The sequence below is a fragment of the Aotus nancymaae genome, unplaced genomic scaffold (assembly GCF_030222135.1).
Source record: "Aotus nancymaae isolate 86718 unplaced genomic scaffold, 86718_ANA_hifiasm-v0.15.2.pri h1tg000062l, whole genome shotgun sequence".
NCBI lineage: Eukaryota > Metazoa > Chordata > Mammalia > Primates > Aotidae > Aotus > Aotus nancymaae.
Window position 1 is genome coordinate 31,154,457 of NW_026988476.1, and position 144,179 is coordinate 31,298,635.

At 39.8% G+C, this 144,179-nt stretch overlaps 1 long non-coding RNA gene and 1 pseudogene across 1 annotated transcript; both read right to left on the reverse strand.

The window, feature by feature from the left end:
* Positions 1 to 36,078: 36,078 nt before the first annotated feature.
* On the reverse strand, positions 36,079 to 107,769 carry LOC135270406 (uncharacterized). Its single transcript, XR_010338540.1, has 3 exons — positions 107,726 to 107,769; positions 76,840 to 76,936; positions 36,079 to 36,475 (listed from the first exon to the last, which is right to left on the reverse strand). It is a non-coding gene; the product is annotated as an uncharacterized LOC135270406 (long non-coding RNA).
* Positions 107,770 to 141,677: 33,908 nt separating this feature from the next.
* Positions 141,678 to 142,593, reverse strand: LOC105710031 (aldo-keto reductase family 1 member B1-like; annotated as a pseudogene).
* Between the last annotated feature and the right edge of the window lie 1,586 nt (positions 142,594 to 144,179).

Consider the following 144,179-nt stretch of genomic DNA (forward strand, 5'->3'; position numbering starts at 1 on the left):
AGATGCACTGTATCAAAGTCTCTAGCAGTCTGATTTCCAGGAATCCAGATGTTTAACAAACTTCACAGGTGAATGTTGTGACTCAAGTGTGGTCTTCACATCGACAGCATTGACATCACCTGGGGGCTTGTGAGAAATTCATAATCTCAGGCAGACACCGTCTTACTCAATCTTAAGATTCACTGGTGACTTGTATGCACATTAGCAGTTGAGGAGCACTGATTTTCTGATTCATTGCAGCGGCAGAAGGCTTTGGATTGTGAATTTCAACACTATTAATGGAGCAATCGAAATAGCAGCCACCCAAAAAGTGGCTTGCTGTTGTACTGATCAGATCTTCCAGTGACCTCTCTCCTTGAAAGGTATTTGAGCAGAACTAGTTCCTTTGGATTGAGCAAATCCTAGGATTCATTGGAATAATTTGGGGGTAGAAAAGGGAAACCTCAAGGACTTCTTAGAAATCATAAACTGTTTTACAGGCTAGAACTAGTGTCTTACTCATCATGAGCACAAAATGTAAAGGGGCACCAAAAACCTCTGTAATCAAGATACATCGTGTTTTAGTGAGATGTTTTTAAAATTTAAAAAACTATGTGAAAATATCCAGGATTAACAAAATATAAAAATTTTAAATAAAAACAGGATAAACATGACAGATTTTTCCTATTGCTTCAGACGTCAGTATGGCTTGGAATGGCACTATTACTAGCCCTGTATTTAAATTTAATACTTTATTCATAATAAATTTGTTTGCATTAATGTATTAGATATTGCATTGAAATAGTGTCTATCTTAATCACTGAGTTACTTGATACATGCCTCCTTAAATTTTGCACCCAAGGTGAGTGCCTCATTCCTCTCATCCTAGTCCTGGCCCTCCTCTCTCACCAGTGTATACAACACACTAAGGCACACAATCATGTGCTGTACTTTAACTTGACCCAGATTTATAGACAGATAAGACTTTCCCAGGCATTTCCAGCTCACTTAACCAAAGTTCACCTTTCTTTAAGACAAAGCACAGTATAGTAGCTAATTCAGGTTCTGGAAGCTGATTGTCTTGGTTCCAGATATGGCTCTATTACTTAGAGAGGGTGGCCTTAGACAAGGTATTTAACCTCTCTAGGTCACTGCTCATCTATAAAATAAGTAAAATAACAGTACCTCAGAGAATTGGTGTGAAGTAACATACAAAGTGTTTATCACAGTACCTGACACATAGTAATCAAAAGTATTATCTCTATTATTATAATTACTGTTTCATAGGGTTTAGCTGTGTGTCCCTACCCAAATCTCATGTTAAATTGTAATCCCCAGTGTTGGCAGAGGGGCCTGGTTGGAGGTGATTAAATCATGGGGATGATTTATAATGGTTTAGCGCCATCCCCCTAGTGCTGTCTTGTGATAGAGTTCTCCTGAGATCTGCTCGTTTAAAAGTGTGTAGCATCCCCTTCCTCTTTCTCTCTCTCCTATAGGCCATATGAAGATATACCTGCTTCCCCTTTGCCTGTCACCATTACTGCAAATTTTCTGAAGCCTCCCCAACAGCAGAAGCCTGTACAGCCTGCAGAACCATGAGCCGATTACAATTTTTTTAACGAGTTACCCAATCTCAGGCATGTCTTTATAGCAGGGTGAGAATGGACTAATACACTGTTTTTGTTATTCTCCTGGATCCTGATGAGATTTTGCCTTGCAATTCTTTTAGTCACTGACAAAGCCAACCACTGTGTGTTTGATCTCAGTTTCCTCTTTAATTTCCATCTTTTTTTTGAGATGGAGTCTCACTCTGCAACTCAGTGTGGAGTGCAGTGACACAATCTCAGCTCACTGCAACCTCCACCTCCTGAGTTCAAGTGATTCTCTTGCCTCAGTCTTCCGAGTAGCTGGAATTACAGGCATGAGCCACCACACCAGCTAATCTTTGCATTTTTAGTATAAATGGGGTTTCACCCTGTTGGCCAGGCTGGTCTCAAACTCCTGACCCCAGGTGATCTGCCCACCATCGGCCTCCCAAAGTGCTGGGATTACAGGTGAAAGCCACCGTACCTAGCCTAGTCTCCATCTTGAAACTGTGCTTAAAGTCCCCTGTGCCTTAACTTTCTTAGATTATTCCCCAAGGCACATCTTTCTTGGCAAAAAAAGTGAAGAAAGTTTTGTATACTAACAACTATTAACTATTAATACTCTGGAAGCTTCTGCTGTGTTTTTTTTAACAGTCTGTTTTAAATTTTAAAAAATTTTTAGTATTGAAATATTCAAAATACATATAAAAGTAAGGAGAATAATGTAATGAATTCCCCTTGGACTTATCACCCAGCTTCAAAAGCTATCATCACCTTCTTAATCTTGGTTCATCTCTCTTCCTTTCCACCCACACATAGTTTTTTTCTAGAGTAGTGAAAAAATTTCAGACATCACTCATTTAACCCATAAATACTTCAATATCTGAAAGCTTTTTGAACCTAAATTCCTCAAAAAAAGTTTTTTAGATGAAAACTCTTACATAATCCTAGTGATACACAATGTAACTGATTTTACTATTCTAACATGGTATCTATGCACTTTCTTTGACATCACGTGGAGGTGGAGTAGAGAGAACAACCGGATTCTTTTTCCTGAAGTACAGCAAATTGAAAATTTCAAAAGTGGGTCATAAAATGGAACCCAAGTCAGAGATGACTTGGATCAGGTGCCAGTGACACCTTTACATGATATTACATGATAAAGGCCAGTGGGCCTTTACATGATATTTTGTAGCCTCCTCATTGGAACACCTTACCAGAACAAATATACCTCATTTTAATGACGATATCATTTGTCCCCATCATCAACAATGCCTGCTAGCCTGTGGGAAGGGTACACAATGAAGTTTAGAGTTCTGCATACAAAGGTGTTAATACAGGATAGATGAAATATTTCTTTATACAAGTACAAAGCGAGGGACACACAGACACTTCCAACTAAAACAATTGATTAAAAAAATAAGCCATCAAGACCCAAAAAGACATAGAAAAACCTTAAATGTATATCGCTAAATAAAAGAAGCCAATTTGAAAAGGCTTCATAATATATGATCCAACTATATGACATTCTGGAAAAGGCAAAACTACAGAGATAGAAAAAAGTCAGTGGTTGCCAGAGGTTCTAGGGAATGAAGATGACTGGGTGGAGCACAGGAGATTTTGAGAGCAGTGAAACTATTCTGTATGATATTGCAGTGTTAGATACATGATGTTAGGCCCTTATTAAAACCCATAGAGCTGTGCAATACGAAGAGTGACCCTTCATGTAAACTATGGACTTCAATTGATCATAATGTATCAATTAGCTATTAAAATCTTGCATTAGTGTAGTTTAAGGGCTGCATTAGTTGAAGGTGGGGCAGGGGGAGAAGGAGTGTGTGGGAATGCTGTCTTTTAAACTCATTTTTCTGTAAACCTAAAACTGCTCTAAAACATAGTCTATTGATTTTTTAAAAACTGAATTGGTGTTTCTGAGAAAAGTTTGGTGTATGAAATAAATGATTAGGATTCCAGAGAAAATTGAATTTTCTTTAAGATAGAAATTTTCTTATTTTAAGGTAGAAATCTGGTTTCCATATTTTTGCTAAGATCAGAAGAAACTTTGCATCTTGTCACCTATAAATATTAGTTTTATGTATCTGTCATGTACTCATTATGTATTTATGAGTTTTATGGATTTGTCATGCTGATTTTTTTTTCTGACTCTTCTTTTTGCACTATTATAAAATGAGACTTTTTTTCCTCTTCTATAATATGCTTTCAAGATGTAATTCCTTAGTATAAAAGGATTATGGGTGTGTTTTTTGGTTTGTTTTTAAGAGTGGACTTTAAAACAGCTTCATCCTTAAACTAACAGACTTTCCCAGGCTGCAGAGGCATCCAGATACCTTCACTTGAACAACCATCTTTAGACGTTCCACCTAAAATCTTCCTCCAAACCACCGGTCTCTGCCTTAGAGTATTGCAGTTGCCCCCTGACTGGTTTTCCTGTTTGGCCCTTTTCCACGCTTGCCACTTATTCTTAGCAGAGCTACCAGATGGATTTCAATAAAGTCAGATCATGCCATGACTCTGTCAGAAATCCTGGAAGGGGCCCAATCTAGTCTGCTCCAGCCACACTAGCCTTTTTGCTGTGCCTTGACTTTGCCTTTTCCGGTCCCTCTCCCTTATCCATGCTCTTCTCATGGATATACCTCCGGCTTGCTCCTTCACTTGCTTCAGGTGTTTCCTTAAATGTCATTTGTTCAATTGGTCCTGCATTAACTACTGTATTTCACGTTTGACTTCTTTTCCATTTTTGATCTGTAGCACTTCTTCTATACTATTTTGTTTATTCACTTATCTATTGTGTTTACTCTCTCTCTCTTTTCCCTAAACCATAAATACCATGCAGGCAGGGATTTTGTCCGCTTTGTTTACTGCTGTAGTCTCAACATGTAAAACTTACTTGGAATGTAATATATGCTCAATAAATGTTTATTGAACAAGTAAAATAATAAACGATGCCCTCTAAGAGCAAACTTCTTCTTGAGGTTTCTGTAGCAACACCCATAATAAATCTAGGACACTTTCTGGAGCAATTTACTTTCACATGGTTTTCATAGACATGGACCTATTTTTAATCCCATTTTCTAATGGAAATGGCTCTAAATACGTATTTCACAGCTATAGAATGTAAGGAATATCAAATGTGGCCTCTAATTCTTTTGAATAATTTTTGAGGACTTATGGGACAGATGTCATAATTATGTAAACAATAATTTTATTCCAACAGCAACTGTTAAATTTAACACTCTTTCCATGTTTTTTTGGTGGTAACAATGTCCAGTTTTTTTGAAGTGGTATTTCCAGATTCATATACTTGTTGCATATTTTCCATACCAGCTTTGTGGTACAGTGTCTTCCAGAGTAGTAGTTAGATTAAAAGTGATCTATTTATAACCTTTTTAGAATCAAAGAATGATTGTGCATTTGCAATGTTATTTAACAGATAAGCAGAGAGGAGCTTTAACCATACAACTAGTTTAAATAATATCTACCTCAATCAGTTGAGTTCATACTGACATCTGGAGGCCAAGCCTTGGCACTACATCAAGTGCTATTACCCATTTCAGAGCCCATCATAGTAATTAATGCTTCTAAACTTCTTTAAAGTAAGTAAAAATCTGAAACATCTAAAAATATCATAACGTCGTTAAAAAAAGAGGATTGAACTTTTTATCTTCTACATAAAGCTCTGTTTCTGAAAATTTGAGTGTGAATTTGGGAAAAGAAAAACAGTGATGATGAGGAACATCTGAGTGCCCAGTAGTTGCCAGGCAGCATGAGTGCTCTCTTTGCAGCAACCCATTCAATCTTCAGACCACCCTATGAGATAAGGACTATTATTATCCCCATTCTACAGTTGAGATCAAGGCTCAGAAGGTTAGTAATTTCTCAGTGTCACTTAACTAGTCTTGATCGGGGAGAACTTGAACCCAAATCCATGTGACTAAATCCCCAGGTCTGGCACTCTTGGAGATGGACCAGTTTACACTGTTGCAGAGACTCTTCAACAAGGACTGTGCTAAATAGCATAGTTATCTTTAAAATTGCAGTTATTGGCCGGGTGCGGTGGCTCATGCCTGTAATCGCAGCATTTTGGGAGGTCAAGGTGGGCGGATCACTTGAGCCCTGGAGTTCAAGACCAGCCTACGTAACATGGTGAAACCCTATCTCTACCAAAAAATACAAAAATTAGCTGGGCATGGTGGTGCATGCCTGTGGTCCTAGCTACTTGGGATGCTGAGGTAGGAGGATCACTTGAACCCAGGAGGTGGAGGTTGCAGTGAGCCAATATCGCACCAGGCACTCCATCCAGGGTGACACAGTGAGGCCCTATTTCAAAATAAATAAACAAAATGAAAATAAAAGAGCAGTTATATTGCACTGTATTTTTGTCAAAGGACATTCCTATGAAGAATAAGTATTTTGGGTCATTCTTATAAGGAACCAAGATATGTAACATCCTAAGTCATGAACACTCAAAATAGACCATCAAAAATGTTACCTTGAAGGAGGTATGGTGGAAACAGGCAGGAGTGTCTCAAACAATCATTTCCTAAAACGAAGTCAAAGGTCTATTTTTTTGATATCTAATCTTTATACGTATTAATTGGGTATGTGTGAAATTTTGCTACATGCCTAGAATGTGTAAGCCATGTATTGAGGATATCCATTGCCTCCAACATCTATTTTTGCAGTGCTTTCTTGGACTAAAGGAGTTGGGACTACCCCTATTTTAGTGGAGACCTGAAGGGCTATTTATTCAAGGCCCATGTTTGTGAAGGGGCACAAATGTAGATCTGCAAATGGGGTAGACTGATGACACTGAAAGATGTTGTATAGTTTTAAGCTTATGTTCCATTAACTGATTGTCCAGCTCCATTATGTGGAACAATGATTTCTAAGAATGTTATTATCTTTTAAATAGCATAGTTATATTACACTATATTTTTTCTGTCTAAGTATTAATTTGTTAAGTGTATTCATGCTATACTTCAACTCTTAGAACTCTATTTTGGCATTCAAAACTTTTTTAATAAACTAAGAACCTCCAAAGATGTAAGGGACCCAGGTCTCTGTAGCCCATTTAAATGCCCAAAGTAGACAGCTCTGTACTTCCACAAATGTGCTCGGAATATTTAGCCAAGAAAGTGTTGATCTGTGGTTTAAGGACTCTCTTCTTAAACTCAGTCTTCTCTTCTAGGAATTAGTTCCACTAAAGTATCATCAGGCCTTTGTTGATAAGTCAAACCACTCAAAAACTACAGGTTGGAAATAATGTCTAAGAAACTAGAAAAGGATACTTTGCTTTTGGAAGGTGGCTGATTAAGTAATGAACTTCACCCAGAGCAATTTGGTTAGTGTAGTTCCTGTACTTGGCTAAAAGGACTTAGTGACTTCAGTGTGTCTCGATGACTTAATACTCCTAATAATGAGGGCATGCGTATTGTAGAAAGGGAAGAAAACTGATTTTTTTATATTAAAGTGGTGAAAATTAATGTACATCTCAAAAAAGGGAACATTAATGTATTTTTCAATCAAAATTCATTGTAGGACTGGCAAATGTCAGTAGGCACAATGTTTTCTCTCCTCTACTCCTAGCCATATGCCCAGAGATCATAAATGATGAGGGCACTTCGTCCCTCCAAGTTTTCCTTCATTACAAACTTGTCAACTCAATCTGTTGATGATAGCAGTCAGGCAAGAGCCAGTATCTGTCTACCAGCTTGGGAGAGAAAGGAAGATCTGTTAGGACTAAGATGCCTGCTTCTGTTATTGTTCTATAGGCAATTCTGTAAACCAATTAAAGGCACTCATTTTGAAGCCCCTTTTGGCTCCTCTTCTAGAGCAATATCATCAGCCATTGTTATTATTACTGTTTACAGGAGAACCCAGTGTAAATAAGGTGGCAGTAAGCTGACAACTTGACGTCACCCTTGACTTCTTACATTTCTTCACACGTCACCCAACCTCTCCCATCAAGTTTTCTATATATGTGTGTATATATACACATATGTAAAATGACTTGAATGCTTATATATATATAATGATGTGAGTGCTTTTATGAAGAATAAAATGACTGGGTGGCCAACTTGAATATATATATAAAAGTTGGCCATCCAGTCTTTTTTATTCTTCATAAAAGCACTCAAATCATTACATGATCTTCATTCACACCATCACTGACATATTAAGGTGCTTATTTTTCACCTAGATAATTGTAATTGTCTTCTGGTCTCCAAAACACAACCCTCAAATGTTCCTTGTACATTACAGTTAGAGTGAACTGGCTAAAGGTGATCTCTCTTATGTTAAATAGACCTAAGCTTGAACTACAGTCCTGTTGCTTACTAACTGGGCAACCTTGGGCAATTTATTAACCTTCAATTTTCCACATCAGTAAAATGAGGACGATGATCATACTTAGCACATGAAGTGTGATGGCAATGAATAAAAATATATCAGAATCACAATAGAAAATCACACATTCAAATGGGGTAATTGAGGGTCATTTAATAAAGGAACTATTTACAGACTGGAAAGAGGGTAGTCATAAGAAATGATGAAGTACCCCAATGTTGGAAAAATAAAAGTCATTACCACTGTAGGCTCAAAAAGGCAAAGAAGAGAATAGATACCCGAAAGCAGAGAAAATATTAAGTTGTAGTTGTAGGAGAGGACACTGACAAGTACTTTAAAGAAGAAAGCAACTGTCCTTGATGACCCAGCAGAGGTAAAGCTGAGGAATTAAATGCTCTAAAATCCCTCTCTTCTCTTCATCTGATCTACTGCCAGTATTTCCCATTCACCAAATCAAAACAGAGGCAAAGGGCAAGGCTGCCCACTGATGCAGCCACCAAGTTCAGTATGTGAGGCTCAGAGCAGAGGGCAGAATGGTGGAGAGTGGAACTGGAAGGCTGACGGTGGCTCCCTAGAACACAGTGCATGTAAGGCACTTAATACTACTACTTCAGGATGCAAAAATTCTTGGGTCTTGCGCCAATAACACAGATAAAGGGGATAAAAGAAAAACCCTAGTTTTCTGTAGAGCCGTTGAGCAGTGGACACAAGGAAGCCATGATGAATGAATTCACAAGAAGAATGAGACCTTCATAGGTCAGCAGAGCTCTGTGGCAGCTCACCCCTGGGGCAAATGCAGATGTGTCTGGTTGAGGACAGGGCCTGCCAGAAATGAAGAGGCTACAGGGATAATGAGAAAACAACTGAGCCCTTAACTTCAGCTGAGCTGGTGGGACTAATCTGAGGAGTCTAGTTCCAGGCCAAAATTCTATATGTGGCCATTCAAGCCTGACCGCAGGCAATTACAAGGCTTTTCCTGGAAGACCTCATAAGGGGAAGCTGTCCTCCCACACCAGTCTTGGTGCACAGCCAGTGCATTGCAGTCTCTGGAGGGGGTTGCAGGAAAGGACTCAGGCACCCCTGGGCCAACCATGCTCATTTACCTATTTTCATGTCTAGCCTAAGCGCCTGCATTTGAAGACCTCTTTATGGGGGTCCTCAGCTGAGGTACCTTTTGGGCAACTCTGCCAAGACCTACTCACTGCAAGGCCTTGACTAAGACATGTTTCTTCACTCTGACTTAATATTTTCCACTCCTAGTCCTTACCCGTCTGTCTCCCCACAGCCTCCTGGATCCATAAAATGAGAGGATCCTTTTGTTCACAGCTCCTTGGCAGTGAAACAATCCCCTTGTCTACACTGCTGTACCTCACCCAATACTGTTCTGTAGGGGAAATGAAACATTGAGGAGTCAGCACCTATCATCCTGTCTCTTGCTTACGCTATCATAGAAACTGAGTAAAAAGTTTATCATTACTTTCAATTTGTCTTGTCCTGAGTAACCACCTCATCACACAGGAGCTCAACAAAATCAGAATTTGAAAGAGGTACAAATACAAAAATGAAAGTGAGAAAATTATAGCAGATGCCTCAGAAATAAAAAGGATCATAAGAGACTCTCATGAAAATTTTATGCCAACAAATAGGATAACCTAAAGGAAACAGATAAATTCCTGGAAAAATACAACCTACCACAATTGTAAATCTGTCAGATTGTAAATAATGACCAAGATTCAGTCAGGAAGAAATAGAAATCCTGAAAAGAAATATAACAAACTAAAGATTGAAGAAGTAATCAAAACCTTTCAAAAAATAAAATCCCAGGACCAGATAGCTTCACAGCTAAATTCTACCAAAGAATTAATACAATACTTCTAAAACTCTTCCAAAGAATAGAACTAGAGATAATACTTCCAAGCACATCTTATAAGGCCAGTATCACCTTGATACAAAGTCAAAGACATTTCAAGAAAAAAAAAAACAGGCTAATTTCTGTAATGAATATTGATGCAAAAATGCTCAAAAAATATTAACAAACCTAATCCAACAATACATCAAAAAGATTATACATCATGACCAAATGGGATTTATCCCTAGCATGCAAGCCTGTTTTAACATATGCAAATCAATCAATGTAATACATCACATTATCAGAATGCAAGATAAAAACCATGTGATTCTCTTTAATTAATGCAGAAAAAGCATTTGACAGAGTCCAACATCTTTTCTTGATAAAAACTCTCAACAGTTTAGGTATAGAAGGAAAACACCTCAGCAGAATAAAGGTCATCTATGAAAAACACACAGCTAACACTATAACAATAGGGGAAACTGAAAGCATTTCCAATAAGATACAGTACAAGGCAGAATGCTCACTCTTGCCACTTCTATTCAACATAGTTGAATAGAAGAAAAGAAAAAGAAATAAAAGATATCTAAACTGAAAAAGAAGTCAAATTATCCCTATTTGCAGATGAAATATTCCTATATGTAAACAACCTTAATGATTCTTAAACAATCTTAAAGATTCCACAAAATCCCATTTAAATTAATAATTGAATCCAGTAATTTGCAATATAGAAAAATCAATATAGAAAAATCAGTAACTAAGATCAGAGCAGAACTGAAGGAGATAGAGAGAGAGACACAAAAAACCCCTCAAAAAAAATCAATAAATCCAGGAGCTGTTTTTTTTTTTTAAAGATTAACAAAATAGACAGCTAGCCAGATTAATAAATAAGAAAAGAGAGAAGAATCAAATAGATGCAATAAAAAAAAAATAAGGGGACATCACCACTGATGATGACTTAAAGTCACCAGCTTCATTAGCTTCTAATAAGAGAGTTAGCCTGTCTTTTGAAGCTTTGAAGCCAGGCATTGACTTCTCCTCTCTTGCTATGAAAGTCCTGGATGACATCTTTCAATGTAAGATTGTTCCCCCTGCAATTAAACTCTGTTGTTTTGTGTCACCACTTTCATCAATGACCTTAGCTTGATCTTCTGGATAACTTGCTGCAGCTTCTTGATCATCACTTACTGCTTCACCCTGCACTCATGTTATAGAGATAGTGTCTTTCCTCAGACCTCATGAAGCAACCTCTGCTAGCATCAAACTTGCTTCTGCAGCTTCCTTACCTTTTTCAGCCTTCACAGAATTGAAGAGTTGGAGCCTTGCTCAGGCTTAAGGGAATGATCTGGCTGGTTGGATCTTCTATCCAGACCACTAAAATTGTCTCCATATCAGCAATAAAGCTGTTTCACTTTCTCATCATTCGTGTATTCACTGAAGTAGTACTTTTCATTTCCTTTAAGTACTTGGGCTTTGCATTCACAACTTGGCTGCTGGGTGCAAGAGGCCTAGTTTTCAGCCTTTCTCAGCTTTCAACATGCCTTCCTCACTAAGCTTAATCCTTTCTAGCTTTTGACTTAAAGTGAGAGACGTGAAACTCTTCCTTTCACTTGGATGCTTAGGGGTCTTTGCGAGGTTATTAATTGGCCTAATTTCAATATTGTTATGTTTCAAGAATAGAGAGGCCCAAGGAGAGGGTGAGAGATGGGAAAATGGATGGTCAGTAGAACAGTGAGAACACACACAACGTTTATCAATTAAGGTCATTGTCTTATTTGGGCATGGGTGTTGGTACCCCAAAACCATTATAATAGTAACATCAAAGATCACTAATCACACATCACCATAATAAATATGACAATAAAAAAGCTTGAAATATTGTGAGAATTACCAATATATGACACAGAAATAGTAAGTGAGCTCATGCTGTTGGAAAAATGCTTCTGACAGACTTGCTCCATGGGTTGCCACAAACCTTCAATTTGTAAAAAAAAACACTATTATCTGCGAAGTACGATAAAGCAACATGCAATAAAATGAGGTATGCCTGTGCTCTCCCATGAGTTTATTTTTCTGGACTTTACTTCCTTAGATCGAGGAAGTAACACCAGCCAGAGTCTGCTTTGACTCAGCAATGCTCTTTCCTGAGAAAGCCTGGGGCAGCTTGCTTAGATTGGGCCTGTCTGGACATCAAGCTGGTCTTTTAATATCGCGCTCAAGCCAGCAAGTATGAGCTCAGGGCGGAAGGGAAAGGAGTGTCCTGTCTCGGTTGGCCACTCACATTGGATTAACGTAAGCACAAGGGATTGTTGCCAAAGTGCAGCCTGGTTCACAGGAATACACGGACACAGAGCCTCATGGTAACTAACAAGCACAAACGTTTGCCTGGCCTTGTGCCCTCTGTGTATCTCCTTGTGGAATACCTGGAATATCAGGAGTGGACTATCTGTCCATGTCATTTCTCTTTACTTCACTTTGCCCCAACTAAACACACATTTTCCTTTAAGATTTCCAAACAGCCACTACTAATCATATACAAAAGTGTAAGGAATCATATACTAAAGAAAGTGAAACAGCCTATAATCTATCACCTTAAATAATTTCTTGCCCTTAGCAGTGTCAACAGAGCATTGTGAGATAACAAAGCTCAGCACCTAGGATCAGAAGAAGTGAATTCAAGTTGATAACTTTCTCCTAGAAAATCTAGAGGTGAGATTTGCTCATACCTCATAAAATGCTTCAGATAATCAATAAAATGGTTTCAAAACTGCACTTATACTGTAATATTCTATAAGTGTTCTTTGAAATCATATTCCTATTTTCTGTAGAAGAAAAATAAAGCACTATAGATAATATTTTGGTCTGAATACCCTTTTATTCAGCTAGGAGTTCCAAAAATATAGGGCAAGAATTTTAACATAGTATTTTAACACATACCATCTTAATATAGAATTTGTATTTGTGTAATGAAGTTCCAATGAGTCAGTTGTTATATATGTTTTACATATAAGCTTGTGTTCTGGATACCAGAGAGCTATACATACAGTGGAGTAATAAACAGAATACCAAATATATATTGAGAGGGCCACATATATACTTACACATATATATACATATATATATGTATATACTTTTTATTATGTATTTAGCAAGAATTTATTAGGTGTTGTGTACATATTTTAAGCAAGGTTGTGAACCTAAGTATATGTAAGAAAACAAAAAATATTTAGTAAACATTACCTCTCCCATTCCCATATTCTGAAGATATTTCCAAAGTCCTGAAAATGGTGGTGACCCTGCCTTGCTCATAAAATTCGAGAATATGATAGTTTGAGGGACCCCCAATAAAGCGTAGAAAATACAGAGTATCTGACCAGTAAGAGTTCTGGGAGCAATTGACCTGCAACCTGATAGATGACAAGAGACAAATTTAATATCTTCTCAATATTCCTTGGAACATGTGCTTTTGGTGTATAGTTGTGGATAATATTTTGTTATAACAGCCCCAGCAGCACACACCGTGTGTGAGAGAAAAACATGTGATCCAATCACTTTACATTCAGGAATTTCTCCTAAGGAAATGACCAGAAAAGTGAGAAGAATGCAAGAATATCACTGAAGCATTATTTGTGAGTGAAAAATTGGAGCTAACATAAGTGTCTAACATAACAAGGAATTTACTGAGTAAAATGAAATAATAAAATACTTTCTAATCTTTAAGAATTACAATATGAAAGTGTATTCAATGATATGGAAAATTGATCATCATACATTGCTGAATTTTAAAAAGGCTTTTTTTTGTGGGTTCAGCTATAACCATTCATAACACCTATTTATAGAAAAAAGAAAAATGAAAAAAATTGCTATTTAGCACACAGTCAAGCTTGAATAATCCTTTCTGTAACTGTTGGATGAGCCAATCCCTATTACTGCATCTAATTTTAATTTATACATATTGATATTTGCTGCCTTAGGCACAGCACAAAATTTAACAAAGTCTCGTTTCTCTAAATTGTGTATTTGGGGTTGCTTTTGTCAAAACATATTACACACACACACACACACACACACACACAATGATGATGTGAAGAAATGTATCCCTTCTGTGCTCATCCCCCTTAGGTTCAATTTTTATTTTCAATGATATAAAAAGGAAAAAAGAATGCAACATCACAAAAAAAGAAAAAGAAAAAAGAATGCTATGCCAAAGTCTCACAATTGTTTATGAGGTTTGCACAAAATCTCCCTGGGTGCTGTGGTCATATTTTAGACAGTCTGGCAATGTTAAAGCCATTTCTTTTCTTTTTTTTTTTTTTTTTTTTTGGAAGAAAGAAAGAAAAAAAGAATAAAGAAGAGGAGGAAAAAGGAAGAGAAAGAGAGAGAGAGAGTGGTAGTATTGCTTTCTTGCCCAGGCTAGAATGCAGTTTAGTAATGGGTATTGAAAACCTCTTTTATACCAATAATTATACTTAATGATGTAGAAAGGAAGGAATAAGGGAAGAAAATAACAAACAAGCAGCCAACCAATATTTCATTTAAACCTATGAAATGCTATGCGATTACTGAGGAGTGATTTACTTCCAATTATGTAGTCACTTTTGAAATAGGTGTGAGGTGGTAATGTATGTTTTGTGTATTTGAAGTGGAGAGTTCTATAAATGTTTATTAAGTTTACTTGTTCCGGGTCTGAGTTCAAGTCCTGGATGTCCTTGTTAATTTTCTGTCTGGTTGATCTATAGAATCATTAGCTCTTCTTGTTACATTGATCCTTTTGCCATTATGTAATGTCCTTCTTTGCCTCTTTTGCTCTTTGTTGCTTTAAAGTCTACTTTATCAGAGGTCAGAATTGCATCTCCTGCTTTTTGTTTATTTGTTTATTTTTACTCTCTGTTTGGTTGGTAAATCTTCCTCCTTCTCTTTGTTTTGAGTCTTTGTGTATCATTGCATGTGAGATGGGTCTGGATGCAGCATACCGATGGGTTTTGGCTTTTTATCCAATTAGAATATATATAAGTTTAATACTGGCATTTGATGCTAGCTGGCTGTTTTGCCCATTAGTTGGTGTAGATTTTTCATTGTGTTAATGCTCTTTGCCTTTTGATACATTTTTGGAAAGGCTGATATTGGTTGTTCCTTTATATGTATAGTGCTTCTTTCAGAAGCTCTTGTAAAGCCAGCCTAGTGGTGGTGAAGTCTCTAAGTACTTGTTTGTTTGCAAAAGATTTAATTATTCCTTCACTTATAAAGCTTAGTTTGGCTGGATATGAAATTCTGGGTTGAGAGTTCTTTTCTTTAAGGATGTTAAATATTGGTCCCCACTCTTTTCTGGCTTGTAGGGTTTCTGCTGAGAGATCTGCTGTAAGTCTGATAGGCTTCCCTTTATGGGTAACCTGACCTTTCTCTCTGGCTGCCCTTAGTATTTTCTCCTTCATTTCAACCCTAATAAATCTGGCGATTATGTGTCTTGGGGTTGGTCTTCTTGAAGAATATCTTTGTGGTGTTCTCTGTATTACCTGGAGTTGAATATTACCCTGCCTTGCTAGGTTGGGAAAGTTTTCCTGAATGATATCCTGAAGAGTATTTTCCAACTTGGATTCATTCTCTTCGTCACATTCAGGTACACCTATTAAACGTAAATTAGCTCTTTTCATGTAGTCCCATATTTCCTGGAGACTTTGCTCATTCCTTTTTATCCTCTTTTCTCCAATCTTGTCTTCTCGTTTCATTTCACTGAGCTGGTCCTTGACTTCTGATATCCTTTCTTCTGCTTTATCAATTCGACTGTTTAAACTTGTGCATACTTCGTGAAGTTCTCGTGTTGTGTTTTTCAGCTCCATCAATTCACTTATATTCCTCTGTAAATTGTCCATTCTCGTTAACATTTCATCAAACCTTTTTTCAAGGTTCTTAGTTTCTTTGCATTGGGTTAGAACAAGTTCTTTTAATTCACAGAAGTTTCTTATCAGCCATTTCAACAAATGAGAAGCTTATGGACATTTGAAGTCAGGTCTAAACTCATCATATAAATTTGCAGTCTGCCTTAATTCACATTTGGTTAAGAGAAAATAGTTTAAGAATAAAAAAAAACAGGCTTATTGACTATTTTCAGGACTGCATATTAAGGGCTATCTCCATTCCTCAGGATAGCTGGTATTTTAATTCTATTATAAGATTAAAAAATCACAGAACATCAAAGAGAGTGGTCAAATGGTTTCACCTCCCTTAATTCTCTATTAAACAGGACCATTGGCTGCTGCCTAACTGCCTGAAGCTAGGATCCTTCAACTGCCCTGGCTCACAGCTGGAGTGGCTCACTGGGACAGGGCAGCTGATGACAAAATGCATGCCCACCATTCATCCAGGCCTCTGGAGCACCACCAGGCTCTGCAGGAGTCAGATCTCTGTGTTACTTTCCTCAGGGCAGAAACCACAGGTCATGGAGATATCCAGTCCCAAAACTCTTACCTTTTGTAGGCCCCTGGAATCCAAGCCTCTCCCAATTCTTTAACTGAACTATTACAAGCAAAGGAGAATGGTTCCTAAACAAATAGGATCATTTTGCTGGAAAGTTGGAGGCATCAATCACATTCGCCTCCGTAACTGAGGACATGCAGCCTATTTTTAGTAAGGGAAAATATATCTGAACATGCCACACTTGGAAATAATAGTTATTAAACTCTTATGTTCCCAGGAGAAGGAAAATTCCATGGGAGTGCCAGAGGTCTCCAACAGTCTAAAGTGGTGTTTCCCAGGAACCTCCTGAGGGTCTTTCACAGCCACTACCCTAAATGATGCTGGATGTTTTTGTAAACCCTAATGGTTCTTAGTTGATAACTAAATATGCTAGAATTGTCTGAAGTTTAGTAGAAACCTATGGGAACTTTTTGTTTTTGACAAGTTCTAGCTGAATTCCAGAGAAACCTGTGGACATTACAGCTCTATCAAGAGTCTTGGGCGTCTGGCTAGTCTGGCTTTGCCACTTAACCCAGCATGTTGGGAAACTAGGTAGAAACACCACGGCCGAGACCACCCACTGAAGGAAAAAGGTGCACAGAATTTGTTATGGAAGAGACAAATGATCAAAAATTCCAAATAAGAGAGAAGCTGCATATAGGTTATTGAGTTGCGATCTCAAAAATAAAAGCAGGGTCTGGATTTGCAGGATGAAGGAGCTGTGGTTAGTGTAAAGTTCCATGTTACTTTAAAAAATTTAAATGATTGGCATCATTTGAAACATTTATTTAAAAAAACTAAATTAAACTAAAATTAAGACTTCTCTCCTGGCCCTCAAAATTTTTTTAGAGATATGCCCTGGTCTGCAATTTTCCCCTCACCTATAACTATCTTACTCCTTTGCATTGGCTTGCTGTTATCTTTCTGTCTCCTGCCACTGTTGGGACTTGTCTTTCATTCATTCTGATCAGATGAAAGAAAAACTGGTGCTATTATTTATATATGTTTAGGAAAATACATAGGAGGCCAATCTATAAAATGTTTTATCTACAGCACTCTTTTAACACAGATGGCAAATTTAAAACTCCAAAAACAAAGCCCCTTCATCCCTTACCTGTAAAAAGATTTCAACTTCTTCTATAGTTATGTCGGGATAGTTTGCCAGTAAAGCTGCTTTGGCCTCTCAAATGAAATTTTTCAGCACTTCATGAGATGTCTGTCTCCAAAGTTTGAAATATTTTTGCCCCCATCAAGTAATAACTCACAAAAGCCATCATCAGTATGCATTTAGAGGCCTTAAAAACAAACATTTCTATTAGAAAATGAAATAGCAGTGGAATGAGAGGTACAGGAAGCCAAATTGCTTTAATTTAAAATGTCTCCACCCCCAAAATTAAAACCCAAACAGTTAACAACAAAATAGTTGTCTGCCCATCAAGAAAAATGGCAGTCTCGTGATTTAATAGACATACACAAAAAATCTAAAAATATTCATAACAAAATAAAATTTGAATTTCAGTTACATTCTGACATGAAATAGCCTGGAATGTGAAAATGCAGGGAGTGGGGAAAATCTTTCTGGGGAATGTTATTAACGGTTAACTTATGAGTAGAGGAGGAATGTGGTCAAGTACTACTGTTTATACTGGACTTTTAAAAGCAGGTGAGTCCAAGACAACTAATTTCTGGAGAAATGTTTACTGTAGATCTAAAACGTGTTTTTTTGTTTTGTTTTGTTTTGTTTCGTTTTGTTTTGTTTTGTTTTGTTTTGTTTGAGATGGAGTTCCGTGCTTGTTACCCAGGCTGGAGTGCAATGGCGCGATCTCAGCTCACCGCAACCTCCACCTCCTGGTTCAGGCAATTCTCCTGCCTCAGCCTCCTGAGTAGCTGGGACTACAGGCACGCGCCACCATGCGCAGCTAATTTTTTGTATTTTTAGTAGAGACGGGGTTTCACCATGTTGACCGGGATGGTCTTGATCTCTTGACCTAGTGATCCACCCGCCTCGGCCTCCCAATGTGCTGGGATTACAGGCGTGAGCCACCGCGCCTGGCTAAAACGTGTATTTTTAATTAGTTTGCCCAGTCAAGTTGAATTTGGATGGATTGTCTATCCTGAAGTCTCTTTTTCCAGTCCTCACTTCCCATTCTACTTTGTGCTGATCAGCATGAGCAAATAAAAACTTTTTTTATTTTGAAACGGAGTTTCTCTTTTGTTACCCAGGCTGGAGTGCAGTGGCACGATCCTGGCTCACCGCAACCTCCGCCTCCTGGGTTCAGGCAATTCTGCCTCAGCCTCCCAAGTAGCTGGGATTACAGGCACGTGCCACCATGCCCAGCTAATTTTTCATATTTTTAGTAGAGATGGGGTTTCACCATGTTGACCAGGATGGTCTTGATCTCTTGACCTCGTGTTCCACCCGCCTCGGCCTCCCAAAGTGCTGGGATTATAGGCGTGAGCCACCGCTCCCGGCCCTAAAAATTTTTTATTTAGTAAAAAGGTAACCATTGTCTTGATGAGACCTGGCTGTAATATTAAGACAAAGCAGCCAAATAACTGTCTTGATTTTCAAAGGCTACAATAACCAGAACAGCATGATACTGGAAAAAAAACGGATATGTAGACCAATGGAACAGAACAGAGAACTCAGAAATAAAACCGCACGTCTACAACCATCTGATCTTGACAAAGCTGACAGAAACAAGCACTGGGGAAAGGATACCCTATTTAACAAATGGTGCCAGGAGAACTGGCTAGCTATATGTAGAGAATTGAAACTAGACCCCTTCCTTACACCTTATACAAAAATTTACTCAAGAAGATTAAAGACTTAAATGTAAAACCCAAAAATATAAAAACCCTAGAAGAAAATCTAGGTAATACCATTCAGGACATAGGCATGGGCAAAGATTTTATTATGAAATCACCAAAAGCAATCGCAACAAAAGCAAAAATTGACAAATGGGATCTAATTAAACTAAAGAGCTTCTGCACAGCAAAAGAAACTATTCTCAGAGTGAACAATTTACAGAATGGGAAAAATTTTTGCAATCTATCCATCTGACAAGGGACAATGGTCTAATATCCAGAATCTACAAGGAACTTAAGCAAATTTACAAAAAAAAAAAAAACATTAAAAAGTGGGCAAAGGACATGAGCAGATACTTCTCAAAAGAAGACATTTATGTGACCAAGAAACATATGAATAAAAGCTTGTTATCACTAATCATCAGAGAAATCCAAAGCAAAGCCAAATGAGATGCCATCTCATGCCAGTCAAAATGGCAATTATTAAAAAGTAAAGAAACAACAGATGTTGGTAAGGTTGTGGAGAAACAAGAACACTTGTACACCGTTGGTGTGGATGTAAATCAGTTCAATCATTGTAGAAGACACTGTGGCAATTCCTCAAAGATTTAGAATTGGAAACACCATTTGACCCAGCAATCCCATTACTGGTATATAGTCAAAGGAATAGAAATCATTCTATTATTAAGATACATGCATATGTATGTTCCTTGCAGCACTATTCACAACAGCAAAGACATGGAATCAGCCCAAATGCCTAACAGTGATAGACTAGATAAAGAAAATGTGGTACATATACACCATGGAATACTATACAGCCATAAAAAGGAATGAGATTATGTGCTTTACAAAGACATGGATGAACCTGGAAGCCATTATTCTAAAACTAATACAGGAACAGAAACCAAACATCTTCTCACTTATAAGTGGGAGCTGAACAATGAGAACACATGAACACAGAAGGGGAATAACACACACTGGGGCCTGTTGGGGAGGTTAGGGTGGGGGAGAGCATCAGGAAAAGTAGCTAATACATGCGAGGCTTAATACCTAGGTGATGGGTTGATAGGTGCAGTAAGCCACCATGACACACACATTTATGTAACAAACCTGCACATCCTGCATATGTACCCTGGACTTTAAAATAAAATAAAAATGGCCTTGATTTTCAGACAAATTCTAGATATCCATGATTTTTATATAGCTGTCCCATCAGATCAAATCTACCTCCCTACCAACCTCTTCCAAAAGAAACTGAATTAGCTCTCAAGAGTACAAGCCATTAGCACTATGGGAAAATTTTGTTATTGTGTGACTTATAACTAAAAATAATTCTTATACTTTGGAAATGACAAAATCATCACACTTCAAAACTCTTCCTCAAATAGGTATATATTCAAGTCAATATGTCAATTAAAGAAAATACTTTAAAATACACCAATGTATAGATGGATTACATACACAATTTCTATGTATGTTTTCTTCAAAGAAAAGTTTAATATCCCTATACACAGATAGTTCAACTTGTTCAAGCAATAAATGTGATCATTTGTATTTTCTTACAGATTTGTAGAACAATTATATTATTTGCTAGTCTATACTTAAAGAATAATATTAGTTTCCAAAAGGAAAGGAGCTAAGTTAAGTTTTAATAGAACATATGAGATTTATTTTTATTTTTATTGTACTCTATGGCTAAGGAAAATAAAATTCTAAGATTCACCAAAAGCATATGAAAAAATAAGATTAATCCAGTGATTTGTAGAAAAGCATTTCTTTTTTTTTTTTATTGCATTTTAGGTTTTGGGGTACATGTGAAAAACATGCAAGATTGTTGCATGGGTGCATACGTGGCAGTGTGATTTGCTGCCTTCCTCCCCTTCACCTATATGTGGCATTTCTCCTCATGCTATCTCTGCCCAACTCCCCACCCCCAGCTGTCCCCTCTCCACTCCCCCCCAACAGACCCCAGTGTATAGTGCTCCCCTCCCTGTGTCCATGTGCTCCCATTGTTCAACACCCATCTATGAGTGAGAACATGTGGTGTTTGATTTTGTGTTCTTGTGTCAGTTTGCTGAGAATGATGGTTTCCAGGTTCATCCATGTCCCTACAAAGGACACGAACTCATCGTTTTTGATGGCTGCATAATATTCCATGGTGTATATGTGCCACATTTTTCCTGTCCAGTCTATCATTGATGGGCATTTGGATTGGTTCCAGGTCTTTGCTATTGTAAACTGTGCTGCAATGAACATTCGTGTGCATGTGTCCTTATAGCAGAACGATTTATAATCCTTTGGCTATATACCCAGTAATGGGATTGCTGGGTCAAATGGAATTTCTATTTCTAGGTCCTTGAGGAATCACCACACTGTCTTCCACAATGGTTGAACTAATTTACACTCCCACCAACAGTGTAAAAGTGTTCCTATTTCTCCACATCCTCTCCAGCATCTGTTGTCTCCAGATTTTTTAATGATTGCCGTTCTAACTGGCGTGAGATGGTATCTCAATATAGTTTTGATTTGCATTTCTCTAATGACCAGTGATGATGAGCATTTTTTCATATGCTTGTTGGTCTCATGTATGTCTTCTTTTGTAAAGTATCTGTTCATATCCTTCGCCCATTTTTTAATGTGCTTGTTTGTTTTTTTCTTGTAAATCTGGTTTAGTTCATTGTAAATTCTGCATATCAGCCCTTTCTCAGATGGGTAGGCTGCAAAAATTTTTTCCCATTCTGTTGGTTGCTGATTCACTCTATTGACTATTTCTTTTGCCGTGCAGAAGCTGTGGAGTTTGATTAGGTCCCATTTGTCTATTTTGGCTTTTGTTGCCAATGCTTTTGGTGTTTTGGTCATGAAGTCCTTGCCTACGTCTATGTCCTGAATGGTTTTGCCTAGATTTTCTTCTAGGGTTTTTATGGTGTTAGGTCTTATGTTTAAGTCTTTAATCCATCTGGAGTTAATTTTAGTGTAAGGTGTCAGGAAGGGGTCCAGTTTCTTCTTTCTGCATATGGCTAGCCAGTTTTCCCAACACCACTTATTAAACAGGGAATCCATTCCCCATTGCTTGTTTTTATCAGGTTTGTCAAAGATCAGATGGTTGTAGATATGTTGTGTTGCCTCCAAGGCCTCTGTTCTGTTCCATTGGTCTATATCTCTGTTTTGGTACCAGTACCATGCTGTTTTGATTACTGTAGCCTTTTAGTAGAGTTTGATGTCCGGTAGTGTGATGCCTCCCGCGTTGTTCTTTTTGCTTAGAATTGACTTGGCTATGCGGGCTCTGTTTTGGTTCCATATGAAGTTTAAGGTGGTTTTTTCCAGTTGTGTGAAGAAGGTCATTGGTAGCTTGATGGGGATAGCGTTCAATCTGTAAATTACTTTGGGCAGTATGGCCATTTTCACAATATTGATTCTTCCTAACCATGAACATGGAATGTTTCTCCATCTGTTTGTGTCCTCTCTTATTTCGTTGAGCAGTGATTTGTAGTTCTCCTTGAAGAGGTCCTTTACGTTCCTTGTTAGTTGTACTCCTAGGTATTTTATTCTCTTTGTAGCAATTGTGAATGGCAGTTCATTCTTGATTTGGCTCTCTTTAAGTCTGTTATTGGTGTATAGGAATGCTTGTGATTTTTGCACATTGATTTTTTATCCTGAGACTTTGCTGAAGTTGCTTATCAGTTTCAGGAGATTTTGAGCTGAGATGATGGGGTCTTCTAGATATACAATCATGTCGTCTGCAAATAGAGAGAGTTTGACTTCCTCCTTTCCTAATTGAATACACTTTATTTCTTTTTCTTGCCTGATTGCTCTGGCTAGAACTTCCAGTACTATATTGAATAGGAGTGGTGAGAGAGGGCATCCTTGTCTAGTGCCAGATTTCAAAGGGAATGCTTCCAGTTTTTGCCCATTCAATATGATGTTGGCTGTCAGTTTGTCATAAATAGCTTTTATTATTTTGAGATACGTTCCGTCGATACCTAGTTTATTGAGAGTTTTTAGCATAAAGGGCTGTTGAATTTTGTCAAAGGCCTTCTCTGCATCAGTTGAGATAATCATGTGGTTTTTGTCTTTGGTTCTGTTTATGTGGTGAATTACATTTATAGACTTGTGTATATTGAACCAGGCTTGCATCCCCAGGATGAATCCTACTTGATCATGGTGGATAAGCTTTTTGATGTGCTGTTGTAATCGGCTTGCCAGTATTTTATTGAAGATTTTTGCATCTATGTTCATCATGGATATTGGCCTGTAGTTTTCTTTTCTTGTTGAGTCTCTGCTGGGTTTTGGTATCAGAATGATGTTGGTCTCAAAAAATGATTTGGGAAGGATTCCCTCTTTTTGGATTGTTTGGAATAGTTTCAGAAGGAATGGTACCAGTTCCTCTTTGTATGTCTGGTAGAATTCGACTGTGAACCGATCTGGACCTGGGCTTTCTTTGGGTGTTAGGCTCTTAATTGCTGCTTCGACTTCAGACCTTGTTATTGGTCTATTCAGGGTTTCAACTTCTTCCTGGTTTAGGCTTGGGAGGAGGCAACTGTCCAGGAATTTATCCATTTCTTCCAGGTTTTCTAGTTTATGTGCATAGAGTTGTTTGTAATAATCTGTGATGATGGTTTGAATTTCTGTGGAATCTGTGGTGATATCCCCTTTATCAGTTTTTATTGCATCTATTTGATTATTCTCTCTTTTCTTTTTTATTAGTCTGGCTAGTGGTCTGTCTATTTTGTTGATCTTTTCAAAAAACCAGTTCCTGGATTTATGGATTTTTTGTATGGTTTTTCATGTCGCCATCTCCTTCAATTCTGCTTTGATCTTAGTTATTTCTTGTCTTCTGCTAGGTTTTGAGTTTTTTTGATCTTGCTCCTCTAGCTCTTTCAATTTTGATGATAGGGTGTCAATTTTAGATCTCTCCTTTCTTCTCATGTGGGCACTTATTACTATATATTTTCCTCTAGAGACTGCTTTAAATGTGTCCCAGAGATTCTGGTATATGGTGTCTTCATTCTCATTGGTTTCGAAGAACATTTTTATTTCTGCCTTCATTTCATTGTTTATCCAGTCAACTTTCAGGAGAAAGTTGTTCAGTTTCCATGAAGCTGTGTGATTCTGGGTTGGTTTCTGAATTCTGATTTCTAACTTGATTGCAGTGTGGTCTGAGAGACTGTTTGTTATGGTTTCCGTTCTTTTGCATTTGCTGAGGAGTGATTTACTTCCAATTATGTGGTCAATCTTAGAGTAGGTGTGATGTGGTGCTGAGAAGAATGTATATTCTGTGGATTTGGGCTGGAGAGTTCTGTAAATGTCTATTAGGTTTGCTTGTTCCAGGTCAGAGTTCAAGTCCTGGATATCCTTGTTAATTTTCTGTTTCGTTGATCTGTCTAGTATTGACAATGGTGTGTTGAAGTCTCCCACTATTATTGTGTGGGAGACTAAGTCTCTTTGTAAGTCATTAAGAATTTGCCTTATGTATCTGGGTGCTCCTGTATTAGGTGCATATATATTTAGGATCGTTAGCTCTTCTTGTTGCATTGATCCTTTTATATTTTATGTAATGTCCTTCTTTGTCTCTTTTGATCTTTGTTGCTTTAAAGTCTATTTTATCAGAGATGAGAATTGCAACTCCTGCTTTTTTTTTGTTCTCCATTTGCTTGGTAAATCTTCCTCCATCCCTTTATTTTGAACCTTTGTGTATCCTTGCATGTGACATGGGTTTCCTGGATACAGCACACTGATGGGTTTTGGCTTTTTATCCAATTTGCCAGTCTGTGTCTTTTGATTGGGGCATTTATTCCATTTACATTTAGGGTTAATATTGTTATGTGTGAATTTGATACTGCCATTTTGATGCTAGCCGGCTGTTTTGCCCATTGGTTGATGCAGATTCTTCATTGTTTTGATGCTCTTTACCATTTCGTGTGTTTTTGGAGTGGCTGGTACTGGTTGTTCTTTTCTATGTGTAGTGCCTCTTTCAGGAGCTCTTGTAAAGCTGGTCTGGTGTCATGAAATCTCTGAGTACTTGCTTGTTCACAAAGGATTTTATTTTTCCTTCACTTATGAAACTTAGTTTTGCTGGATATGAAATTCTGGGTTGAAAGTTCTTTTCTTTAAGGATGTTGAATATTGGCCCCCACTCTCTTCTGGCTTGTAGAGTTTCTGCTGAGAGATCTGTGATTCTGATGGGCTTCCCTTTGTGGGTAACCTGACCTTTCTCTCTGGCTGCCCTTAGTATTTTCTCCTTCATTTCAACCCTGGTGAATCTGATGATTATGTGCCTTGGGGTTGCTCTTCTAGAAGAATATCTTTGTGGTGTTCTCTGTATTTCCTGGATTTGAATATTGGCCTGCCTTGCTATTTTGGGGAAGTTTTCCTGGATAATATCCTGAAGAGTATTTTCCAGCTTGGATGCATTCTTTTCATCACATTCAGGTACACCTATCAAACGTAGATTAGGTCTTTTCACATAGTCCCATATTTCTTGTTGACTTTGTTCATTCCTTTTTACCCTGTTTTCTCTAATCTTGCCTTCTCATTTTATTTCACTGAATTGATCTTCGACCTCTGATATCCTTTCTTCTGCTTGGTCAATTCGGCTGTTGAAACTTGTGCATGCTTTGTGAAGTTCTCGTGTTGTGTTTTTCAGCTCCATCAATTCACTCATATTCCTCTCTAAGTTGTCCATTCTCGTTAGCATTTCATCAAGTCTTTTTTCAAGGTTCTTAGTTTCTTTGCATTGGGTTAGAACATGTTCTTTTAGCTCACAGAAGTTTCTTATTATCCACTTTCTGAAGGCTGATTCTGTCATTTCATCACACTCATTCTCCATCCAGTCTTGTTCCCTTGCTGGTGAGGAGTTGTGATCCCTTGTAGGAGGAGAGGTGTTCTGGTTTTGGGTATTTTCATCCTTTTTGTGCTGGTTTCTTCCCATCTTTGTGGATTTATCCACCTGTTGACTTTGTAGTTGTTGACTTTCTGATTTTGGTAATTTTAAGTCTGCAGCAGCAGAACCATAACCCCCTTTTTTTTCCCCCCAGGTGTTCTGTCCCAGGGAGTTAGGGCTTTATGAGTTTCTGCTGTGCTGCTGCCATTTTCCCTGCCCACAAGGAGACAGCCTAGTCACTCTCAGCCTGCAGAGGCTTCGCTGAGCTGCTGTGGGCTCCGCCTGGCTGCCATGTGAACTTCCCTGCAGTCCTGTTTATATGGGTGTAGTTAGAACTGCTTCCGCTATGTTGGCCCGCCTCTGTAGTGACGGACTCTCTCTGTAATGGCAGGTTGTTTTGGCGATGGCAGGTGCCTCTGGAACTGCAGGCTGCCTCCGTAATGGCAGACGCACCTCCTCCATAGAGCTGGACCATCCCGGGTTCAGTGGTGCTTGCCGTGAAAGTCTCAACTAGAGCGTTTCCAATTGCTGTTTTTTTGTTTTTGTTTTTGTTTTTGTGAGGGTGGGACCAGCTGAGTCTGGTCACCTGGCTCCCTGCCTCAGAGCCTTTTGTTTTTTTGTTGAACGGTCAGCTCTCTACCAAGTGACCTGGTCGCCTGTTGAATAGGTGCCGGGATCTGTGTGATTTCCCGTGCAGTGACCCACTGCGCCGGCTGAAACCACAGCTCTGAGATTCGTGGCGCTTTTTTTTCCCGGGAATCTCCTGGCCTAGCTCCCTGCTTCAGCTCCCCTTACTGGCTAAGAGGGGACACAGTCTTGTTTACTCTGCACCGGGAGCTGCTGTGCTGGTTGAAACCATGGCTCTGAGATTCGTGGTGCTTTTTTGCCCAGGAATCTCCTGGCCTGGCTCCCCGTTTCAACTCCCCTTGCTGGCTAAGAGGGGACACAGTCTAGTTTACTCTACACTGGTAACCCCTGCGCCAGGGTGCAGGCCAAACAGCCACACCGGCCAAAATAGCCACGCTGGTGACTTGTGGGGCTCCTCCGCCTGTGAATCTCCTGGTCTTTGGGCAGTAAAAATCCATCTGGAAATGTGGCGTCCACTCACCCTCTGTGCTTTCACTTGGACCTGCAATCCTGAGCTCCTCCTAACCAGCCATCTTCAAAAAGCATTTCTTTATATTATTAGGAGTAAAAACAGCCCCAGGAAAGTCCTCACCCAAGAATAGGGCAGAGCTTATTGGGGTAGGCTTTCACCCAGATAGAAGGACATCTTAAAGCAGTCCTACCTCTAACTGGAAATTTTCCTGTATCTTCCTTCTCCTCCATGGTACGTTTAGGCAATAGCCCATCAGCATCTGAGTAGTGATGTAGAGCCCTTCTAAGTGATCTCATCTCAACATCACAGTTCTTTCTGGAACCTTGAGAGTGGCTAATTCTACAGACAGACCTCTTGTAATAGTTTCAATATATTAGTTTCCTATTGGTGCTGTAACCAATTATCACAACCTTAGTGTCTTGAAACAACACAAATTTATAATTACAGTTCTGGAAGTCATAAATTCAAAATGATCTCAGTGATCCAAAGACAAGGTGTCAGAAAGTGTTTTCTTTCAGGAGGCTGTGGAGAAAAATGTTTTCTTGCCTTTTGTAGTTTATGGATGCCATCTGTATTCCTTGGCCCATGCCTCTTCCTCTATCTGCAGAGTTAGCAGATTTGGCAGGGTATAATCTTCAAATCTTCAAAAAAGCTGACTCTCCTGCCTCCCTCTTTCATTTATAAGGAAGCTTGTGTATACACTGCATCAACCCTGCTAATACAGAGTAACCTCCCCATCTCAAGTCAGCTATTCGGCAACCTTACTTTGTCCCTTCTCAAGTAACACAACAAATCCACAGGTTCCTGGGATTAGATATGAACATATTTGGCCAGGCATGGTAGCTCACACCTGTAATCCCAGCACTTTGGGAGGCCAAGGGGGGCAGATTACTTGAGGTCAGGATTTCGAGACCAGCCTGGCCAAGATGGCAAACACCATCTTTACTAAAAATACAAAAATTAGCCAGGCATGGTGGTGTGCACCTGTAATTCCAGCTACTCAAGAGTCTGAGGTAGGGGAATTGCTTGAACCCAGGAGGCAGAGTTTGCACTCCAGCTGGGGCACTGGAGCAAGACTCCATTTCAAAAGAAAAACAAAAAAAGAAAGAAAATAAAGGAGAGGTGAGGAGAGGAAAGTAGAAAGGAAAGGAGAGGAGAGGAGAAAGGAAAGGAGAGAGGGGAGAGGGGAAAGGGGGGAGGGAGGAGGAAGAGGATGGTGGGAGGGGGAGGAGGAGAGGGGAGGAGAGAAGAGGAGAACATCATTGTGAGGTGTGGGGAGTGTATTATTTTGCCTACCAATATTTCTCCAGTAGTCAATACCCCACAACTTCATCCCTATGACTTAAAATCTCTGGTTATGTGATCTTGAGCAAACTGCTTAATTTTTCCCCACTTCAGTTGTCATCTCTAGTGGTGATGGTTTGAATCACAGCTCTGCCACTTACTTGTGACCTTGCAAGTTCTTAATCTCTATAAGCTTTGGTTTCCTTTGCAGAGAGAAAAGAAAAAGGATAATAATAACTAACTCATAGGTTGTGATGATTAAACAAAACAATACAATTAGAAATCTTGGTTTGAATTAGGGGCTTAATAAATGTAACTGGTTTGGGGACCATGTAAATTATTAGCATAGGGTCTGTTATATAGCAGGTGGCCACTAAATTCAAACAAGAATTATTAATAAGTAGTAACGTATTAATCATGTTAATCATTATTGTTAACATAGGTCTTACATCTTGTTTATCTTGTTATTTCCCACAATAAGTTTTTAGTGATGTGTAGTGACCATATATCACTATTTATATTATATATAGGTAGGTAATATGTCTGCTATATATGTCAGTAAGAATTCATTTGGTTAAAAATGATATAAACCCATCTTAAATTTTCTTAAATGAAAACAATTTACCAGCCAACACATTTTTAAAATATAGGCATGGATGACTATTGGAGCAGAAGTTGATACTTGCCTAAAAAACTACCTCTCTGTCTGAGAGCTTTTATGTGGCTTTGAGGACAGGCCCAAGCACAAAGCAGGGCAGGGAAGGAGTGCCAGAGAGTTAATGCCCCTGAAAACAGCCATAAATCAATGATACCTGGGAGCTGATGAATAACTTCTCCAGGCTCCTCACCTCTCAGAGGGAATGACTCTGAAACCTGTCCTACAGTGTCTCACCGGGTTTCTTCTCTGGGATTGAGCCCCAGTTGCCCACAGTATCAACATGCTTAAAAGTACATTTTTATTGTCTTCCTTTACTTCTCAATCTTCTTTCCCCATTCCCTTACCAGTATTTCCTGGGTTCCCCTTCCAAATACATTGCTGGCATTCAACTTTATAACACTGCCCCAGCACTTAGGCAGCACCCACCTCCCAGATACTGCTCTTACATGATGTCAAAACCAGGTTGGTCTGCTTCTTTCTTTCTCTCTTTCTTTCTTTCTTTCTTTCTTTCTTTCTTTCTTTCTTTCTTTCTTTTTCTCTTTCTTTTTCTTTCTTTCTTTCTTTCCTTTCTTTCCTTCCCTTCCTTCCCTCCCTCCCTCTCTCCCTTCCTTTCTTTCTTCCTTCCTTCCTTCCCTCCCTCCCTCCCTTCTTCCCTTCCTTTTTTAAATTATACTTTAAGTTCTGGGGTACATGTGCAGAGCGTGCAGGCTTATTACATAGTTATATATGTGCCATGGTGGTTTGCTGCATCCATCACCCCATCATCTACATTAGGTATTTCTCCTAATGCTAGCCCTCCCCTAGCCTCCCACCCCCAAATAGGCCTCTGTGTGTGATGCTCCCCTCCCTGTGTTCATATGTTCTCATTGTTCAACACCCACTTATGAGTGAGAACATGTGTTTGGTTTTCTGTTCTTGTGTCAGTGTGCTGAGAATGACGGTTTCCAGCTTCATCCATGTCCCTGCAAAGGACATGAAGTCATCCTTTTTTATGACTGCATAGTATTCCATGGTGTATATGTGCCACATTTTCTTGATCCAGTCTATCACTGATGGGCATTTGGGTTGGTTCCAAGTCTTTGCTATTGTGAACAGTGCCACAATAAACATATTGTGCATGTGTCTTTATAATAGAATGTTTTATAATCCTCTGGGCATATACCCAGCAATGGGATTGCTAGGTCAAATGGTATTTGTAGTTCTAGATCCTTGAGGAATCACCACACTCTCTTCCATAATGGTTGAACTATTTTACGCTCCCACCAACAATGTAAAAGCATTCCTATTTCTCCACATCCTCTCCAGCATCTGTTGTCTCCTGACTTTTTAATGATCACCATTCTAACTGGCGTGAGATGGTATCTCATTGTGGTTTTGATTTGCATTTTTCTAATGATCCGTGATGATGAGCTTTTTATCATATGTTTGTTGGCTGCATAAATGTCTCCTTTAGAGAAGTGTCTGTTCATATCCTTTGCCCTCTTTTTGATAGGGTGGTTTGTTTTTTTCTTCTAAATTTGTTTAAGATCTTTGTAGATTCTGGATATTAGCCCTTTATCAGATCAGTAGATTGCAAAAATTTTCTCCCATTCTGTAGGTTGCCTGTTCACTCTAATGATAGCTTCTTTTGCTGTGCAGAAGCTCTTTAGTTTAATTAGATCCCATTTGTCTATTTTGGCTTTTGTTGTCATTGCTTTCGGTGTTTTAGTCATAAAGTCCTTCCCCATGTCTATGTCTTGAATGATATTGCCTAGGTTTTCTTCCAGGGTTTTTATGGTTGTAAGTTTTAACATTTAAATCTTTAATACAACTTGAGTTAATTTTTGTATAAGGTGTAAGGAATGGATCCAGTTTCAGCTTTCTGCATATGGCTAGTCAGTTTTCCCAACACCATTTATTAAATAGGGAATCCTTTCCCCACTGGCTGTTTTTGTCAGGTTTGTTAAAGAGCAGATGGTTGTAAATGTGTGGCATTATTTCTGAGGCCTCTGTTCTGTTCCATTGGTTGATATGTCTGTTTTGGTACCAGTGCCATGCTGTTTTGATTACTGTAGCCTTGTAGTATAGTTTGAAGTCAGGTAGCATGATGCCTCCAGGTCTGGTTATTTTGTTTGTTTGTTTTGTTTTGTTTTTTTGCTTAGGATTCTCTTGGCTATGTGCTCTTTTTTTGTTCCATTTAAAATTTAAGGTGAAAACCAGGTCTTAATAAGGCATTCTACCTTAGTCTTAAGGGAGCCAAATAATCAATTTAATTGTGGTGTCCTTCTTGGACATTAGGAATCCTGGAAGAGTAAAGTGAAGAATGTTGGAGAGGTGGGAGTGGAGATTTTCCCGTGGAGCTGGGGCAGGGGTAATCTTCCAAGGAACTTGTGGAATTCTGCAGCTAGGGCCATCACATATAGCCTGGGAAGGTTGTCCATAACCTGAACTCTAGAGCCCACCATTTACAGAGACCCTGGGATAAAGGGTAACCTCTGGAGTTGCACTGTGCTACATCTATATCTGTATATGGAGGCCCTCTCTGTAGCTACTAGCCCTCAGATCCTGATTTAAAAAAAAAAAAAAAAAAGCATTTGAGAAGGGAGCTCACCAGGAGCATTGTTAATAATACTGAGAAATTAGAACGGCTTACATGTTCATCATCAAGTAAATGGAATTTCTAGCAAACTTTTATTTTATTTTATTTATTTATTTTGAAATGGAGTTTTCCTCTCGTTGCCCAGGCTGGAGTGCAATGGCACAATCTCAGCTCACCACAACCTCTTCCTCCCAGGTTCAAGCGAGTCTCCTGCCTCAGCCTCCTGAGTGAAGAATGTTGGAGAGGTGGGAGTGGAGATTTCCTGAGTAGCTGGGATTACAGGCATGTACCATCATGCCCAGCTAATTTTGTATTTTTAGTAGAGATGGGGTTTCTTCATGTTGGTCAGACTGGTCTCAAACTCCAAACCTCGGGTGATCAGCCCATCTCAGCCTCTCAAAGTACTGGGATTACAGGTGTGAGCCACTGCACCCAGCCTCTAGCAAACATTAAAAATATATATATTTTTAATTTTTGTGGGCACATAGTAGGTTTATATATTTATGGGGTACATGAGATGTTTTGATAAAAGCATGAAATGTGAAATAATCACATCATGAAGAATGGGTATCCATCACCTCCAGCATTTATCCTTTGTATTACAAGTAATCCAATTATACTCTTAGTCATTTTAAAAGATACAGTTATTATTAACTATAATCACTGTGTTATGCTATCTGATAGTAGGTATTCATTCTATTTTATTTTCATACCCATTAGCCATCTCCAGCCTCCCACTACCCTTTGCCACCTCTGGAAACCATCTTTCTACTCTTTATGTCCATGAGTTCAATTGTTTTGATTTTTAGATATCACAAATAAGTGAGAATCTAGCAAACTTTGTAAAAGGTGGTAAATCTATATATGACTTGGAAAGAGATACAGCTATGTAAAATAGAAAAGGAAGGGTATAAAAAGTGTGCTGATTTTATGTTTACATTTGTGTTTAAATGGATCAGCAAGCATGTTTTGGTTTTGACTCAAAGTGATCACATCTAACATTATGATAATAAGACAGGATTCCCTCTGCTGTATCTCCTGATGCCAATGTCCAAGGTAAGAGGCCCTTTAAAACCTTAATGTAGGCTACCAGTAGGCTGCCTGTCATTTGTCTAACTCAGGTCTGGAATCATGCCACCCTGTTTTTGCAACCAGATATGCTAGACACAGTTTTAGATAAGCAAAGATCAATATGCTGGTTAAGATTAAATATAAATGCAAAATGTTGAGTGTATCTTACCATATGAAGTGAGATATAGCTGTTTATAGCTGTTTCTGTTTTGTGAAGTTGGCTAGGAATTGGGATCACATTTGCACAATAACTGATGCAAAATTTCCAAATTGTCCAGAGCTGTGCGTCTGCCAGCCCTGGTTTGCCATCTTTTTTAATTTAAATTTATTTTTTATTATTTAATTTTTATTATTTTTTTATTAAACTTTAAGTTCTGGGATACATGTGCAGATCATGCAGGTTTGTTATATAGGTATACATGTGCCATGGTGGTTTGCTGCATCCATTCCCCTCGTCATCTACATTAAGTATTTCTCCTAATTTTTTTCTTCCCCAATACCTCCACCCCCTGATATCCCTCTCCTAGCCCCTCAACCCCTGACAGGCCCTGGTGTGTAATGTTCCCCTCCCTGTGTTCATATGTTCTCATTGTTCAACACCCACTTATGAGTGAGAACATGTGTTTGGTTTTCTGTTCTTGTGTCAGTGTGCTGAGAATGATGGTTTCCAGCTTCATCCATGTCCCTGCAAAGAACATGAAGTCATCCTTTTTTATGACTGCATAGTATTCCATGGTGTATATGTGCCACATTTTCTTGATCCAGTCTATCACTGATGGGCATTTGAGTTGGTTCCAAGTCTTTGCTATTGTGAACAGTGCCACAATAAACATATTGTGCATGTGTCTTTATAATAGAATGTTTTATAATCCTTTGGATATATACCCAGTAATGGGATTGCTAGGTCAAATGGTATTTCTAGTTCTAGATCCTTGAGGAATCATCCACAATGGTTGAACTAATTTACATTCCCACCAACAGTGTAAAAGTGTTCCTATTTCTCCATATCCTCTCCAGCATCTGTTGTCTCCTGATTTTTTAATGATCGCCATTCTAACTGGTATGAGGTGGTATCTGAATGTGTTTTTGATTTGCATTTCTCTAATGACCAGTGATAATGAGCTTTTTTCATATGTTTGTTGGTTGCATGAATGTCTTCTTTTTAAAAGTGTCTGTTCATATCTTTGCCCCCTTTTTGATGGGGTTGTTTTTTTCTTATAAATTTGTTTAAGTTCTTTGTAGATTCTGGTTATTATCCCTTTGTCAGATGGGTAGATTGCAAAAATTTTTTCCCATTATGTTGGTTGCTGGTTCACTCTAATGATAGTTTCTTTTAAGGGGACTTAGAGGCTAGAAATGATCACTCAATTAGGGGCTTATTCTATACACAGTGGAATCCTTGACACAAGGACTTATTTTGATTATCTTCTTTCTATGTTTGAATTGGTGGCCCCCTCACCAATTGCACTCCATCTGTGACCAAGCAAGTCTCAAGTATAGTTTGAATCATCTGTCGGACTGTGTCTTTTCATTCCTTTGTGAATGGAGATGTCAAGGATTCAAGAAAGTACCCATCCATACTTCAGCATATTTGCTGTGCCTGTAAGGATTATGGATCCTCCAAAATAAAAATCAGTGAACCAATTTTGGTTGTTCATTTTTAGGGATGAACTTAACATACAAGGATGTAGGTTAATCAAAATTTAATAGATTTCTTATTTTTACAGTATGATAAAACAACAAAGCCCTTGAGAAAAATTTAGCTGAGAAGTTGTAGGGGCTCTCACCTGAATCTAAAAGATTTACCAAAGTTCTTAAGCAAAAATGTGAAGCTGATCCAACCAAATGCCAAACAGCTGCTTTATAAACTGATACTGGAACAATATCAGTTTGTTCAAAATATGACAGAAAAGGTCGATATTTAAATTTCAAAATTGAAAAGTGAAAATGTGAATTTCAAAATTGAGAAGTGAAAAATGATATAGGATACATATAACTAATGAATTCATGTCTTCATTAGTTATATGTATCCTATATCATTTTTAACAATTTATACTTAACATGTATGTTAATGCTCTTTGTTTAAAAATTAAGCTTTTGAGTTTTCTAAAAAAAAACCTCTGAAGTTAGAACTCTAAGTTTGTAGATTTAATATAAACTATTTGGGCTTTAAAATGGCATTTGGAGGTCTCCATGCTTTAAAAACTGTTTGGAAAAGATACCTTCCAAGCACTTAACTAAAATATTTGAGAATATAAAGCTTCCATTTATAAAAGGAGTAAAAATAAACATTTTTTCAAACTTCTGTTTGAAAGAATATACATAAAATTTTTTATGAAAAACTTCTTTAAATGTAACACTTTTAAGTTTAAAAATAAGTTCCTAATTGATTCATCTAAGACATTATTGTAAATTAAACTTTTTAATTTTTTTAATCTTTATACTAACAAAGTAAAGGCAAATATAAACTTTTTAAATTAATACTTTTAGTTTTAAATACTTTTGTTTCTCAATGTATTAATTCATTCCCAAGTATTTGGGAAAAATTAATTCCTATGTATTTGAGAATGATAGCATGCCAAAGTGCATTAAGATATCTTATCTATGTAAATTGGAATATAGGTTAAGCTGCATATAACAGGGGGCCAAAATAGAAGTGTTTTCAATTAGTCAGAAGTTATTTCTCTCTTCTGCACCAGTCTGGGAGTAAATAGTGCAATATTAGTGTAGGATATCTACTCCATGAGGTCATTCAGGGACCCAGGATCCTTCTCTTACTGTTGCACCATCTCTAGTATGCTCCACTGATTCTCATGGTCCATGGTAGCTCACCATCTCATCCACAATTAAAACAAGTTAGAAAAAAATGGGCAGAGTAGGGAATACCTCTTTCACTTTAAGGGCACAGGCCTAAAGTTGTGTATAACACTATCATTTATACCCCTTTGGCCAAAACTTAGTCTCATGGCCACATCTAGATGCAAGGAAGGCTGGGATTTGGTGAAAATTCAAAATCTTTCTCATAATAGGAGAAGAAAGGAATGGATATTGGGAAGTGATAACAAGAAGTCTCTTCCACAGACTGCCCCATTAGCCACCCAAATATCCAACTACACTTGACCTGCCAAGCAAAATTCCTTCCCTTTTCTCACAGGAGATACTCCCAGAGTCCCATCCAGTTATATCATCAAGTTGAAATTCCAGGATCTCTTGGTGATGGGCAGCTCTCTCCAAGTGTTGCTCCTGGGGTCAAATCACCTACAGTCTAAGAGAAGGCTCTTTTTTCCACAAAATGGTGATAGATGTGGAACCAAAAAGGAAGAGAAGAAACATGACAGTCATTGTTTCCACAGTGGTAATCAAGTCCTTCTGGTCAGAGCTTGTGAAGATCACTGTCCTGTTCCTGGTTCAGCCTCCCTCCCTCCCTCCCTCCCTTCCTTCCTTCCCTCTTGTACTGTCGCCCAGACTGGAATGCAGTGCTGTGATCTCTGCTCACTGTAACCTCTGCCTCCAAGGTTCAATTGATTGTCTTGCCTCAGCCTCCTGAGTAGCTGAGATTACAGGCACCTGCCACCATGCCCGGCTATTTTTTTGTATTTTTAGTAGAGACAGGGTTTCACCATATTGGCCAGGTTGGTCTTGAACTCCCAACCTCATGATCCGCCTGTCTCGGCCTCCCAAAGTGCTGGGATTACAGGCATGAGCCACCCCCGGTATTCATGGCTCCTAGCTCTGGGAGGTTATTCTTTGTCCATCAACCCCATGGTCACATCTGAAGGGCACGGGAGAGTTGGCATTTCTTGGGATCTACAAAACTTCTGCAGCCTGCTTCTTGTTGGAGCATGTTTACAAATCCAGATGTTGCTAAGAGAAAAAAAATCCAATATATATAAAATTATAAGTTTATACTTTCCAATGTCAATCATACACCAGAGGGTTCTTCCTTTGTGCCAATTTATGTTTGTACCACCTTTATGCCTCAGTAAAAATCTGTTTCCCAACAATATCAATCAATCAATCTCAATTCTAACATTCTAAAATTGAGCAAATAATTTCAAACTTACTATATCAATACTTCTACTAACAAGAAACCTAAGTAATGTTTAATATTTCCTCGTAGTCCTTTTTGTCATTGGAATGTATCTCCCTGAGAGTGTACATCAAAGTAATAGATTCAAAAGTCCCTTGTATTATTTGTTTTAATTCTGTGTGGTTATATTAACATTTTTATATACATCGAGTTTCATTTGTTTTTATTTGTATTCAATTTTAGTATTTTCCCCATACGTTCTGATTCAGCAATTACTTTTGATCAACAGAAGTATCACTAAAGACATATACCAAAGAAAGATTATCAGGAGAAACTTGATTTCCTTAATCTTTAAGGAGCACTTCTACACTTAAAAAAAAATCTTAATATAAAAACAGGCAAAAGACATACACACAAATTAATTTTTAGATAGAAGAAATAGCCAATGAATATATGAATTAATAGGACCTGCTTCATTGAACTATTTTGAGAGGAAAATAAGATACTCCCACAAAAAAATGATAATGATGATTATGTTGTTCTCACAAGTAATCCAAAAATAAAACAATGTACCATTTTTCACATTTCAGATTAGAAAAATTATTTAAAATATTTTTAATAAATGGTAATACATAGTATTGATGACAGTATTAAGGAAACAACTATTCTCATATACTTTTAGTGGACATAGAAACTTTTATTATATTTTTAGAGGACAACTTAACAACATGTATCAAAAATTTGGAAGTTTTGCAAACTCTCAGCAACTATATTTTAAGGCAATGATCATAAGAGTATAATCAAATAAATGTGACGTGGTACATGTACAATGATGCTTGCATGCCAAAAAATAGAAAAGAGCTAGAAGTAAACTAAATGTCTGTCTATGAAGAACTGGTTAACGAATGATGTACCCAGCCTATTTTAATTTACTTTAGATGCCTCGAATACTTCAACTGTTTTAAGTTCTTTTCACCACCAGATATTTTTTAAAAAATTCTATTTATTCAATGTAAGAACAAAAAGCCATAAATATTTCCCAGTGACAGTTCCCCCCAAATCATCTTACCCTGGCCCTAGTGAAAGACTCTTATGGGTCCAGGTATGTTTCCCTTCAGAATGGTTGTATTTTACTGCTCCTAGATCATATAGATCATTTATATAAGTCCACAGGCTTCCTCACTTAAAACTATCTAGCAAAAAATGTTAGGTAGTGTTTTGTCTGCCAGGCAGGACAGAGGTAATGCTACCTGCAACAGCCTCATTAAGTCCGGGGTTCAGAACATTTATGATGTCTCCAGATTTCTGTCCACTAGAATAGATAGCTTTTTCTTTACTGGTATTTTGGTTCAAGACTATTGCATCAAAAGGGAAAAGGGCAGTATCTCTCTTTGGTGTATATTTCATTTTAAGACCTAGGAAGAGAGGAGCAGGTCAAAGTAACATTGGCTTAACTGTTTTATCTAACATAGGAAGACAAGTCTAATAAATCAGAATATTCCTCAGCCTGCATCCTGCTGACCCTCACAAAGTTATCTTTTAATTCATGAGAATTCTCATAGTCTGAACGCTGCATATGACTATGGCCCATGTTGTATTTTTATGAGAGAGAAAAAAACGTCTGTGAAGGAAAGTTTCCATTTAAAGACAGAATCTTGTTCACCATCATAATCCCAACTCCCAAGTTAGAGTAGCACCAACAAAATATTAAAAATTGTCATGCTCTATAAAATGGACACCTACACAGCTATTGAAAGTCATGATGTAGATTTATATTTGTTGGCATACAAATATACATCTGGTAAATTTTAAGCTAAACAAGTTACAAACAACACTTTATAGCGTGATTCCATTTATGGAGAATCTCAAAGAAGAAACACCAACATATTAGCAATATTTATCTGGGATTTTCTTTAAGCTAATTATTTTATTGTTATTTATATAATTTCAATATTTTTAACCTGGTTGTTTTATTTTTATAATTACTGAGATTTTTTTTTTCTAGTTTTAATCATTCTTGACTTTTGCATCATTTCATCTCATTTTATGCCACTTTCTCTCAATGTTTCATCTGATTTTTGTGTTCTTAGCTAATTTTATCCTGATATGGGTAAAGAACAACCGACAACTGTTAGGTCCCATTCTACCAGCTCGGGAGTACAAAGAAAATTAACATCTCTGTTTAGGGCTTCAATTAAACGGTTTGAGTATACATGTTTCCATCATAAAAACTGTCTCTGCTTCTCAGAGAGACTGCTTTAGTGATATGGCCCTGAGATGCAAAGCATCAGATCGGAGCTGGAAACTAGGGGGCAGGAACAATTCCTGCCTTAACCCCACCAAGACTCAACACATCAATCCTCCTTGACAAGCATTTTCTCCAGCCACTTTCTATCCTTGTGATGATTTTGCATTAATGGTTTATCGCTCTCTCCCATCATTGGGTCCTGGTGACAACTGCATGAACCACTCATCCCATTCAATTACTTTGAATATCCAGAAGAAGGGACTCGGATCTGGGCCTCTTCATCCTCCAGATGCTCTGGGAATTCTCAGACAAATTATCTGTCTCCCCCTTAGTGACTCCAACTCCCTTTTATCTATATATTTTCTCACAGAAAAAACCATGTCAACTGCCTGGATAAGACCTTTGTTATATAGTTAGCTTTTTTCTGATTCTAAAAATATTGCTTTCTCTTAATTAAAAAAGTATGCAATGAAGGGAAGTCCAGAGGGGAAACAACATTTAAATTATTATTCATTCCAATACACAGAGATAAATGCTACTAACATTTAGATGAATTTCTTTCTTTATTATCTTTTATGCCTATATTTACACATTTTTTTAAAATACAGAGATTAAATTCAATGTGCATTTACTTAACATTTGCAAGAAATTAACTTAATATGAATATTCAATATATATTCATTAACATTTACATTAGAATTTCCTCACATTATTTATCTTCAAAAATATTTTTAATGCCTGGATAACTTTCCAATAAATGAAGCTACCATAATTTATTTAACTGAATTCTTTTTGCTGGATATTTAAGTAATTTTCTAGTTTTCTATATTATAAATAAAGTTGAAAGATTCTTGGACATAAATCTTTCTTTTTTCATCTCCAAATATTTCCTAAGATATGTTCCCATAATGAAATTTACTGGTCAAGTCTATTTGTAAAACATTCTCCTTCGTGGGAACAGATCATAGAGGAATGTACCTTTTTATCATCCAATGAACAAAGATGTTGCTTTAGTTTTGACTTTTAAAAAAATGTATGGCCTATAGCAGTTTGCTCTGGGATACTCTATTAACAGATAGTAATATATTTTTTTTTTTTTAGCTTTACAGAGTTATAATTGATATACAAAATTCACACATTTCTAATGTATATATCCTGATGAGTCTGGACATATGCCGTACATTTATGATATCATCACCACTACAAAGGTACTAAACATAGCTACCCCCTCCAAAAATTTCCTGTGTCCTTTCATGGGTTTTCTTTTATTGGTTTTGGTAAGAACATTTAACATGAGATGTATCTTATTAGCCTTTTTTAAAAAAACTTTTTTAGAAACAGTCTCACTCTGTTACCCAGACTGGAGTACAGTGGAGTGATCATAGCTCATTGCAGCCTCAAACTCCTGGACCCAAAAGATCCTCCCACCTCCCAAGTAGCTAGAACTATATATGTGCACCACCATGCCTGACTTCTTAACATATCTCAAAGTGCACAATACCCTATTGTTAAATAGGTACTATGTTGTACAGCATATCTCTAGAATTTATTCATCTTGCTTAACAAACTTTATACCCATTGAAAAACAATTCCTTGTAGAAATCCATTTTTAAAGTGTCTTTTCAATCCTAAACGTACTCCTTTTAATGTGAGAACAATGCATACAGATCAATCTTTTCTTTCATTAAGACCAAACACTCCCCAAAAGCTTAATCCTGGAGTTGTATTCTAACGGTCAAATAAGTTAGTTTCTGGCATAAACCTACAACACCATCCAGAAGCAGCGACTTCTTTAAAAGATGACATTAAAGCAAGATCTTCATTGCCGGTTCTCAGTATAGATGTGATCTGGGATTTAACAAAGACTTCCATGGAGACTTGCAATGCCTGATGGGAAAGGTTTCCCCAGGTATAATGCAGAAAACCAAATTGTTTTCCCTTCTACTACACTCATGTCACTCTCGATGCTTCACTCCTGACACCAGCTGTGTGGGTTTTTTCCCAGACCAACCAATTCTCAGACTCTAGGTGGGTGTCCTATAATTCAATGTAATTATGACACTAACTACGTGGAGTTAGTGCAGACCCCACAGGTTAATGGCTTAGTCTCACAAGACTGCCTCTCACTCTAGACACCAATCACAAGAGGTGGTTCCTTGGGTTACCCATGACTTCTGTCTGACTTGGCCACAAATCAGTGCTTCCCACTTCCCCATTGTCATGTTCAATTATTTGCTAGAATGGCTCGCAGAACTCAGGAAGACACATTTACTGGTTTATTGTAAAGGGTATTACAAATAATGCAGACAAACAGCCAGATGAAAAGGTAGATAAGGTATGTGGAAGGGGTGTAGAGGCTGCAAGCCATTTCCCCCACGTTGAGTAAGCCAGAAGCTCTCTGAACCCCGTAACTCAGGGATTTTTATGGAGGCTTCATCACATAGGCATGATCTGTTATTAACTCAATATCCAACCCCTCTTTCCTACCCAGGGGTTAGGGATGGGGCTGAAAGTTTCAAGCTTCCAATCATGGGCTGCCCTTTCTGATGAGCAGCCCCCATACAGGAGCCCACCAGGAGTTGCCTCATTAGAACAAAAGATGCTCTTATCACCCAGCAAAATCCAAGGGGCTAGGAGTTCTGTGTCAGGAACTGAGCTCAGAGACCAAATATGGAACAGAAGATGCACCTAGAACCCTTACTGCTCAGGAAATTACAAGAGATTTATTAGTTCTATGGACCCAGCACAATGGCTTGTGCCTATAATTCCAGCACTTTGGGAAGCCAATGCAGAAGTTTTGCTTGAGCCCAAAAGTTCAAGACTAGCCTGAGCAACATGGCAAGATCTCATCGCTACTAAAAAAAAAAAAAAATTTATAAATAGTAGGGCATGGTGGTGTACCTGTAGTCCCAGCTACTAGAAGGGCTAAGGAGGGAGGATCACTTGAACCCTGGAGTTTTAGCTTACAGTGAACTATGATCGCTCCACTGCACTCCAGCCTAGGCAACGGAACAAGACCCTGTCTCAAGACAAAAAATAAAAGAGTTCTGAGTGCAGAACCAGGGGCAGGGACCAAATCCATATTTTTATGATGTCACACTTAGCTGTGAACTACTTTCCAAACTATTACTGCTGCCTTCCTCACTCAGGTCTACCCAGCTTTGTTCCCTGGGTTTTATACATGACAACTTTGGCTCACGTTGAGGGGTCTTAAGAAGTATTAACCCCCATTTTGGAAAAAAAATATTTACAAACTATGCATCTAACAGAGAACTTATATCCAGGATGTATAAGTAACTTAAATCAACAAGAAAAAAAATAACATTTAAAAGTAGGCAAAGGACATAAGCAGACACTTCTCAAAAGAAGACATACAAGCAGCCAACAAACATTTTAAAAATGCTGAACATCACCACTATCAGAGAGATGCAAATCAAAACCACAGTAAGATACCCTCTCTTCCCAGTCCAAAAGGCTATGATAAAAAAAGTCAAAAAAAACAACAGATGCTGGCAAGGATGCAGAGGAAAGGGAACGCTTATACACTGCTGGTGGGAATGTAAATAAGTTCAGCCACTGTGGGAAGCAGTTTGGAGATTTCTCTAACAACTTAAAACAGATCTACCAATCGACCCAGCAGTTTCATTACTGGAAAATAAATCATTCTACCAAAAGGACACATGCACTCACATTTATCAAAGCACTATTCACAATAGAAAAAATAATCAGTGCTGTACTGGTGGATTAGATAAAGTAAATGTGCTACATATACAGCATGGAATATGGAATACTATGCAGCCATTTAAAAAGAATGAATTCACGTCTTTTGCAGCAATGTAGATGCAGCTGGAGGCCAACATGCTAAGTGAATTAACACAGAAACAGAAAACCAAATACTATATGTGCTCACTTACGAGTGGAAGCTAAACATTGGGTACGGACATGAAGATGGCAACCATCAACACTGGGTACTACTAGGGGGAGGAGGGAAGGGGGAAATGGCTGATCAACAGAAGCCCAACCCTCAACATCACACGATATGTCCATATAACAAACCTACACATCTACCCCCAAATCTAAAATAATTTTTATGAAGAATTGTAACTCCCATTTTGAGAATTCATTTTATGATGACTTGCTTTAACCAAAGACTTTTTGTTTATTTGTTAGAACTCTACAAGCTGTTTTTGAGTACACGTTTAAGCAGGAAACTGCCCCCTACCCCCAGGAAAAACCTTACATGGACTGCCAATATATGATAGGGATCAAAACCCCTACCCCCAGGAAAATCCTTACGTGGAATTCCATTACATATTAAAAAGATCAAAGCTACTCTGGTTGAAACCAGGTGGGGCTTTTGGCCACTAAAACTTTACTCATCCCTATTCCCAAGCCAAGTGACACTCAAGTCTTTTCAGAGAACTCCTAAGCTTAAAAATCATAGGCTTATACCAAACCAAAATCCAGTTTGCTGAAAGGGAACTGTGAGCAACCATCAAAGTACTCAAGTATGTAGTGAAGCACTCCCAGGCAACTTAAATTGAAAAAAAAAAAAAAAAAAAAGTCATAAAAGTTCAATTTGGCCAGGCACAGTGGCTCATGCATATAATCCCAGCACTTCAGGAGGCCAAGGCAGACAGTTCAGACCAGCTGGCCAACATTGCAAAACCCCATCTCTACTGAAAATACAAAAATTAGCAGGCTGTGGTGGTGCATGCCTTTGGTCCCAGCTACTCAGGAGGCTTAGGAGGGAGGATGGCTTGAGCCCAAGAGGTGCAGGTTGCAGTGAACCGAGAGTGCTCCATTGCACTCCAGCTTGGGTGACAGAGCGAGACCCTTATCTCAACAACAAAAAAAGTTCAATTTGTTCCATTTTTATAGCCAAAGTTCATGATGAAGCCAACAGCACAGTTACGTTGCAGCAGACTCATTTCATCAAGAACTTTCAATGTGCCAATTAGCAGAGCATATCTTGTTCTGGGTGTCTGATAATAATTCTGCTCCTATTCCCCTGGCATGAGTCAGTCTACCATAGCTTTATTTGGAATATGGAGGAATGCTGAAATAAACATGTTTATTTTTAATAAATTTTTAAGTTGTGATGGGCCAGAATTCAAGCATACATAGGTTATCCTGAAAAATAACACACTATTTCCCAAGTGCTTGATGACTTATGGGGTCACCTACCTTGTTCTATGCTTCTAAATAATGCAGCAATTTCTCCCAGGAATGATTCCCCTGGAATCATTCATTTCTGTTCATTAATATTGTGTTAACCATGCAGCGATTTTCAGGCATCATATTGTGATACATTATGTTCTTGTGTTTGTCAACCTGTATAACAAAGCAAACTTCTTGTAGTTACTAACATAGAATATACATTATAACTCAATTCAATTATACTTTAGAATTTAGAGCCAAACCACAAAATATGGAAGCACAGTCTAATATACAAACTAAGATTAGACTGTAATGCCCTGGGATTTTTCCTTGGGTGTTAGGATAGAAAGAGTCACTCTGATTTGCACGGTCTTTCTGATTATGCCAGAGAATTTTGAAGCCATCATCTTCTAATTCTTATACATCCTGAATGTGTGTATGAGAACTGAAGACTACAGAAGCCTCAAGTCTATGCGATTCAAACCTATGCTGTCTTAGACAGCAGACATATCGTTGTCACAACAGGATGAAAGATTGATTAACAGAATAATTTCAGCAGGTCTAGTTAGCATGTAAACTACTTTTTTTAACTTTTAAGTTCAGGGGTACATGTGTAGGTTTGTTACACAGGTAAATGTGTGTCATGGGGATTTGTTATGCAGCTTATTTTATCACCCAGGTACTAAACCTAGCACTCATTAATTACTTTTCCTGATCCTCCTCCCACCCTTCACCCTCCAATAGGCTCCAGTGTGTGTTGTTCCCATCTAGGTGTCCATGTGTTACCAACTGCTCGATGGCTTATGGGGTCACCTTATTTAGCTCCCACTTATAAGTGGGATCATGCGGTAATTAGATTTCTCTTTCTGCATTAGTTTGCTAAAGATAATGGCCTCCAGCTCCATCCATGTCCCTGCAAAGGACATCATCTTGTAAAGTACTTCTAATGGCAAAACATACAAAAATGTATCATTACACATTGCAGGAGGCGATGTAGCCTGCTCCCAAACAAGGGCACAGATTCCCAAATTCCCACAGGGTGATCACCAGCACTGAGTGCGGATTCTACCAGGCATCAGAAGGTTCCCTTGCCATTCTTTTTAACTTTTTTTTTATTGTATTTTAGATTTGGGGGTGCATGTGGAGAACATGCAAAATTGTTGCATAGGTACACACATGGCAGTGTGATTTGCTGCCTTTCTCCCCTTCACCTATATCTGGCATTTCTCCCCATGCTATCTTTCCCCACCTCTCTACCCCCCGCTGTCCCTCCCCTAATTACCCCCAACAGACCCCAGTGTGTAGTGCTCCCCTCCCTGTGTCCATGTGTTCTCATTGTTCAACACCCGCCTATGAGTGAGAACATGCGGTGTTTGATTTTGTGTTCTTGTGTCAGTTTGCTGAGAATGATGGTTTCCAGGTTCATCCAAGTCCCTAAAAAGGACACGAACTCATCGTTTTTGATGGCTGCATACTATTCCATGGTGTATATGTGCCACATTTTCCCCATCCAGTCTATCTTCTGTGGGCATTTGGGTTGGTTCCAGGTCTTTGCTATTGTAAACTGTGCCGCAATGAACCTTAGTGTGCATGTGTCCTTATAGTAGAACGATTTCTAATCCTTTGGCTATATACCCAGTAATGGGATTGCTGGGTCAAATGGAATTTCTATTTCTAAGTCCTTGAGGAATCGCCACACTGTCTTCCACAATGGTTGAACTAGTTGACACTCCCACCAACAGTGTAAAAGTGTTCCTATTTCTCCACATCCTCTCCAGCATCTGTTGTCTCCAGATTTTTTAATGATCGCCATTCTAACTGGCGTGAGATGGTATCTCAATGTAGTTTTGATTTGCATTTCTCTAATGACCAGTGATGATAAGCATTTTTTCATATGTTTGTTGGACTCATGTATGTCTTCTTTTGTAAAGTGTCTGTTCATATCCTTTGCCCACTTTTGAATGGGCTTGTTTGTTTTTTTCTTGTAAATCTGTTTTAGTTCATTGTAAATTCTGGATATCAGCCCTTTGTCTGATGGGTAAACTGTAAAAATTTTTTCCCATTCCGTTGGTTGCTGATTCACTCTAATGACTGCTTCTTTTGCTGTGCAGAAGCTGTGGAGTTTGATTAGGTCCCATTTGTCTATTTTGGCTTTTGTTGCCATTGTTTTTGGTGTTTTGGTCATGAAATCCTTGCCTACGCCTATGTCCTGAATGGTTTTGCCTAGATTTTCTTCTAGGGTTTTTATGGTGTTAGGTCTTATGTTTAAGTCTTTAATCCATCTGGAATTAATTTTAGTGTAAGGTGTCAGGAAGGGTCCAGTTTCTGCTTTCTGCACATGGCTAGCCAGTTTTCCCAACACAATTTATTAAACAGGGAATCCTTTCCCCATTGCTTGTTTTTGTCAGGTTTGTCAAAGATCAGATGGTTGTAGATATGTTGTGTTGCCTACGAGGCCTCTGTTCTGTTCCATTGGTCTATATCTCTGTTTTGGTACCAGTACCATGCTGTTTTGATTACTGTAGCTTTGTCGTATACTTTGAAGTCCGGTAGTGTGATGCTCCCGCTTTGTTCTTTTTACTTAGAATTGACTTGGCTATGCGGGCTCTCTTTTGGTTCCATATGAAGTTTAAGGTGGTTTTTTCCAGTTCTGTGAAGAAGGTCATTGGTAGCTTGATGGGGATAGTGTTCAATCTGTAAATTACTTTGGGCAGTATGGCCATTTTCATGATATTGATTCTTCCTAACCATGAACATGGAATGTTTCTCCATCTGTTTGTGTCCGCTCTTATTTCGTTGAGCAGTGGTTTGTAGTTCTCCTTGAAGAGGTCCTTTACGTTCCTTGTTAGTTGTATTCCTAGGTATTTTTTTCTCTTCATAGCAATTGTGAATGGCAGTTCATTCTTAATTTGGCTCTCTTTACATCTGTTATTGGTGTATAGGAATGCTTGTGATTTTTGCACGTTGATTTTGTATCCTGAGATTTTACTGAAGTTGCTTATCAGTTTCAGGAGATTTTGAGCTGAGATGATGGGGTCTTCTAGATATACAATCATGTCGTCTGCAAATAGAGATAATTTGACTTCTTCCTTTCCTATTTGAATACCCTTTATTTCTTTTTCTTGCCTGATTGCTCTGGCTAGAACTTCCAGTACTGTATTGAATAGGAGTGGTGAGAGAGGGCATCCTTATCTAGTGCCAGATTTCAAAGGGAATGCTTCCAGTTTTTGCCCATTCAGTATGATATTGGCTGTTGGTTTGTCGTAAATAGCTTATATTATTTTGAGATACATTCCATCAATACCTAGTTTATTGAGGGTTTTTAGCATAAAAGGCTGTTGAATTTTGTCAAAGGTCTTCTCTGCATCAATTGAGATAATCATGTGGTTTTTGTCTTTGGTTCAGTTTATGTGGTGAATTACGTTTATAGACTTGTGTATGTTGAACCAGCCTTGCATCCCCAGGATGAATCCTACTTGATCATGGTGGATAATCTTTTTGATGTGCTGTTGCAATCAGCTTGCCAGTATTTTATTGAAGATTTTTGCATCTATGTTCATCATGGATATTGGCCTGTATTTTTCTTTTCTTGTTGAGTCTCTATCGGGTTTTAGTATCAGAATGATGTTGGTCTCATAAAATGATTTGGGAAGGATTCCCTCCTTTTGGATTGTTTGGAATAGTTTCAGAAGCAGTGGTACCAGCTCCTCTTTGTATGTCTGGTAGAATTCAGCTGTGAACCCATCTGGACCTGGGCTTTTTTTAGGTGGTAGGCTCTTAATTGCTGCCTCAACTTCAGACCTTGTTATTGATCTATTCAGGGTTTTGACTTCTTCCTGATTTAGGCTTGGGAGGAGGCAAGTGTCCAGGAATTTATCCATTTCTTCCAGGTTTCCTAGTTTATGTGCATAGAGTTGTTTGTAATAATCTCTCATGATGGTTTGAATTTCTGTGGAATCTGTGGTGATATCCCCTTTATCGTTTTTTATTGCATCTATTTGGTTATTCTCTTTTCTTTTTTATTAATCTGGCTAGTGGTCTGTCTATTTTGTTGATCCTTTTGAAAAACCAGCTCCTGGATCTATTGATTTTTTGAAGGGTTTTTTGTGTGTCTATCTCCTTCAGTTCTGCTCTGATCTTAGTTATTTCTTGTCTTCTTCTAGGTTTTGAGGTTTTTTGATCTTGCTCCTCTAGCTCTTTCAATTTTGATGATAGGGTGTCAATTTTAGATCTCTCCTTTCTTCTCATGTGGGAACTTATTGCTATATATTTTCCTCTAGACGCTGCTTTAAATGTGTCCCAGAGGTTCTGGTATGTTGTGTCTTCATTCTCGTTGGTTTTGAAGAATACCTTTATTGCTGCCTTCATTTCATTGTTTATCCAGTCAACATTCAAGAGCCAATTGTTCAATTTCCATGAAGCTGTGCAGTTCTGGGTTAGTTTCTGAATTCTGAGTTCTAACTTGATTGCACTGTGGTCTGAGAGACTGTTATGTTTTCCATTCTTTTGCATTTGCTGAGGAGTGATTTACTTCTAATTATGTGGTCAATTTTAGAGTAGGTGTGATGTGGTGCTGAGAAGAATGTATATTCTGTGGATTTAGGGTGGAGAGTTCTGTGAATGTCTAATAGATTTGCTTCTCCCAGGTCTGAATTCAAGTCCTGGATATCCTTGTTAATTTTCTGTCTGGTTGATCTGTCTAATATTGACAATGGGGTGTTAAAATCTCCCAGTATTATTGTGTGGGAGTCTAAGTCTCTTTGTAAGTCATTAAGAACTTGAGAACTTGCCTTATGTATCTGGGTGCTCCTGTATTGGGTGCATATATATTTAGGATCGTTAGCTCTTCTTGTTGTATTGATCTTTTTACCATTATGTAATGTCCTTCTTTGTCTCTTTTGATCTTTGTTGCTTTAAAGTCTATTTTGTCAGAGATGAGAATTGCAACTCCTACTTTTTTTTGCTCTCCATTTCCTTGGTAAATCTTCCTCCATCCCTTTATTTGAGCCTTCGTGTATCCTTGCATGTGAGATGGGTTTCCTGGATACAGCACACTGATGGGTTTTGGCTTTTTATCCAATTTTCCAGTCTATGTCTTTTGACTGGGGCATTTAGTTCATTTACATTTAGGGTTAATATTGTCATATGTGAATTTGATCCTGCCATTTTGATGCTAGCTGGCTGTTTTGCCCATTAGTTGATGCAGATTCTTCATTGTGTTGATGCCCTTTACCCTTTCGTATGTTTTTGGAGTGGCTGGTACTGGTTGTTCCTTTCTATATGTAGTGCCTCTTCAGGGGCTCTTGTAAAGTGGGCCTGGTGGTGATGAAATCTCTGAATACTTGTTGGTTCGCAAAGGATTTTATTTTTCCTTCACTTATAAAGCTTAGTTTGGCTGGATATGAAATTCTGGGTTGAAAGTTCTTTTCTTTAAGAATGTTGAAGATTGGTCCCCACTCTCTTCTGGCTTGTAGGGTTTCTTCTGAGAGATCTGCTGTGATTCTGATGGGCTTCCCTTTGTGGGTAACTCGACCTTTCTCTCTGGCTGCCCTTAGCATTTTCTCCTTCATTTCAACCCTGGTGAATCTGATGATTATGTGCCTTGGGGTTGCTCTTGTTGAGGAATATCTTTGTGGTGTTCTCTGTGTTTCCTGGACTTGAATATTGGCCTGCCTTGCTAGGTTGGGGAAGTTTTCCTAGATAATATTCTGAAGAGTATTTTCCAGCTTCGATTCATTCTCTTCGTCACATTCAGGTACACCTATCGAACATAGATTAGGTCTTTTCACATAGTCCCACATTTCTTGGAAACTTTGTTCATTCCTTTTTACCGTTTTTTCTCTAATCTTGCCTTCTTGTTTTATTTCATTGAGTTGTTCTTCGACCTCTGATATCCTTTCTTCTGCTTGGTCAATTCAGCTGTTGAAACTTGTGTATGCTTCGTGAAGTTCTTGTGTTGTGTTTTTCAGCTCCATCAATTCACTTATATACCTCTCTAAGTTGTCCATTCTTGTTAGCATTTCATCAAATCTTTTTTCAAGATTCTTAGTTTCTTTTCATTGGGTTATAACATGTTCTTTTAGCTCATGGAAGTTTTTTATTACCCATCTTCTTAAGCCTGATTCTGTAATTTCATCACACTCATTCTCCATCCAGCCATCTTCTCTTGCTGGTGAGGAGTTGTGATCCCTTGTAGGAGGAGAGGTGTTCTGGTTTTAGGTGTTTTCATCCTTTTTGCACTGGTTTCTTCCCATCTTTGTGGATTTATCCACCTGTCATCTTTGTAGTTGTTGACTTTCATATTGGGTCTCTGAGTGAATGTCTGGTTTGTTGATGATGAAGTTATTTCTGTTTCTTAGTTTTCCTTCTAACAGTCTGGCCCCTCTGCTATAGGACTGCTGAGGTCCACTCCAGGCCCTGCTTGCCTGGGGATCACCTGCAGTAGCTGCAGAACAGTAAGGGTTGCTACCAGTTTCTTCTTCTGCTATCTTTGTCCCAGAAGGATACCCACCAGATGTCAGTCTGATCTCTCCTTTATGAGGTGACTCTTTGGATATATGGGGGTCAGGGAGCTGCTTGAGGAGACAGTCTGTCCTTTATAGGAGCTTGAGTGCTGAGCTGTGAGCTCTGTTGTTCATTCAGTGCTGCTGGGCAGGTAAGTTTAAGTCTGCTGCAGCAGAACTCATAAACCACTTTTTTTCCCCAGGTGTTCTGTCCTGGGGAGTTAGGGCTTTATTTATGAGTTTCCCTTGTGCTGCTGCCTTTTTTTTCAGGGCTGCCCTGCCCAGCAAGGAGGCAGCCTAGTCACTGTCTGCCTGCAGAGGCTTTGCTGAGCTGCTGTGGGCTCCACCCAGCTGCCGTGTGAACTTCCCTGCAGTCCTGTTTATATGGGTGTAGTTAGAACTGCCTCAGCAATGGTGGCCCACCTCTGTAATGGCAGACTCTCTCTGTAATGGTGGGTTGCCTCGGGAATGGCAGGTTGCCTTGGCAACAGCAGGCTGCCTCAGCAATGGTGGACTACCTCCGTAGTGGTGGAGTGCCTCGGTAATGGCAGACGCCCCTCCCCCACAAAGCTGGACCGTCCCGGGTTCAGCTGTGCTTGCTGTGAAGCTCTCAACCCAGAGCACTTCCAATTGCTTTTTTTTTTTTTTTTTTTGTGGGGGTGGGACCAGCCGAGCCTGATCACCTGGCTCCCTGCCTCAGAGCCTTTTTTTTTTTTTTTTTTTTTTTAGTTGAATGGTTGACTCTCTCCCAGTTGTTCCAGTTGCCTGTTGAAAAGTCACTGGGATCTGTGTGATTTCCCATGCGGTGACCCAATGCACTGGCTGAAACAGCGACACTGAGATTCATGGTGCTTTTTTGCCTGGGAATCTCCTGGCCTGGCTCCCTGTTTCAGTCCCCTTTTTTAATCAGCTGAATGGGCGACTGTGTCTTCCCAGAGCTCCTATCGCCAGCTAAAACAGCACCCAGACCAGAGTATTTTGTATGGAGAACCACCATACCGGGGCACCAGCAAAACAGTCGCACCACCAAAACAGCTGTGCTGGTGACCCATGGGGCTCCTCCACCTGGGAATCTCCTGGTCTGTGGGCAATAAAAATCCATCTGGAAATGCGGCATCCACTCACCCTCTGTGCTTTCACTGGGAGCTGCTCCTAATCAGCCATCTTGGATCTTCTCCACCTTGCCATTCTTATAGAAGGTTCTGCAAGACCCTGCTGACCCCCAACTCCTAACACACTTTTCTACCTACTTCCAGCTGGTCTGAACACTACCTTCTCACCAGGTGCAAGGAACCGATACAAAGCAACCCTTGCACATTGCTGAATATTTACTGTGAAATGATGGAAATGGGAGGCCAGTTTGTCAAGCACAACATACCCTGGCAGGCCCACTTGCTGCAGATAAAGTTAAAGGGCTTTTAAGATTAAAGTCAAGAAATGGTACCAGGCAGGGTAGAAGACAGGTGATCTCGCTTAATCATTTTAAGGTCAGTGAAACTTCCTGTCCTGTAGTTTCTCTAAGTTAAGGCCTAGCCAACTGGCTTCGGTGTGGTTCATCATTCATTCATTCATTTATGAATGACATGCCTTTTAGCCCTTTCTGCAGTATATAATGAACAGTAGAATCAAGTTCACATAGCCTGCCCTGGGCTTGTTTTGAGATATCTATATAAAAGCAAGACTTCATTAAAAAGGACTGCATAAATGAGAGAAGAATCATTTGAAGTTTTAAATAAATTTATATAATTTACCTTTAACCAGATACTTAAAGATTTGAAACTAAGAAAAAAATCACATTATTTCTTAGATTTAAAGGACAGATTAAATAAATTTTTTTTCTTAATTTAGTATGGACTATGGTGAGACTCAGTATTAATTGGTAGGTAGAAATCTAACATGACACACAAAAGGCAAGACTTGTTAGAAGGCAGTGCCAGGTAAAGGCAAACCTCAAACAAACAGGTCCCTAGTACACTCTGTAGCACATAAGTATTTGATTCTTTGCCAAGCTGTTTCTTGTATTAGTGAAATCCTGTGCTGCTCTGAACATGCACTGGGCAGCATATAGAGGTAAATAGTTTGTAATGTGTTTTGGAGACAGCAAAGTCTGCCCCTAATCAGATTTTCCTGGAATCCACCTCATTTGTGGAATGTTGACAACCTCAAGATGATTGAAATCAAAAGTTTCATAGTAACAGATAATTATAGCAATGTAAAATTTTCTCTCCTTACTCTTCTTTTTCCCTGAGCAAATGAAGTGTGTTTTGTATTTCAGGTTTCCAAATACTATTCACAAAACTTAATTTATATCTGTACTCTGTGACTCACATTGTTTTTAGTTAATGACACCTGTTTTTCTGTTTTATTTTTATTATTATCTAGTTCAGTTTTTTTTTTTCTTTTTTTGAGAAGGGATCTCATTCTGTCATCCAGGCTGAAGAGCACTGGCATGATCACAGCTCAGTGCATCTCCAACCCGTTGGGCTCAAGTGATCCTTCCACCACCATGCCTATTTAAAAAATATTTGTAAAGATGAGGGTGGGAGTGGGGGTCTCATCATGTTGCCCAGGCTGGTCTCAAACTCCTGGTCTCAAGCAATCCTCCTGCCTCAGCCTCCCAAAGCACTGGGATTACAGCCATGAGCCACATGCCTAGCCTAATTCAATTTTAAAAACTTAGTTCTCAGTTATTAGCATAGTAAACATCAATGATTGCTTTTGGCTGAAATAAGAGCAGCATCTGTGGGAAATCTACAAAGATGATTAAATTATCCTGCCACCCAGCAAAGACAGAAGAGCAATAAGATCTCCAAAGAAAATCTGGCATTATTTTATGCCAGAATAAAAATGGCTGATTCCAGGGTGTCTGGCATTTCCTGGGCTCTACTGCATTTATCTACTGCTTCAGCTCTATCCTAAGGGGCCACCCAGAACACTGTAACCCCATCTTTGTCCTCCCAAAATCCCAAGTATATAGGTAACTTGAGAAAACAAAATCTGGAAAGTGAACCCCTTCCAATCAAAGATCACTTCATAGAGGAAAACATAGAACACCTGATGGGATAACACTCTAGAAAAATGGAGATTCCATAAATTCTCTAATGTGGTGTACTCTATGTATAACCAAAGAGAGCTCACAGACCCCCAATGTGGCCAGAAAATAGCACTTACTTCAAAAAGATAGAATGAAATTGACATAGAATAATCATCCTTGTCATTCTTCCAGCATGGCAGAGTCCTTTCATCTACTGTGTAACTGACTGGAGGATGCAGTTTATCCTGGGTGAGCTTTCCATAAGGAGGAAAAAAAAAATCTCATTTTTGTGCACATAGCCTCAGACAATTGATTCTTTTTGGATGGAAAATTAATCCTAGCTTTGTATCACTAATGGGAAGGTTTCTGTAATATAAAAGGCAGGCACAAAGAAAAAGAGTATTTTTAATCTAAAGTGCCTGCTCTCCCCCCTTTTTTTAAACAAAATACTGTATGCCAATTTGCAAGTGAAGTTGTGCAAGCCCTAATTTTCCTCTTTGAAGCCTTGCTTGCCACGGGTTGCATTGGCAAGGATAGATTCTATTTTGCATACATGCCCAGTCAGGCTTTCTCTCAATCTTAGCAACATCTGGTGTCCCTCTAGAGTCTATCTGAGATCCATAATTACTTCTTTACCATGTCAATGTCTGTAAATGTCTCTTCCCCACTGTCCTGCTTCTTTCAGACTTTTCTCTTTACTGTTGACACATCATTGTAAGAAGACACTTTTTAATTCTATGGTTGAAATCTTTGCCTCACAAAATGATTACCATCACCAGGAAGAATGGTTTATAAATAATGGTCTGATCCAAGTGATTCTAATACCAAATGTAAGACCATAGCTCTTCTCAGAAACCATCAACCCATTGTTCTAGCTTTGCTAGTCCATGTAGACGCAAGACTCTTCTTTCCAGGGACATACTTGGCTTTCAAGAATGTGGGGAAAATTTATTTGAAAATGCCAATAATTTGGAAAAAGACCATCCACTCTTAGGATGCCTTACTTCCATGTTATCCTTTTGTTGGCAAGGGAGACAGATTTTCAAACAACATCTCACTTAAGCCTAGGAATATATTTAGCCTGCTAAATGGACTTGCTAACTCCCAACTCCCAACTCCTGGGTATGTTTGTTTCTTTAACCAGCTGAGAACTCTCAAGCTGTAGCAAGAAAGACCCTCCTTATGCATGGAGGGTCAGCTGCTACACGAGCACCTCAGAAGTTGCCAACAGCCTTTGTACAAATCATACAGGGATTCAAACTTCAACTCTTCTAAGGTCAAAGGAAACACACCAAAAGTTAATATTTGCATTCTTGTGTCTTTAGCAATGATAATAATAAAATGTAAATTTTAAGATGGAAAAATCTAAGATCTCACTGGGCCTGCAACTGGGGCTTTATAGGATCCTGCCTGGCATCTGTGAACCATCTTTTACTTACCTAGTGTGCCTGGATATTCTGGTATATTATGGGGAGTTTGTGAAGTAGCATTTCTCCTCGAGAGTCTTTAGAGAGCTCCACCTGCCTAAGTATTCTGTGACTCTTCCCCTCCTGTGATCTATGGTTAGATTGGGGATAAGAGCCCGGCACACACTATAGAGCAGGAACGATATACCCATCCACTCCCAAGAATGTGAGCACTGTGAGAACAAGGCCCTTGTCTGTATGTGGACTGTATCCTCCCCAGTGCCTAGAACAGAGCCTGGCATTTACAGCAGGAGTTCAGTAAGTATTTGTTGATTGAACAAATGAGAGAAGACTTCAGGACAGTCCATCACAAATGAGTGGGGGGTGATATATAAATGTGGGAGGAGTTCTAAGAATGAGCAGAATGCATGAACTGGAGTGCATGGAACAGACATTAGCAGAGGTAGACAGGGAAGGAAGAGTAACATTTCAATAAGTGGCGGGCTCGCCACTGAATGGGAGTGGGCTTGGGAATAGGACTCAAGGCCCCCCGGCCCTGCACGGAGATTCCCCTCTCTTTTTACCTTCTCCACAACCTGTGGTCACCCCTTCTCCCCTGAACCACTTATTGGAAGCCAGTTCCATTGCAACTCTGTCCCACAGATAGGGCAGAGAGAAAAGTGCAGCACCCCCTACCCTCCATCCCTTCCCAATTCCCAAGAATCTCTCTTGTCTGTCTCTCCTCTTACTCTTGAGAACTTTTTCTTTTCCAACTCTCTGGAAGCACAGCATCATCTTATTATTGGGCTTATTATTGTGAAAGAAGACAAAACGCTTCTGGTGCTTGTGATTTTTCCGCTATGCAGATTCTTGGGCTGGGTGCCGTGGCTCACGCCTGTAATCCCAGCACTTTGGGAGACTGAGATGGGCAGATCCCATGAGGCCAGGAGTTTGAGACCAGCCTGGGCTATATGGCAAAACTCCCTATCCACTAAGAAATACAAAAAATTAGATGGGTGTGGTGGCATGTCCTTGTAGTCCCAGCTACTCAAGAGGCTGCAGTGGGAGGATCACTTGAACCTGAGAGGCAGAAATTGCAGTGAGCAGAGATTTAAAAAAAAAAGATTCTTGCAGTGGGCTTCCGATAGGGCCAGGAAATCAGCAAATCAGGAGAAAAGATCAGGAAAAATATAGGGAAAAAGTATAGGGGGAAATATAGGGAGAAAATGAAAATCCGAATACATATTTCAAAAAATTAAGCTTTTAAAATTTCTGTCAATAGCTATGGGATTTCTTTCTGCTTTCTTAGAGCACAGTAGGTATAACTAATAATGTAGAATTTGTCAAAATAATAAGAGTTAGAAAGCAACCCAAATTCTGAGATCAAACCTGATGTGTGTCCTCTGGGGAACTTACAATCTAACAAAAATGCTGCAGCACAGCCAGGACCTTTCAATGGCCTCGTTAATTAAATATTCCTGCAGGGGCCGGTCTGAAAGGAGGGCTGCATGTGACTGAGATCATTAAATTGAGGAAAATAACAAACTGAACTGAAGCAAAGAGATTTGATTTCATGCATGAGCCATCTAAAGAACGTGATGATTTGCCGATTTGAAAGATGAAAATAAGTAACTCGTAAAATTGTGACACACTGAAATTCAACACCACCCATTTTCTCTCTGCATCCTGCTGTTTGGTCTCTTGAGACTTTCCATGGCTTAGAAATGAATAAATGTTGCATGTGCTGCAACCATGTTTAATATTTTTTATGTGAACAATAAAACCACAGATAGCTGAAGCTCTCAGAGAATAGTCTCAGGGTTGCCTGAGGGTTAGCTAGAGGATGCATTATAAAATCGTTTAGACTCAGTGAGCCCCCTTTTCTGCCTCAATAACCTGAGAATGATGAATAGAATTAAATTCCTTTTTAAAATAACAGTAACTATAAAACTTTCTCTGTCTCTGGGTTGTGTTTAAGAGTACAGGTGACTAATCTGCTCCTCCTGCTTCCGTTCTCCACCAGAAAAATCCAGAATCTTCCCTGGACAAGAGTGCTGATGATAAGCATTCATGTCTCCCAGCCCAGGACACAGGAATAATGTTGCATAGTTATCTGCTAATCACACCAACCAATTTTTACCTTACCCTGGAAATGTTTATTTAATGCCTAAAACCATATATCAGTGGTTCTTTTGTCATTTATCGGTGGGGGTGGTTGGGAGGAAGATACAGAAAATATTATCTATTTTAGTGAGAGCTCTAATTACTTGAGCTCGAGTTAATTGGGTTTTTTCCAGGCTTTTCTGTTCTTTCCATATGGCAGCGCTTTGTAGAAGAAGATAAAAGGAGAAGCTTTTCCAAATTATAGCGAGAAGGGAGTACCAGGAGGGGCGCATGCATAAATTTTAGAAAAGAAGAATTATTAATACTTTGATTCTGAAATCAATCACCATCTGTTAGCATATTTGCCTCTTGGTGTTCTAGGGAGCTTCTATTCCGTATTAAGATTTAAATTGGAATCATTTGTATTTCTATGTTATGTTCTCATGGTTATTGGGGGGGGGGTGTGTGCATGTGCGCATGCGTGCATGCATGCACTGAGCATCTTGAACAGTCCTGAGGTCAGCAGTGCAGTGGGGGTGGGATGCTGCTGCTGGAGGACAGAACAGAGTGCCAACTCTCTGCCTCTGGAGTGTGCAGGCATGAATGCATGGTGTTCTTCTGGGTATTTTGAAGCTGCAAAGCCAACATTACCCAGAGATGGAGATAAAGTGGGGGTGATGGACGATTTCTTCCCGTCTCCTCAGGAAGCACCACTTCCCTCATCTGGTGGGGCCCCATCTCCTGGTTTCTTTAGGATGCTTCCTCCCTTGGGTCAGTCATTCCTAAACCCTGTCTCCCAATCCCCTCAGCCATTCCCATGCCCCCCCATCCTAAATGCACCTTGTTCTGCCCCTTTCTCTTAAGAACCTGCTCTCAACTAGTGACCTATGAGATGTGATTTGCTAAAGCAAATTCATGCTAAGGTTTTAGAGGAGATTTTTAACAACTTACATGTAACTTCTCCCAAATAACAAATTCAAATATAAACTCAAACTATATTTTAACCTCCCTTCAACTTTTTCCATTTAAGCATCTGATGGTGAACTATTTTTTTTAATTGTACTTTAGGTTCTGGGGTACATGTGCAGATCATGCAGGATTGTTGCATAGGTACATACATGGCAAGGTGGTTTGCTGCCTTCATCCACCTCATCACCTATATCTGGTATTTCTCTCCTCAATATCCCTCCCCACCCTCCCCACCCCCACTGTCCCCCCCAGCACACACCCCCACTGACCACAGTGTGTGATGCTCCCCTCCCTGTGTCCACATGTTCTAATTGTTCAACACCTGCCTATGAGTGATAACATATGGTGTTTGGTTTTCTGTTCTTCTGTCAGTTTGCTGAGAATGATGGTTTCCAGATTCATCCATGTCCCTACGAAGGACACAAACTCATTGTTTTTTATCGCTGTGTAGTATTCCATGGTGTTTATGTGCCACATTTTCTTTATCCAGTCAATCAATGACTGTTGGTTGGTTCCAGGTCTTTGCTATTGTAAACAGAGCTGCAGTGAACATACATGTGCATGTGTCTTTATAATAGAATGATTTGTAATCCTTTGGATACATACCCAGTAATGGGATTGCTGGATCAAATGGTATTTCTATTTCTAGGTCCTTGAGGAATTGCCACACTGTCTCCCACAATGGTTGAACTAACTTACACTCCCACCAACAGTGTAAACGTGTTCCTATTTCTCCACATTCTCTCCAGCATGTGTTGTCTCCAGATTTTTTAATGATCGCCATTCTAACTGGCATGAGATGTTATCTCAATGTGGTTTTGATTTGCATTTCTCTAATGACCAGTGATGATAAGTATTTTTTCATGTTTGTTGGCCTTGTCGATGTCCTCTTTTGTAAAAAAAAGTGTCTGTTCATATCTTTTGCCCACTTTTGAATGGGTTTGTTTGTTTTTTTCTTGTAAATCTGTTTTAGTTGTTTGTAGATTCTGGATAGTAGCCCTTTGTCAGATGGGTAGATTGCAAAAATTTTTTCCCATTCTGTTGGTTGCCAGTTCACTCTAATGATTGTTTCCTTTGCTGTACAGAAGCTCTGGAGTTTAATCAAATCCCATTTGTCTATTTTGGCTTTTGTTGCCATTGCTTTTGGTGTTTTAGCCATGAACTCCTTGCCTATGCCCATGTCCTGAGTGGTTTTGCCTAGGTTTTCTTCTAGGGTTTTTATGGTGTTAGGTCTTACATTTAAGTCTTTAATCCATCTGGAGTTAATTTTAGTGTAAGGTGTCAGGAAGGGGTCCAGTTTCTTCTTTCTGCATATGGCTAACCAGTTTTCCCAACACCACTTATTAAACAGGGAATCCATTCCCCATTGCTTGTTTTTATCAGGTTAAAAAAGATCAGATGGTTGTAGATGTGTGGTGTTGCTTCTGAGGCCTCTGTTCCGTTCCATTGGTATATGTCTCTGTTTTGGTACTGGTACCATGCTGTTTTGATTGCTGTGGCCTTGTAGTATGGTTTGAAGTCAGGCAGCATGATGCTTCCAGCTTTATTCTTTTTGCTCAGGATTGTCTTGGCTATGCGGGCTCTCTTTTGGTTCCATAAGAAGTTTGAAGTGGTTTTTTCCAGTTCTGTGAAGAAGGTCATTGGTAGCTTGATGGGGATAGCATTGAAACTATAAATTACTTTGGGCAGTATGGCCATTTTCACAATGTTGATTCTTCCCAACCATGAGCATGGTATGTTTTTCCATCTGTTTGTGTCCTCTCTTATTTCATGGAGCAGTGGTTTGTAGTTCTCTTTGAAGAGGTCCTTTACATCCTTTGTTAGTTGTATTCCTAGGTATTTTATTCTCTTTGTAGCAATTGGGAATGGGAGTTCACTTTTGATTTGGCTGTCTGTTATTGGTACATAGGAATGCTTGTGATTTCTGCACATTGATTTTGTATCTTGAGACTTTGCTGAAGTTGCTTATCAGTTTCAGGAGATTTGGGGCTGAGACGATGGGGTCTTCTAAATATACAATCATGTCATCTGCAAATAGAGACAATTTGGCTTCCTCTTTTCCTAATCGAATACCCTTTATTTCTTTTTCTTGCCTGATTGCTCTGGCTAAAACTTCCAGTACTATATTGAATAGGAGTGGTGAGAGAGGGCATCCTTGTCTTGTGTCAGATTTCAAAGGGAATGCTTCCAGTTTTTACCTGTTCAGTATGACATTGGCTGTGGGTTGTGGTAAATAGCTTTTATTTTTTGTGATATATTCCATCAATACCTAGTTTATTGAGGGTTTTTAGCATAAAGCACCGTTGAATTTGTAGAAGGCCTTTTTTGCATCTATTGAGATAATCATGTGGTTTTTGTCTTTGGTTCCGTTTACGTGATGGATTACATTTATAGATTTGCATATGTTGAACCAGCCTTGCATCCCTGGGATGAAGCCTACTTGATCATGATGAATAAGCTTTTTGATTTGCTGTTGCATTCTGTTTGCCCGTATTTTATTGAAGATTTTCGCATCAATGTTCCTCATGGATATTGGCCTGAAGTTTTCTTTTTTAGTTGCATCTCTGCCCAGTTTCGGTATTAGGATGATGTTGGTATCATAAAATGAGTTGGGGAGGATTCCCTCCTTTTGTATTGCTTGGAATAGTTTCAGAAGGATTGATACCAGCTTCTCATTGTACATCTGGTAGAATTCAGCTGTAAACCCATCTGGACCTGGGCTTTTTTTAGTTGGTAGGCTATTAATTGCTGCCTCAACTTCAGCCCTTGTTATTGGTCTATTCAGGGATTCAACTTCTTCCTGGTTTAGTCTTGGGAGAGTGCATAGAGTTGTTTGTAGTAATTTCTGATGGTAGTTTGTATTTCTGTGGAATCGGTGGTGATGTCCCCTTTATCATTTTTTATTGAATCTATTTGATTCTTCTTTCTTTTCTTTTTTATTAGTCTGGCTAGCAGTCTGTCTATTTTGTTGATCTTTTGAAAAAATCGGCTTCTGGATTTGTTGATTTTTTGAAGGGTTTTTTGTGTCTCTATCTCCTTCAGTTCTGCTCTGATCTTAGTTATTTCTTGTCTTCTGCTAGTTTTTGAGTTTTTTTGATCTTGCTCCTCTAACATTTTCAATTTTGATAATAGGGTGTAGATTTTAGACATTTCCTTGCTCCTCATGTGAGCATTTATTGCTATGAATCCCTCTAGACACTGCTTTAAATGTGTCCCAGAGATTCTGGTATGTTGTGTCTTAGTTCTCATTGATTTCAAAGAACATCTTTATTTCTGCCTCATTTCATTATTTATCCATTCTACATTCAGGAGCCAGTTGTTCAGTCTCCATGAAGTTGTGCAGTTTTGAGTTAGTTTCTTAATGCTAGTTCTAATTTGAGTGCACTGTGGTCTGACAGACTGTTATGATTTCTGTTGTTTTTTTTTTTATTGTACTTTAGGTTCTGGGGTACATGTGCAGATAGTGCAGAATTGTTGCCTAGGTACACACATGGCAATGTGGTTTGCTGCCTCCATCTCCCCATGACCTACATCTGGCATTTCTCCCCATGCTATCCCTCCCCAACTTCCCCATGCCCCTCTGCTATCCCTCCTTTACCCCCCAAATGGACCCTAGTGTATGATGCTCCCCTCCCTGTGTCCATGTGTTCTCATTGTTGAACACCCACCTATGAGTGAGAATACACAGTGTTTGATTTTCTGTTCTCGTGTCAGTTTGCTGAGAATGATGGTTTCCAGATTCATCCATGTCCTTGCAAAGGACATGAACTCATCATTTTTTATGGCTGCATAGTATTCCATGGTGTATATATGCCACATTTTCCTTGTCTAGTCTATTGTCAATGGGCATTTGGGTTGGTTCCAGGTCTTTGCTATTGTAAACAGTGCAGCTATGAACATACGTGTGCATGTGTCCTTATAATAGAATGATTTATAATCCTTTGGGTATATACCCAGTAATGGGATTGCTGGGTCAAATGGAATTTCTATTTCTAGGTCCTTGGAGAATCACCACACTGTCTTCCACAGTGGTTGAACTAGTTTGCACTCCCACCAACAGTGTAAAATTGTTCCTATTTCTCCACATCCTCTCCAGCATCTGTTGTCTCCAGATTTTTTAATGATCGCCATTCTAACTGGCATGAGGTGGTATCTCAATGTGGTTTTTATTTGCATTTGTCTAATAATCAGTGATGATGAGCAATTTTTTCATATGTTTGTTGGCCTCATATATGTCTTCTTTTGAAAAGTGTCTGTTCATATCCTTCACGCACTTTTGGATGGGTTTTTTTCTTGTAAATCTGTTTTAGTTCTTTATAGATTCTGGATAGTAGCCCTTTCTCAGATGGGTAGATTGTAAAAACTTTTTCCCAATCTGTTGGTTGCTGATTCACTCTAATGATTGTTTCTTTTGCTATATAGAAGCTCTGGAGTTTAATCAGGTCCCATGTGTCTATTTTGGCTCTTGTTGCCAATGCTTTTAGTGTTTTAGCCATGAACTCCTTGCCTATGCCCATGTCCTGAGTGGTTATGCCTAGGTTTTCTTCTAGGGTTTTTATGGTGTTAGGTCTTACATTTAAGTCTTTAATCCATCTGGAGTTAATTTTAGTGTAAGGTGTCAGGAACAGTTCCAGTTTCTGCTTTCTGCACATGGCTAGCCAGTTTTCCAAACACCATTTATTAAACAGGGAATCCTTTCCCCATTGCTTGTTTTTGTCAGGTTTGTCAAAGATCAGATGGTTGTAGATGTGTGGTATTGCCTACGAGAGCTCTGTTCTGTTCCATTGGTCTATATTTCTGTTTTGGTACCAGTGTTGTGTTGTTTTGATTACTGTAGTTTTGTAGTATAGTTTGAAATCAGGTAGCGTGATGCCTCTGGCTTTGTTCTTTTTGCTTAGAATTGTCTTGTCTATGTGGGCTCTTTTAGTTCCATATGAATTTCAAGGTTTTTTTCCAGTTTGTTGAAGAAAGTCATTGGTAGCTTAATGGGGATAGCATTGAATCTATAGATTACTTTGGGCAGTATGGCCATTTTCATGATATTGATTCTTCCTAACCATGAACATGGAATGTTTTTCCATCTGTTTGTGTCCTCTCTTATTTCCTTGAGCAGTGGTTTGTAGTTCTCCTTGAAGAGATCTTTTACCTCCTTTGTTTATTGTATTCCTAGGTATTTTATTCTCTTTGTAGCAATTGTAAATGGGAGTTTGCTCATGATTTGGCTCTTTGTTTGTCTGTTACTGGTGTATAGGAATGCTTGTGATTTTTGCACATTGATTTTGTATCCTGAGAGTTTGCTGAAGTTGCTTATCAGTTTCAGGAGATTTGGGGCTGAGACGATGGGGTCTTCTAGATATACAATCATGTCATCTGCAAATAGAGACAATTTGACTTTCCCCTTTCCTAATTGAATACCCTTTATTTCTTTTTCTTGCCTGATTTCTCTGGCTAGAACTTCCAATACTATATTGAATAGGAGTGGTGAGAGAGGGCATCCTTGCCTAGTGCCAGATTTCAAAGGGAATGCTTCCAGTTTTTGCCCATTCAGTATGATATTGGCTGTGGGTTTGTCATAAATAGCTTTTACTATTTTGAGATACTTTCCATCAATACCTAGTTTATTGAGAGTTTTTAGCATAAAGGGCTGTTGAATTTTGTCAAAGACCTTCTCTGCATCTACTGAGATAATCATGTGGTTTTTGTCTTTGGTTCTGTTTATGTAGTGGATTATGTTTATAGACTTGCGTATGTTGAACCAGTCTTGTATCCCCAGAATGAAGCCTACTTGATCATGATGGATAAGCTTTTTGATGTGCTATTGCAATTGGTTTGCCAGTATTTTATTGAAGATTTTTGCATCGATGTTCATCGTGGATATTGGCATGAAGTTTTCTTTTTTTGTTGAGTCTCTGCCAGGTTTTGGTATCAGGATGATGTTGGTCTCATAAAATGATTTGGGAAGGATTCCCTCTTTTTGAATTGTTTGGAATAGTTTCAGAAGGGATGGTACCAGCTCCTCTTTGTACATCTGGTAGAATTCGACTGTGAACCCATCTGGATCTGGACTTTTTTTGGTTGGTAGGCTATAAATTCTGCCTCAACTTAAGCCCTTGTTATTGGTCTGTTCAGGGTTTCAACTTCTTCCAGGTTTAGGCTTGGGAGGGTGCAAGTGTCCAGGAATTTATCCATTTCTTCCAGGTTTAATGGTTTATGTGCATAGAGTTGTTTGTAGTAGTCTCTGATTGTAATTTTTGTTTCTGTGGAGTCAGTGGTGATATCCCCTTTATAATTTTTTATTGCATCTATTTTATTCTTCTCCCTTTTCTTTTTTATTAGTCTGGCTAGTGGTCTATTTTGTTCATCTTTTCAAAAAACCAGCTCCTGGATTTATTGATTTTTTGGAGGGTTGTGTCTCTGTCTCCTTCAGTTCTGCTCTGATCTTAGTTATTTCTTGTCTTCTGCTAGCTTTTGAGTTTTTTTTATCTTGTTCCTCTAGCTCTTTCAATTTTGACAATAGGGTGTCAATTTTACATCTTTCTTTGCTTCTCATGTGGTCATTTATTGCTATAAATTTCCCTCTAGACAGTGCTTTAAATGTGTCCCAGAGATTCTGGTACATTGTGTCTTTGTTCTCATTTTTTTCAAAGAACATCTTTATTTTTGCCTTCATTTCTTGTTTATCCGGTTGACATTCAGGAACCAGTTGTTCAGTTTCCATGAAGTTGTGCCATTATGAGTTAGTTTCTTAATTCTAAGTTCTAATTTGATTGCACTGTGGTCTGAGAGACTGTTTGTTATGATTTCCATTCTTTTGCATTTGCTGAGGAGTGATTTACTTCCAATTATGTGGTCAATTTTAGAGTAGGTGTGATGTGGTGCTGAGAATACTGTATATTCTTTGGATCTGGGTGGAGATTTCTGTAGATGTCTATTAGGTCCACTTGGTCCAGATCTGAGTTCAAGTCCTGGATCTCCTTGTTAATTTTCTGTCTTGTTGATCTAATATTGACAGTGGAGTGTTAAAGTCTCCCACTATTACTGTGTGGGAGTCTAAGTCTCTTTGTATGTCATTAAGAACTTACTTAATGAACCTGCGTGCTCCTGTATTGGGTGCATATGTATTTAGGATTGTTAGCTCTTCTTGATGCATTGATCCTTTACCATTATGTAATGCCCTTCTTTGTCTCTTTTGATCTTTTTTGGTTTAAAGTCTATTTTATCAGAGACTAGGACTGCAACTCTTGCTTTTTTTTTCTCTCCATTTTCTTGATAAATCTTCCTCCATTCCTTTATTTTTAATCTATGCGTGTTCTTGCATGTGAGATGCATTTTCTGAATACAATACACCCTTTGGTATTGACTTTTTATCCAATTTGCCAGTCTGTGTCTTTTGATTGGGGCATTTAGTCCATTTACATTTAAGGTTAATATTGTTATGTGTGAATTTGATTCTGCCATTTTGATGCTAGTTGACACATTTTCTTCATTGTGTAGATGATCTTTACCATCTGGTATGTTTTTGGAGTGGCTGGTATGGATTATTCCTTTCATTGCTTAGCGCTTCTTTCAGGAGCTTTCGTAAGGTAGGCCTGGTGGTGATGAAATCTCTCAGCAATTACTTGTCCATAAAGCATTCTTTCTCCTTTGCTTATGAAGCTTAGTTTGGCTCAATATGAAATTCTAGGTTGAAAGTTCTTTTCTTTAAGGATGTTGAATATTGTCCCCCACTCTCTTCTGGCTTGTAGAGTTTCTGCTGGGAGATCCGCTGTGAGTCTGATGTGCTTCCCTTTGTGGGTAACCCAACCTTTCTCTCTTGCTGCCCTTAGCATTTTTTCCTTCATTTCAACCCTGGTGAATCTGACGATTATATGCCTTGTTGCTCTTCTTGAGGAATATCTTTGTGGTGTTCTCTGAATTTCCTGGACTTGAATATTGGCCTGCCTTGCTAGGTTGGGGAAGTTCTCCTCGATAATATCTTGAAGAGTGTTTTCCAGCTTTGATTCATTCTCTCTGTCACATTCAGGTACACCTATCAAATGTAGATTAGGTCTTTTCACATAATCCCATATTTCTCGGAGGCTTTGTTCATTTATTTTCACTCTTTTTTCTCTAATCTTGCCTTCTCATTTTATTTCATTGAGTTGATCTTCAGTCTCTGATATCCTTTCTTCTGCTTGGTCAATTCAGCTATTGAAACTTGTATATGCTTCGTGAAGTTCTCATGCTGTTTTTTTCAGCTCCATCAAGGCGTTTATATTCTTCTCAAAGCTGTTTATCCTAGTTAGCATATCATCTAACCTTTTTTCTAGGTTCTTGGTTTCTTTGCATTGGGTTAGAACATGTTATTTTAGCTCTGAGAAGTTTGTTACTACCCACCTTCTGAAGCCTGTTTCTGTCAATTCATCAGATTCATTCTCCATCCATCTTTGATCCCTAGCTGGTGAAGAGTTGTGATCACTTGGAGGAGGAGAGACATTCTGGTTTTTGATGTTTTCCTCCTTTTTGTGCTGGTTTCTTCCCATCTTAGTGGTTTTATCTACCTGTGGTCTTTGTAGTTGGTGACTTTCAGATGGGGGTCTCTGAGTGGATGTCCTTTTTATTGATGTTGAAGCTATTTCTTTCTGCTTCTTAGTTTTCCTTCTAACAGTCAGGCTTCTCTGTTGCAGGACTGCCAGAGGTCAACTCCAGACCCTGCTTGCCTGGGGATTGACCGTGGGGGTTGCAGAACAGCAACGGTTGCCGCAGGTTTCTTCCTCTGCTATCCTCATCCCAGAAGGGTACCCAACCAATGTCACCCTGATCTCCCCTATATGAGGTGTCTCTTTGGGTATACAGAAGTCAGGGAGCTGCTTGAGGAGACAGTCTGTCCCTTATAGGAGCTGAAGTGCTGTGCTGGGAGCTCCACTACTCCATGCAGAGCTGCTGGACAGGTACGTTTAAGTCTGCTACAGCTGAACTCATAATTGCCTCATTTCCCAGGTGCTCTGTCCTGGGAAGATCAGCTTTATTTATACGTCCCTGTTGTGCTGCTGCTTTTTTTTATAGATGCCCTGCCCACACGGAGTAGTCTAGTCACAGTCTGCCAGCAGAGGTGTTACTGAGCTTCTGTGGGCTCTGCCCTGCTGCTGTGTGAAATGCCTCGGTAGTGGAGGACTGCCTTGGTAGTGGGGGGCTCCCTTTCCCCACCCTGAGCTGGACAGTCCTGGGTCCAGCTGCACTTGCTGCGAAACTCTCAATCCAGAGCATTTCAGATTGCTTGTTTTGTGGGGGTGGTACCCACCGAGCCATATCCCCTGGCTCCCTGTCTTAGCCCCCTCCCTTTCAGTTGAATGGGTGGCTCTGTCTCCCAGGCATTCCAGGTGCCAGCTGAAAAGGCAGCCCAGATTTGTATAAGTTTCTGTGCACCGACACGGCATTGGCTGAAACCGCCACACTGGTGCTTTTCGGCCTGTGAATCTCCTGATCTGTGGGCAGTGAAAACTTGTTTGGAAATGTGGTGAGCACTTAACCTCTGTGCCGCTCTCACTGGGAACTGCACTCTGGAGCTGTTCCTATTCAGCTAGCTGATTTCCGTTCTTTTGCATTTGCTAAGGAGTGATTTACTTCCAATTATGTGGTCGTTTTTAGAGTAACTGTGATGTGGCGCTGAGAAGAATGTATATTCTGTGGATTTCGGTTAAGAGTTCTGTAAATGTCTATTAAGTTCGCTTGGTCCAGATCTGCATTCAAGTCCTGGATTTCCTTGTTGATTTTCTGTCTCATTGATCTGTCTAATATTGACAGTGGAGTGTTAAAATCTCCCACTATTATTGTGCCAGAGTCTAAGTCTCTTTGTAGGTCATTAAGGACTTGCATTATATATCTAGGTGCTCCTGTTTTGGGTGTGTGTATATTTAGGATCACTAGCTCTTCTTGTTGCATTAATCCTTTTACCATTATGTAATGCCCTTCTTTGTCTCTTTTGATATTTGTTGGTTTAAAGTCCATTTTATCAGAGACTAGGATTGCCACCTCTGCTTTTTTTTTTTTTTTTTGCTCTCCATTTGCTTGGTAAATCTTCTTCCATCCCTTTATTTTGATTCTATGTGTGTCTTTGCACATGAGATGGGTCTCCTGAACACAGTACACTGATGGTTCTTGGCTTTTTATCCAATTTGCCAGTCTGTGTCTTTTGATTGGGGCATGTAGTCCATTTTCATTTAATGTTAATATTGTTATGTATGAATTTGATCCTGCCATTTTATTACTGGTTGGTTGTTTTGCCCTTTGGTTTGTATAATTTCTTCATTGCATCATTGGTCTTTACCATTTGGTTCTTTTTTGTAGTGGCTGTACTGGTTTTTCCTTTCTATGTTTAGGAGCTCTTGAAGGGCAGGTCTGGTAGTAACAAAATCTCTCAGCAATTGCTTGTCTATAAAGGATTTCATTTCTCCTTCACTTATGAAGCTTAGTTTGGCTGGATATGAAATTCTAGATTGTAAGATCTTTTTTTTAAGGATGTTGAATATTGGTCCCCACTCTCTTCTGGCTTATAGGGTTTCTGCCGAAAGATCCGCTGTGAGTCTGATGTGCTTCCCTTTGTGGGTGACACGACCTTTCTCTCTGGCTGCCTCTAGTATTTTTTCTTTTGTTTTAACCCTGGTGAACCTGACAATTATGCACCTTGGGGTTGCTCTTCTAGAGGAGTATCGTGGTGTTCTCTGTATTTCCTGTATTTGAATGTTGGCCTGCTTTGCTAGGTTGGGGAAGTTCTCCTGGATAATATCCTGGAGAGCGTTTTCCAGCTTGGATTCATTCTCTCCTTCATCTTGCAGTACACCGATGAGGTGTAGATTGTCTTTTCATGTAATCCCATATTTCTTTAAGGCTTTGTTCATTTCTTTTAACTGTTTGTTCTCTTTTCTTGCTTTCTTGTTTTATTTCATTGAGTTGATCATCAATCTTTGATATCCTTTCTTCTCCTTGACCTATTCAGCTATTGAAACTTGTGTATGCTTCATGAAGTTCTTGTGCTGTATTTTTCAGCTCCATCAAGTAGTTATGCTCTTCTCTAAGCTGATTATTCTAGTTAGCATTTCATCTAACCTTTTTTCAAGGTATTTAGTTTCTTTGCATTGGGATAGAACATGTTCCTTTAACTCAGAGAAGTTTATTATTACCCACCTTCTGAAGCCTGCTTCTGTCAATTCACCAAATTTCTACTACATCCTGCTCTGTTCCCTTGCTGGTGAGGAGTTGTAATCTTGTGGTGGGGGGAGACGTTCTGGTTTTTGATGGTTTCATTCTACTTGTGCTAGTTCTCCCCATCTCTTGGATTTACACAGTTTTGATCTCACGTAGCTGCTTGGGGAGGTGGCCTTTCCTTTGTTTGCCTGCAGAGGCGCTGCTTGGCTGCCACAGATTCAGTGGAGCTGCTGCGTGTTTTATTTACTCAGGAAAATTAGGCCGGCTTCTGCAATGGTGGCTTCCCTTCCACCTGCCGAGCTGGATCGTTCCTGGTCGCTCTCTAACTGACTTTCTGGGTGCCTAACTCTGGAGTGAGAGTTTTTTGGCCTGCTGGGCTTTGTGTGGTGTGGGGACCCATCCTGCTGCTTGAGCTGTTTCCCTGCATTCCATTTCCCTTCTTACTGGGGGTGGGGGGAGTGGGTAGCTCCATCCCACTGGTTTTTTGGCTTTCTTGATGTCAACCAGTGCTTCTGCCTAGATCTCTGCTGCAGCCCCAGCACCAGCCGGCCAAAGTTGCTGTTCTGCCCTGTTTAGGCAGCTCACTAAGGCTTTTCAACACACAGAACAGGAGAACTTTGGTGGGCTGAAAAGCCTTAGTGGATCACGAGGTCAGGAGATCGAGACCATCCTGGCTAACATGGTGAAACTCCGTCTCTACTAAAAATACAAAAAATTAGCCAGGCATGGTAGCACGTGCCTGTAGTCCCAGCTACTAGGGAGGCTGAGACAGGAGAATCGCTTGAACCTGGGAGGTGGAGGCTTCAGTGAGCTGAGATTGTGCCACTGCTCTCCAGCCTAGGTGGCAGAGTGAAACTCTATTTCAAAAAAAAAAAACAAGTGCTAGCCTACTTCCATGAGCAAAGCAGGGTCTGTGCAGCCTTCCCCAGTATTCAGGAGTAACTGCCATTGCTCTAGGATTTATCATCCATTTGGCTGTTGCCTTAATCCTATTAAAGTCTCAGAGGAGCAAAGATGTCAGCTTAACAGAGTATCACTGAGAGGAGGTGACCAAAAAACTACGATCAAACACTCACCTTGTATTTGTTTCTCACTTCCTTGCAGCCTGTTTTCATTGTGATTGTTGCAGTTGTTAAAGGCACTGAAGTGGGTCACCAGAAATGTGATCTGTGCCTCAGCTAACCTGGGCAGAGTTAGAGTAACATAGAATCTGTTTATTTTAATTTATTTTAAAATGACTAAAGCCTGTTTACTTTCTCTAGTTATGTTGCTTAGAAACCTTGTAATTCTGACTTGAATCCAAGTTATAAATGGAACATTTGTAAAACTATGGAAAAGTGTTCTTGGAACCCTGTCACCATTTAAGGAACTTTTTCTCCGTGTTAATTCTGCATATTTCTCACACATATGTACAACTGCATAAATCTAATTTAAAACTATTTTGAGTTGCTTGCCTGTGTACTGTAAAGGAGGAAGTGTTTTTTTTTTTTTTCTTTTCTCTAAGTTCTTGTCACACTTCCATTAAGTTGGTGTTGATGGAAAGAAACTTTATCCTTCTTTCCTCCTTTCATTCATTCTTCTTATGGAGGAAAATCAATCAAATCTAGGAGCAGACTTTTCCTCTATCAGACAGGGGACAATGTGTCAGCAACCACTGCCCATGTGTGGTCTCTTTTATTGTTTTTGCCCTCCTCTCTTTAAAGAGATGGTCTGCCTGCAGCTACAAGTGCCTACCTGTTCTCCCCACTGTGAGCCTGTTGGGCAAAGGCCTGCCCCTGCAGGGTTAAAGCCAATGCTTGTCCAGCTGCTTTGCCAAGACTAGGTCTGTAAATGCAATTCAGGGCACAAGGACTAAGATGAATCTTTTGGACCGTGGGTCAAGCTGCATTCTATATTCCAGCTTTACTCATATTGAAGCTATTATTTTGGTTTCATATTCTTATGTTTATTTTCCAATCTGCCAAAACCTTGAGAGAAGGAGTGTATGGTTCACTCAAACTCCAACAGGTGGATATAATACAATCATAGAATAGCAGCATCTCTGTATTGGGAAGCAGGCTTAGCCAAGCAGTTCCCTCATGTTCTATGAGCAAACTAAGATGTGTAGGCATTTGGCAACTTTCCCAAAGTCATACTGATAGTTAGTAACTGAGATGGGACAAAAACTCAGCTCCTGGACTTTGGATTCAGTGATCTTTGCATTTTTGTTATGTTACTCAGGGCCAGCCTTGGTGATATGCACTTGAAATCTTTGTATCTGTCTCCTGCCATCATCTTTGGGGTCTCCAACATCCAAAGCTGCCCCTTTAGCAACCAGATCATCTCAGTTCTGACTTTCCTCATCTCCCATGAACTTTGCCACCATCTTACTCAAGCCAGTCTCTGAGAGTCACACATAGAATATGTCAATAACTGAAAGTTCTCTATAGCCAAAATCACTAATTTAGATTCTTTTTGTTTTCTGATCTTTCTGCTCATCCTTCCCTCTTGCTAACTAAATCAGTACCACTGCAACTATTTTCTAGCCACAGTGAGACCTCCGCCAGTGGACTCCCTATTTTCTCCAAATATTTTAGCCTATCCTGCTTTCACTTTCTCAATATCAAGCTTAGATTGCAGGGCTTTTCATTTAAGTCATTCTTCTTAGTTATTCCTCAAATCCTATTAACCTCTCTTTTCATTAGATCCTAACATATCTGACTATTCAACTTCCTCATTCCTTAACATGGGCAGCTAAATATGCCTGAAGAAAATTGCACAGCCAGGAAAATCAATACCTCTATAAATTCAAAATCTTCAACTTCTTCCACGATGGCCTCACTGCCTAATAATCCTATTGTATTTCTCTGGCCATCTTATTCCCATATCCTCTGCCATGATAATTGCAAAACTGCTCCATGTTTCTCAAATCTCTGAATTCCTTTCTGTCTCATCACTCAGCAGCAGACACCTCCCTGTTTAGATAAAATATGAATCACCAGTAAGAGCTCCACTCCTCAACTGTGCATGGTCAAACTCATTCCCTTTTCATCTCATCACAATGGAGGAGGCAGGCCTGCTACCCAAAGGCAATCCTTCCCTCCAGGTCCAGAAGCCCATCCCTCTTACCTCCTGACAACAGGTGTGCCACAGCACACATCGGATTCTTGAACTCTTCACACACCTCTCAGACAAATACCTTTGCTATGATGAAGGACACTTACTGATATAATGGAATTGGTCAAACAGAATGTGAAGACAATTTGTCTCTTCCCTCTACCTCAGAATCTACATTTCCTCTAGGGTCAGTCCTGGTTATTTTTCTCTTCCCAATTTTTATCCATCCCCATTTCTCCAGTGTTGACTGTCAAAATTATATCCCTAGAACAGACCTTGTCACTAAAGTCTATATATATAAAAAAAATCTCCAACTGCTGACTAAGCATTTTCCCCTAGATGGGCTGACAGGTAACTCAAACTTACCATATTCAAAACTAAAATTTACCATGTCATGATGGAATCTGACAGAATGTTAAGGGATACTGATCCAGCAATGTGGTATATTGTAATATTCAAAAGCATGTTGCCTTACTCATATAAAGCCTCTCCCTTTAAACTAGATTGTGTCAATAAGATTTTGAGTATGCTAAAGTTTCTACTATCTTCAAAACAAGCATATAAACAAGTAAACAAAAAGCTCCCTCCACCACACGTTATTCCTTTTTACCCAGCTTCTCTAAAAGTTGTCAATCTATACTCTCTGGCTCCATTATGTTACCTCCCTTTGCTCCTTATGAGGCTTCCCATCCTACTAAGCTCACCAGCCATTCCCTTTCTCTTCTCGGCTTGCTTAGACTCTCAGCAGTGTCTGTCCCAGTAGACCACTCCTTCCATCCTGGAACACAAAGCACTGTGCTCTCTTTATTTCTTTTTCCAATCACAAGCCATCTCCCAGTCTTCTCTACTGCTTGATTCTAGTGGGCATTGTGATTACCTCCTCAGAGGACAAGAAACTTTGTTTTCTTAACAAAATCAGTATTGTCTAGATATTGGGGTCTCAGGCTTCACTGTCATGGTCAACAAACAGTGTGGAACTTGACTCCATTCTCGATGTTTGTGTTTTATGTGCTTCACATTCATCAGAATAATCCCATTCTGAGGATTAGCAAATTTTGTTTCAGAGCAGGGTATGTGACCCAATTCTGGTCAACATAAAGAAAGGCTTCATTAGAAGTTTCCAAGAGAAAAGCCTTCTCCTTCCACTGAGACATCAACAATCAGATTCTCCTTTCTCAGTGTAGAAAAGGGAATATTAGCCTTGGAAATTGTAGACAGCCATCTCACAACAACTAGGTAAAGGAGTCAGCCTTAGGAGGAAGCTAATACCACATAAGGCAGTGCCCAGAAATGGAAATAAATTAGAAAATGTATGGCATCATTAAACAACTGCTGAATCGAATCAACTCTGAAGCCAGTGTTTCCATTGGGCTTTTTCATTACATAACCTTTTATTATTCAAGTCAGTCTTAATTAGTCTAATTATCTGCACCCAAATTCACTGTTTCTGATTCACTGACTGGTCTTCAATCTTTATACTGCCTCTAGAGTCACTCCTGGATGTTTTTCTCCTCCCGATTTTTATCCACTCCTATGTGTCCAGTGTTGATCATTTATGTATTGACAGCCAAAATTATATTACTGGACTAGACCTTACCTCTAAAGTCTAGACATATATATGCAACTGCTGACTCGGCATTTCCCCTAAATCAGTCCCCAGCTTTTTGTCACTGGGGACTGGTTTTGTGGAAGACAATTTTTCCACAGATTAGGTCAGGAGGGATGTTTTCAGGATGATTCAAGCTCATTATATTTACTGTGCACTTTCTATTATTATTAAATTGTAATATATAATGAAATAATTATACAACTCACCATAAGCTAGAATCCATAGGAGCCTTGAGCTTATTTTCCTGCAACTAGGAGGACCCATCTGGAGGTGATGGGACACAGTGACAGATCATCAGACATGAGATTCTCATAAGGAGCATGCAACCTAGATCCCTAGCACACACAGTTCACAACAGGATTCTTGCTCCTATGAGAATCTAAAGCTCCCTCTGAGCCAACAGGATGCAGAGCTCAGATGATAATGCAAGTGATGGGGAACAGTTTAAATACAGATAAAGCTTTGCTCACTCACCTGCTGCTCACCTCCTGCTATGTAGCCAAATGCCTAGCAATACACAATCCAGTAATGGTTTGTGGCCCAGGAGTTGTGGAACCCTGCCCTAGAAGGCTCACAAGTAACTCAAAATTATCATTTTTAAAATGAAAGTTATCTACTCCACCCACCCATCTACCCAGGTACTCACACACAGCCTGTTTCTCCTACTAGGTTCCCTGGCTTAATAAATGCACCAAGCCTGAAATTTAAGAGTCATCTTTGTCTCTTCCCTGTACCTCAGTCCTCATATTCAATTACCAAATTCTGCAATTCTACATCCTAAGTAACTCTAATCTATCTATTTCACTACATCTTTATCATCTCTACTTTAGTCCAAACCTCCAACATCTTTGCCTGAAATATTGAATAGCTCCTTCTATCCAATCTCCCTGCCTCTTTACTTGCCCCCTCTAATGTATTATTCACTTTGCAGCCTGAGGGAACTTTGTCAAATGGAACTCTGACCATGATGCCTCTCTGCTTAACCTTTCAGAAAGTCCAAAATCATAATAGTTAATATCATCTCACATTAATTCTGCTCTAAAATAATAATGACAGTAGCAACTATAATAGTCATAGCTTTTTGTTTCATTTGTTGAGCTCCTATGTTGCTAAGTTATTTGCAATACTTCATTTAATCTTCCCAAGAATACAATGAAAAAGATACTCCATAGCATCCTTTTATATGAGAGGAAACTGAGCTTTAGAGATAAGATTAAGTAGCATTTCCAAAATCACCCAGCTGGAAATAGAGCTGGGTGAGCCCAAGTTTGCTTGATTCCAGAGATTAAGTTCATAATTGATACTCGGTATGACCTACAAGCCCCTGTATGATTTGGTTTCTCCTCAATGCTTCATCTTTGTCTCAGGAAACTCTTCCCCAAGTTAATAATCCAGCCACACCAGTCTCATGTTCCTCAAATACATGGCCCTTCCTCACTAGTTCTGTCTGGAACATTCTTCCTCTCCCTGCTTCTCTGAGACAGGTCAGGCATCAGAACTTGCAGATGCATTCCCTCATTAACATCATCCAAGGCCCAGCTCTCTATGTTCCCTGTTGTGCATCCACAGCCTCTGTTTCATCCTGAACTAGATTCTTCTCACAGGCATGAGATGGCTGTTAGCAAAATGTGGCAACATGCTTCCTTGTTCATGTCTGGTTGAAGAGAGAGAGTGAGTCTTTTCCCTAGCCATGAAACAATATTTCTTGCCCTCAATTTGACTGAGCCAATTTAAGTCATGGGGTCTCTGTTGCTCAACAAATCACTGTCACCAGAAGTATGCCAGGTGTGACAAGGGGTATGGAATTACTAATGTGACTTAGACCAATATGCATGTATCCTGAAAGAGAGGCCAAATCCCCAAACTGTATTGCTGTGACATAATGGCTAAGAGATGCAATAAATGTTAAAAATGTTATGGTCCCAGCATAATAGTCTCAGCATCAACCCTCTGCAAAGATAAATCCCATTAATTCTTCATGTCTCAATTTAAAATTACTAATTGAACCAAGGGACAAGATGGCTGAATAGGAACAGCTCTGGATTGCAGTTCCCAGCAAAAACACAGAGGGTGAGTGATCACTGCATTTCCAAATGAATTTTTACTGTCCACAGATCAGGAGATTCCTGGGTGGAAAAGCACCACAAGTCTCCAGTGCAGGTGTTTCAGCCAGTACAGGAGGACTCTGCATAAAAACTCACACAAATCTAGGCACCTTTTCAACTGGTGCCTGGAATGCCTGGGAGACAAAGTCACCCATTCAACTGAAAAAAAGGGGGCTGAAATAGGGAGCCAGGTAATCTGGCTGGACCAGAGATGGTCCAGCTCTATTGGGGGAAGGGCATCTGCCATTACCGAAGCAGTCCACCACTACTAAGGCAGTCCAGCATTACAGAGACAATCTGCCATTACTGAGGCAGACTGCCATTACCGAGGCAGTTCTAATCATACCTCTATAATCAAAACTGCAAAGAAGTTCACACAGCAGCTGGGCAGAGCCCACAGCAGCTCAGCAACACATCTGCTGGCAGACTGTGACTAGACTACTCCCTCACTGGGCAGGGCATCCCTGAAAAAAGGCAGCAGCACATCGGGAACTTCTTATAAACAAAGCCCCACCTTCCCAGGACAGAGCACCTGGGGAAAAAGATGGTTATGAGTTCTGCTGCAGCAGACTTAAACGTACCTGCACAGCAGCTCTGAATGGAACAATGATGCTCACACTAAGCACTAGAGCTCCTATAAGGGACAGACTATCTCCTCCAGCAGCTCCCCGACCCCTGTATATCCAAAGTGACACCTCATAAAGGAGAGCTCAGGCTGACATCTGGAGGGTATCCTTCTGGGACAAAGATAACAGAAGAAGAAACTGGCAGCAACACTTACTGTTCTGCAGCCACTGCAGGCGATTTCCAGGAAGGCAGGTTCTGGAATGGACCTCCAGCAGTCCAACAGCAGAGGGGCCTGACTGTTAGAGGGAAAACTAAAAAACAGAAAGAAATAACTTCAATATCACTCAGAGACCCCATCTGAAAGTCACCAACTACAAAGACCACAGGTAGATAAATCCACAACGAAGGGAAGAAATCAGTGCAAAAAGGATGAAAACACCCAAATCCAGAATGCCTCTCCTCCTCCAAGGGATCACAACTCCTCACCAGGAAGGGAACAAAGTGGGATGGAGAATGAGTCTGATGAATTGACAGAAATAGGCTTCAGAAGGTGGGTAATAACAATCTTCTCTGAGCTAAAAAAGAACGTGTTCTAACCCAATGTAAAGAAACTAAGAACCTTGAAAAAAGATTTGACAAAATGCTAACGAGAATAAACAGCTTAGAGAGGAACATAAATGACTTGATGAAGCTGGAAAACACAACATGAGAACTTCGTGAAGCATACGCAAGTTTCAATAGCTGAATTGACCAAGCAGAAGAAAGGATATCATCAGAGGTCAAAGATCAACTCAATGAAATGAGAAGGCAAGATTAGAGAAAAAAGAGTAAAAAGAAATAAACAAAGCCTCCAAGAAATATGGGAATATGTGAAGAGACCTAACTATGTTTGTTAGGTGTACCTGAATGTGACAGAGAGAAAGAATCCAAGCTGGAGAACACTCTTCAGCATATTATCCAGGAAAACTTCCCCAACCTAGCAAGGCAGGCCAATATTCAAGTCCAGGAAATTCAGAGAACACCACAAAGATATTCCTCAAGAAGAGCAACCCCAAGGCACATAATCGTCAGATTCACCAGGGTTGAAATGAAGGAGAAAATGCTAAGGGCAGCCAGAGAGAAAGGTTGGGTGACCCACAAAGGGAAGCCCATCAGACTCACAGCAGATCTCTCAGCAGAAACCCTACAAGCCAGAAGAGAGTGGGGACCAATCTTCAACATCCTTAAAGGAAAGAACTTTCACCCTAGAATTTCATATTCAACCAAACTAAGTTTCATAAGCGAAGGAGAAATAAAATCCTTTACGAACAAGTACTCAGAGATTTCATCAACATCAGACCTGCTTTACAAGAGCTCCTGAAAGAAGCACTAACCATAGAAAGGAACAACCAGTACCAGCCACTACAAAAACATACCAAATGGTAAATAGGATCGACACAATGAAGAAACTGCATCAACTAAAAGGGAAAACAACCAGCTAGCATCAAAATGGCAGGATCAAATTCACACATAATAATACTAACACTAAATGTAAATTGGCAAAATGCCCCAATCAAAAGACACAGACTGGCAAATTGGATAAAAGGCCAAAACCCATCAGTGTGCTATATCCAGGAAACCCATCTCACATGCAGGGATACACAAAGGCTCAAAATTAAGGGATGGAGAAAGATTTACCAAGCAAATGGAGCAAAAACAAGCAGGAGTTGCAATCCTAGTCTCTGATAAAATAGACTTTAAACCAACAAAAATCAAAAGAGACAAAGAAGGGCATTACAAAATGGTAAAAGGATCAATCCAACAAGAAGAGCTAACTATCCTAAATATATATGCACCCAATACAGGAGCACCCAGATACATAAAGCAAGTTCTTAATGACTTACAATGAGACTTAGACTCCGTCACATTAATAGTGGGAGACTTTAACACTCCACTGTCAATATTAGACAGATCAATGAGACAGAAAATTATTAAGGATATCCAGGACTTGAACTCAGATCTGTACTAAGCAAACCTAACACATCTACAGAACTCTCCACCCCAAATCCACAGAATATACATTCTTCTCAGCACCACATCACACCTACTCTAAAAGTGACCACCTAAATGGAAGTATATCACTCCTCAGCAAATGCAAAAGAATGGAAATCATAACAGTCTCTAAAACCACAGTGCAATCAAATTAGAACTCACAATTTAGAAAATAATTCAGAACTGCCCAACTTCATGGAAACTGAACAACTGGCTATTGAATGCTGACTGGATAAACAATGAAATGAAGGTGGATATAAAGATGTTCTTTGAAACTAATGAGAACAAAGACACAACGTACCAGAATCTCTGGGACACATTTAAAGCAGTGTCTAGAGGAAAATATATAAAAATAAATGCCCATATAAGAAGCAAGGAAAGATCTAAAATTGACATCCTATCATCAAAATTGAAAGAGCTAGAGGAGCAAGATCAAAAACACTCAAAAGCTAGCAGAACAGAAAAAATAACTAAGATCAGAGCAGAACTGAAAGAGAGACACAAAAAACCCTTCAAAAAAATCAATAAATCCAGGAGCTGTTTTTTTAAAAAAGATTGACAAAGTAGACCGCTAGCCAGATTAATGAAAAAGAAAAGGGAGAAGAATAAAATAGATGCAATAAAAAACGATAAAGGGGATATCACCACAGATTCCACAGAAACACAAACCAACATCAGAGATTACTACAAAGAACTTTATACACATAACCCAGTTACCCTGGAAGAAATGGATAAATTCCTGGAAACTTGCACCCTCCCAAGTCTAAACCAGGAAGAAGTTGAAACCTGAATAGACCAATAACAAGGGCTGAAGTTGAGGCAGCAATTAATATCCTACCAATAAAAAAGCCAAGGTCCAGATGGATTCACAGCCGAATTCCACCAGACATACAAAGAGGAGCTGGTATCACTCCTTCTGAAATTATTCTAAACAATCCAAAAAGAGGGAATCCTCCCCAACACATTTTATCAGGCCAGCATCATCCAGACACCAAAACTTGGCAGAGACTCAACAAGAAAAGAAAACTTCAGACCAATATCCATGATGAACACAGATGCAAAAATCCTCAATAAAATACTGGCAAACCAATTGCAACAGCCCATCAAAAAGCTTATCCATCACAATCAAGCAGTCTTCATCCCAGGGATGCAAGGCTGGTTCAACATACACAAGTCTATAAACATAATTCACCACATAAATGGAACGAAAGACAAAAACCACATGATTATCTATCTCAATAGATAAAGAGAAGGCCTTTGACAAAATTCAACCACCCTTTATGCTAAAAACTCTTAAAAAACTAGGTATTAATGGAATGTATCTCAAAATAATAAAAGCTATTTATGACAAACCCACAGCCAATATCATACTGAATGGGCAAAAACTGGAAACATTCCCTTTGAAATCTGGTACTAGACAAGGATGCCCTATCTCACCGTTCCTATTCAATATAGTATTGGAGGTTCTATCCAGAGCAATCAGGCAAGAAAAAGAAATACAGGACATTCAACTAGGAAAGGAAGATGTCAAATTGTCTCTATTTGCACATGACATGATTGTATACTTACAAGACCCCATTGTCTCAGCCCAAAATCTCCTGAAACTGATAAGCAACTTCAGCAGTCCTAGAATGGAAAATCAATGTGAAAAAATCACAAGCATTCCTATACACCAATAACAGACTTAAAGAGAGCCAAATCAAGAATGAACTGCCATTCACTATTACTATAAAGAGAATAAAATACCTCAGAATACAACTAACAAAGAACGTAAAGGACCTCTTCAAGAACTACAAACCACTGCTCCATGAAATAAGAGAAGACACAAACAGATGGAAAAACATTCCATGCTCATGGTTAGGAGGAATCAATATTGTGAAAATGCCCATACTTCCCAAAGTAATTTATAGATTAAATGCTATCCCCATCAAGCTACCTATGAACCTCTTCACAGAACTGGAAAAAAACACCTTAAACTTCATATGGAACCAAAAGAGAGCCCACATAGCCAAGTCAATTCTAAGCAAAAAGAACAAAGCTGGAGCCATCATGCTACCTGACTTCAAACTATACTACAAGTCCACAGTAATCAAAACAGCATGGTACTTGTACCAAAACAGAGATATATACCAATGGAACAGAACAGAGGCCTCAGAGGCAACGCCACACACGTACAACCATCTGATCTTTGACAAACCTCACAAAAACAAGCAATGGGGAAAGGATTCTGTGTTTAATAATTGGTGTTGGGGCAACTGGCTAACCATGTACAGAAAGCGGAAACTGGACCCCTTCCTGACACCTTACACTAAAATTAACTCCGGATGGATTAAAGACTTAAACATAAGACCTAACACCATAAAAACCCTGGAAGAAAACCTAGGCAAAACCATTCAGGACATAGGCATAGGCAAGGACTTCATGACTAAAACACCAAAAGCAATGGCAACAAAAGCCAAAATAGACAAATGGGATCTAATTAAACTCCAGAGCTTCTGTACAGCAAAAGAAACAATCACTAGAGGGAACCAGCAACCAACAGAATGGGAAAAAAATTTTGCAATCTACCCATCTGACAAAGGACTTATATCCAGAATTTACGAAGAACTAAAACAGATTTACAAGAAAAAAACAAACCCATTCCAAAGTGGGTGAAGGATATGAACAGACACTTTACAAAAGAAGACATATATGAGGCCAACAAATATATGAAAAAATGCTCATCATCACTGGTCATTAGAGAAATGCAAATCCAAACTACATTGAGATACCATCTCACGCCAGTTAGAATGGTGATCATTAAAAAATCTAGAGACAACAGATGCTGGAGAGGATGTGGAGAAATAGGAACACTTTTACACTGTTGGTGGGAGTGTAAATTAGTTCAGCCATTGTGAAAGACAGTGTGGTGTTTCCTCAAGTACCTAGAAATAGAAATTCCATTTCACCCAACAGGTATATATCCAAAGGATTATAAATTGTTCTATTATAAAGACACATGCACGTGTATGTTCATTGCAGCACTGTTTACAATAGCAAAGACTTTGAACCAACCCAAATGCCCATCGATGATAGACTGGACAAGAAAAATGTGGCACATATACACCATGGAATACTATGCAGCCATCAAAAACGATGAGTTCGAGTCCTTTGTAGGGACATGGATGAACTTGGAAACCATCATTCTCAGCAAACTGACCCAAAAACAGAAAATCAAATACCACATGTTCTCACTTATAGGTGGGTGTTGAACAATGAGAACACATGGACACAGGGAGGGGAACATCACATGCTGAGGTCTGTTGGGGGGGACTAGGGGAGGGACCATGGAGGGTAGGGAGTTGTGGAGGGATAACAAAGGGAGAAATGCCAGCTATAGGTGATGGGCATGGAGGCAGCACACCACATTGCTATGTATGTACCTATGTCACAATCCTGCATGTTCTTCACATGTACCCCAGAACCTAAAATGCAACAAAATATGTATTTTTTAAAAATTACTAATTAATTCAATACATATTTCTTAGATGCCAGACACTAAGTGAGGCAGTAAGTTTGCAATGGTGAACCAAAGAGACAGGATCCCTGGTCTTTTGGAGTTTAGTGGAAGGGACAAAGATAACAAAGACATGTAATTGCAATGTGTGATAGATGTTCTATGGGAAATCAGGTTACTAGGAGAGACAACAACAGGGGTTGAATTAAGATTTGGTATTCGAAATGGCCATATTGAAGAAATACATTCAGCTCAGAAGTGAAAGGTGAATAGAAAGAACCAGCAAGTAGTAGCAAGTAGAAGAAACTGCAAGTGACACAGCCCAAAGCCACTGACAATCTAATCCCTTTTCACCTTCCCCAGTCATATGCCTCTTTATTTTTTCCCTTCCAAATGATATAACCATCTATGGAAAATTAGAATGTAAATTTTAAGACATACATATCGGGGTCCCCACCACCTGACCGTGGACCAGTACCTGTGGGTGGCCTGTTAGGAACCAGGCCATACAGAGGAGGTAAACGGTGGGTGAGCAAGCTTTACCACTTGAGCTCTGCCTCCTGTCAGATCAGCACAGCATTCCATTCTCATAGGAGCATAAACTCTATTATGAACTGTGCTTGTGAGACCTAGGTTGCATTCTGCTTATAAGAATCTAACTAATGCCCAATGCTCTGACTGGTACAGTTTCATCCTGAAAGACTATTAGATTTATAGACAAGCAGGGACATGGCAAAGTCTATTTTAAACAGTTAATATTACCAGATACTTCACACATCGAAATATCCAAATGGCAATCCAGCAAAACAGGTCTAAGTTTTATGTACATGGAAGTTATCCAACTTGAATCCTGGGAAATCTTAGATTTGAGCTCTGACAGCCCAGCTCTGAAAACTTTTCAGTTCCAATCAATCATATAAATTAAGATAATGCCTATTTCACAGGATTGGTTTGAGTTGAGATATTGTGAACGTTTTATAAACCATGGTACAATTTGCAGTGTTCTTCTCCATCTCTACTTACCTGTTTTTGGATTATATCCCTTCCACCACTTCGAGGTTTTTATTCTATAAAAATTTCTCAACACACAAATGGGTGAAAGTCATGTGAAGATGGAGGCAGAGACTGGAGTGATGCCTCTGCAAATCAAGAAATGCCAAAGATTGCTAGCAAGCCCCAGAAGCTGGGAGAAAAGCATGGAACAGATTTTCCCTGATATTCTCCAGAAAGAACCAACCCTGCTGACACCCTGATTTCAGGTTTCTGGCTTCCCAAACTGTAAGAGTGTAAATTCTTGTTGTTTCAGGTCACTAAGTTTGTGGTCTTTTGTGAAGACAGCCCTAGAAAACTAATGCAACCTTTCATCTGAAAGCTGAACATTCAAATTCAAATTTCATTATACTGAGCAACCCCATTCCTAGGAAGATGCTTAAAGAGATTTTTGCAGATGAATAATATCTCATTCACAGAATAATGCACTTTGTTCACAAATGGTGCCACTTAATCCACCATTGACTGGATACTGTGATATAGTCACAAAGTGAAACATTTATACAGCAATGAAAATTAATGAACTACAGGTGTATGCAACATGGAAAAATCTTAGAAATCTAATATTGAGTCATAAAGTAAGTCCCAGAAGACTACAAATGGTTTAATTCTATTTTTATATAGCACAGATACTAGCAAGTTTAAGCATAATATTGTTAACATATGCATATCTGTGATACAACCATTTCTTACAAAAATAAACACGTGCTTACCATATGATTTGCAATTGCACTCTTAGGCATTTACTCATAAAATTTATGTTCACACTAAAGCTGTACATGAATGTTTATAGCAATTTTATTCATAATAGCCAAAAAATAAGAAAAACAAATGCCTCTAACTGATGAATAGTTAAACAAACTGTGATATATCCATACCATAGAATACTACTCAGCAATAAAAAGAAAAAAACCAGTAAGCATAACAACTTGGATAGATCTCAGAAAAATTGTATATGACAAAAGCCAGTATCAAAAGGTAATATACTATATCATTTCATTCTGAAAATGACAAAATAATGGGGGTGGATTGCACATTGAAAACCATAAAACATTGCTGAAATAAATTAAAGATGTGAATAAAGGGAAATACACCCTGTGTTCATGGATTGGAAGGCTTAATATTGTTAAGATGTCAATATGTCCCAAAGTGATCCACAGATTTAATGCAATCTCTATCAAAATCCCAAAGGTATTTTTTGTGTGTGAAGAAAAAAACTCCATCTTAAAATTCATATGATATCTCAAAGAATGCTGAATAGCCAAAACAAACTTGAAAAAGAACATAGTTGGATGTCTTACACGTCCTGATTTCAAAATACTCTACAAAAGTGACAATAATGAAAACAGATTGGAACTGGCATAAAGACAGACATATAGACTAATGGAACAAATTAGACAGCACAGAATAAACTCATGAATATACAGCCAGCTTATGTTTGAAAAGAATGCACAATTGGGGAAAAAGATAATCTCTTCAACAAATGGCATTAGAAAACTGAATATCTATATACAAAAAGAAAAGGAATTGGACTCCTTCCTTACATCATACATAAGAATCAATTCAAAATGAATTAAAGACTTAAATATTTAAGACTGAATTGTAAAATTTGTAGAAGAAAACATAGCAGGAAAGTTCTTGACAGTCTTAGCAATGATTTTTTGAATATGATATCAAAAGCATAAGCAACAAAGTAAAAAGAGATAAACGGAATGACCTCAAACTAAAAGCTTTTACATAGCAAAGGAAATAACAGAACAAAAAGGAAACTGAAAGAATGGGAGAAAATATTTGCAAACCATATATCTGATAAAGGAGTTAATATCCCAAACACATAAGGAACTTCTACTACTCAATAGCAAAAAATAAGTAACCTGATTTTTAAAATGTGTGAAAGATTTGAACAGACATTCCTCCAAAAAAGATATACAAATAGCCCATAAGTATATGAAATGATTATCAACATCTTTGTCAAGGAAATGCAAATCAAAACTACAAGGAAATATCACATCACATCTATTAGGACTGCTACTATTAAAAAAAAAAACCCAAAAGATAACAAGTGTTGGCAAAGATGTAGAGAAACTGGAAACTGTACATTGCTGGTGGAAATGGTATAACAGCTATGAAAAATAGTATGGAGGTTTTGCAAAAGATTAAAAACAAAATTACCATATGATCCAGCAATCTACTTCTGGGTATAGAGCCAAAGGAATTGGTATCAGAATTTTGGACAGATATCTGCACTCTCATGTCATTGTGGCATTATGCACAATAAGCAAGATATGGAAACAACTCAAGTGTCCATTGACAAATGAATGGATTAAGAAAATATTATATATATATATATATATATATAATATTATATTATTCAGCCTTAAGAAAAAGAAAGAAATCCTGTCATGTGGGACAACATGGATGAACCTTGAAGACATTAAATAAGACAGTTACAGGAGGACAAATACTGCATGATTTCACTTAAATGATGCAGCTATAATAGTCAAACTCATAGAAGCAAAGAATAGAATAGTGGTTGCCAGAAGTTGAGGGGAGGAGAAAACAGGGACTAGTTTAACGGATATAAAGTTTCAGTTATGCTGCATTAATAAGTTCTAGAGAGCAACATAGTGCCTATAGTTAACCATATAGTATTGTACACTTCAAAACTTGTTAAGAGGGTAATTTTGTATCAATTATTCTAACCACAAAAAATAAAAATGAAAAACAGAGGGACACAAGAAAATTTTGGGAGGTGTTAGATATGTCTGTTACCTTGTCTGTTACCTTGATCGTGGTGTTACCATGGGTGTTCGCATATGTCCAAACCAATCAAATTGCACACATTAAATATGTACAGTTACTTGTATGTCAATTATACTTCAATAAGCTGGGTTTTTTAAAATAGAGGTGGAGTACAATTAGTGATTACCAATGATTAGAGAAGAGGAAGGGAAAGAGAGAGATGACTATGACTATGAAAGGCCAGCATGAGGAATCTTTGTGATGGAACTGTGTGTATCATGACTGTGGCAATGGTCACACAAATCTGTATATATGGTAAATTTTCATAGAACTACACACACACACACAAGAATACACACATGTAAAATTAGTGACAATGTGAATAAAGCTGATAAATCATATTCATGTTAAAATTAATAATGAATTCCTTCTTTCTTCTGTAACTTCAGACTCACCAGTCATTCACTGATTCATTTGTCCATTTAACAAATATTTACTGAGTATATTGTATACCAGCCACTACGCCATGTGCTAAGTATGCCACAGTGAACAAGTTCCACTTCTTGAGAGTATGGTTCCAGTCCTTGTGGAGTTTACAGTGTAGCAGGGATGGGACAGGACAAAATTAGGTAATTCTATAAGTAATTCATCAAAGTTGTGAGATGAATGTCCGATGTTTTGATAAAGTAAAATGGGGAGACCTCATCTTGTCATTTGGGTTAGTGAAGGCTTTCCTAACAGAGTACTGCTTAAGCTCAAACTTAATGAGTAAGTGGAACCTAGATAAATAGCTGGAATCTTGACACTGGGAGGAGGAATTGTTTGAAGCAAAGATAACATATTTGTTCCCTCAAATGTTGCCTTGAGCTGGGGAATAACATGGCTTACAGGAAGTGAAAGGTGTTCAGCAAGAGTGGAGCAAAGACAGTGAAGGAGTGAGAGCTGCAGTATACAGACGAAGAGGTAGTCAAAAACTAATTCACCCAAGTAGAGTCTTGTAAGCAAGTGCATGACCTTAGGAGAGGGTTGCTGAGGAGCAGTGAATAAGGTCACTGGAGATGACAGTGTCAAGGAACTATGACATCAAGAAGTTGGATTGGATTGGAGGGATCATGGCAGATGGGAGTCAGGACTAGATTGCAGCTCTGAAAAATCGGACAGGACAGTGTGTAGAGGCTTGCATCATGAATTTTTGCTCCAGTACAACTGCAAGAATAAATCAGAAAACCTTAAATGACCCACAGACCCCCTGAAGGAAGCAGATTGCTCCTGCAGGACCTGGGAGACACCCCAAATACTGTGAGTTCCCAAACTGTGGAATTGGGAAAGGGAGATCGTCCACTCTTAAACAGACACCCCCACTTGGGAAACTAAAGGCCCAGATTATTGGAAAAGATTTTAACCTTACTTGGAGCTGAATCAATTTATAGAGCTAAGCAAAATACAGTGGTAGAGGAAGCCGGAGGAAAATGCTTGGGAACTCACTGGGTCCCCTAGCAACCCATTTCTGTCTGGCCACACAGGGGTCCTCTTGGAGGGCAGCCAGAGGTGCTGGGCAAAAGGCCACAGGGAGAAGGAAATCTCCAGCTGAACTTTGTAACAATTTAAACTGATTGAGGAGCCTCCTGGCCAGAACTCCAGGGAAGGCATGAATCCAGTGTGCAAACTCCACAAGCTAGGGAAGAAAGAAAACCATATTTGCGTTTGCAGCTGGGAAGTGGGTGGCCTGGGGTAAGTTCTCAGCCCTGCTCACCCACTGCCTGGAAACAGACTTGGTGCTGTTGGGTGACGGGGTCACAGTGGAAGTGAGACCGGCCCTTCAGATTGCATGGTTGCTGGGTTAGGCCTGTGACTGCTGGCTTTCCCCCACTTCCCTGATGACCTGCATGACACAGCAGAGGCAGCCATATTCCTCCTAGGAACATAATTCTATTGACCTGGGAACCTCATTCCCATCCCTGACAGAAGCTGCAGCAAGACCCGCCCAAGGAAAGTCTGAGCTTAGACATGCCCAGCCCTGCCCCCATCCAATGGTCCTTCCCTACCCACCCTGGTAATAGAAGACAAAGGACATATACTCTTGGGAGTTCTAGGGCCCTGCTCAATACCTGTTCCTCCCCATACCACAGCTGATGCTCTCTGGAAAGTGCCACCTCCTGGCAGAAGGCCAACCAGCACAAAAATAGTGCATTAAACCACCAAAGCTAAGAACCCTCACAGCATCAATTTCACTCCCCTGCCACCTCCATCAGAACAGGTACTGGCAAGCCAGGCTGAGAGACCCACAGAGGGTTCACATCACAGGACTCTGTGCAGACAACCCCCAATACTGGCCTAGAGTCTGGTAGATTTGCTGGGTGACTAGATCCAAAATAGGGATAACAATCACTACAGCTTGGCTCCCAGGAAGCCACATCCATAGGAAAAGGGGGAGAGTATTACATCAAAGGAACACCCCATGGGACAAAAGAATCTAAACAGCCTTCAGCCCTACACCTTCCCTCTGACAGAGCCTACCCAAATGAGAAGGAAGCAGAAAACCAACTGTGGTAATATGATGAAACAAGGTTCTTTGACACTCCCAAAAAAATCATACTTGCTCACCAGCAATGGACTCAAATCAAGAAGAAATCCCAGATTTACCTGAAAAGGAATTCAAGAGGTTAGTTATTAAGCTAATCAGGAAGGCACCAGAGAAAGGTGAAGCCCAATTTGAGAAAATCCAAAAAATGATAAAAGAAATGAAGAAAGAAATATTCAAGGAAATACACAGCATAAATAAAAAACAAAACTTCAGGAAACAAGGGACACACTTATAGAAATGTAAAATGCTCTGGGAAGTCTCAGCAATAGAATTAACAAGCAGAAGAAAGAAATTCAGAGCTGAAAAACAAGGTCTTCAAATTAATCCAATCCAACAACAACAACAAAAAAGAATAAGAAAATATGAACAAAGACTCCAAGAAGTCTGGGATTATGTTAAACAACCAAACCTAAGAATAATCAGTGTTTCTGAGGAAGAAGAGAAATCTAAAAGTTTGGAAAATGGATTTGGGGGAATAATCAAGGAAAACTTTCTCGGCATTGCTAGAGACCTAGACATCCAAATACAAAAAGCACAAAGAATACCTGAGAAATTCGTTGCAAAACATCTTTCCCTAGGCACATTGTCATTATGTTATCTAAAGTTAAGACAAAAAATCTTAAAAGCTGTGAGATAAAAGCACCAGGTAACCTATAAAGGAAACCTGTCAGATTAACAGCAGATTTCTCAGCAGAAACCCTACAAGCTAGAAAGGATTGGGGCCCTATCTTCAGCATCCTTAAACAAAACAGTTATCAGCCAAGAATTTTGTATCCAGTGAAACTAAGTTTCATATATGAAGGAAAGATACAGTCTCTTTTTCAGACAAACAAATGCTGAGAGAATTTGCCACTACCAAGTCACCACTGCAAAAACTGCTAAAAGGAGCTCTAACTCTTGAAACAAATCCTGGAAACACATCAAAACAGAACCTCTTTAAAGCATAAATCTCACAGGACCTAAAAGCAAAAATACAATTTAAAAAACAAAAACAAAGTTATACAGTCAACAAGTAGCACAATGAATGGAATGGTACCTTACATCTCAATACTAACATTGAATGTAAATGGCCTAAATGCTCCACTTAATAGATACAGGATCGCAGACTGGATAAGAATTCACCAACCATCTACTGCCTTCAAAAGACTCACCTAACACATAAGGACTCGCACAAACCTAAGGTAAAGGGGTGGAAAAAGATATTTCATGTAAATGGACACCAAAAGTGAGCAGGAGTAGCTATTCTTATATCAGATGAAACAAACTTTAAAGCAACAGAAGTTAAAAAAAGAGAAAGAGATTATATAATGATAAATGGCCTTGTCTAACAGGAAAATATCACAATCCTAAACATATATACACCTAACAGTGGAGCTCCCAAATTTATAAAACAATTACTAATAGACCTAAGAACTGAGATAGACAGCAATGGAATAATAGTGGGGGACTTCAGTACTCCACTGACAGCACTAGAGAGGTAATCAAGAAAGAAAGGTGGCAAAGAAGCAATGGATTTAAATTATACCCTGGAATAAATGGACTTAACAGATATATACAGAACATTTTTCAACAACCTCAGAATATACATTCTATCCAATAGCTCAAATGGAACTTTCTCTAAGATAGACCAGCACAAAACAAGCCTCAATAAATTTAAGAAAATTGAAATTATATCAAGCAGTCTCTCAGAACACAGTGGAATAAAAGTAGAAATCAACTTTAAAAGAAACCTCCCAAACCATGCAAATGCATGGAAATTAAATAACCTCCTGTATGATCATTGGGTCAAAAATTAAATCAAGATGGAAATTTAAAAATTCTTTGAACTGAATAACAGTAGTGACACAACCTAACAAAACCTCTGGGACACAGCAAAGGCAGAGCTAAGAGGAAAGTTCATAGCCCTAACCACCTACATCAAAAAGTCCAAAAGAGCACAGACAAATCTAAGGTCACAACCAAAGAACTAGAGAAATAAGAACAAACTAAACCCAAACCCAGCAGAAGAAAGGAAATAACCAAGATCAGAGCAGAAATAAATAAAATTGAAACAAAAGAAAATACAAAAGATAAAACAAAAAGCTGGTTCTTTGAAAAGATAAATAAAATTTATAGACCATTAGCAAAATTAACCAAGAAAAGAAGAGAGAATATCCAAATAAGCTCAGGAAGAAATGAAATGGGAGATATAAGCAACTGACACCACAGAAATACAAAAGATCATTCAAGGCTACTATGAAAACCTTTATGCAAATAACTAGAAAACCTAGAAAAGATAAATAAATTATTGGAAAGATATAACCTTCTTAGCTTAAATCAGAAAGAATTAGATACCCTGAACAGACCAATAACAAGCAGTGAGATTGAAATTGTAATTTAAAAATTACCCAAAAAAAAGTCTAGGACCAGATGGAGTGACAGAAGAATTCTACCAGGCATTCAAAGAAGGATTGGTGCCAATCCTATTGACACTATTACACACACACAGACACAAAAAGGAGTCTAACCTCTCTAAATTATTCTTTGAAGCCAGTATCACCCTAATACCAAAATCAGGAAAGGACATAACCAAAAAAGAAAACTACAGACCAATATCCCTGATGAACATAGATTTTCCTTAACAAATCTTTAACAAAATACTAGATAACCTAATCCAACAACATATCAGAAAGATAACTCATCATGATCAAGTGGGTTTCATACCAGGGATGCAGGGATGATTTAACATATGTTAGCCAACAAATGTGATATATCACATAAACAGAATTCAAAACAAAAATCATATGATTATCTCAATAGATGCAGAAAAAGCACTCAAAAAAAGGGACTTACCTCAATATAATAAAAGCCATCTATGACAAACCCTCTGCCAACATAATACTGAATGGGAAAAAGTTGAAAGCATTACCTCTGAGAACTGGAACAAGACAAGGAGGCCTACTGTCACCACTCCTCTTCAACATAGTACTGAAAGTCCTAGCCAGAGCAATCAGAGAAGAGAAAGAAATAAAGGGCTTCCAAATTGGTAAAGAGGAAGTCAAACTGACACTGTTTGCTGATGATAAGATTGTTTACCTAGAAAACACTAAAGACTCCTCTAGAAAGCTCCTAGAACTGATGAAAGAATTTAGCAAAGTTTGCAGATACAAAATAAATGTACACAAATCAGTAGCTCTTCTATACATCAACAGCGACCAAGCTGAGAATCAGATCAAGAACTCAATCCCTTCTATAATATCTGCAAAAACAAAAACAAAAACAGGAATATATTTAACCAAGGAGGTGAAAAACCTCTATAAGGAAAACCACAAAACACTGTTGAAAGAAATCATAGATGACACAAACAAATGGGAACACATCCCATGTTCATGTACGGGTAGAATCAATATTGTAAAAATGACCACACTGCCAAAAGCCATCTACAAATTCAATGTAATTCCCATCAAAATACCACCATCATTCTTCAAGAGTTAGAATAAAATCATTATAAAATTAATATGGAATCAAAAAAGAGCCTGCACAGCCAAACCAAGACTAAGCAAAAAGAACAAATCTGGAGGCACCACATTACCTGATTTCAAACTATACTATAAGCCAATAGTCACCAAAACAGCATGGTACTGGTATAAAAATGGGTACATTGACCAATGGAACAGAATAGAGCACCCAGAAAAAAAGCCAAATATTTACAGCCAACTGATCTTTGACAAAGCAATCACAAACATAAAGTGGGGAAGGATACCCTTTTCAACAAATGGTGCTGGGATAACTGGCTAGCCACATGTAGGAGAATGAAACTGGATCCTCATCTCTCACTTTATATGCAAATCAACTCAAGATGGATTAAGGACTTAAATCTAAGACTTGAAACTAAAAATTCTAGAAGATAACATTTGAAAAACCCTTCCAGACATTGACTTAGGCAAGGATATCATGACCAAGAACCCAAAAGTAAATGCAATAAATACAAAGATAAATTGCTGGGACTTAATTAAATTAAAGAGCTTTTTCACAGCAAAAGAACAGTCAGCAGAGTAAACAGACAACCCATAGACTGGGAAAAAATCTTCACAATCTTACACCTGACAAAGGACTAATATCCAGAATCTACAATGAGCTCAAACAAATCAACAAGAAAAAAAAATCCCACCAATGGGGTAAGGACATGATAGACAATTCTCAAAAGAAGATATACAAATGGCCAACAAACATATGATAAAATGGTCAACATCACTAATGATCAGGGAAATGCAAACCAAAACCATGATGCAACACCATCTTATTCCTGCAAGAATGGCCATAATCAAAAAATAGTAGATGTTGGCATGGATTTGGTGAAAAGTAAACACTTGTACACTGCTGGTAAGATTATAAACTAGTACAACCACTATGAAAAACAGTGTGGAGATTCCTTAAAGAACTAAAAGTAGAACTACCATTTGATCCAGCAATCCCACTACTGGGTATCTACCCAGAGGAAAAGAAGTCATTATACTAAAAATATACTTGCACATGCATGTTTATAGCAGCACAATTAGCAATTGCAAAAACATGGAATGAACCCAAATGCTCATCAATCAGTGAGTGGATAAAGAAACTGTGGTATATTTATATATGATGGAATACTACTAAGTCACAAAAAGGAATGAATTAATGGCATTCACAGTGACCTGGGTGAGATTGAAGACTATTATTCTAAGTGAAATAACTCAGGAATGGAAAACCAAACATTGTATGTTCTCACTCATAAGTGGGAGCTAAGCTATGAATATGCAAATGCATAAGAATAACACAATGGAGAGAGGAATCCAAGATAGCCGAGTAGGAGCAGCTCTGGATTGCAGCTCCCAGGGAGACCATGGAGGGTGAGTGGTTGCTCCATTTCCAGACAGATTTTTATTGCCGATAGACCAGGAGATTCCCAGGCAGAGGAGCACCAGGGGTCTCCAGCATGGCTGTTTCAGCTGACAAGGTGGGCCTCTGCACAAAAAACTCACACGGGTCCAGGCGCCATTTCAGCTGGTGACTGGAGTGCCTGGGAGACAGAGTCACCTGTTCAACTGATAAAAAGGGGACTGAAACAGGGAGCCAGGCCAGGAGATTCCTGGGTAGAAAAGCACCACAGGTCCCCAGCATGGCTGTTTCAGCTGGTGCAGTGGGTCTCTGCACAAAATCTCACACCAATCCAGGCGCCTTTTCAACAGGTGACTAGAATGCCTGGGAGACAGAGTTGCCTGTTCAACTGAAAAAAAGGGGACTGAAACAGGGAGCCAGGACAGGAGATTCCCAGGTGAAAAAACACCACGAGTCTCCAGCACTGCTGCTTCAGGTGGCACAGTGGGTCTCTGCACAAAATCTCACACAAATCAGGGCACCATTTCAACTGGTGACTGGAATGCCTGGGAGACAGAGTCACCTGTTCAACTGGAAAAAAAAAGGGGGGTCTTAGGCAGGTGATCAGTCTCAGCCAGTCCTACCCCCACAAAGACCAGCAATCTGAAACATTCTGTATTGAGAGTTTCACATCGAGCACAGCTGAACCTGGGATCATCCAGCTCTGTAGGGGAGGGACATCCACAATTACTGAAGCAGTCCACCACTACTGAGGTAGTCCACCATTGCTGAGGTGGTACGCCATTGCTGAGGCAGCCTGCCTTTACCAAGGCAGCCCGCCATTGCTGAGACAGTCTGCCATTGCTGAAACAGTCCACCATTACAGACAGAGTGTGCCATTACAGAGACAGGCTGCCATTGCTGAGGCAGTTCTAACTACACCCCTAAAAACAGGACTGCAGGGAAGTTCACACAGCAGCTGGGTGGAGTCCACAGCAGCTCAGCAATGCATCTGCTGGCAGACTGTGAATAGGCTGCCTCCTCGCTGGGCAGGGCATCCCTAAAAAAAGGCAGCAGCATGACAGAAACCTCAAATAAAGCCCTACATTCCCAGGACAGAGCACCTGGGGAAAAAAAAGGCAGTTATGAGTGTAAGGCCGGTTGCCTTGCCAGGAGCACAGACGCATACTCCCCCTTTTTTTCTTTCTCAAAGCTCAGACAAGCCTGGATGAGCTCAGGCAAGCTCAGACATGCTCAGACATGCTCAAGCTTGTTCCCTTCTCCCATGCTCGCACAGCCTGGCCTTCCCTTAAAATAGCCCAGTATGCAAACAAGGTGCGGTAACCCTAGCGTCTTAACAACCAATAGCAGCCGAGTAATTCCAATCAACAACAAGTCAAGTCCTAGGTAAAGGCTTGTAACTTACCCAATAGCAGTCCTGCTCTACCACAACCAATCCAGCTCCCTCACTCCATATAAAACCCTACATCTGAGAGGAGTCCGTGCGACTTCTCCGGCCCCTCCTGTTGGACCACAGAACCTCACCCGGGAGTCTGAATAAATTCCTTCGCATTAAATTATTTTCGTGCTGGCCTCAGTTTCTTCATTTTATCCTCAGTGAGAACAGACCTTACAAGTGGTGCCATAACCTGGGAGGAGTTGTAAGACCCCTCCTGGGAGAAACTGACTCCTCCACTCAAAGCCAGACCAGGGAGCTGCTGTTTCACCACAAGGTAAGACTTCTGTTACCCACTACTCCACCTGCTGTTTTCAGGGAGTCCCTGTCTGAAAACCGCTGCACAGCATCAGGGATTCCCATTGGGAGTCCGGGACTCCCACAGCCATGGGGTCCATGACCTCCAGCTTCCTTTCCTTCCCCACAGGTCTGTGACCCTGGCAGGCCTCCCGCTATGAGTCTGTGACTCTGGCTTCCTTCCCCATGAGTTTTTCTTCCCCACAGGTCTGTGACCCTGGGAGGCCTCCCTGCCATGAGTCCATGGCTCCGGCTTCCTTCCCCATGAGCCCGCAGCTCCAGTTTAGGACCTGAGTGTAAAAGGAGATGTCCCTATACTCTTGTTATCTCCCCATGAGGGGTTTTTTACAGTCAGGAATTTGAGGGAGATGTCCCCACTTTCCTGAACCCTCACCAGCAACCGAGGTGTGGGTACTCAGAAGCTCTGTTTAAGCAGCCCTGCCTCAAGGCAGAGTCAAACCCCTGGCTTATACCAAATTTGTTATTTTAAACTAGTCCATTTGGCATAAAAGGCTCCTGTTAAGTAAAAAACTGTATTTTTGGTTTCTTTCTGTTTCTCTTTCTGACTCTCTTAACTTTTTCTCTCTCTCACCTAAAATGGCGGCCGTACCATGCCCTTAAAATGGCAGCCGCTTCTTGCTCTTAGCTTTCTCTTCCACCTAAGATGGTGGCTGTACCACACCCTTAAGATGGTGGCTGGACTGCACCCTTAAGATGGCAGCCGCTTTCTACTTTTAACTCTATTTTTCTCCCTTTCTCCTTAATTCCAGTGCGAGTGAGTGAGTGAGTGAGTTTATGTGTAGTCCCACGGCCTAACAGCTACAGGGCTTCCATGGGCCTCAACCCGTGGTTCCATGGGGATGTGGCCGGGAAGGCATCAGACTGGTCTCCCATCTGGGGGGCACCCACCCTTTGTCCATCAGTCTTGTATGTGGTACTGTCTTTATTGTAGCCTCTAATTTGCCATGTGGCGGATAGCCCTAGCCCTGTCTCTTTTTATTATCTTCCTTATTATAATCATTGTAGCCTGTAGGTTTTCTCAGCCACCCCCTCTGGGAAAGGAACTCTTCTGCCCATGTTGGGTGTAGTACTTGTTCCTATCCCTTCCTTGCCTGTGACTGCCCCACAAAAGCCAACTATGGGGAACCAGAAGTCCCACTTAGACCCCAAGTCACCATTAAGATGCCTAGTCCAAAACCTACCCAAACTAGGGCTTTCCATAAAGAAAAGAAAAAAAATGCCTTCTTTACCATTCCTCTATACTCTAAGTCTTACTTTCTCTTTATAAATCCTTCAGTCAGCTCTCATCCCACTTCGCTATTCAGCTCAGCTACTTTGTTTCCTCTTCCATCCCATTCCCCCTCCCCAGCCCATTCCTGTCCTAAACTAATAGATACATTTGTTACACCTCGGGAGGGCCTGTCTAACCTTTCTCTAGCCCAGACCTTGCCTTTTTATAAATGGGAGTTCAATAGTGACAGCCGAGGGGCGATGAAAAGTGGCCTATGCGGTAGTTATAAATTCAGTCACCCTCAAGGCATGTCGCTTCCCCAATGGACCTACCGAATAAGGCCACCTTAACTAACCAACTCAAGCCCTCAAGATGAAGGTAACTGTTAATAATGGTAGTAGTAATGAAAGTGGTAATAATAATAAAGGTATAATAAAAGTAATAATAAAGGTAATAATGAAGGTGATGGTAGTATGTTGTAAGTAATAATGGAGGCAATGGTAATAATAGTAAAAATAGTAATAATCATAATAAAAATTATAACAATAGTAATAATAGTAAAAGTAATCATAATAAAAGTTATGGTAATGGTAATGATAGTAATGGTAGTGATGGTAAAGGTGATGATGCTGAAGGTGGTAATGATAAAGGTTGTCGTAATGACAGTAGTAATAATAAGGGCAATAATAAAGGTGCAACAATCCCCCCCAGTTCCTGCATCTCCTAATTCCAACCTAGCCTCTCCCATTAGTGCACACACCTGCTCACGCAGTGCTCCTAGCAACGAAGCCTCCCTCCTTTGCCCCCTCCATGAGGTGGCCGGAGCAGAGAGTATTGTCCGAGTGCACATTCCCTTCTCCCTCTCTAATCTGTCAGCCATTGAGAAACACCTAAGATCTTTCTCCACCAATCCTACTGCTTACGCCAAAGAATTCCACTACTTTACACAGGTATATAATTTAACCTGGCATAACACGTTTGTAATCCTATCCTCCACCCTCATCCCAGACGAGCGTGACCGGATTTTTACAGCAGCCCGGGAACACGCTAATCAGGTACATCTGACTAACAACCAGATGCAAGTAAGCACGCAGTGGTCCCCGAGGCCGACCCTAACTGGGATTATCAGGACAGTCGAGATGGCCACCGCCGCCAAGACAAAATGCTACAGTGCCTCCTGGTGGGTATGCAAAGCGCAGCCCAAAAGGTAGTCAATTATGATAGGTTAAGGGAAATAGCTCAGGGACCCGATGAAAACCCCGCCGCTTTCCTTAACCGCCTGACTAATGCTATAATCCTCCATACCCGGCTGGATCCAGCCTCCTTAGCAGGAGCTACAGTCCTAGCCACTCACTTCATTTCCTAGTTGGTGGCTGATATAAGGAGAAAACTTAAGAAAGCTAAGGAGGACCCCCAGACTCCCATATGAGACCTGGTAAACATGGCATTTAAGGTTTTTAATGGCCAAGAGGATAAGGCTGAGGCCACCTGACAGGCCCACTTACAGCAGAAGATAAACCTCCAAACCCAAGCTCTTTTAGCAGCCCTGAGGCTGGCAACCTACCGAACATCTGGTGAGGGAGGTCCATCGAAACCTGTCCGAAATGTTTTAAGGGCCCCGCCCAGGTCCTGTTATAGATGTGGTCAAGAAGGACATTGGGCCTGGAGTTGCCCCCATCTTCGTCCACCTCCTGGACCCTGCCTAAATTGCAAACAGACTGGACATTGGAAGGTTAATTGCCCATCCTGGACCAAAGGCCCACTCCCCACACCTCTATGTGAGAAGCAGGCTGGTCCATGGGAAGCAATCCCTCCACTTAAATTTCTTGGCCTTCTGGATGACTGATGCAGCCCGGACTCAAGGACCCCCATCACCCTTGCCAAGCCCAGGGTAACACTGCAGGTAGCGGGTAAGTCCATTTCTTTTTTAGTGGACATGGAGGCTACCTACTCTGTATTGCCTTCCTACTCAGGGCCTAGTATACCTTCCCAGGTCACGGTCATGGGAATCTAGGGAAGGCCTTCCTGTCCTAACCAAACTCCTCCCCTAGCCTGTGTCCTCGAGGGACACCCTTTCTCTCACTCCTTTTTAATCATACCCTCATGCTCAGTTCCCTTGCTAGGATGAAATATTCTCCAGACTGTGGGGGCCACTCTCCAACTCACTAATCTCACATACACAAAGTCAAACACCTCACATACACACCTCCTACTGTCTCTCCTAACTGAGACTATGCCCTGTCTTAACCCGAGCTCTCACACTAGCAAAAGGGAAACAGGCAAATGTCTATACAGACTCCAAATATGCTTTCCTTATTACCTATTGTCACTCTGCCCCCTGGAAAGAGCGAGGATTCCTTACCATAAAGGGGACTTCCATAGTCAATGCCACCCAAATCTCTAACCTCTTACAAGCTCTAATGCTGCCCAAAGAGGTTGTGGTCATCCACTGACAAGGGCACCGGGCCCAGCAGGATGCTGTTTCTCAGGGCAATGCAAGGGCAGATGTGGTAGCAAAGGCTCTAACCAGTACCAGGCCAGCTCCTGCTCTGGTCCTGTTCCTTACCACAGCCATGTTGCTGGTGTACTCGTCATCAGAAAGACAGGACCTTATATTAAAGGGTGGAACCAAGTCTAACCAGGGCTGGATCTTCCTAAACAACAAAATCGCCCTTCCATGGGAACAGGCTCCTAAAATCATTGCCAAAATCCACCAATCCTTACATATAGGGCCCAAGGCATTGTACCGCTTTATATAACCTCTCTTTTATTCATCAAGTTTACAACAGACAATTGAGCAGGTACACAAGACGTGCATTACTTGCTCTAAGGTCTCATCTCAGGAAAGCTTAAGGCCACAGTTTCCCACCCACCAAATGCGTGGCAACCTGCCAGCTCAGGATTGGCAAATTAATTTTACCCACATGTCCACTCACAGAAAAATTCGCTACCTCCTAACTTTTGTAAATACATTTTCAGGTTGAATAAAAGCCTTCCCTACCTCTCAGAAAACAGCAGACATGGTAGCCTCCATTCTTATTCAAGAGATCATCCCCCGCTTCAGCCTACCTCTCACCATCCAGTCAGACAACAGTCCAGCATTCATAGCCCAGGTAGTCTAGCTGGTCATCAAGTCTCTCAACATCTCCTGGAAACTACACATCCCCTACCACCCTCAGTCATTGGGTAAGGTTGAACGGGCCCATGGCATCCTCAAAAACCATTTAGCCAAACTAACCATTGAGGTAAAACTCTCTTGGCCCACTCTCCTACCTCTTGCTCTAACCCAGATCCGAGCCACCCCATGGAAACCAACAGGCCTTAGCCCCTTTGAGTTGCTGTACAGTCGGCCCTTCTTGGTTTCCCATAATTTCCCAGTGCAACCACCTCCCCTAGCCACCTACCTTCCCTATCTATCTCTCCTCCGCCACTTACTCATGGAGCACGCAGATTGTGCTCTCCCCATTGTTCCAGGGCCTAGAGACACACCCGGCAGCACCCCTTCAGCCAGGTGACGGTGTTCTCCTTTGGGAGCTCCAGCCAGGATCTCTGCAGCCCAGGTGGTCAGGACCCCACATCGTTATCCTAACAACCCCCATGGCTACCAAGCTCCTGGGTCACACCCCATGGTATCATGTGTCCCGCCTTAAGGTGGCACCTCAAGATGACCAATGGAAATCCAAACCCCTGGGTCCCACTCGCCTCCACCTCACCCACGGCCCCTGCCCATCAATTCCTAATCCTTCAAATCCTCCTCCTAGCAATCCTTCTAATATCTCCCCTTAAGTCTAGTCCCTACTATGCCTGTCAGTTCTATTTGCAGGAATCCTGGAAACAAGGCCCCACTACTAAGACCCAATATATTGCTCAAGTAAATTGCCAGCCCATAGATTACAAGTCTCTCATAAAATTCAAGTTCCCAAAATCCAAGGCCAATACTATTAAGAACTCTCAGAATAACTTTGGCCTCTGCTTTCTGTATGACCAAACCAAGAATTTTTATCATAAGTGGAGCGCTATCTTTGGTGGATGCCTGTATGCCTCTTGTGTCATACATAAAACCCCAAAAAGTAAAGTACTTTCCATTAACAACCAAGGCAAGGTGTCCCTTACTATTCGTGACCCCTGGCACGATCAATGGGAAAAGGGAATTGCAGGTAAAATATACACCAGGTTTACAAATAGTCACCCCAGTGGTACATAGCAAATATATCAAACCTATACCCGTGTCGTGCCAGTGGAAATAGACTGACTCAGCTCATTAGGCAACATCATTTTACAAAATAAGGCTGCTTTAACTAACCAACTTAAATCCTTGAGCAATAACCCCCAACCTTTCTCTCGGTTAACAGTAGTACAGCAAGGCGTTAATATATTAAGTTTAACTGAAGCCCTAAACTTTACTAATTGTTTTTTGTGTGCCTCCCTCAATGAATCTCCCTTAGCTGCAGTTCCCCTCTGGACCGAGTTCAACCTGTCACGATAACCTACAGGACCTGACACCACCCTAACAGGGATCCTGCTGTTCAAAGCACACTTCCAGGATCTCTTTCTCTGCTACAGAACAACTGACAGCCTCAGCTGCAACACAACTGTAAAAGTAAGATCCACCCACTATGCACCTCTGGAAGGATACTTTTAGTGTAATGGGACCCTAACCAAGGTTATAAATGCCTCCCTTCCCTCCCCTTGCGTACCTGTTACTCTGGTCCCACAGTTAACGGCATATAAGCAGGCCGAGTTCCTAACCCTCCTTACGCCTCCTCCCCCGTTTGCCGAAACAAACGAGCTGTTTTCCTCCCAGTAGTAGTCGGCCTCTCTTTAGCATCATCTCTAGTAGCCACTGGAATAGGAAGCAGAGCAATTGGCTACAGTGTCACTTCAGCCGCTCAACTGGAAGACAAGCTCCGTGTAGCCATTGAAGCATCAGCCACTTCTCTAGCCTACCTCCAGTGACAAATCACGTCACTAGCTCAGGTAACCCTCCAAAACCGACGGGCCCTTAACCTCCTAACAGCAGAAAAAGGAGGTACCTGTATGTTTCTCCAGGAAGAATGCTGCTACTACATCAATGAATCAGGCCTAGTAGAGAAGAACATCAACACTCTCCACCGCCTCCAGGAGGACCTCCGTAAAAAGCAAAAAACAGGAGCCTTGTCCCTAAGCTGGTGGCATCCCATGCTTACCTGGCTAACCCCCGTCATCACTCCTATCATTGTAATCTGTTTGCTTTTACTAATGGCCCCTTTTCTTCTCAGGTTCCTACAAGCCCGTATGCGAGAAATTGGATGAGTGGCTGTTAACCAAATGCTGCTTCATCCCTTTGTCCGTGTCTCGGTCGAGGCACCAGCCAACTAACCTGTCCCCCTTACTTTGCCCCTATTCAGCAGGAAGTAATCAGAAAGAGCAGTGCCCTTTATCTATCATCAAAAAGTCAGAATGTAAGGCTGGTTGCCTCGCCAGGAGCACAGACACACACACACCCCTTTTTTTCAAAAGCTTGGACAAGCCCAGATGAGCTCAGGCAAGCTCAGACATGCTCAGGCTTGTTCCCTTCTCCCATACTCGCACAGTCTGACCTTCCCTTAAAAGAGCCCAGTATGCAAACAAGGTGCGGTAACCCTAGCGTCTTAACAACCAATAGCAGCCGAGTCTTAACAACCAATAGCAGCCGAGTAATTCCAACCAACAACAAGCCAAGTCCTAGGTAAAGGCTTGTAACTTACCCAATAGCAGTCCTGCTTTCCCACAACCAATCCAGCTCCCTCACTCCGTATAAAACCCCACATCTGAGAGGAGTCTGTGTGACTTCTCCGGCCCCTCCTGTCAGACCGCAGAACCTCACCCGGGAGGCTGAATAAATTCCTTCACATTAAATTATTTTCATGCTGGCCTCAGTTTCTTCATTTTGTCCTTGGCAAGAACAGACCTTACAATGAGTTCTGCTGCAGCAGACTTAAACATACCTGCCCAGCAGCTCTAAATGGAACAATAGAGCTCACAGTTCAGCACTTGAGCTCCTATAAAGGACACACTGTCTCCTCAAGCAGCTCCCTGACCCCCGTATATTGAAAGAGTCACCTCATAAAGGAGAGCTCAGACTGACATCTGGCAGGTATCCTTCTGAGACAAAGATATCAGAAGAAGAAACTGGCAGCAACCCTTACTGTTCTGCAGCTGCTGCAGGTGATTCCCAGGTAAGCAGAGTCTGGAGTGGATCTCCAGCAATCCTACAGCAGAGGGGCCTGACTGTTAGAAGGAAAACAGAAAGAAATAACTTCATCATCAACAAACAGGATGTCCACTCAGAGACCCCATCTGAAAGTCACCAACTACAAAGACCACAGGTAAATAAATCCACAAAGATGGGAAGAAACCAGTGCAAAAAGGATGAAAACATCCAAAACATACCTCTCCTCCAAGTGATCACAACTCCTCACCAGCAAGGCAACAAGGCTGGATGGAGAATGAATCTGATGAATTAACAGAAACAGGCTTCAGAAGGTGAGTAGTAAGAAACTTCTCTGACCTCAAAGAACACTTTCTAAGCCAATGCAAAGAAACTAAGAATCTTGAAAACAGGTTTGATGAAATGCTAATGAGAATAAACAGCTTAAAGAGGAACATAAATGAATTGATGGAGCTGAAAAACATAACACAAGAACTTAGTGAAGTATACACAAGTTTAAATAGCAGAATTGACCAAGCAGAAGAAAGGATATCAGAGGTCGAAGATCAACTCAATGAAATAAAATGAGAAGGCAAGATTAGAGAAAAAAGAGTAAAAAGAAATGAACAAAGTCTTCAAGAAATATGGGATTATGTGAAGAGACCTAATCTACATTGAATAGGTGTACCTGAATGTGACAGAGAAAATGAATCCAAGCTGGAAAACACTCTTCAGGATATTATCCAGGAAAACTTCCCCAACTAGCAAGGCAGGCCAATATTCAAGTCCAGGAAATACAGAGAACACCACAAAGATATTCCTCAAGAAGAGCAACCCTAAGGCACATAATCGTCAGATTCAGCAGCGTTGAAATGAAGGAGAAAATGCTAAGGGCAGCCAGAGAGAAAGGTCGGGTTACTCACAAAGGGAAGCTCATCAGACTCACAGCAGAAATCCTACATGCCAGAAGAGAGTAGGGGCCAATATTCAACATTCTTAAAGAAAAGAACTTTCACCCTAGAATTTCATACCCATCCAAACTAAGTTTCATAAGTGAAGGAGAAACAAAATCCTTTACAAACAAGCAATCACTCAAAGATTTCATTACCACCAGCCCTGCTTTACAAGAGTTCCTGAAAAAAGCACAAAACAGAAAAAGGAATAACCAGTACCAGCCACTCCAAAAACATACCAAATGGTAAAAAGCATTGACACAATGAAGAATCTGCATCAACCAACAGGCAAAACAAGCAGCTAGCATCAAAATGGCAGGATCAAATTCACACATAACAATATTAACCTTAAAAGTAAATGGTCTAAATGGCCCAATCAAAAGACACAGACTGGCAAATTGGATAAAAAGTCAAAACCCATCAGTGTGCTGTATCCAAGAAACCAATCTTACATGGAAGGATACACACTGACTCAAATTAAAGGATGGAGGAAGATTTACCAAGCAAATAGAGAGCAAGAAAAAGTAGGAGTTGCAATGCTAGTATCTGATAAAATAGACTTTAAACCAACAAAGATCAAAAGAGACAAAGGAAGACATTATATAATGGTAAAGGATCAATGCAACAAGAAGAGCTAATGATCCTAAATATATACACACCCAATACAGGAGCACCTAGATACATAAAGCAAGTTCTTAATGACTTACAAGGAGACTTAAACTCCCACACATTAATAGTGAGAGACTTTAACACTCCACTGTCAATATTAGACAGATCAATGAGACAGAAATTAAAAAGGATATCCAGGACTTGAACTCAGATCTGAACCAAACAAACCTAATAGAAATTTACAGAACTCTCCACCCCAGATCCACAAAATATACATTCTTCTCAGCACCACATCACACCTACTAATTGACCACATAGTTGGAAGTAAATCACTCCTTGGCAAATGCAAAAGAACGGAAATCATAACAGTCTCTCAGACCACAGTGCAATCAAGTTAGAACTCAGAATTCAGAAACTAACTAAGAACCTCACAGCTTCATGGAAACTGAACAACTGGCTATTGAATGTTAACTGGATAAACAATGAAATGAAAGCAGAAAAAAAGACATTCTTCAAAATCAACAAGAACAAAGACACAACATACCAGAATCTCTGGGACACATTTAAAGCAGTGTCTAGAGGAAAACATATAGCAATAAATGGCCACATGAGAAGCAAGGAAAGATCTAAAATCGATACCCTATTGTCAAAATTGAAAGAGCTAGAGGAGCAAGATCAAAAAATCTCAAAACCAGCAGAAGGCAAGAAATAACTAAGATCAGAGCAGAATTGAAGGAGATAGAGACAAAAAAAACCCTTCAGAAAAATCAATAAATCCAGGAGCTGGTTTTTTGAGATGATCAACAAAATAGACAGACCACTAGCCAGATTAATAAAAAAGAAAAGAGAGAAGAATCAAATAGATGCAATAAAAAATGATAAAGGGGATATCACCCCAGATTCCACAGAAATAATAAGCACCATCAGAGATTACTACAAACAACTCACACACATAAACCAGTTAACCTGGAAGAAATAGATAAATTCCTGGACAGTTGCACACTCCCAAGCCTTACTAGGAAGAAGTTGAAACCCTGAATAGACCAATAACAAGGGCTGAAGTTGAGGCAGAATTAATAGGCTACCAATGAAAAAAAGCCCATGTCCAGATGGGTTTACAGCTGAATTCTACCAGACAAACAAAGAAGAGCTGTTACTATTCCTTTTGAAACTATTCCAAACAATCCAAAAAGAGGGAATCCTTCCCAAATCATTTTATGGAACCAACATCATCCTGATACCAAAACCCAGCAGAGACTCAGCAAGAAAAGAAAACTTCAGGCCAATATCCATGATGAATTTCGATGAAAAAATCTTCAATAAAATACTGGTAAACCATTGCAACAGCACAAAAAAAAGCTTATGCATCACGATCAAGTAGGCTTCATCCCGGCGATGCAAGGCTGGTTCAACATACACAAGTCCATAAATGTAATTCACCACATAAACAGAACCAAAGACAAAAAACACATGATTATCTCAATAGATAAAGAGAAGGCCTTTGACAAAATTCAACAGCCCTTTATGTGAAAAACTCTCAATAAACTAGGCATTGACAGAAAGTATCTCAAAATAATAAAAGCTATTTATGACAAACCCACAGCCAATATCATACTGAATGGGCAAAAACTGGAAACATTCCCTTTGAAATCTGGCACTAGGCAAGGATGCCCTCTCTCACCACTCCTATTCAATATAGTATTGGAAGTTTTAGCCAGAGCAATCAGGCAAGAAAAAGAAATAAAGGGTTCCAAATAGGAAAGGAAGAAGTCAAATTGTCTCTATTTGCAGATGACATGATTGTATATTTAGAAGACCCCATTGTCTCAGCCCCAAATCTCCTGAAACTGATAAGCAACTTCAGCAAACTCTCAGGATACAAAATCAATGTGCAAAACTCACAAGCATTCCTATACACCAGTAACAGACAAAGAAAGAGCCAAATCATGAGCAAACTCCCATTTACAATTGCTACAAAGAGAATAAAATACCTAGGAATACAATAAACAAAGGAGGTAAAAGATCTCTTCAAGGAGAACTACAAACCACTGCTCAAGGAAATAAGAGAGGACGCAAACAGATGGAAAAACATTCCATGCTCATGGTTAGGAAGAATCAATATCATAAAAATGGCCATACTGCCGAAAGTAATTTATAGATTCAACACTATCCCCATCAAGCTACCAATGATCTTCTTCACAGAACTGGAAAAAAAAACCTAAACAAGTCAATTCTAAGCAAAAAGAACAAAGCTGGAGGCATCATGCTACCTGACTTCAAACTATACTACAAGTCTACAGTAATGAAAACAGCATAGTACTGGTACCAAAACAGAGATATAGACCAATGGAACAGAATAGAGGCCTCAGAGGCAATGCTACACATGTACAACCATCTGATCTTTGACAAACCTCACAAAAACAAGCAATGGGGAAAGGATTCCCTGCTTAATAAATGGTGTTGGGAAAACTGGCTAGTCATGTGCAGAAAGCAGAAACTGGACCCGTTCCTAACACCTTACACTAAAATTAACACCAGATGGATTAAAGACTTAAACATAAGACCTAACAACATAAAAACCCTAGAAGAAAGCCTAGGCAAAACCATTCAGGACGTAGGCATAGGCAAGGACTTTATGACTAAAATACCAAAAGCATTGGCAACAAAAGCCAAAATAGACAAATGGGACCTAATCAAACTCCAGAGCTTCTGCAAATCAAAAAACACAGACTTTAGAGTGAATTGGAAACCAACAGAAAGCGAAAAAGTTTTTGCAATATATCCACCTGACAAAGGGCTACTATCCAGAATCTACAAAGAACTAAAACAGATTTACAAGAAAAAAACAAGCCCATTCAAAAGTGGGCAAAGGATATGAACAGACACTTTTCAAAAGAAGACATATATGAGGCAAAGAAACATATGAAAAAATGCTCATCATCACTGGTCATTAGAGAAATGCAAATGAAAACTACATTGAGATACCATCTCTCACCAGTTAGAATGGCGATCATTAAAAAATCCAGAGACAACAGATGTTGGAGAGGATGTCGAGAAATAGGAACACTTTTACACTGTTGGTGGGAGTGTAAATTAGTTCAACCACTGTGGAAAACAGTGTGGCGATTCCTCAAGGACCTAGAAATAGAAATTCCATTTGACCCAGCAATCCCATTACTGGGTATGTATCCAAAGGATTATAAATCATTCTATTATAAAGACACATGCACATGAATGTTCATTGCAGCACTGTTTACAATAGCAAAGACTTGGAACCAACCCAAATGCCCATTGATGATAGACTGGACAGGGAAAATGTGGCACATATACACCATGGAATACTATGCAGCCATAAAAAACGATGAGTTTGTGTCCTTTGCAGGGACATGGATGAATCTGGAAACCATCATTCTCAGCAAACTGACACAAGAACAGAAAATCAAACACCACATGTTCTCTCTCACAGGCAGGGAACAATGACACAGGGACACATGGACACAGGGAGGGGAGCATCACACCGTGGGGTCTGTGAGGGGGGACCTGAGGAGGGACAGCATGGGGTGGGGAGTTGGGGAGGGATAACATGGGGAGAAATGCCAGATATAGGTGATAGGGAGGAAGGCAGCAAACCACATTGCCATGTACGTACCTATATGACAATCTTCCATGTTCTTCACATGTACCCCGAAACCTAAAACGTAATAAAATATATATTTTTAAAAAAGAATAGCACAATGGACTTTGGGTACTCAGGGGAAAATGGTGGGAAGAGGGTGAGGGATAAAAGACTACAAATAGCCCCACTGGAAACACGGCTGAACCAGGGACGATCCAGCTCAGTGGGGGAGGGGTGTCCTCCATCGGGAAACACCCTGCAGTTCCCGGGGCAATTTGCCATAACCAAGACAACCCGCCACTACAGAGACTCCGTCACTACAGGGGCAGACCAGCATAGCGGAAGCAGTTCTAACTACACCCATATAAACAGGGCTGCAGGGAAGCTCACATGGAAGCTGGGCGGAGCCCACAGCAGCTCAGCGAAGCCTCTGCAGGCTGAGTGTGACTAGACTGCCACCTTGTGGGCAGGGAAAACAACAGCAACACAGCTGAAAATCATAAAGCCCTAACTACTCCCTGGGCCAGAACACCTGGGGGGAAGAAAAGGGGGTTTATGATTTCAGCTGCTGCAGACTTAAAATTACCAAAATCAGAAAGACAGCAACTACAAAGTCGAGAGGTGGATAAATCCACAAAGATGGGAAGAAACCAGTGCAAAAAGGATGAAAACACCCAAAACCAGAACACCTCTCCTCCTACAAGGGAGCACAACTCCCCACCAGCAAGGGAACAAGACTGGATGGAGAATGAGTGTGATGAAATGACAGAATCAGCTTTCAGAAAGTGGATAATAAGAAACTTCCGTGAGCTAAAAGAACATGTTCTAACCCAATGCAAAGAAACTAAGAACCTTGAAAAAAGACTTGATGAAATGCTAATGAGAATGGACAACTTAGAGAGGAATATGAGTGAATTGATGGAGCTGAAAAACACAACACGAGAACTTCGCAAAGCATGCACAAGTTTCAACAGCCGAATTGACCAAGCAGAAGAAAGGATATCAGAGGTCGAAGATCAACTCAATGAAATAAAACGAGAAGGGAAGATTAGAGAAAACAAGGTAAAAAGGAATGAACAAAGTCAACAAGAATTATGGGACTATGTGAAAAGACCTAATCTACGTGTGATAGGTGTACCTGAATGTGACGAAGAGAATGCATCCAAGCTGGAAAATACTCTTCAGGATATTATCCAGGAAAACTTCCCCAACCTAGCAAGGCAGGCCAATATTCAAGTCCAGGAAATTCAGAGAACACCACAAAGATATTCCTCTAGAAGAGCAACCCCAAGGCACATAATCATCAGATTCACCAGGGTTGAAATGAAGGAGAAAATACTAAGGGCAGCCAGAGAGAAAGGTCAGGTTACCCACAAAGGGAAACCCATCAGACTCACAGCAGATCTCTCAGCAGAAACACTACAGGCCAGAAGAGAGTGGGAGCCAATATTCAACATCCTTAAAGAAAAGAACTTTCAACCTAGAATTTCACATCCAGCCAAACTAAGCTTCATAAGTGAAGGAAAAAAGAAAATCCTTTGTGAACAAGCAAGTACTCACAGATTTCATCACCACCAGACCAGCTTTACAAGAGCTCCTGAAGGAAACACTACATATAGAAAAAAACAACCAGCACCAGCCACTCCAAAAACACACGAAATGGTAAAGAGCATCAACACAATGAAGAATCTGCATCAACCAATGGGCAAAACAGCCAGCTAGCATCAAAATGACAGGATCAAATTCAAACATAACAATATTAACCCTAAATGTAAATGGACTAAATGCCCCTATCAAAAGACACAGACTGGCAAATTGGATAAAAAGCCAAAACCCATCAGTGTGCTGTATCCAGGAAACCCACCTCACATGCAAGGATACACAAAGGCTCAAAATAAAGGGATGGAGGAAGATTTACCAAGCAAATGGAGAGCAAAAAAAAAGCAGGAGTTGCAATTCTCATCTTTCATAAAATAGACTTTAAAGCAACAAAGATCAAAAGAGACAAAGAAGGACATTACATAATGGTAAAAGGATCAATGCAGCAAGAAGAGCTAACGATCCTAAATATATATGCACCTAATACAGGAGCACCCAGATACATAAGGCAAGTTCTTAAAGACTTGCAAAGAGACTTAGACTCCCACACAATAATAGTGGGAGATTTCAACACACCATTGTCAATATTAGATCAATGAGACAGAAAATTAATAAGGATATCCAGGACTTGAACTCAGACCTGGAACAAGCAAACCTAATAGACATTTACAGAACTCTCCAGCCCAAATCCACAGAATATACATTCTTCTCAGCACCACATCACACCTACTCTAAAATTGACCACATAATTGGAAGTAAATCACTCCTCAGCAAATGCAAAAGAACGGAAACCATAACAAACAGTCTCTCAGACCACAGTGCAATCAAGTTAGAACTCAGAATTCAGAAGCCAACCCAGAACCGCACAGCCTCATGGAAACTGAACAACTTTCTCCTGAATGTTGACTGGATAAACACTGAAATGAAGGCAGAAATAAAGATGTTCTTCAAAACCAACGAGAATGAAGACACCACATACCAGAATCTCTGGGACACATTTAAAGCAGTCTCTAGAGGAAAATATATAGCAATAGGTGCCCACATGAGAAGAAAGGAGAGATCTAAAATTGACACCCTATCGTCAAAATTGAAAGAGCTAGAGGAGCAATATCAAAAAAACTCAAAACCTAGCAGAAGACAAGAAATAACTAAGATCAAAGCAGAATTGAAGGAGATAGAGACACGAAAAACCCTTCAAAAAATCAATAAATCCAGGAGTTGGTTTTTTGAAAAGATCAACAAAATAGACAGACCACTAGCCAGACTAATAAAAAAGAAAAGAGAGAATAACCAAATAGATGCAATAAAATATGATAAAGGGGATATCACCACAGATGCCACAGAAATTCAAACCATCATCAGAGATTATTACAAACAACTCTATGCACATAAATTAGAAAACCTGGAAGAAATGGATAAATTCCTGGACAGTAGCCTCCTCCCATGCCTAAACCAGGAAGAAGTCGAAACCCTGAATAGACCAATAACAAGGTCTGAAGTCGAGGCATCAATTAATAGCCTACCGCACAAAAAAAGCCCAGGCCCAGATGGGTTCACAGCCAAATTCTACCAGACATACAAAGAGGAACTGGTACCATTCCTACTGAAACTATTCCAAATAATCCAAAAAGAGGGAATCCTTCCCAAATCGTTTTATGAGACCAACATCATCCTAATACCAAAACCTGGCAGGGACTCAACAAAAAAAGAAAACTACAGGCCAATATCCATGATGAACATAGATGCAAAAATCTTCAATCAAATACTGGCAAGCCGATTACAACAGCACATCAAAAAGCTTATCCACCATGATCAAGTAGGATTCATCCCGGGGATGCAAGGCTGGTTCAATATACGCAAGTCTATAAATGTAATTCACCACATAAACAGAACCAAAAACAAAAACCACATGATTATCTCAATTGATGCAGAGAAGGCCTTCAACAAAATTCAACAGCCCTTTATGCTAAAAACTCTCAATAAACTAGGTATCGACGGAACGTATCTCAAAATAATAAAAGCTATTTATGACAAACCGACAGCCAACATCATACTGAATGGGCAAAAACTGGAAACATTCCCTTTGAAATCTGGCACTAGACAAGAATGCCCTCTCTCACCACTCCTATTCAATATTGTACTGGAAGTTCTAGCCAGAGCAATCAGGCAAGAAAAAGAAATAAAGGGTATTCAATTAGGAAAGGAGGAAGTCAAATTGTCTCTATTTGCAGACGACATGATTGTATATCTAGAAGACCCTATCACCTCAGCCCAAAATCTCCTGAAACTGATAAGCAACTTCAGCAAAGTCTCAGGATACAAAATCAATGTGCAAAAATCACAAGCATTCCTATACACCAATAACAGACTTAAAGGGAGCCAAATCAAGAACAAACTGCCATTCACAATTGCTACAAAGAGAATAATATACCTAGGAATACAACTAACAAGGAACGTAAAGGACCTCTTCAAGGAGAACTACAAATCACTGCTCAACGAAATAAGAGAGGACACAAACAGATGGAGAAACATTCCATGTTCATGGTTAGGAAGAATTAATATCGTGAAAATGGCCATACTGCCCAAAGTAATTTACAGATTCAATGCTATCCCCATCAAGCTACCAATGAACTTCCTCACAGAACTGGAAAAAACCACCTTAAACTTCATATGGAACCAAAAGAGAGCCCGCATAGCCAAGTCAATTCTAAGCAAAAAGAACAAAGCGGGAGGCATCACACTACCGGACATCAAACTCTACTACAAGGCTACAGTAATCAAAACAGCATGGTACTGGTACCAAAACAGGGATATAGACCAATGGAACAGAACAGAGGCGTCGGAGGTGACACAACATATCTACAACCACCTGATCTTTGACAAAGCTGAAAAAAACAAGCAATGGGGAAAGGATTCCCTGTTCAATAAGTGGTGTTGGGAAAACTGGCTAGCCATATGCAGAAAGCAGAAACTCGACCCCTTCCTGACACCTTACACTAAAATTGACTCCAGATGGATTAAAGACTTAAACATAAGACCTAACACCATAAAAACACTAGAAGGAAACCTAGGCAAAACCATTCAGGACATAGGCGTAGGCAAGGACTTTATGACCAAAACACCAAAAGCATTGGCAACAAAAGCCAAAATAGACAAATGGGACCTAATCAAACTCCACAGCTTCTGCACGGAAAAATAAACAGTCAATAGAGTGAATCAGCAACCAACAGAATGGGAAAAAAAATTTGCAGCCTACCCGTCTGACAAAGGGCTGATATCCAGAATTTACAATGAGCTAAAGAAGATTTACAAGAAAAAAACAAACAAGCCCATTCAAAAATGGGCGAAGGATATGAACAGATATTTTACAAAAGAAGACATACATGAGGCCAACAAACATATGAAAAAATGCTCATCATCACTGGTCATTAGAGAAATGCAAATCAAAACTACATTGAGATACCATCTCACGCCAGTTAGAATGGCGATCATTAAAAAATCTGGAGACAACAGATGCTGGAGAGGATGTGGAGAAATAGGAACACTTTTACACTGTTGGTGGGAGTGTAAATTAGTTCAACCACTGTGGAAAACAGTGTGGCGATTCCTCAAGGACCTAGAAATAGAAATTCCATTTGACCCAGCAATCCCATTACTGGGTATATATCCAAAGGATTATAAATCATTCTACTGTAAGGACACATGCACACGAATGTTCATTGCAGCACAATTTACAATAGCAAAGACTTGGAACCAACCCAAATGCCCATCGATGATAGACTGGACAGGAAAAATGTGGCACATATACACCATGGAATATTATGCAGCCATTAAAAACGAGGAGTTCACGTCCTTTGTAGGGACATGGATGAACCTGGAAACCATCATTCTCAGCAAACTGACACAAGAACACAAAACCAAACACCACATGTTCTCACTCATAGGCGGGTGTTGAAAAAGGAGAACACATGGACACAGGGAGGTTAGCACTATACACAGGGGTCTGTTGGGGGGGGACAGCGTGGGGGTGGGGAGTTGGGGAGGGATAGCATGGGGAGAAATGCCAGATATAGGTGAAGGGGAGGGAGGCAGCAAATCATACTGCCACGTATGCACCTATGCAACAACCTTGCATGTTTTTCACATGTACCCCAAAACCTAAAATGCAATAAAAAATAAATAAATAAATAAATAAATAAAAAAGACTACAAATAGGGTGCAGTGGATACTGTACCAGGTGATGGGTGCACCAAAATCTCACAAATCACCACTAAAGAACTTACTCATGTAACCAAACACTACCTGTTCCCCAATAACCTATGGAAGAAAAAGAAGAAAAAAGAAGGAGGAGGAGGAGGAGGAGGAGGAGGGGGAGGAGGAGGGGGAGGAGGAGGGGGTGGAAGAGGGAGAGGAAGAAGAAAGAAGAAAGAAGAAGAAGAAGAAAGAAGAAAGAAGAAGAAGTTTTATTGACCATCCATATGAGCAATGATGACTGCCGGAGCCAACTTGGAGAGAAGACGGATGCCAGAGTCTTCAGCAGATAACGTTTCAATAGTGGCACGAAGGAGTGGCTGGATTTTTTAGTCTCTCATCCCATAATCTTTATTAACTCCCCAAAGCCACTCGACTGATAGTAGTAGTAGTGATAACATTATTGATATGGGCAAGAGATCAGTTGCTGTGTGAAGGCATCTTAATTACTAGCTCAGACTGATTCCTGGGCTAGGCACTCAACCCTTTTGATAGGACTCTTCTGCATCTCAGTTTCTCCCTCTCTTTTAGATTCTTCCAGATCCAGCTAAGTTCAAGTATTCCCTATTATGATATTCTCCCTTAACCTTGTATCCACTCTAGCAACTATGACTGTTCACAGCTAAACTTAGTGAAAAGCTGATGGCAGTGAAACAATGGTATCAGAGTTGTCTCTGGGGTCAGGAGAAGGACTTTCGCTACAGAGTCCTATTGAAGATCCCTGTGAGCCACCTATTTGAGGTCATCCCCAATATCCTTTCATCTCCCATTCCCACACCCGGTTGTGGGAGTCTACTGAAATTATATATTTTTACTCTTTAAGTCTGGCTTATGAAGAGAGAAGAAAAGCTGGGAAAAACAAAGATAAACATACTTTTATTCATTAAAAAGGCAGAGGAGAAACTTCCCAAAGGCATGAAGTTGGTCAGCTTTATCTATCTAGTTACAAAAAGGTAGCCACAAAAGATTGCCATTTTATCCAAGTGATGTTAAATAGAAAAATATAGAAAAAAATTAAAACCCAAGCAGAACACAAATAAGGCTAGAGCCACCTGATAGCAGATTTGAACCTTCTGCAAATGACATTAATGGCTGAGGGCCATTTCACTCACAGCACAACCCTGAATGGAGAAAATCACCTGCCAGAAATTCAGGTGCCATTGAAAGAAACCCAAGCACATGATCATTTCTATATTAGAAAAAGACAAATTCAGGACAGCCATGTGTTGGATACAAAGCTCCAGAAGATTGCAAAGCAATAAAATAGAAAAACAGGCAACCAAAATTACAAGTCTAAAAAGGATATGGCATTCCTTGTCATAGTGAAGGAGGAAAGAAAGCAAGCAAACAACTAAAAGCTAAAAAGTTCAAAGTCAAATAATATCTGAAAGAAAAGAGGCTGATTATAGATGATGACTCCAAAGCAAGACTAGAGTCATAGGACCCCTCCTGCATTGACACAAGCACGACCTCCTTCATGAGATGAGAGACTGCAGGAAAAACACACACAAAAAAAGACTTTCAAAATTTAATCTTCCTCCTACATATATTCCATTTCCAGAACTTTATCTCCCAGAACTCTCTGATGACATTCAGCAGAAAATTATAAAAATTTTAGAAGAGGCTGGGCACAGTGGCTCACACCTGTAGTTCCAACACTTTGGGAGGCCGAGATGGGCAGATCACTTGAGGTCAGGATTTCAAGACCAGCCTGGCCAACATGACGAAACCCCATCTCTACCAAAAATACAATATTAGTTGGTGTGGTGGCACACATATGTGATCCCAGCTACTTAAGAGGCTGAGGCATGAGAATTGCTTGAACCTCAGAAGCAAATGCAGTAAGCCGAGATCACACCACTGCACTCCAGCCTGGGTGACAGAGTGAGACTCTGTCTCAAAAACAAACAAACAAACTTAAAAAGAGAGCCAAAGGAGAAGTGAGGATTCAGATAACACAGCAAAAAATGAAGAGAAGTTGGAGGACTAACACTACCCAACTTCAAATCTTTCTCTAAAGCTATAGTAATCAGGAAAGTGTGGTATTGGTGAACAAATAGACAAATCATTAATGAAATAGAATAGAGTGCCCAGAAGCAGACCAACAGAAATATTGTCCACTGATCCTTGACAAACAAGCAAAAGCAATACAATGAAGCAAAGAGTATTCTCAACAAATAGTGCTAGAACAACTGAACATCAATATGCAAAAAAGAGTCTAGACACAAACCTTACATCCTTCATGAAAATTAAGTCAAAATAGATTATAGACCTAAATGTAAAATGCAAAACTATAAAACACCTAGAAGATAATGTAGGAGAAAACCTAGATGACTTTGGGAATAGCAATGACTTTCAGTATGGCAATGATTTTTAGATACAACACAAATGGCATGATCTGTGAAAAAAATTATCGATAGGCTGGACATCATTAAAACAATTTTTGCTCTGCAAAAAAAAAAAAAAGTTAAGAGAATGAGATAAAAGCCACCGACTGGGAGAAAATGTATGCAAAAGACACATCTGACAAAGAACTGTTATGAAAAATATATAAAGAACTCTTCAAACTCAACAATTAAAAAAAAATGCCAATTAAAAAATGAGTCAATGACTTCAACAGATACCTTACCAAAGAAGATACAAGATGGCAAATAATCACATGAAAAGATGTTCCACATCATATGTCATCAAGGAAATGCAAATTAAAACAATGTGATACCACTACATACCTACTGGAATGACCAAATCCAGAACATTGAAAACATCAAATGCTGGGGAGGATGTGGATCGATAGAAACTCTCATTCATTGCTGGTGAGAATATGCAAAATGGCGCAGCCTCTTTGGAAGACAATTTTGAGGTATCTCACAAAACTAAACGTACTCTAACCATATGATCCTGCCATCATGCTCCTTAGTACTTACTCAAAGGAGTTGAAAATGTCCACACAAAAACCTGCATATGTATGTTTACAACAGCTTTATTCATAATTGCCAAAACTTGGAAGCAATCAAGATGTCCTTCTGTAGGAGAATGGATAAATATGCTGTGGAATATTAGACAATGGAATATTATTCAGCACTAAAAATAAATGAGCTATCAAGCCTTGAAAAGACATAGAGGAGACATAAATACATTTCACTAAGTGAAAGAAGCCAATCTAAAAGGCTACATACTGTTTGATTTCAACTATATAATATCCTGTAATAGATAAAACTATGGAGGCAGTAAAAAGATCAATGGTTCTTGGGGGCTAGTGGGGAGGGATAGATGAATAGGAGAAGCACAGAGTATGTTTAGGGCAGTTAAACTACACCATGGAAGTATAACAGTGGATAAGTGTCATTACATAACTGTCCAAACCTGTATATACAACACCAAAATTGAGCCCTAATATAAACTATGGACTTTGAATGACTATGACATGTTAATATAGGTTCATCAATTGTAACAAATGTACCACTCTGGAACAGGATGTTGATAATGAGGAAAGTTATGCATGTGTGAGGCAGAGGATGTTAGGAAGTCTCTGCACCTTCGTCTTAATTTTGCTTTGAATGTTAAAGTGTTCTAAAAAATAAAGCCTAAAAAATTGATGAGCATGCATATTAATCTGAGCACATTAAATTTTTAATGTTTGTTTCATTTGTTTATTTATAGATAAACAAATATAGATGGATATCTATATAGATATAGATATAGATATCCAAATATAGATGGATATTTATAAATATCCATCTCCTGTCAATGACCAAAACTTTATCCTTTGGTTTGCAGTGATATATAAAAAGAAGTCTGTAATTTGATTTTGGGGAATCAATAAAATCAGCATGTGCTGTAATGAATGATTAAACACCATCCACCCCTGCTGACTATACTTTTTTGTAGATGACAATATGACCTTTCCTTCTCTCTCTGTAATAAAACCATTGGTAAATCCAATAGGTATTTTTAGTCCTTGCTATTTTAAGTTCTCTACAGCACTTAGTCCAGTTGCCACTCCATTTTGGTTTTCCATGTACAGATACTGTAATCCCTTCTTCTAAAAGTGTTTTTTGTCCTTATTTTCCCTCCTTAGCTCAACCTTCAAAAAATTTTAGGGTTCCATACTTAATTCAACTCAATAAGCATTTTTGAGCACCAAATAATGTGCAAAGCATGATGGTCAGTACTGTAGATACCAAGATGGTGAAGTCATGCAAGTCATGGGAGAAGCATACAAATAAACACGTATAATGTAACCTCTAAGTGCTACAATAAAAATATGACTCACCCACAGCGCCACAGAGGGTAAAGCAGTGAACTCTGCCCCTTCTCTCTTTACCCACTCTTCCTAATGTTTTAACTGGGCCTTTTCAATTATGAGAGGTTCACAGAGATGATTCAAATAAGGAAGAGTTTGTTGTAATGACATACATGGACAATAAAGAACAAAGGTGTCTCACAGGAATGAAAGAACAGGGGCGTGCTCAGCCTTCCTGTGCCACATGACTTATGCTGCATTATGCTTTCTGCTTTCTCACAACTTCAGTTTGCACACAGTCCATAATGGTTCTTTCTCTATCTTGCAGCATCTTGTCAGTGTCAGCAACGTCTACCAATTGCCACATTTCCTCAATGTTTATCAATGTAAACTCCTGATGGAAAAAAAATCTTGATTGGTCCAGATAATCTTTTTGTACTAGGCTTTGTTAGAAATCACCAGCTAGCCTAAGGATTGAGAGCTAAAAATGAAATCCTAAGCCCCTCAACGCACTGAATAGACCCCCTGTTGGGCAAGGGAACCCCAGAGAAACTTTAAAAGCTGAGTTCCTGGCCATGATGAGACAGGAGGTCAGACAAGCCTCATCATACCCCCTCCTTTTTGCAGTTTAGACAAAACAACTTGCCAGCAGTAATGTTAAACTAGACTAACAGAACGGACTCTTTATGGCAATAAGATATCAAATTATAAATAGGATCTAAGGCCATACCAGGCAAGCATGGAGTCATGCACTCCTACACTTAAAGAGTGAACAGGACGGGCGCAGTGACTCACACCTATAATCCCAGCATTTTGGGAGGCCAAGGCAGGTGGATCACAAGGTCAGGAGATTGAGACCATCCTGGTTAACATGGTGAAACCCCTGTCTCTACTAAAAATAAAAAAAAAATTAGCCAAGTGTGGTGGCACAGGCCTGTAATCCCAGCTACTTGGGAGGCTGAGGCAGGAGAATCGCTTAAACCCAGGAGAAGGGGGTTGCAGTGAGCTGAGATTGTGCCACTGCACTCCATCCTGGTGACAGAGGGAGACTTCATCTCAAAAAAAAAAAAAAAAAAGAATTAACTATGTTCTAACTGCCACAAGATTTTTCCCTACTCTGAAACTAAACAAGCGCTGACCTCAAGATACGCAATATTGAAATAACTGCAGCCCAGCCTGCATCAGATGCTGACTGACTCCCTGTTTCATAAGCCACAGCTACAGCTTTGATTGAACAAGAGACTGATTTCTGTAACTTTCTCCTGATTAGAGATCACCAACCATGGACTGGCTCTGGCAGGTTTTCCAGAGGCTCTGTACTTGTGTGGCTTCCTATCTCTGCTTTACCTTTTGGCATATCTGTCCTAATTGTTATGCATTTAAATGTTAAGTCTCCACCTGAGGGTGAACACGGGTTGTGTGTAACATACATGTTTATTCAACCTGAATGTGCATGATAACCCTCATGGATATTCATAGCTTGGCCAATTTGTTCAGCAAAAATTCCTGTCTCATCTTCCCCTCCCTTGAAGTGCCTGTTTCTGGGCTTTGGCCAGAGGCTAGGCTTCCCAGCTTTTCAGAATGGCCACCTTGTGGGTGGTAACCATTTATAAAAAATAAAGTTTTTTTCTAAATTTATAAATTGAGTAATTACTTTTCTGTTAACAGAATGGAATCCACTTCCAATCCAACCCTCTGTGGTTAGAAGTGGAGATGAACATGTGATAAAGCCCTTTTCAACGCTGTTCTGCTTGCAAATCCTCAGAGGCTTAGAAAGAACTCTATTCTCATTAGCATGACCTACAAGGCCCCAAATGATCTGGCCCTGGCCCACCTCTCAAGCTGCATTTCATGAATGAAGTTCCTAGACCATGTCAGGTTTTTTCTGCTTAAGGCCTACTGTGTATGTTGTTCCTGCCACTTGTATGTATCATACACTAGAATGTGAGCTCGAGGAGGCAGGGACTTTGTCTGTCTCAGTCACCATACAATCACTCATGCCTGGCACAATAGGGCCTCAAAAAGTATTTGTCAAGTGAATGTTGAAATAACGGTAGAACAATGTTTTCTAAGGCTCACCTCTACAGCAGAGGCTGTGGTTAGGAAGACGTAATTACTGATGCCTAGCTCACTGGCTGAGCAGACTTCCTCCCATGTTTTCCACTGCTAATGTCTTCCACACCTATATATTGTCAACCGAAGTTATATTCTCAATTTTAGACCTGCATTTCCAACTTCCTCTGATCTTCAACTAGACATTCCATGGTGATGTCAGGCCTCTTTGTCCCTCAAGCCTGTACCTCTTCCCATGACTTTCCCTTTTTATGGCTTCCCCATTTGGCCACTCATCAAATTCAGAAACCTGATGATCTTTCCTACCTGACCCTCACTCACCACTTAAACCAATTCTCTTATAAAACTCTTATTTTCACTCCTGACCTAACTTTCAAACCTGTCCTTCCCTCCTTGATCTCATTTCCATTGCCTTAGTTAAGGCTTCACTGTCTCTCAACCAAAGGACTGGAATTCTCTCCCTGCTATTCCACAGATGATTCCCCCTTTTTGCCTACTATTGGTCACAACAACCTTTTAAAAACACAAATCTGATCCTGGCACACCCCATCTTAGAAACCCATGTTGATGTCATGGTCAAAATAGTTTATAAAGTTTTTCATAATTGGTCCCTGCCTCCCTTTCTGGCCCCATTTCCCACCTTTTGTTCAGTCCCTTGCATGCTGTTCCCTAGTAATATTAAACGCCTTTCTCTTTTAAAATTCCTGTGCATCCTGTTTCTTCTACTTGGAATGCCTTTCCCACCCATCTCCCTTTAACCTAAACTCCCAGGAGAACAAGTCAATCTTCAAACACTTACATGAACAAACTGTAGGAAAAACTGACGAAGGAAGTTGAAGAGACATAACAAATAAATAAGGTTCTTGCTATGCCTAAAATCCCTAAGAAAAAGAAAAAGAATTGTGAGGAAGTAAATTCCAAGTGCCTGGGCATTTTACCCAGAGGATGCACCAAAAAGCAAAGGGGAAGGTTATCTATGAAATACTAAGCACTGTCACAAAGAATTGAAATCAGCATAAATTCCTGAAATGAATAAAGAGATCCACTTTTTAAAGAGGGTTATGCTATTAACAGAGAAGACTAGATCATTTTAGGTCTTATTAAAAGAAGTAAACAAAGGGTCTACTAGTGGCTCATATTAAATAGGGAAAACAAGAAAACCAACATAGATGTCCCCTGTTATGTGAAGCTTTTCTTTACTCTTTACTACAAGATAGAATTAATGCTCCTTATGAGCTACTTCTGAATCTTATAAGTATTTTTACTATTGCACATATCTCACTCTACTGTGATTATGTACTCGTATATCTGTTCCCTTTACCAGATTGTAAGCTATTCAAGGGCAGAGACACTTTGCACAATTTGTACTCTCCCTTCTGTTCAGTCTGGAGCCTCTGGCTGCCTGATGAACTAAGTATACTAAACTTAACTAAAGAAGGACTCTCAAGGTGGATCCAAGATGGCCGAAAAGGAACAGCTCTGGAGTGTAGTTCCCAGTGAGAACAACTCAGAGGGTGAGTGATCAACACATTTCCAAATGAGTTTTTACTGCCAGAGAACAGGAGATTCCTGGGCTGAAAAGCACCACGAGTTCCCAGCACAGCTGTATCAGCCAGTGCAGTGGGTCTCCACATAAAAACTCACACAAATCTGGGTGGTCATTTCAACTGGCACCTGGAATGCCTGGGAGACAGGGCCGCCCATTCAACTGAAAAAAAGGGGGCTGAAACAGGGAGCCAGGTGATCTGGCTCGGCGGGTCCCACTCCCACAAACACCAGCAATCTGAAGCACTCTGGATTGAGAGTTTCACAGTAAGCACAGCTGGACCTGGGATGGTCCAGCTCTGTGGGGGAAGGGCATCCACCATTACCAAGGCAGTCCACCACTACTGAGGCAGTCTGCCATTACTGAGGCAATCCACTATTACTGAGGCAGCATGCCATTACTGAGGCAGTTCTAACTATATCTCTGTAAATAAAACCACAAGGAAGTTCACACAGCAGCTGGGCAGAGCTCATGGCAGCTCAGCAATGCCTCTGCTGGCAGACTGTGAAGAGATTACCTCATCCATCTCTGAAAAAAGGCAGCAGCATGTCAGGAATTTATAAATAAAGCCTTCCCAGGACAGAGCACCTGGGAAAAAAGGCAGTTATGAGTTCCGCTGCAGCAGACTTAAATGTACCTGCCCAGCAGCTCTGAAGGGAACAACAGAGCTCACAGCTCAGCACTTAAGCTCCTATAAGGGACAGACTGTCTCCTCAAGCAGGTCCCTGACCCCCGTATATCCAGAGATACCTCATGGAGGAGAGCTCAGGCTGACATCTGGCAGGTATCCTTTTGGGACAAATATAACAGAAAAAGAAACTAGCAGAAACTCTTACTGTTCTGCAGCCACTGCAGGTGATCACCAGGCAAGCAGAGTCTGGAGTGGAACTCCAGCAGTCCTACAGCAGAGGGGTCTGACTGTTAGAAGGAAAACTAAAAAACAGAAATAATTTCAACATCAACAAAAAGGACATCCACTTGGAGACCCCATCTGAAAGTCACCAACTACAAAGACCACAGGTAGATAAATCCACAAAGATGGGAAGAAACCAGTGCAAAAAGGATGAAAACACCCAAGCCAGAATGCCTCTCCTCCTCTACAGGATCACAACTCCTCACCAGCAAGGGAACAAGGCTGGATGCAGAATGAATCTGATGAATTGACAGAAACAGGCTTCAGAAGGTGGGTAATAACAAACTTCTCTGAGCTAAAAGAACATGTTCTAACCCAATGCAAAGAAACTAAGAACCTTGAAAAAAGGTTTCATGAAGTGCTAATGAGAATAAAGAGCTTAGAGAAGAATATAAATGAATTAACGAAGCTGAAAAACACAACATGAGAACTTCATGAAGCATACACAAAAGTATCAGTAGCAGAATTGACCAAGCAAAAGAAAGGATATCAGAGATTGAAGATCAATTCAATGAAATAAAATGAGAAGGCAAGATTAGAGAAAAAAGAGTAAAAAGAAATGAACAAAGCCTCTAAGAAATATGGGATTATGTAAAAAGACCTAATCTGCGTTTGATAGGTGTATACCTGAATGTGTCAGAGAGAATGAATCCAAGCTGGAAAACACTCTTCAGGATATTATCCAGCAGAACTTCCCCAACCTAGCAAGGCAGGCCAATATTCAAGTCCAGGAAATACAGAGAACACCACAAAGATATTCCTCAAGAAGAGCAACCCCAAGGCACATAATCATCAGATTCACCAGGGTTGAAATAAAGGAAAAAATGCTAAGGCAGCCAGAGAGAAAGCTCGGGTTACCCACAAAGGGAAGCCCATCAGACTCACAGCAGATCTCTCAGCAGAAACCCTACAAGCCCGAAGAGAGTAGGGGCCAATATTCAACATCCTTAAAGAACAGAACTTTCTTACTTTTACTTTACACTAAAATTAACTCCAGATGGATTAAAGACTTAAATGTAAGACCTAACACCATAAAAACCCTAGAAGAAAACCTAGGCAAAACCACTCAGGACATGGGCATAGGCAAGGAGTTCATGGCTAAAACACCAAAAGCAATGGCAACAAAAGCCAAAATAGACAAATGGGATTTGATTAAACTCCAGAGCTTCTGTACAGCAAAGGAAACAATCATTAGAGTGAACTGGCAACCAACAGAATGGGAAAAAATTTTTGCAATCTACCCATCTGACAAAGGGCTGATATCCAGAATCTACAAAGAACTAAAACAGATTTACAAGAAAAAACATAAACCCATTCAAAAGTGGGCAAAGGATATGAACAGACACTTTACAAAAGGAGGCATCAATGAGGCCACCAAATATATGAAAAAAATGCTCATCATCACTGGTCATTAGAGAAATGCAAATCAAAACCACATTGAGATACCATCTCACACCAGTTAGAATGGCGATCATTAAAAAAATCTGGAGACAACAGATGCTGGAGAGGATGTGGAGAAATAGGAACACTTTTACACTGTTGGTGGGAGTGTAAACTAGTTCAACCACTGTGGAAGACAGTGTGGCGATTCCTCAAGGACTTAGAAATTCCATTTGACCCAGCAATCCCATTGCTGGGTATATATCCAAAGGATTATAAATCATTCTATTATAAAGACACATGCACATGTATGTTCATTGCAGCACTGTTTACAATAGCAAAGACTTGGAACCAACCCAAATGCCCATCGACGATAGACTGTACAGGGAAAATGTGGCACATATACACCATGGAATACTATGCAGCCATAAAAAACAATGAGTTCGTGTCCTTAATAGGGACATAGATGAAGCTAGAAACCATCATTCTTAGCAAACTGACAGAAGAACAGAAAACCAAATATCGTATGTTATCACTCATAGGTGGGTGTTGAACAATTAGAACACATGGACACAGGGAGGGGAGCATCACACACTGTAGTCAGTAGTGGGGGCTAGGGGAGGGACAATGGGAGTGGGGAGGGTGGAGAGGGATCATGAGGGGAGAAATACCAGATATAGGTGATGGGGGGATGAAGGCAGCAAACCACCTTGCCATGTATGTACCTATGCAACAATCCTGCATGATCTGCACATGTACCCCAGAACCTAAAGTACAATTAAAAAAAAAAGACTTAAACATAAGACCTAACACCATAAAAACCCTAGAAGAAAAACTAGGTGAAACCATTCAGGACATAGGCATAGGCAAGGACTTCATGACTAAAACACCAAAAGCATTGGCAACAAAAGCCAAAATAGACAAATGGGATCTAATTAAACTCCAGAGCTTCCTTACAGCAAAAAAAAAAAAAAAAAAAAAAAATCATTAGAGTGAACTGGCAACCAACAGAATGGGAAAAAATTTTTGCAATCTACCCATCTGACAAAGGGCTACTATCCAGAATCTACAAAGAACTAAAACAGATTTACAAGAAAAAAACAAACCCATTCAAAAGTGGGTGAAGGAGATGAGCAGACACTTTTCAAAAGAAGATATATATGAGGCCAACAAACATATGAAAAAAAATGCTCATCATCACTGGTCATTAAAGAAATGCAAATCAAAACCACATTGAAATACCATCTCATGCCAGCTAGAATGGTGATCATTAAAAAATCTGGAGACAACAGATGCTGGAGAGGATGTGGAGAAATAGGAACATTTTACACTGTTGGTAGTAGTGTAAATTAGTTCAACTATTGTGGAAGACAGTGTGGCGATTTCTCAAGGACCTAGAAATAGAAATACCATTTGACCCAGCAATCCCATTACTGGGTATATATCCAAAGGATTATAAATCGTTCTATTATAAAGACACGTGCACATGTATGTTCATTGCAGCACTGTTTACAGTAGTGAAGACCTGGAACCAACCCAAATGCCCATCGATGGTAGACTGGACAAGGAAAATGTGGCACATATACACCATGGAATACTATGCAGCCATAAAAAACGATGAGTTTGTGTCCTTTGTAGGGACATGGATGAGTCTGGAAACCATCATTCTCAGCAAACTGACCCAAGAACAGAAAATCAAACACCGCATGTTCTCACTCATAAGTGGGTGTTGAACAATGAGAACACATGGACACAGGGAACAGAGCATCACATACTGGGGTCTGTTGCAGGGAAATAGGGGAGGGACACCTGGGGGTAGGGAGGTTGTGGGAGGGATAACATGGGGAGAAATGCCAGATATAGGTAACAGAAGGATGGAGGCAGCAAACCACATTGCCTTGTGTTTACCTATGCAACAATCCTGATCATTCTACACATGTACCCCAGAACCTAAAGTGCAATAAAATACATATATATATGTGTATATATACATATATATATACGTGTGTGTGTATATATATATGTGTGTATATATATGTGTGTGTGTGTCTGTGTGTATATATATATGTATACATATATATATGAAGGACTTTCCTTGTCCTTCCAGAGAATGTTACTGGCACAGGAATACTCTTAGCTTAAGTAAAGAATATGCATTTATTTTATTGACTGGAACTCTGAGACCTATGTAGGAGCAATGTCCAAAACAAAGCCAAGTTCCCTCACGAGTCTTTAAATCAAGCGTTCTCTGTTTTCAAAAATCTATCCCAACCTCTTGCTACCATGGTCTGCAAACCTTGGTGATTGCTTAACGATCTCCAGCTGTTTTCACTTCCAAGATTTTAACTTTTTTCTTTTGCAGACCAAAATCCACTGAACAACTTATAAGGAAATGGTATTTTGAGTGAAATTATTTCTTATATTTCCCTCCTACTTTTAGGTGGCCCTCACCACCATCCATTCCAAACATAACCTGTCCTCTCTCCCACAGTCCATCCACTAAGTACCTGTGAATTCTATCACTGTAGATTCCAATGGAATGCAGAATTCCTTTCTTATGTACTAGCTCAGCACATCCATTCATGTCAAGGCTTGTTGGCAATGTTGGTTACTCTGCTTGTCATCATAAAACTTTGGTGGTGGGCAATTCAAGAACTTGGGCAATTCATGAACTTGAATTTTCTATGAAAATACCACCAAAGCAGCACAGTCCCTCAATTGTTTCATGGAAAAGCTAGCAAAAGAATTAGCCAAGCATGGCTTTGCTCAAGTCCCAATAGCTCAATAGAAAACATTCTTTTTCCATGATGGAATGTCTACCTATCCTGATAAACTCACATTCTCTCTGCATATTCTTTGCCTTGGATGTTTAGCCAAGTGTCAATGCCTGAAGAAAAGAGCTGAAAGCTAGACGCACGAGTCCAGGGGTTAGACTCAGCCTGGAACTTGCTCTGTAATCTGAGTCAAGTCACCGTCTTCAGTTGTCATTGTAGATTTCACTAGACAAGTACTTAGGCTAAAAAAAAAAAAGTATCAAACCTGTGCTAAAGGTACTTTTACATAGTGTCAAGGATTATGAATGGGTCTGAGATTTTACTCAACTTGAAATCTAACAGGCTGGTCAGCCACAATGTCATGGTTGCTGACAAGAAACATGAGATTCCTGGATCAGAGGCAAACAGAGCAAGCAGCATGAGAGTCGGTATATTTGAATCAGTACCTCTTGCTCCTGAGCTGTACAGGAGTGATGCACATACACCCAGAAGGGAGCCTGAATTCGGTTGCATTTTAGGATATGAATTCTGACTTTAGGGAACCTGAATCTTTTACAATGGGGCAATAAGCATGTCTGCTTTAGGGAAAGACACTCCCTGTGCCAAGACCATTTGCTATACTAGGGAAAGACACTCCCTGTGCCAAGACCATTTGCTATACAAACATCCTTGAAGAGACAGTCTAGAACAAATGATAACCAATACCTTGCTCACAAAACATGCTGCAATGTGAGAGATTCTTTAAGAATTATCTCCAACAGCTGGCAATATATATATATATAAAAGAAACAAAATATATATCACTTTACTGGGAAAACTATTTCCAGAAGATATGCTTTATTATGGTCTTTCTTTAGAATTCAAATCTAATCAAATGATAAACATGCTTTCCCAATAAACATTTCCCTTTATAAATGGAGCTTTATTCTCTCAAATGCCAAGCAATAGTATTGTATCTATTTAATGGGATATCATGCTTATTAGAACCTGTCATTATTTGAGACTCCAATATGGACCAGATACTGTGCTAGTTTTGTGAATGATCTGTATTATTACATTTTATCTTCAAAAATTACTGCAAATTAGACATCATTTTGCAGGTGTTGTAAACTGAAGCTAAATAAATGATCAACATCTAGGTACATTTGCTTCCTAAAGCCATGCTTTTTCTAGTAACCTGTGTGGTTGGCATAGTAGCCAACAAATAATACATGGAAACTGAAGTGGCCTCAAACCTAAGTCATAATCATTGACAGCTAAGGTTTACTGAGTGCTGCCTGAACATCAGTCATTCTTATTTTCTAAGCCAGTGCATCAATCTCATGTGTATGAGAGATGTCTGAGGAGTATGTGAAGATACAGATTCTTAAGCTTCAGCCCAGAAAAGTCTAGATCAATTGATCTTTGTTGAGGCCCAATAATTTGTATTTTAAAAAAACTCTTGAAAATATTTTAAGTGCTGGTGATCCTTGAAACTCATCTGAGGAACACTAGGGAAGACTAAGAGCTATAAAAATAATGATATAAGAGCAGTGACAAGGTGGCCACTCTAGAGCAGATTATAGTTTTACAAAATGTAGGAGGGATGCCGGTTAATTTGAAGAGCTGCTATACAAGCTAATCAGGAGAAACTTAAACGACAACAAAAATGGAAGCACACATTATTATCAACGAAATGTTGGACTGGATTATGAAAAATACCAGGGAAGATAATATCCAAAATATATAGACACAGAAGCAACCTGGTTTGTCATTTTATTATTTAAATTAAGAATTCCAGATCCCAATCTTTTCACAAAGAAGATTTCTTTCTTTCTTTTTTTATTATACTTTAAGTTCTGGGGTACATGTGCAGATCGTGCAGGTTTGTTACGTAGGTATACACGTGCCATGGTGGTTTGCTGCATCCCATCCCCTTGTCATCTACATTAAGTATTTCTCCTAATGCTATCCCTCCCCAATACTCCCACCCCCTGTTATCCCTCCCCTAGCCCCTCCACCCCCTGACAGGCCCTGGTGTGTGATGTTCACCTCTCTGTGTCCATGTGTTCTAATTGTTCAACGCCCATTTATGAATAAGAACATACAGTGTTTGGTTTTCTGTTCTTGTGTTAGTTTGCTGAGAATGATGGATTCCAGCCTCACCCATGTCCCTGCAAAGGACATGAACTCATCCTTTTTTATAACTGCACAGTATTCCATGATGTATATGTGCCACATTTTCCCTGTCCAGTCCATCATTGATGGATATTTTGGTTGGTTCCAAGTCTTTGCTATTGTAAACAGTGCCGCAATAAACATACATGTATCTTTATAATAGAATGTTTTATAATCCTCTGGGCATATACCCAGCAATGGGATTGCTGGGTCAAATGGTATTCCTAGTTCTAGATCCTTGAGGAATTGCCACACTGTCTTCCACAATGGTTGAACTAATTTACACTCCCACCAACAGTGTAAAAACATTCCTATTTTTCCACATCCTCTCCAGCATCTGTCTTCTGATTTTTTAATGATCACCATTCTAACTGGCGTGAGGTGGTATCTAAATGTGGTTTTTATTTGCCTTTCTCTAATGACCAGTGATGATGAGCTTTTTTTCATATGTTTGTTGGCTGCATAAATATCTTCTTTTGAAAAGTGTTGGTTCATATCCTTCACCCACTTTTTGATGGGGTTGTTTGTTTTTTTCTTGTCAGTTTGTTTAAGTTCTTTGTAGATTCTGGTTATTAGCCCTTTGTCAGAAGGATAGATTGCAAAAATTTTTTCCCATTCTGTTGGTTGCCAGTTCACGCTGATGAGAATATCTCTTGCTGTGCAGAAGCTCTTAAGTTTAATTAGATCCCATTTGTCTATCTTGGCTTTTGTTGCCATTGTTTTTAGTGTCTTAGTCATGATTTATTTCTTACTTCCCAAAGATTTTATGAGAAATAAAGCAGATTGGCATGCAGGAAATGCTGTGAAATTTGCAACCTCTGTGAGCCTCAGAAAAAGGGGGATAATAAAGTGGACTTTGTAGGGTCCTTATAGAGATTAAGATTATTTTTCAAATATCCAATATACTATCTAGTACACTGTTGGCACTCATTAAATGTAGTGCAGCTATGCACTTCTCTTGTGTTTTTCCACCAAAATCACAAATAAGTGAGAAAGTAACACCGCTAAGTCAATCCTGAGTCAAGCGTGGCACCAAGGCTGATTGTGAAAGGTTCTTGTCCTGCTTCCAACGCCTGACTTGACATCTGAAGCAGGAGGAGGATGCTGAGAGTCCTGCTGAGTCTTGCATTCTAAAGAAGAAGGGTTTCCACCAGAAGGTAGAACTTCGCTTTCCATGGATACTATGTCATCATGTACTAAAGTTTGGTATGTTCTTCAGTTGGTATGTTCCCACACTGTTGGTGGGAGTGTAAATTAGTTCAACCATTGTGGAAGACAGTGTGGCAATTCCTCAAGGATCTAGAACTAGGAATACCATTTGACCCAGCAATCCCATTGCTGGGTATATGCCCAGAGGATTATAAAACATTCTATTATAAAGATACATGTATGTTTATTGCGGCACTGTTTACAATAGCAAAGACTTGGAACCAACCAAAATATCCATCAATGATGGACTGGACAGGGAAAATGTGGCACATATACATCATGGAATACTGTGCAGTTATAAAAAAGGATGAGTTCATGTCCTTTGCAGGGACATGGGTGAGGCTGGAATCCATCATTCTCAGCAAACTAACACAAGAACAGAAAACCAAACACTGTATGTTCTTATTCATAAATGGGCGTTGAACAATTAGAACACATGGACACAGAGAGGTGAACATCACACACCAGGGCCTGTCATCATGTACTAAAGTTTTGGTATATTCACATCTATTGTCTCTAATAGATGTGAATACAAATCAGTGATATTTAAAGATTTCATATGTATTTTGTTCAATAACTTAAGAAATCTAGTTGTCAAGGGTTAAATAATTCTAAATGAAGTATATAAGATAGGAAATAAAAAAAGAAAAGTTGTAATATATATCAGGTTGATATATAAAGATTAGTAGTTGTTCCCTGTCTCAAAGCTACAATATATAATCCATTTGCTTTTTCTTTTCCACTGTTCAAATCCTGTCTTCAGCATAGTGAGCCCAAATCAAACCAATTCAATTCCTTTCACGCCCTCTACTGGATATTTGAAGTTAAACATCAATAACACTGCAAAGTAACCAAAATAATGATACACATAAAATCCAGAATGTTATTTTATAGCCTCTTTAAATAAAAATTCAGATACATTGGTTCACTGTTGTCAGAATTCCTTTTTCTGCCTGAAATGCAAATTTTAGAGTCACCTCTTCATATTATATGGAAATTATTTGTTGAAGGAAAGGGAGTGAATAGATGCAGTTTGTATAACTGTCACCTTTGAGGTATCTCAAAGGAACAGCAGTCACTGGCTGCTGTGATACTTAAGCCTCCTTTTTGTTTCTGTCCTGGTTCAATAGTAAAATCTACCACAGTTGAAATCTATATTAGAAGGTTGGGATGATAGAGCCCACAACTGAAGAAATTCTCCATATTAGCTCTTCCCATCACACAAAACCCATCAGAAGGAGGGCAAAGAAGTTCTCTGCTTGCTGACTTGGCTGTCTATGGCTATCTTTGCATCCACTTTAAGGGTGTCTGGAAAGATGTCCCCCTGCCCCCAGTTCAGCTCACCTACCCTCTCCCAAGGCTTTCATTTACTCACCAGTGCCATACCAATTATTAAATTTGTAAATTTTCCATAGCAGTTGTTATATGGCCACTGCCCTTAGCTACGATCTGCCACTCACCACACCTTGACTTCCCCACAATCAAGAAATTGAAAGGTCAAATCTGGGTTTACTCACTCCAGGAAATTTCCTGATCCAATCCACCCAGACACCTAGATCCTTCAGGCCCTACACACAGGCCTAAATGGGTGTAGTCCTGTCTGTATCAACCTGGCCTCACACATCAGCACCAGAGGGTTACTGCAGAGCAGAGTTACACATCAGCAGGACTGAGGAAAAAAGGAGGGCTTCCAGCTCTCAGTCTGTTTTTCTCTCTATGTAGCAATAACAGGCAAGATTTATGAAGAACACATTACATGCCAGGTATAATATGCATTGTTTCATTCACTCTATAATAGCTCTGTTTTACAGATGAGTAAACAGAAACATCTGATAACTTCCACCTAGTGCATGGAGAGACAGAATTTGAAGCAGATCTGATCAATACCAAAGCCAGATGTCTAGTGAAATTTACACAATGCTGCAAATCTGAGGACAGTTCAGAGACTCTGCAGCAGATTTTGAAGGTACTACCAGCAGAAGAGTTTCAGAAATGGTTTGCACAAACACAGGATCACCAAGTGAGCGATCACATGGGAAGACCACGTGGGAAAGTGGGTAGTCTCAGTGACTTTCAGGTGCACCCTCTACTTCAGGGAGGGCAAGGGAACAAAACTTTGGATTACCAATGATGCAACTCCATCAAAACCAAGAAAAGTCCCCCAGACTCCTCCTTCAGCTTGTTACTTAATATTGGGTATTGAATAATTTGGGGATGGGGGGAGGAACAAGCATGATTCTCACAGAAATATAAATGAAAGTCAAACTTTCATTTAACTCGTTATTTAAATGAGGGAGCAGGTAAAACAATAGTAGAAGCTAATAACTTAACATAAAATCCCATAGCGCAATCACTTGGCGATTGAGAGAATAAGGCTTCATTAGTAACAGGTTCAGAGGAAGCCAAGAAGCAGAGACATTTATACATCAGGAAGAGTGAAATGGATTTGCAAATGGAAACAAAACTGGTGTTTTTTTGTGTGTATAGACAGGGGGAGAAGTCAATTAACTTTCTCCTGGACAGAGTTTTGTACAAGTTAACTTTGATCTCTACAGAATCATAAGATAGCCTAGTCAAAGACAAAGGTGCATATATTCAGATAGGAACATAATCCTCAGTGGTTAGCTTATAGCATTATCTTGAACATTACCTTTGAAAGACATTAATCTTGGTTAATCTTGTTTGTTTATCCCAATGTCTTATTTGTTTTTTTGGAGATGGAGTCTCGCTCTGTTGCCTAAGCGATCATGCAGTGGTGTGATCTCGGCTCACTGCAACCTCCGTCTCCTGAGTTCTAAGCAAGTCTCCTGTCTCAGCCTCCCAGTAGCTGGGATTACAAGTGTGCGCCACCACGCCCAGCTAATTTTGTTTCCTAACATGGATTGTGTGGGGAAAAAATGAATGAAATTGATTCATGAGCACTGACCTACCTTTATGAGAAGTTACCATAGGGTTTGGATTGGGGAATGAGTAAGAAAGATTAGGAAAATTAAAATTTACTCTCTCCAGCCTAATTCTCAGCAGAGTATTTCAGAGATGAATTATAAAAGCAAAGATCTGTAATCCCAGCACTTTGGGAGGCCAAGGTGGGTGGATCACCTGAGGTCAGGAGTTCAAGACCAGCCTGACCAACATGGTGAAACCCTGTCTCTACTAAAAATACAAAAATTAGCTGGGCATGGTAGTGTGTGCCTATAACCCCAGCTATTCTAGAGGCTGAGGCAGGAGAATTGCTTGAACCCAGGAGATGGAGGTTGCAGTGAGCCAAGATCGAGATCACGCCACTGCACTCCAGCCTGGGTGACAGAGTGAGACTCTATCTAAAAACAATTTAAAAGCAAAGATATGTTCTCATTTATTAATTCATGTAACTAGTTCTTAATGACACCTACTATATGCCCTACTCTAGAAAACTACAGGTCTACATGGGTTTCCAGTGAACTGGTCAAGTAACCGTGACTGCAAACATTTAACACCAAACAAGATGAACTACCAATCCAAAAAAACAGTGTGAAAAATCCTGTTCACCTGTTTATCACTTAGGCAGGCTGTCTGACCAGTTTACTCACCCATTTGTTTTTTCGTGGCTGATTCTACTTGTCTGTGAATCTTTCCCCATACTCTTGCTCTGCGTACTCCCATCATCCCCAGCTCTAATGCTAGAGCATTCTTGATCATTTGAAGCTCTATTAGAATACTCCAGTAAAGTAGTAAGTCTTAAAGACAACATCACATCACAGTAGGCCTGGGATAAGATTTTCTTTTATAGCAAAATCATACCCCTTTCCAAAAAAAAAGTACAAGCTGGGGGCCTTCTTTCCAGGCCTTTGATCTTCAGCCTTATTATCTAAGATTTTATTTAGACTTGATTTAAAGTTTGCAACATTTCAAATCAAATTAGATCTGTATTTAAACATTATGGGTGAGCTAGGGTGTCATTGGTGGGCAGAGAGAAAGATGACATGTATCTACCAGAAGGTGGCAGTGTTGTTTCTCCAAACGTCTCACAGGTCAGACAGGCTCTGGAATGTCACGATTAAAAACTAGGTGAGGTTATTTCTTGACCCATTCTACACTTAATTTATACATTCCATTTATAATAATATGATCTCAATCTACTGCAAGATTGACTATCAAATAATTCTCAAAATATACGCAGAGGCAAAACATCATCAAAATATTTTTCTTTTAAAGTATAATATGAGTCGACAGAAAAGTATTGATCCATCAGTTTCTGCAAGTTTTCCTGCCGAAGTTCTGTGTGGAAGACAAATGGAAATAAAGGACTTAAGCCTTTAAGAAATTTGGGATATACCTGGGAAGAAAAACTATATTCATAAAACCTCAGAGTGTCTGTCATTTAAAATTTCTGTCCCCAATCTAATTAGATGCTTCTAGATCTTTCTTCCTCTTAGACACTACACTAGTCATTCCCATCTAACCCTTAGGTCTCTCTTCATCCTTCGCCTGTCATGGCCATGCTTTATTTACCCCTTTCACTTGTTTGACTTGAAGTATCTCAGCACTTTACTTGGTTGTTGCTGGAAGGCAAAGAAAACAAGTCTCACGGTAGCCCTTTCCCAGCAGAAATCAAAGGGACATTTCGCAACCCTTCTTCCCTGACAGTCAAATGGTTGTGAACTCTGAGATCCTGGTAGGATGCCTGACTTAAGCCTTGCTATTCTCCCAAGGCTTATTAGCTAATGTGATATTTCCCACAGAAACCCCAGCAGCCTACCCACACTTAAGAAAATTTAGTAGCCAACATTGAAAAAAAAAGAATAAAAAGGCTTATATTGCTTATATTCCCCACAACTTTAAACATTTCACAACTACATTTTAGTATGTTTACTAATATGTTAGGAAAAAAAAGAATGGTTATTACTTTCGTTCTCAGCTTGTCTAAACAACAACAATGGTAATCATAATCAATAGTCTGTTGTAGGGTCTTTTTCTCTGTCATGAAAGGGCTCCTGTTTGGTTGTGATTAAATGAAAATCAGTGTATGAACACCACATCTCTATTACTACACTGGCTCAGAAAGCTTATTAACTGAGTGAGTATCTCTGGCCCAATTTTACATAACTCTGGAAACGACATCGTGGGGATAGAAGGAGTGGCTAGTTGTGCATTAGTCTATTTTACCCCATTTACAGACAAAACAAACACTAGAGTCAGCTTACGTCTATGCTCCCTCTTCTCTCCATCATCTCTCAGATTTGAGGTTGTTTTATTAGTTAAAGTTCATTGCTGAAAACACAAAGTCTGATGCTACAGAGGGGAAAATGCCAGATCCACAATCAAACAGCTAAAGCCATATGCGCCTGCTCCATGAATGCCCATTTTTCATCTTTAGTGGGCTTCAGACTTAAATAGCTGGGACAGACAACACAAAGGAAAATACGACCACAGCAAAACACAGAAACTAAACTGCGGCTACAATTAAATCTTCATACCAATCATGCATTTTTAATGTGAACGTTTATGGAAATTGTCTCTTAATGTTTAGATGGTGTTTTTCATCATTGGTTATTTATGGTGTTTTGATCCTAGAAACATGAGCTAAATGAGAAAGCCAGAGAAAGGGGTTTACTTAACAACTGATAACCTTGTTCTATTATAAATTACAAGAAGAAAACCAATCATCTTTCGAGCTGCATCAAAATAAACTTAAAAAGAAGAAGGCTACCAGGATTCATGGCATCTTTTTTCCTTCCCAACCTGGAATTCCCCAGTATGTACTGTCTGACTGGTTTCTGTTCTCTAATAGGAATCGAGCCTTTGCCATGTTGATTAGCTTAAATATGCCATTTTATTATTTGGAATGTGAAAATAGAAAAAAATTTTCAATAAAATCAAAGAGTTAATAGTTACATGCTTTCAGCCAAGTAGATATAGTTTAAGGGAGGGGGAAGTGATGGATATTAACATAAAATTAGGTCTAAAGTAGAAAAAAAGAAAGGGCCTAAGAACCCTAGGAGAAAGCTGGCTCTGAGTCTGTTCAGTTCTTCAGTGTTGATGCAGGTCTCTCAAACTTAGACCTACAGAGGGGTCTTTATTCTGGAACGTGAGTGTGATGTTCCCTAGGAGAATATTGTAAATCTGCAGTGGACATTGTCCTGGGATTAAGCTTCTGCAAAGAAATTCACCAATGTGAAAGTAACTGAACCCATATGTGAAGTCTCAAGGGAAGACCACCATTTATTTGTTTGTACCTCTCTCAAATTGATATATTGATAGTAAATTGACATATTGATATCAGTATGTGTCCTGAGCAATCATCCAAGAAATTCTGCCATTTTCAGAAAAGCTAATTGATGCTTGGCTCTGTGTCCTGAAAAAGAAAATTGATTAATCCCCACTTCACACGAGGGATAATCTCCAGAAATATTATAAACATATTGAAGATGCCTGGAGTAAATAGAAAAGCTAGGAACTTGTGAGGCAGCTTATTTCTGTATAAGGAGGAGATCCCATGAGTCACTCATGACCATTCACATGTCTAAAGGAAACTTTCCAAGTTTTGCTTTTACAAAGCCAAGAAATCGTGCACCCCATGGTAAATAAAATGCAGCAAACAAAGTAAAGAACTGTCTTAAGTGGTCTCATCAGCCAGTTACCCGCCAGGCAAGACAGCTCCTGGCTTCCCTCCAGCCTGTGAACAAAGCCAGACCTCCCAGATCCCAGACCCTGCTGACGTCTACCATTTCTTAGATCCATTCTTAAAGCAGCACCTTCCTTCCTATCAGGCCTGGGCACCCTCCGAGGTAATGCTGAGAGCCGTAAGAGAGCTCTACAAAAAGGGGTAAAATCACTCATGGTATCTACAGGAATTGCCGTATTTTCTGAAATGGTTCCATTGCATGACTTTGTCACACATATTAGCTGGCCTGGCCCATAAGGCAGGATTGTTGTCAAGACTGAGATATTCAGATCACTGCAGATCTCTTTCTGTGTAGACAGAGGATGAGGACTCTGATAATAACAGTTAAAACCATTTCTGGAAGGATTCTATAATAGCACACTCAGATCTGGTGCTAACCACCTTTGAATCCACATACATGACACAAATAAGTGAGTTTTTTAAAATAAATAAATAAAGTCACAGTTATTTCTTACTCTGAGTTGTGTTACATGACCATGTAACAATTTGTGAAAAATAATCGAGCTGTCCACTTAAAAGTGTGTATATTTCCAAATACTTCAGTAAAATGTTTCCTTTTAAAAAAAGGCAGAGGATTGTTTTAGATATAGTATCATCAGATTATGATCTGTAGGACAAATTCCTCCACCTACTGCTTTTGATGACCTGTGATCTACAAATGATTTGTATATTTTTTAATGGCTGGAAAAAAATGAAAAAAAAATTGTAGCACTTGAAAATTATATGAATTTATGGAAACAAAATTACATTCATTCCTTTACACATTGTCTAAGGCTGTTTTTGTGCTACAACATCACAGTTAAGCAGTTACAACAGAGACAGTATGGGCCACAAAGCTTCAAATATTTATATGATTATGTGTTATTTATATTATATGTAAATATTTGTATTCATATCTGGCCCTTTACAGAAAATGTTTGCTCACCCTTGTTCTAAGTTAAAAGGCAAAAGATATAGGACAACCAAATACAGTGCATGATTCTTGATGGTCCTAGATCATAAAAAAAAAATCCTATAAAGAACATTTTGGAAACAATTTGGTAAATGCAAATATGTTTTGTATAAAAGACAGTAAATTTATAACAATGTTAAATTTCCTGGTGTGATAACAGTACGGTGGCTATGTGAGAGGATGTCCTTGGTCTTAAGAGATACACTCCCAAGTACGTAGAACAGGAAGATTCTAATATTTGCAACTTACTTACAAATGATTGGGGAAATATATACAAAGAGTGCACAAATTTATCACAAACGTGATAAAATGTTAACAATCAGCAAATGTAGGTGAAGGATATAAGGGTGTTTATCCTACTATACTTTTAACATTTCTGGAGGTTTGCAAGTTTCCAAAATAAAAAGTTGAGGAAAATAAATACAACCATAAAAACAATCATTTTAAAATAACTCACCAGTCAGGATATAAATTATTGATCAATAGCGTATGCTGAGGGTCAATTAATTAATATAAGTGGTTTGAGGTTTGCATCTAAACCTCATCAGCAGCCATATTTTGGGGGTTGTCATCTATCAGCCCACAGTTCTCATCCTTGTGGCTTTTCTAAATTCTCCTTTCGGTTTTTTTCTGAGCTGATTCCAGACTGCGAGGGGTTTACCAAAGATTTACATGTTATTTGATCTCCACATTTGAAGCAAATATAATAGTCAGTATTTATCCTCTTTCAAGAAACACTTTTTTTTTACATTACCCACACAGAATGTGTTTTTTGGTTTTTCCTAGTGGGACGTAGAAATCCAACATTAAGTGTCATCTTGCCTTTTAAGAAGTACTTAACTCCTTGAAGATTTATTATCTCCTTAATCAGAGCAGACTCTTAACACACCAGTAATGACCAGTAATGTACCAGTAATTACACAGCATTTTCAACCTATATTTCATCTGTGTATTTTTATGGGAGTATCTTTTCTAAATTACGCTTTTGTCTGTCGGCAGTAGTTTTGAGGTTTAGGAACCAGCTCATGTGCAGTTTATCTTGAAAGGCTATATATGAATCTGCAAGGGCTTTGAAATGCCATTCAGCAGCACTTGCAGGCAGAGACCATAATGCATTGCTGATTCTGGAATGCAGTAAATGTAATTGTCACTCTTCAGGACCAGTCCCCTGACTTCCATGTCAGGCTGGCTCATTGTAACATAAAATCTATTTTATCACATTTGTTTTGTCTCAGACTGTCAAGCAGAAGATGTGCAGGTCGTGGCTTCTCAAGAAAAAGAAAACATCATTTGTTTTATTAATAGTCGATGGTTTTTTCAAAGCAAAAATGTAGATCAGAAACAAATTATTCTTTGCCCACTGGCTGAGAGTTAAAATATCTCTCCAACTGTCACAGAAAAGAACTAGACTTAATTCAATGTAAAATGCATGAACCAGTTTCTAAAAATAAAATTGGAAGCACTTTAGTTGCTATAAACTTCATTCCAGGAAAGTGAGTTATATGAGTATCTTATATTGTTTTATGGGACTTGGAGATTAAAATGATTTTTGGTTGACATTGTGTCGACTTCCTATTTGAATCAGTCCAGAATGAAGCTGAATAGAATTATAGGGGAAAAAATGAATGACCATTACTGGCAGTAAAACAACCAGGCTTTGCCAATAACATTTTAAACACATATACATACACTTTCCACCCCCTCCAAATTTTTTTTTGGTTATGTCCACATAGACTGAAAGTTCTACACCAGTGGTTCCTCTCGAAGCTGATTCCTGATGACTGAAGTTGTTTTATGGCATGATCAGCTCCACAGTTTGGAGGAAGAGGGCAGTAATCCTCTCTCTGTGACCCTCATATCCCCAAACTCCCATTTAAAGCTAGCAATAGGTAGTATTACCTTCTGCCTCCAAAAAGATTAAGCTCTGTTGAAAATGAAATGTTTGGTGAGTCCTAAATAGGGCTTTTGCAAAAGACAGTGCAAAAGTTAAACAATCAGACATATGGCCAGGTATGGTGGCTCATGCCTGTAATCCCAACACTTTGGGAGGCTGAGGCGGGCAGATCATGGGTCAGGAGATCAAGACCATCCTGGCTAACATGATGAAACCCCATCTCTACTAAAAATACAAAAAATTAGGGTGGCGGCAGGTGCCTATAGTCCCAACTAGTCAGGAGGCTGAGGCAGGAGAATCACTTGAACCCCAGAGGCAGAGGATGCAGTGAGCTGAGATCGCACCACTGCACCCCAGCCTGAGTGACAGAGCAAGACTCCATCTCAAAAAACAAAACAATCAGACATATATAGTGGGAATAATAGTTTATATCTTTTTTCTTCTTGGTAATTTCTTTTTATTGTCCAGTACGTCTGTCATTTCTACTGAACATTAACGCTAGGTCTTATTATCCCAGTGAAGAAGGAACACCCAAAATCCCAGGACGAATGAAAGAATCAAATAGTGGGTTTGAAAGCCTATGTTGAGTTCCAAAAAAAGTTTTAGGCCTATGGCAGAGACAGATTTGAGGAGGTGGGGGAAGGTCTCTTAAGCTCCAGAGGAAAAGTGCATGAAGCAACTCAGAATATAGTGTTTATATGACAAAGTTTAATCTCTGATTGCAAAAGTACTTGTCCCAAAATATAGAGAGATGATAAGAAGACTTGAGGAAGGGAGCTGGAGAGAACAGGGAGAGTCAAGCAGCTAAAGGGAGTTAGTGATGTGGTCTCTGTAAAAGGGTTCCACATGCTGCTCCCTCTGGGTCCAAAACCCTAGGAAAGAAGGGGTGATAGAAACCCCCAGAAAGATGCAGGAAGACAAGACAGCAGAGTACTTTGTGTCTGAATTGCTGGGAGGAAGCCACCTTCCAAGGCTCCCTATGCCAACGTGGAGTAGCTGCAGTAAAATGGAAAGGATGAGGCAGGTGCAAGGAGAAAGGAGATGAGCCCCCACCTCATACACAGACACCACCTTGAAGGAGTCCCTGCAAGTGATCAGGGACTTGAATGTGCACAGAGGGGGCTGAAGTATCGACCTGCAGAAGAGGAAGAGAGACTCCCACAGTAGAGGCTGTGGAATGGGCAGCCACAGTCAGAGATGAGATGGAAAAATGTTGCTGGTTTCAGAAGCTAGGCAGCCACCAGCCAGTGTTGAGGCAGAGATCATGGGAAAGCTACAGGAGAGATGGCAAAACCCTGCAGAGCAATTGTCCTTCAGTGAGCCTGTCGAAAGAACAGGCTTTGAGTGACATCAACAGTGGATGCCAGCGGAGAAGCAATTGCAGACCAAAGATTTCTCTGCCAATGTCAAGGTTATGCATAAGTCCTCCAGATCCTCTGAATACTCCTGGGGAGACAGGAAGGGAAAGGAAGGTGAGGTGAAACAAAATGACCGGGTACCCCAAAAGAGACTGAGTTTCAGCTAAATGCCGTGATTCTCAACCAAGGACAATGTTACACCTCCAGGCACATTTGATACGGTCTGGCGACATTTTGTGGTTGGGACAATGAAGAAGGGCAGGAGGCTGCTGGCATCTCGTGCGTGGAGGACAGGGATGCTGCTAAACATGCCACGATATGTAGGACAACCTTCACAACAAAGAATTATCCTGTCTGAAATGTGACGAGTATTGAGGTTGAGAAACCGTGAGCCAAAGTAACTGAGTTATTACTATCAGCAGAAATGAGAACATGAGACATGTTTAAAAAAGAAACTCACACTTTTGCACATCCAAATTCCTATAACTGAACACACACACACACACACACACACGTACACAATAATACAAGGATGGAGGTTTGAAGCAAATGGGGAGTGGAAGTTAAAAGGGTAGTACATAGCCCTAAGAAATGTCAAAAATTTTTAAGCTCATAACAGCACTTTTTTTTGAGGCAAAGAGAAGTCTTGCTGAAATGTTCCAGGCAGTCAAAACATGACTGTTAGTGGCACTATTTTGACCTTGCAGATTTTGCTTCTCCTTAGTCAAAAAAAGGTATGCAGGCTGCACTTTCCCCAGTTAGGCAAAAAGAAGAGCAGAGGAAACTGGAATAGGCTTCTACTCTACTGACACTGCTCCTCAGACCCAACACCAAGCTAGACAAGCCCTGGCTGGTGAGTCTACAGTGTGTTGTTCCACCACTGAGTGACACAGGCCATGCTACATTTGCAAGAAAAAAATGAGGCAGGAAAAACAAGTGTAGATCACTGGGGATGAGCAGGTATCCACCCCTTCAAAACTCTTCATGGAAGAGATAATCCTTGTAAGAGGCACAGCTCACCAAGTCACAGACCCTCCAGTTCCTGTTGTAGCTGAATAAGATGGTAACGTCCTAGCTGCTCAGTTCAAAGTCTGTGACTCACCAAAGCATTCTGGTATCACAGACCTGGAGATCACCACCAAGTTTCTCTGTCTGGGAAACTGGATCAGAACCTGGAGCACCTGGCTATGATCTTGATCTTGGAATCCTCCAGGAGGGAAAGATCTTCAGCCATGGCCCCGGGCCTGTTAGGAGTGCCAACAGGGCTAAAGGCAGTCACCACAATGCCTTTAGACCAGCAGTATTGGATAACTTCTCCTGAGTGAAGTACGGGTGGTACTCCATTTGGTTAACTGCTGGCTTATACTTTAACCAAGGTTTGTTTAAGATCCTGTCAACCTGGAGCTGGTTGAAGGTGGAGATGCCATAGCTTTCACCAGCCTTTCATCCACCAGGTTTTCATGGCCACCCATGTGTCCACAATGTCAGTGTCACTGGGAACTACATTGCCTAACTCATCCAATGGGAAAAATTGCTTCTCAGGCTTAAAGCTGGCCTGGCAGTGAACAAGCTAGTAGTCCAGGAAGCCCTGCTTCAGGTCACTGAGCATCTTTGACAGGCTCCTTTCACCACCCTCTTCCCATAGTATGTGCAGCAGAGTTTGCTGATGATGAAGAGCTCCTCATGCTTCACCACCTGCCCCCTGAGCATCTCCTGAATGGCCACCCCATCTCATTCTCATTCTGGCACCTGGGCTCAGTTGATGTGGTAGTACCTGATATCAGTCGCCACCTTCACAGCTGTGGTCACCTGGCCTGGAAGGGCTTTTGGGTGCCCACCCCAGGACGGCTATCTTGGTGCCACTGTTGAGCATGAGGTGGCTGGCCATGGATGCAGTGCTTCCCAGACTCCCTGCTCAGAATCATGCACAGAAACTTCAATACTTATAGGTTAGGTAGGAAAAGCCAGTAAAGAAAGACTTGGAAAAGGGACAGCAAGGTACAAGACACCAAGAGAGTGTATAGTATCACAACAGCTAAGGATAAAGAAGGACAGAGGGACTCAAGAACAGAGTAAACTGTAAAATGCCCTAAGAAATCGAGGTGAATGGCCAGGTATGGTGGCTCACGCCTGTAATCCCAGAACTTTGGGAGACTGAGGTAGGCAGAAAACAAGCTTAAAAGATCAAGACCATCCCGGCCAACATGGTGAAACCCTGTCTCTACTAAAACTACAAAAAAATAGCTGGGTATGGTGGTGCATGACTGTAATCCTAGCTACTCGAGAGGCTAAGGCAGGAGAATCACTTGAACCCAGGAGGCAGAGGTTGCAGTGAGCTGAGATTGCGCCAGGGTACTCCAGCCTGGTGACAGAGCAAGACTCCATCTCAGAAAAACAAAAACAAAAAAACAAACAACAACAACAAAAAACGCGGTGTTTTCTTGTAAATGATGGCCTAGAAATGCTTACCATTTCTTTGATACTAATTAAACACTGAAATTTCCAAAGACTGATTAGGTCATAGAATGCTGCCCATAGCAGTTGTACGTATTTTTCCCATTATTAACAGATGTCTGCCCACAGTGGACAAAGAACAAAAATAGGAACATACTTTAAGTATGGAAAGAGAAAAGCCATGATGAGAAGGGCTGTCCCCTACACTGACAGCTGGGGCTCCTGGGGAACCTTTAATCACTTTACCATAAGCCACTTTCTTCCATCCAAACTGCAAGAGAGTAACACTAAGTAAGAGCCAGAGGTTGTGACATCCTTATACAATTCATACTTTGCCATTTTAATGTAAATTTACTTTTATAATTCTCCTTATAGGAAATAAAGTTATCCCTAAAAAAAGAACATTATTTTAGGACGGAGGCAATAAGATGACTTTGAATGAGAGCCTTAGAAAATGAATTCGGAGAATTTTCACCTCTGGATAATAAATTATTTAGATAGATCATCTCTTTAAGACCAATGAATCTTTAAAGTTATCTGCTTCTAATTTCAAAAATATTAGCTATGATCTGTGATATTCTCATCCCCCAGCAGCCCTTCTGCCCAACACTACCAACGAGGAAGATTGCTTGTGCACTGAGTTCAGAGTCTAACTCCATTTGTTTAGTGGAGACTGAGCCTGTGCTGAACAAAGTCTGTGAAGAGAAGAGAACGCCCTCTGAAAATTGACCTTCTATCCTGGCCTAAGGGTGACTTCACCTGTCGCACTCTATGGGGTTGGCCAACAGTGAAGTCCCTCCTCGTAGCATTCTCTCAGGGAAAAGTTTCTGCATTAAAATCTAGTGGCTTCCGAGCTTTGCTTTGTTTTGTTTTCTTTTGTTTTTCCCAGGATTGGGTCCAAACTCAATGGCAGAGAAGATTCTTCAGGGTCCAACTGCTGGCTCCATCTCTAGCCCCTCTCCTATCACTTTTGTCTCTCCCTCTCTCTCTGAAGCCTGCATACCAGCCACACCAACTGAC